Here is a 119,770-nt window from a genome sequence, read left to right as displayed (position 1 = left end):
ATTACAATGGTATTTTAAGCTTAAATCATAATTAGCAAAAGACTAGTTGATGAATTTTATGAAATTTCTGTCATTTTATCTTAAATCAAATTATTTTAAAATTTAATTAATTATTAAAATTCTAGTTTTTGGATTAAATAATGACTTTAATTATATATATATATATATATATATATATATATAGGGATCGTGAATTTATTGGATTGTTTAATTCATATAAAATAGATTTAAAATTTAATTATATAGAAGTGTTTCTTTCTTGGTAACTTGGGTCTTACCTACAGAGTAAATTCACCTCTTTGACCTTACCCAGCTTTCGTCATTTTGACCTGCTTGATATGCTTGCTAGCTTTATTCTTTTCGACCCACAACATTTTCTAGCTAATTTCTTGACTGGATTGATGTCATCATCATATACATATATACGTCCATATGTGGTTGGTCTTTTGCGATTCTCGGTTTCTGATTTGCTGAGTGAGAGCTTTCTGATGATCAAGGGGCTCAACCCCATGCATCTTCTTGTATGCTTTGCTTCGTCTTTTAAGATCATTTCATGTTCTTACAGTAACAGGTCCGTCGATAGGATCCGAGAAGGTTATTGCTGCATCTAAAGATGGCAACTCGGCAGACACCAATGCTTGGAATTCTGTTCCTGTTGTGCTGGACGGCAACCATACAAGCAGAGTACATGAAATACAAAGATCCCAACCAGCCAGTGAATGTTCGAGTCAAAGATTTGTTGAAGCGCATGACGCTTGCTGAAAAAATTGGTCAGATGACACAAATCGAGCGAGAAGTTTCCACACCCCAAGTCTTGAAGGACTACTTCATTGGTGAGTATCAACAAATGCATTCATCTGGTCTTTGTACCACTCTACTGTAAAAGGAAGAGAAGCTGTCAGCACACGTACTGAATCATACACGTCTTACAGGTAGCATTCTTAGTGGCGGGGGAAGTGTTCCTTCTCCTCGGGCATCTGCTAAGGACTGGGTTGATATGATATATAAATTCCAGAAGGTCTGCCTGTCGACACGATTGGGGATTCCCATGATTTATGGGATCGATGCTGTTCATGGCAACAATAACGTCTATAATGCAACCATATTTCCTCACAACATTGGTCTTGGAGCCACAAGGCAAGTTACATATTTACTTCGATTTGTTGCATATTGTGATTTTAAATTTCTACGAAATATTGCTAAAATTAGCTCTTGGTTTGCCAAACCACACCTGTTGATGAAAATTGATTTGAGATCATCATTTGTTAGTTGGAACACAGGTTGGCCATCCAAGTATGAACTTTATAATCTATTGGTGAAATGCTTGGGAAGTACTACTGGTTTTGTTTTTCATATGGTTGAGAAGGATTTTAGATTTACTGCTCTGCTCTATTCAACTCATTATATCTTTTTTTTTGTTGTTGATACTGTTGGCATACTCATAAGCAATGAAGAAATCACTATTGTTCTCTTCACACCCTATCTTGGCTTACTGCCTAATGATTGTACTTAAGAATTGTTTGACATTGTCTAATTATCAATCTCTTTCGAGTGAAATCCAACACAATCTAGTCATCCTGATCTCTGATTCTTGGACCTTAATTGTTATGTGCAGGGATCCTGATCTTGTAAAGAAGATTGGTGTGGCAACTGCTCTTGAAATCAGAGCAACAGGCATTCCTTACGCTTTTGCGCCATGTATCGCGGTAAGCAAGTCTTTTTTTCTTTTTTTTTTTTTTGCATTTTTGGTGTTCTGAAATTCAAATTTTGAGTTGGATTTTCAGAAGTGTTATTTTCTGTTGATTTGATATTCCTCCTTCCTGATTCAGGTTTGTCGAGATCCGAGGTGGGGCAGATGCTTTGAGAGTTACAGCGAGGATCACAGGGTTGTGCAGGCAATGACCCAAATTATTCTTGGTTTACAGGGAGATGTCCCTGCCAACTACACAAAAAAATTCCCTTATGTTGCTGGAAAGTAAGGATTCAGAATTCTAATAACACTGAAGTTGTTGATAAATCCAAAAGAAACAACTTTGCTTGAAAAGCAAATGTAGCTTAGACTCTGTAGTTCATCGCAATGCATCACAAGTCTTGTTATCAGTTCCTAATAGGGAATTCTTCTGATAGATAGATAGATAATGCTCAAGGCATTATGATAGATAATCCTTTTCATATCACAGAGTCTCAATTTTCTAAATGCAGCCATGAAATTAGTAAAATTTCAATTTAATTGTTTGTGAATATTGATAGTTCTTTATTTTCCCTTCTAACATTCATACTGCTAAATTATGATACTAGTAATATATCAAACCACAAGTAACCTCATGTGCTTCTCAGGAACAATGTAGCAGCTTGCGCCAAACACTTTGTTGGCGATGGTGGAACACACAAAGGGATCAACGAGAATGACACTCTTGTCGACTTCAGTGGACTCCTTAGAATCCATATGCCTGCTTATTATGACTCCATCAAGATGGGTGTCTCCACAGTCATGCTTTCTTTTTCAAGCTGGAAAGGAGTTAAAATGCATGCCCACCGTTTTCTAGTCACAGACTTTCTCAAGAAGAAGCTTGGTTTCAAGGTAGATCACGAAAGAGTCCATAAATACTTTTCATTCACTGCTTGATAATGTATCACGACTCAATATGCTTCAAACTGTTGTCAGGGATTCGTGATCTCAGACTGGACGGGCATCGATAAACTCACCACCCCAACGAAAGCAAATTACACTTACTCTGTTGAGAAGTCAATCAACGCTGGTCTCGATATGGTGAGAAATTTATGTCGAAGAATGAGCGTCACTGATCCAAATTATACTAAAAATTATAGTTTGTCAAAGACTGCACGATGTCGCAGCAGTTTCGAATTAAGTTCGATCCAATGCATGAGAATGCATAGCAGAGATTGCCACTGGACATAGGAAGTTTCTCTATTGTTCTAATAATGCCTGCCCGGTGGCTGTAGGCTCTTTAACATGGTGTTCTAGCCAGCCTCACATATCCTTGATGCTACTGTGCTTTTTTGCAGGTCATGGTCCCAGATGACTATCTTGGGTTCATTAATAATCTGACAACTCTGGTTAATGCCAAAGTTATCCCCAAGAGCCGAATTAATGATGCTGTAAGAAGGATCTTGCGGGTGAAGTTTGCCATGGGTCTTTTCGAGAACCCTCTACCTGACTACAGCTTGGTTGACCAGCTTGGAAAGAAGGTAAATTGCTTGTCTGTTCTCGGTCTCCTTGCTTGCAGTCAACTCACTCCAGTTTGGATTTCCATCTCCTGACAAATCCTTTATCGTAACCATCCAGGAGCACAGGGAGTTGTCAAGGGAAGCTGTAAGGAAATCACTTGTGCTGTTGAAGAATGGAAAGTCTAGTAAGAAGCCGTTGCTGCCACTGCCAAAGAAGGCCGGGAAGATTCTTGTTGCCGGAAGCCATGCAGACAACCTTGGCTACCAGTGCGGTGGTTGGACCATAGAGTGGCATGGAAGTAGTGGAAACATCACCGTTGGTATGTCTCGACTCTTGTTGCTCCTCCCATTTCATGCTTAGGATGACAATACGCCTTGATCTGAACGCTAAATGAAAGCTTGATCCTTCTTCTTTTCCAGGTACTACAATCCTGGAGGCTGTAAGAGCCACGGTAGATCCATCAACCAAAGTAGTGTTCTCTGAGAACCCTGACGCCGGCTTTGTTAAGAGCAACAACTTCTCCTATGCCATTGTCGTCGTCGGGGAGCCGTCCTACTCTGAGACTGCTGGAGACAGCCTCAACCTCACCATTCCCGAGCCTGGGCCGAGCACGATCCAATCTGTGTGCGGCGCGGTGAAGTGCGTGGTGGTTATCATCTCCGGCAGGCCGGTGGTCATCGAGCCGTACGTGCCATTGATGGACGCGCTTGTGGCTGCGTGGCTGCCGGGATCCGAAGGCCAAGGGGTCGCTGATGTGCTCTTCGGGGACTTCGGCTTCACCGGGAAGCTGCCTCGCACTTGGTTCAAGTCGGTGGACCAGCTCCCCATGAACGTTGGTGACGAGAACTACGATCCCCTGTTCCCGTTTGGATTTGGGTTGACAACGAAACCGAGGTCAACAGTGATGGGTTTGTAGTTGCAGGGAGAAGAATCGTGAATCGAATCGAATCGAATCGACGCTTGTGGCACCATTCTTATAACACCTGTATTTCACTTTAATCAATATTGATTTGTTCATCCATCTCTCTCTCTCTCTCTCTCTCTCTCTCTCTCTCTATATATATATATATATATATATATGTATATATATATGTTAAGCTTGAATAAAAAAATCAAATGATAATCGAATCAATTAAAATTAATCAATGATTTTATGAGTCTGAATCAAATCGGAATCGATCAACGATTTTATGATTCTGAATCGAACCGGAACCGATCAATAGTTTTCAATCGAACCGGAATGAGGGTGCTGATCCATTTTCAATTCCTTACACCCTTGGAATCGGAATCAGTAAACAATTCTGAATCAAACTGAAACTGAGGGAGGCGGTTCAGATCTGAATTGGCTGAAAACAAAAACAAAAGAACAAAAGTTAGCCACTTCACACCCTACAATCGGTAATCTCAAGCTGGAAGACATTCTTTTTATGGCCACTGGCATGGGCAGCGGGTAGGGAAATAGGGAGACGAGACCACCATGGCCTCCGCCAACATAGCATTCTATAACGCTCTCGAAGTAAGAGAAATGCTCAATGAAGGAGAGACATCAAACCAGAGGAAAGTGGGGGATGGTAGAGGAAAGATGGGCCTTCCCCATACTCGTCATATGAAAGTCTGATATTTAAAGTTGGAAAGGTCGAGATTTGTAGCTCGAGATGGGAGAGGGGATTTGTGGAAGGAAGATGAAGCGGAAGATTTCTTTCAGGCCCCACATTAAGGGAGTCTGATGGCCTACATGGGGCTTGTCCTCGACTCATCAGACACATAGAGCGTAATGGGACCCATGTGAAGATTAAATATTATTGAAAAAAAAATCAAAAATTCAAAAATGATGATTCCATTTGAAATCAGTTGGTTCGAAATCACCTAATCCGGTTCAGAATCGAAACTAAAACCACGCAGATCTGTGCCAATTTTATTTCCACTGAACCGAGATCGACAATATGACAAGAAAAGATAGAAAAAAAATAAACGAAAAAAGTCAACCGAGAATCACTGAGAAAGCAAGGAGGGAAATAACTTAAAGCTATCTTTGACTTTGTGATTATTCCAAGACATCTCCAGGTCTCAAAATGTATATTCATTACTTTTCTCCGGAAGATCTACTCCCGATTATTGATAACTCAACAAGGATGCTCACTATTTAATCACTAGTATATAACTCTACTTAAAAAAAAACTGAAGACTACAATTTACTGACATTGGTTGTCCTGATTGGTATGCAAATCAGTTGGGTTACCGGTGCATGTTAACTTGGCGGCTCCAGTGAGGTGTTCTAGGAAGTCTTGATGCGTATCTGACTTATGAAAATCCAATGAAATAGTTCCCCCACATGATCCAGAATGCTGAGCTGCTCTTCTCTTCAGTTCTTCCTTGACATGCTGAGACAAAAAAGAGAAATGAGAAAAAGCCTTTGCGGGAACAATGGAAGAATACATTGTTCATTTTTAATCACTAAAATGTCCGGTGATCCATGCCAATATTTAATTTAACAGAATATTGAAAATAGTAGATCAAGCTTGAAAAAGATTGTGAAAAGAGCAGTCCAGATAAGTTCGTTTGACTCTGCTCACTGAAAAACGACTGAGTTCACAAATAAAGTTTGCATATGTCAAATTGTTGTAGCACTTCTTCTGTTCATCTATAAAATTCAGGTGTTTCACTAATACAAACACTTAAAAGAGAACACCTAATTTCTTTTACATATTCCTACAAATTTATTCAATGCTTTTGGAGGATGAATAGCAGATTGTGTCACATTCATCATCAGGAAAATTCCACAGAAAGAGGCATATAAAATGTCAAATATTGACAGATGAAGTGGACACAACCTCGATTTCTGAGAGACACCTCAAAAGTCCAAAAACTATCTTTAACCAGTCTCCTTAATAATATTTTTGAAAATATAACAACTTACAGCGGGCCAAGCCCTCTAAGGATAAAGGATGAGAGAACACACTAATACAACAGCCGCATACATGGCATAGTTGTTTGGGCTGAGGAACCCGAGAGAGCATGAGTTGAATTATATCAGCTAAAAGCAATGTAGACTCAACCATTCAACTCAACTCCAGCAAAATATTCAAGTAAACAAATAGAGGAAAAGAAAAAAGGGATTCAGATAATTTCACATCAATTCACAACATTTACAATTAACCATAAGCAAACCAACCCAAAAGCATAAAGTAATATACAAGTGAACAAAATTCTCAAGTAAACAAGCAGAAAAAATAAGACAGAGACAGAATAACCATTAGTGTTATAGTGCTCTGAGCATGCACATCCTACATGACTTTCTAATGACTTTTCATAAAGATATCAACCCATAATGAAGCTGTGAAATTGGAGTCCAATCGGCCAAGACTGTATCGAGCCTCTTAATACAATGATGCTCTATTTAGAAATTCCCCATTCATTCCTTTATTCATATTGAGTACAAGTTATGCAGCTTAAATTTTTTAGAAACTGTTTAATGCACCATTGATACATTTATTAAATTTTTATGCAAAAGTCAAATATAGACTTGCAAATTTTGGCTTAAATTCCATTTGATCCATGTGGGAGATACATATTCCATCTTATTCTAAATATACAGAATTGTTTACATTTTACAATTACATATGAATTTACTTACCTCCATAATGTTTTCTATTCGTCACTTTCACTATCTCATCTTTTATGTTCAACAATTTATGTTTGCCACTACATGTGCTACGTATCAGAGGGACAAGTGCAATCAAAGCAGTTCCGGAAACTTCCAATGACCACAAGGAGCAAATCTGAAAAAGAAAACCCTTTCCAAAGAAATCAAAACAAGAAAGAGAATTGTGGGAGTGGGGAAAAAAACATAGTAGTACTTCAAAGGGGATACAAATGTCAATGGACATGAGGTATCAGAATATAATATAGATGCATACCCCCACGTCCAACAGAAACCCATAGGAGGCCAATGACTTTGAAAATATGATATTTGATATTTTGAGTGTGTGGTACATTAGAAGTTGCATTAAAAAAAATGACCTAGAAGCAAAAAAACCAAGAAGCATAAAAAGATTCATTTCATGTATTTGATATCATTGGATATTCCTATAGTATAATTAAAGAGTTTGATAAGTGTCCAACTCAAATACACATAAAATGTCAAAACCCGACCATGCGGGTTTCCCATAATATAATTAATCTTAGCATGGTGCATATGAGGCATAGTCCAATGATGGCTCTATACCATGACATGTCCTCTGACCATGTCCCAGGTAGTCCTTTCCTACTCGAACCCATTATCATGCCCCAATACTAAATCGGCTCTAATACCAATTGTGACAACCCGGATTATGATAACTGGTCTCTTAACTTAATTGAGTCAGAATCACTAATCAAAATGCTTAAGTTGAATTAATATTAGTACATTCATCATATCCCTATAAGTCAATCTTAACCGTATCACGCGTCTGATGTGAGACTAATTGATGTGTTACATAAAAACATGTTTGGCGGGGCCTATAAGTGTGGATGTTAAACTACATGGAATACTAAATACAACTTCATGAACTTCACAACATGAAAAGAGTATAACACATCTGAATTGTTTTTATTTCATTATCTTCATCACCATGCGAATTTTTCCAGCAAAAATTCATACGATTTACTCCTAGGAGACATAATAAAATTGAAAATTATTATTATGACCTTCGTAAACTACAGAAATTCTCATTAAAGGGGGAACAACATCCGTTTCTCTGCTGCCTCTCCACCTCCGTAAATTCATCAAATTCACATCTACCATTGAAGCCTCTATATTAAGGTAGATCTTCCCAGTTTGGACTTTGTAAAATTTGAAAGCAAGAGGAATCATTGGTGAGCATTTTGTTAGTTAAAATGTTGACAAAAAAAAGTTTTGAATATCCAATATTCAGCTCAAGAGATGAATTGGGTGCATTCTAGATGCGAAGTTAACGCCAACCGAAGTGCAAATGAATATCCATGCAACGAATTGAACACACTTCAATATATGGCACAGTCCTAAGGTATGTATGCCAAGGCCCAACAATTGCAAAAAGCAGTTTCAATGTGAATAAGATGGATGTACAGCATCTATAATCTACATATTGAGTAAAAAAGGATATTGAGGAAAAAAGGGAAAATGAACTATAAAAGAATAAAAAGCAATATGAGAACTTTGTTGCAACTTCTATGATTATTCTTTGAAGAAGCTCATGACTTTGACTATTAATTTATTTGATTACCCACCAATGGCTTCATCTACTAAATAACCTTGAAACATAAGAAGTAAAATTGGACTTTCAATTTGAACGTATTGCAAATATGATATTGAAAACAATAAGCACCTAAGAATCGATCAAAACCAGCAACATGCACAAGGAGAAAACCAAATAAGTACCAAAAGGATATATAGGTCTGATGTGCAATTAAGAATCAGTAAAGCACAGAAATCCAAACCTGCAACATCCTCTGGTCAAATTTGGGAACTCCGATCTGCGTAACAGTGAGGGAACCAAAGAAGTTCCCCAGCAGCACCGCATCCGGTACCGGCAGCCCCCAAACCAGCCCAGAGACAAACCCACCCATGAAACTATCCCCAGCTCCCGTGGGATCGATCTGATCTGCTTGGAATGGCGATACGTGCAGCTCCCCGTCCTTCCAGTAGACCTGGCACCCGTCCTTCCCGTGAGTCACGATGACGCAGCACCACTTTCGCGCCTCTTCGATGTCCACAAAGGGCGCCTCCTCCGCGGAGGCCTTGAGGAACCCAATTCTCGGGAGAAGGTGGAAGAATTCGGTGCTCCTGAGCGGCACGAGCCTGACCGTGCCATCGACAGGGTCGAAGGACCGGATCATCCCCTGGGCATCCACAAGGACGACGCGGCAGAGGTCAATCATGCGGGCGAGGGTCTCAGGGAGGATCTCCCCCGCGACGCCGACCGCCAGGCCGTAGTCGAACCGAATGTCGTCGGGAAGGTCAGCGGGGAAGATCGGGTCGCAAGCGCGGACGCGGCGGAGGACGCGATCGCCGTGGTACCCTCCGGCGGCAGGGACAGGTGGGAAGTGGGCGTGGAAAAGGGTGGTGTGGGAGGAGGAGGAGACGACGCGGGGAGGGTGGGGGGCGGCGTACGCGAAGTCGGCGCCGACCTTGGCGACGTATAGGGAGGTGGAAGGGGCGAGGGCGTCGAGGACGTTAGAGACGAAGGAAGCAGCGCCACCGAGGGTCTCACCGACGGGGAGATCGCCTCGGAAGAGGACGTCGTGGCAATAGTTGCCAACGATTAGGCCGCCGAGGCGCTTGTACTGCTGCTGCTGCGGCTGCGGCTGCGGTTGCCCATCGACCCCGTCCTCGTGCACCATCGCGGACCGCTGCGGGCGGCCGCAGATACTCGGGCTGGTCCCGTTCGGGTCTGCGGTGGCGGTGGGGGAGATGGGAGGAGGTGGCGATCCTCCATTGCGGAGACGCGTCGATCGTCCGCTTTTGTAAGGGAAGGGGAATCACGACACGCCCCACATTCAGAAGACCAAGTTAGACATACAGATGCCGTTATCCAGTGGTGGCTAGATGATACGTGGGAGGGCTAATTAAGTTAGCCACCTTTCGGATTCTGTGCCTTAATAATTTAAAAAATATATATTAATATTTTTATAATTATAAAAGTAAAATATTTAGATTTATTTATCTTAACGATATTAATTTTATTAATAAAAAATATAAATATAAAAAATATAAATATAAATTTAATATTTTGGTGGTGATGCAAGACGATGTCTTTGGCGCCATTGTAATCATCCTCATCCACCTCCTCTCTTGTTGTCATCCAATATGTTATCTTCTCTCCCTCTTCCACTCACTCTTTCCATTGTCGTTGTTGTCGTCGTCGGCCAAAGCCCACACGATCGACAATGACAACGAGAAAGGTAAGCACAAGAGGGAGACGAGGTGACAACCAAAGTTCTCATGATCGTCTCTGTCTCATCCACCTCTCTAAGAGGTGAGCACAAGGGGAAGAGGAGGTGGAAGATGGCTCTGGCTACCGCCTTCTCTCCCCCTCGCACTCATCTCTCTAGTTGTCGTCGCTATCATCGTCGACCAGAGGAGGTAGCATGGGGGAGGACATCGAGGGGGAAAGGTCATTTGGTAATTACATTAGTGTTAGCATTGGCACCAGCGTTGCCGCTGTCCACCACCATCGACATTGTTCACTATCATCGGAATGTTAAATTTATTTTTTTTTATTTTTATTTTATTTTCGTTAGTAAAACTAACGTCATTAGAAAAAATAAATATAGATGTTTCACTAACTATATGGATACCAATATAATTTTTTAAAGTATAAAGCCTGGTATACTAAACGACTATGAGGGCCAATCTATAATTACCCCTACATGGGATGATACATTATTTTAAAATAAATTTTAAAAAAAATGATAAATTATTTTTATCATCAAATAACAAGTTAATCTTTTGTATCAATTAATGATTTATTATTTTTTTTCTAAAAATAAATGACGAAAATTAGATCGGAGTCTATGTCCAACAATAAACTGTCAAGATTTTTACCAACTAAGATCTTTCTATAATAGTTGATCTAATAATAATTTGTCGGTAATTTAAGATTAAATCAATTTGAATTAAGATAAGTGTTGAATTATTATTGTTTTGAAATCCATAATATATCATCATACCAAGTAATTTATTCATAAAGTGAGAAACACTGATTAAAGTGCTAAAGTTAACCGGCATCCTTTATATAGTGCCATAATATAATTTTAGTGCTAAAGATCGTATACTCCACCAAGATTGCCAATTGGAGATTTTCAAATTGGAAATCTAGGTTTCAAGTAAAAGATACATGCGATGGGAACAAGAAGTGAACGATTCATGATAGAGCTGCACCGTGTTCAGTCAACGAAAGCTTTAGCTGCTTAAATTTCTCTTCAGTTTTCTACGTGATAAGATTGGAGAGTGTTCATCTTTCATGAGTTTGTTTCCAACAAAATCGATTTGAGATCTTACAAAAGTTTACATAAGTTATGCACAAATAACATGTAAAGAAGATCGAACACCTAGCACAACAATCATATACCACAACATGATTTGAATAACACCAAAACCATGCAAAAAATATAATCCACAAACTGGGAAGGCAGTGCAAGGATTTAGCTTGATTCAATCTGGCTAACTAAACCATGTACAGACATCAGTACACCAAACAAAGTAGAGAACTCATCAATCGTTCACGAATATTATACAGTTGGCATGGAGGTAAAGAGAACCACGTACGCCAGGTACCGGAGGGCATCCTGAATTTTCTCGGCAGCGGTGGCTCCACCAGCTCGGAGATGGTTTGTTATATCATTGGCCTTTTCCTGTACAGTACTCTGCGGGAGTTCTTGCTTATCAGAAGAAACACTTAGCATAGCTGTCAGGTAAGCTTCTACTATTTCTGAGGTTCCTAGAAAAATAATGCCCATTAATGTGATTAGAAATTTCATACAAATTAAAAAAGGCAACAAATCTGCTAGATCATTTTTAAATGTTCCTGATTGTGTGCATTTCTATTAGCAAAAGCATTAATTAGACAGCTTATATTTTAGAAATCAGTAAAGTAACATAAGCTATTTGATAGCATCTGGTCTCCTAGAGAAAGCACAAATAAGTAAAATAAACAATTCATTTAACTCAATCATCTAACACACCTGTAATAAAGCTGTTAGAAACTGTTTCCATGTTTCCAGACATGGATTGGGCCTTGTGTCTGATGATCTTAGCTTTTGAGACAGCCTCTTCAGGCCAATCAATCTTTGGGGTTTCTCCTTCTGTTTCTCCATTCTTTCCTTTGTTTGCACTAGAGATAACTGATTTTCCAAGAATCAGAAGTTGAGATACCGCAGAGCAGCAAAGTTCTGACAGTCTCTGCATTTGAAATGCAATGAATCAATGATGAGGTACAACATGAGGACAACAAAAATATATAGTTCCTCGTCAAATTTGCACATGGATACACTCTGAGTGCATTGTATCAAGTCTGTCAGTAGCTCGTTGAATTATATCATTTGCTGAAAGTCCTCCAAGAACTGGTGTGAACCTGACACAATCAATGATCCATGATAAGAAAACATTAAGAGCAAGGAAGTTTAACCGCATAGGATAACAAAATTAGCAGAACGTGACATAATACTTATATAGCTAGTTCAGATTTAAATTCAGCGTGGACCATCACAATCATATGTCGCTTTAGGTAAGTCACTGAGAGATGCAATCATATCAAAGAATTAGTTAACTATCATGAGTTTTAAATTGAGTGATAGACAGCATCAAGTAAATTAACTATTCTGATTGCATTACCCTGAGGCAATATCAGCAGCTCTCTTGACACTTGAATCACATAACTTTGTCATCTCGACATCACTGTCGCCACTTAAGGTCTCAATATTTTTTCCTTTATTCGAATCTTCACTATTTCCTTCAACATCAGCCGTCAGACTGAAGATTTGCTGGATCTGTTGTAGTTTAGCATCATAAAGGGATTTCTGTTCTGCTAAAAGTTTGGCTTTTCTCCTGTTAAACAACAAAGCATAATGGCTTGACAGTGCTCCCAGTTCCTGCATCCAAATATTTAGTGAACTTTAGGAAGAGTCGACTACAAGCATAAACCACTGGTATTCTCGTAAGAATCCCACTAAGTAGTACCTCAAGCAGATCAGGACCTCCATAAATATAAAAGCACCTATCAAATGTAACTTCCTCCAACTGTTCCTCATCATCTTCTTGGTGAACCTCATTAGGACTCTTCTCAAATTCAAGACCAGTCTCTGCAATGAGCAGCTCCATAGTCTCTTTTCCAACCCGCTCAAGCACTTCCATCCCCTTAGTTGTAAAAGTCTTACCAGTCTATATTGCAAAAACAAGGATGAAATGATCAACCTACGGAGAGAAAGATATAAAGCCAAGCCAATACTGGTGGCATGTGTGAAGGAATTTTTGGTTGACAAGGAAACTGACTTCTATAACTGATGGGGCAAAAGAAGTGGCTTTGCCGGGCAGGTTTCCCTGGTGAATGGAATCAGCTAGACTTGCAGCAGAAAGCTCCAACCTGAAAGACACAGCTTCATGTCAGGTAGTTAAACTTACTGAAAATTAACGTACAACACCAATATAGTTTTGCTGCTCACAAAAGAATAAACAGAAAGAATGTAGAAAGACTACTCCAAATTAATTAGCTCCAAAAGTAGAGCCTAAAAAGATAAACATCCAGGGACAGCCGTTCTGAGATAGCATACATGTGAATTGATATGATACACATCACGAAATTTCCAAATCTCACATCCATAACTGGCTGGCCCGGAATTAAAGATGGTTATAGGGATACTAAACAGAAGTTGAAATGACAATTGTCATCTCTTTAGCAGGTAATAAATCCATGATACAGAAACATAAAATATCTTCCTGATACTCAATAATAATGCACGATGGCACATAAAGCTGATACTCAATCATTCTCCAATGGTTGATAACATATCAAACTGGGTTATAACTTGGAAGAAACCGAAATAAGATGGGTTCAACTATTGTAAATGATCCAAATTATGGCATTTAAATTATTAGGAACATAAAGAATTAAACAACAGTGGCCAAAGGTGTTAAAAATTGCAAGATATAATACATCTTTTTCCATGTCAACAAAATGCAACTGCTTCTGCAAGAACAACCATGCACCAGTCGAGTTAGTCCACTAGCTTAAGATGTACATAATATTCAGACTTATCTGAAAGTGTCGATTGAATTTTCAGTGGTTAATGTATGATATAAACGAGGAACACAAGAGCTACGGAACTGCAAATGTCTATGCATTCATCTCAGCTATTTAGTGAGAGTATTTCTCAGTTTAAAGTATAACATGTTCAATGATGTACTACATAATGGACAGAGAAATGAAATTGCGTACTTGCTGACAAGGCTTGAACCCCCTTTCCAAGCACTACCCAACGCACTCCATGCTCCTGAAGCAAAAGTTTCCACTGAATTGTCAAGTACCTTGAGACCCTACAAACAAGTATGTCAAAGAATCACCACCAAATGACAGGACAAAAGATGCATAATATGTATCCCAATATGAAATCATCTAAATTCATTGCAGAGGATCTCCATCTCTTGAATGATTGATTCACCTGACCGAACAGAGAATCCTCACTAGCTTTCTCCAGTTTATCAAGCGCGGACTTGCGAAGTCTATCGTGCACATGCTCCTCCTCCTCCTCTTCTTCTTCTTCTCCCCCTCTGGAATCCTTCGAGACCTCATCGGTTGTTTCGGAATCTGAACCCGCAATCTCCAGGTCGGTGATGCCTTTGGTTGCATTCTTAACGACTTCAACTGCCTGAATCCCAAACAAGAAAACGATTCATTTACCAAATTTCTTCACACATTTGCCGACCCAATTTAAGATGCAAAAGTAGACATAATAATCGAATAAGAAACAGCAGAAGATCACGTACATTTCTGGAGATGTCTTCCGCGGCCTTTTGGAGATCCGAGAACATGGAGAAAGAGGAGATACCCCAGCTGCCCCATCCGCCTCCGCCGCCTCCTTGCGGCTTCTCTTCCTGGTTCTTGGGAGGACTCTTGCGGCCCTCCTCCTCCTCCTCCTCCTCCTCCTCCTCCATTTGCTAGGGTTTAGATCTCTCCGATCGAGTCGCTTCCGATCCGCCTTCGTTCGGCGCTCGAAGTGAAGGATCACAGAGCGGCGCTCAATCGCCGCTTCCCTACTTTGCGAACGATAAATATTGGCCGTAGAAGTCGTTGGATCTGATCGAGTAAGAGAAGAAACTGCTGCGTATCAACGCATCGCGGAGATGTGGGATTGCCCGCTTTGAACCAACGCGGCAAGCTTAGCCACGTGGATATTCAGGGCTCCACGCGTCGGGTAGTCGATTGCTTTTGATAATGAAAATCTCATTTGTGCTGTTAGAATTCGACATGTGGCCATTCCTCGTCATGTGTATTAATTATTCTCTATTAGTGTTTGGATAAGAACTCAGTTGTTTGTCTTCTTAAAGGGTCTGTAAGCTAAATATCTATATTTGTATATAAAATTTGCCTTATTTTAATGAAGAGACTTATCTAGGATGAATGTGATGCAAAATATCTCCGGCACCTAAGAACCTGCCGACACTCACAAAAACCACTCTTATAGGCTCACTGGTTTCAGAGTGGATAAGCTCGGTTGCCCCTCTTTTTAAGCCTTCGCCGGGCCTCACCATCCTAATCGTAGCCGGTACGCTTTGGAGTGTCTTCTGGAGCTGTTGCTTGCCATTGTTCTTGCTCTCGTCTCTGCTACGATGTCCAACCTGGTGGATACGTGGACGGCCGAGCTCGCGAAGCTGCGGGACAAGGGTCGTGCTGCTCTCTCCGGGAGTTCGACCCCGAGGGCGGAGGCGGAGCGAGCCAGCGAACCCGATGGCCGTCCTCTGAGCCAGGCAATACGGGCCAAGCCTCGGTCTGTACGTCTGCCTTGCACCGAAGTAGCTTTGTCCATGCTTGTGGATTGTGTCAGCCCTTAGGTTCAGATCCCCCCCAGCGAACTGCTTGTTGTTCTAAGGAGTCTTTTAAGTTCTTTTGTGTGTGTGTGTGGACAGCTATGGATCCACTTCCTGCACTATGTATAAATCTGCTTCTCTATATGCTTATAAGATAATATAATTAAAAGAAAAACACTTTGATTATATCCGTGAAAAACAATTTCTTTACACAATTGTTTGTTAGGGTTAATATTTTCTACCCATCGAGACCTGATGTCGACGGAAACTTTTCGTATTAAGATCGATTTAGGGATCCCGAGTTATAGTTACGATTTACAAGGCTCCTCGATTGCTTGTAATTAGAGATCCGTCTTCTCTCTATATTTCATATCGTGAAATTTATTGATTTTAAAGATCATCACATCCGACTCGGTTTCATTTCTCGATACTCTTTTATCCTTTGTCATAGGGATTCTATCGTCAGATACTCCGCCAAGATCGATCTATAATCGAGATCATAATGGATTATTTCGTAAATCTAATGGGCAATTAATCTTGAGACTCACTTCCAAGTATTTAGGAGTCCTAAGTAAATTTAAATTACTTGATAGAATTTTAATTAAATTATAACTCATTGATTAATTAAAATTAATATTAAGTAGGTAGATAGAGTCTTTATTTAATTAAAATTTATTGCATAAACATATCAGCAAGGGAGAGTTATAGAGAAAGACTAAGGTTTTTTTTAATTTAAAAAAGATTGAAAAAATTATTCTAAGTTTATATAATACCACTGAATTTTGATTACTTTAAAAAAAGTAATTTATTTTATTTTTTAAATAGTTGAAAATTTTAATTTTTTTTAAAGTCTTATTATCAAAAATAAATTTTTTATTCTTTTAAAAATTTGTTATTCAAAAAAATTATTTTTGATTAAAGAATCGAAATAAATGCTTACCCGTTCAGTGGTGGTATCTAACAAGATGAAAAAGAAGCTGGACTTCGTGACCCATCGACTACACCGAAGGTCATGAAACGATTGCCTTCTTCTTTGTTTCTTTCTTTTTTGGGAGGTCAAGAACAACGCTTTGTCTTTGAATCGATTGCATTTATATTGTTTTTGATTCACGAACGAAGATGATTAGTCTACGGAACAATACAGATGTAGAAAATGTTCGAGTAAGATCAATATAATGCAACCGATGTTTCACATGACAGAAAATTATTACACATATATCCATCTTAAATTAGTATTTTTTTTGTTTTTGTTTTGCGGTTATCCTATAAATTTAAGTTAAAAAAATCAAAAAATTGACTATTATGATATGTATCGTATTCTTAGCTGGGTAGACGGCTGATAGGAAAGAAGGGTCCATCAAAGCCGTCCATCCCATCATAATTATTAATCTCAGCCATCTGTTCGTCTCAAATTAAAATACCAAGTATTAACAAAATGGAGTTGACCAAGTTGGAATTCACGAAACGGACGGACGGGAATAAGGAAGAGGTTGTCTGCGGCCGTGCGCAATCCACCTCCGGGACGTTCTCTCGTCCCCACACGTGTCAATCTATACTACCGCAGTCGTCTCGGCCCTTCTTCGCTCGTCTCCATCCCCGCATCTCCTATTTATATATACACCACGTCTCTCGTTCGCCAACCTTTACTCCTTTCAAACCCCGCTTGCCCCAGCTCCTCTTCCTGTCATATCTTTTCCTTTTGTTGGTCGTCGTTGTCTTTCCTTCCGCGTTCTATATCGAAGAGCATATATATCAGAAAGGGGTCGATGAGGGAGGGAGGCGGCAGCAGCGGTGGGAGTGGGCACAGCGCCGCCATGTACGCCGACAGGCCCATGCCGCACTCTGACCAACTCATGCACCAGTCCTCCGCGGATGAGGACTCCTTCATGCGACACAGCAGCTCCTCCACCACGGCCAGCTCTGGGTTCTACTCCGACTACCCCATGGCCATGAGCGGCGAGAGCTCCCCTTTCATCATGTCCCCTTGGCACCAGTCCTCCCCCCACCCGGCCAACGACCCCGCCTTCGCGGATGCCGCCGCTGGGCTCCCCTTCACTGGCCTCATCAGCTCCCTGGTGCGCGAGGAGGGTCACATCTACTCGCTCGCTGCCATTGGCGACCTCCTGTACACCGGATCTGACAGCAAGAATATCCGGGTGTGGAAGAACCAGAAGGACTTCGCCGGGTTCAAGTCCAGCAGCGGGCTCGTCAAGGCCATCGTCATCGCGGCGGATCGCATCTTCACCGGCCACCAGGACGGCAAGATCCGGGTATGGAGGGTGTCCCCCAAGAGCGCCGCCGTACACAAGCGTATTGGGAGCCTCCCCAGGCTCAAGGACGTCATCCGGAGCTCGCTGAAGCCGTCCAACTACGTCGAGGTCCGTCGCCATCGCAGCGCCCTCTGGATTCGCCACTCCGACGCCATATCGTGCCTTTGCCTCGACGAGGACCAGGGGCTCCTCTACTCGAGCTCCTGGGACAAGACCTTTAAGGTGTGGCGAATATCTGACTCGAGGTGCCTGGAGTCTGTCATCGCCCATGACGACGCTGTCAACTCGGTTGTGACCGCCTTCGGCGGGCTCGTCTTGACCGGCTCCGCCGACGGCACCGTCAAGGTGTGGCGACGGGAGCTGCAGGTGAAGAGCACCAAGCACTCGCCGGTGCAGACGCTGCTCAAGCAGGAGTCCGCTGTGACCTCGCTCGCGGTCAGCCCGACAGCGCCTATCCTCTACTGCGGCTCCTCCGACGGGATCATCAATTTCTGGGAGGGAGAAGGGCAACTCTCCCACGGCGGAGTGCTCCGAGGCCACAAAATGGCAGTCCTCTGCCTCGCCGCGGCCGGAAGCCTCCTGCTAAGCGGCTCCGCTGACAAGAATATCTGCGTGTGGCGGCGCGAGGGCACAGTGCACAACTGCCTCTCGGTGCTCAGCGGCCACTCGGGACCAGTCAAGTGCCTCGCGATAGTCACGGACACCGGCGGCGAGGAGGGGGGCCGCGGCGGCGCCGCCGCGAGTTGGATCGTGTACAGCGGCAGCCTAGACAAATCGGTGAAGGTGTGGCGGGTGTCGGAGCAGTCACCGGAGGCGTTGCTGAGGGCGCCGCAGTCGGGGGCGTACGGCGGCAGGGCGGAGTAAGCTTATAGAAGCGTGGTGGGCCAAGACAACGAGGGGCCCATGGCGCGAGTACATGTTGCCGCTTGAGATCCTTGGTGCGGCGGCGCTTACGAACACCACCAGCGAGGTCTGCCGCAAAGCAGACGCTATTCGTTAGTTCTGCCTTCGAATCGGGGCTGAATGAAGCGTGCGTGTCGATCGACCTGTGAGTTGAGGAGGAAGATGATGGGTGTTGGTGCACATGTAGCTGATGGCTATGCTAAGATTTGGTGAGATAGATGATTTGTAAACATTTCGAGGGTAAGATTGGGAATCCATGGCTGATCGGGACCTAAAAAATGGATTGCATGCAATTTCTGTTGTACTTTGAATTATTATTCCTGCTTCTTTCAATTTGTTGTCAGAGCAAGGTGAATGATCTGCTTTGCGGTGAGCGACTCGGAGAAGACGATAGCTCAGCTCAAAGCCCTTGGTGAGAGGCTTTGGGCCAAACCTGGATTCTGTTTCTGGTTTCTCGATGGCCTCATTTGGGCCTCTCTTCCAAACAAACTGAGGCTGTTGCTAGATAAATTTTCCCAGGTCAACTTTTACCCTTTAAGCTGTGAAATCAATGCAAGGGAATCAAATTAAGGTTATATTTTTCATGTATAATCACTGCGAGGTCATCGACATTTCGACAAACACTACCAAGTCAGGAGTAATTCGATCTCACAGCCTAGAAAGTCAACATCTGGGTGAGAGAAACGATGTGCCAGTCCACATCAAACGCTACATTAGCTGTGCAGCCAAGTAAATAACAACGTTGACTTTATTCGTCTGCCATGTTCATCACGTCGTTGAGCTCGAGAGAGGTGTGCAGGGCAAGAAGGCAAAGGAGCTGAAGAACATGGCGACGCTTAACGTTCATTCTCCCGTTTTCTCCGCGTGCTCTGTGTTGATGAGCCTACTGTTTGCTTACTCTGCATCAGTTCAGCTGGATGATCCAGGCAAGCAAATTTCCCCATCTTTCCTAAGCTTTTATTTTTACTAGTATTTTTATGATCTTTTTCTTCCAGATTGGTACTTTTGGTTCCCACTCTATGCCTTTGCCTTCGGCATCAATCTTCTCCACTGTGGCTTCACCTCCAACACCCTGAGTCGATCGGCCATGTCGATCCTCTGTGCTGGGATTCTCTTGCTCGTGAAGGTCATAGTGGAGGGCTATGTCGAAGGGGTGGCTGGGCTTTGGTCCTTGAACATGCGTGAGAGGATTGTGAGGGAGAAGCTTGGGAGTGGGTTGGTGGTGATGTCCATGCTTCTGCATCTCAAAGCTTCTCATGCTTCGAAGGAGGCCAAGAAAGGAAGAGGAGAACAAGCAGCAAGATCTGCTGAATCCGGTAAGCTCGCTTTCTTGTTCTTCATCCCTCGTCAAGAATCTGCTATGACTTTCGACTACTTACAGTCAAAGAGCATGCTTAAGTTTTCAGAAATTTAGTGAATCCTCATGATGATTTCTTTTAGGTGAAAACAAATTCTTATAGATGGCTTCGGCCAAATCAGGATCAGTCTCATCATTTGCAACAAGAAAACTGGAATTAATTCGACTAGAGATTCTTTGCAGGGATGGTGATTCTTGTGGCAGCGAGCATTGGACTCACCATGTACTTCTTCCTCACTGTTCAAGAACACATGAAGTTTTGACTGCAGGACTGTAAAGAGCACCTCATGATCAGAATGTATATAAATCTACTAAATTATATATCGTTACCTTTTCCACTCAGAATGTTGTGCACAAAATGCGGATGTAGCTGAAGCACTTCAACTCTCTTTAGAGATATCTTTTTCTTCCCTTTCCCTTTCCCTTGTTAGAGATATATAACTCTCCCTGGGCCTCAAAAGTTTCAACAGCACTCGATGCTCTGTTCCTCATGGATTAGGTAGCAGAAACACAGCATGGAGGAGGAGAAAAACATCTTAATAGCACTTAAAAGGGAGAATAATTACTGCAATAATTTGTAATTCTGTCGTAATTACTGCAATAATTACAAACATAACTAATCACGAAATGATTGGTCAATAATTTGCTGATTTACAGAACTATTTTATTCGATTGCAAGGAATTATCTGTTGCACACATGTGATGGAAGTGCTATAGAGATAGATCATACACGTTTTATCTTTCACGTGAAACGTAGAGTCACCCTTCATTAATTCTTTTGTCCAATTGCTTAGCTATGGACGGACGGCCCACTGAGATGACGAGAAAAAGCAGTTCCATCATCATCTGGTGTGTCATTTAATTTCCCTTATCAATCAACCACTGTTTCTAGCATTCATGGCTGCTGTTCCTCTAATCGTTGGCCGGCTATCTCCGACGACCTCGGTGGTGAGTCGACCGTAGAGATGAAGCAGTGAAAAGAATGTGGACAAAACACCAAAGAAACACACTAGTGTCACCAATCAGTATTCCTGTAATCATCCCCCAACACCGATATGTGTTCATAGGTATACAAAGAGAAAGGAAGAGAGGAAAACCTGCAATACAATTCTATACCATAGATTTCTATGTTCTTGCTATATATTTGTTGCACTAATTGTCCAGTCCAAGAAGCTGAAAACTAGGTAGCATCTTCTTATCTAATCTTATACTTGCTTTGGATCGTGTTAACAGCCGCCCAAGTCCCTAACTGAGAACCGGCTCTTCTCGGACGTACCGCCGCCGGCATGCCGTAGCCCGAGCGTGAGCGACACGTCTCCGGCGGCCCCCAGTCGCATTCGCGCAGCCGGACCCAGTTCAGAGGTGGCGGCAGCCCCGTAGTAGCGGTACACGTCGCCGATTTGTCCTACACCGACAAGGACACTGTCATCGACTCCGCTGCTTGGCTGGTGGGCCGCACCCAGACCCGGCGGTGGGTTGTCGGAGGAGGAGGCGAACCGATGATTGCGGTGGCTGATGGAGGATGTGCTGGGAGAGGCGTCACTCTCGGACGCCGCATTGGTTCCCAGTCTCTGGCTTTGCTGCTGCTGTTGCATTGGTGATGGCGCTCTTTGTTGGTTTGTTTCTTTCTCAGTTCCCTCCTCCTCCTTGGACTCCTGCAGGTACATCTCCTCCACCATTGGCTTCCATAGCCTCACCCTTGCATTGATGAACCAGTTGGAAACCTGGTACACATGTAAAACCATCAGGTCTACCTACATCTTTGGTTAGCAGCTGAGATAGATTTATATTGGTCTTCCAGGGAAGTGCAAAGATGCAGCAACCCCAGAAAACATAAGGAAGATAAACCCTGGTCGACTGAATCAAAGTTCAAACAAACGTTCTAGCTTTAATCCCGTTAAAAGTGGGGAGGTGACATTGCAAGTAGTACATGTATCTCGTTGTATTAATGTTTCTGCTCGATCTCCATGGTAAAGTCATCATTTTCCTGATTGAAATATTTGGATTCCAAAACCCGATGCGTTTCGTATGATTGAGGGATGAAAGGACAGACCTGATTTCTGGATAAACCTGTCTGCCTCGCCAACAAATGCTTATCTGCATCACTGGGATACCTGAGTTGAAAATGACATCAGTACGTCTCAAAGATCCACAGTCCATCACCAACTAGCTATATATACATTAAATATTGCTACAGATGCTTAAAATAATGAATTACTGAATGCTGAACGGAGAAGCTTTTGTGGTGCGAGGACTGCACATAAGGACATGGCAGTGCTGAATCGTTGATAGATTGGTATAATTGATGATACTAAAGGTACACTAAGGGAAATGGAGAGACAAAAATAAAAGAAGAAAATGCTCTATGATGTCAGCTCCTCTCACACAGAGCAACTGAATGCCAACTTTAGGGTGCACAGAAAGCATGCAGAAACCCGCTGCACGAATTGCAAGGACAACATCTTCGAAGCTTTTGGCAAGTAACTCTTATTCATGTTGCAGGTGGTGCCGGAGGAAGAGGAGAAAAAAGATGTATGGATAGATGAAGAGTCTATCTATGCATAGGATGGTAGGAAGGGAAGATGGTCTTACGGGTGAAGGAAGTGCCCGAAGAGCCAACCCCTCAGGATGCTGACGGAGCGCTCCGGCAATCCGCGCTGAGGCCTCCAGGCTTCCTGCTCCATCATTCCCATCTGACTGAAGGCCTGCTGCTGCCGCAAGCTCTGGTCGAGCAGCCGGAGCCTGGGGGTGTCTCCCTTGGTGATCCCCGAGCTGCTCGCACCTTCTCTGTCGCCTAGGAGTTCGCATGTCTGCTTCAGTTGTGCGACGATTGCGTCCTTGAGGCACCGGAAGTGCCGCGACATAGCCTTCTGCGCTAGAGCTGTGTAGGGCGTTGCAGCTCCAAACCCCATCACCGAGTCGAAGGAATTCACCACCATCTGCATTTGATCGCAGTAGTGGCTGTATCTTCTGTCGACCTGCGAAGATCAAAGAGAGAGAGCGACATGATTGCCTTGTAGTTACTGTTGTACTATTACATAAAAGGACTAGGGAAACGATAGAGGACAAGAAAAATAATTACAGTTGCCAAAGGTTAAGCTAAATGAGCTGTAGAAATCCAAAACAAGTACAATGATTAATTCTCCTATCGAATCATGCTGCTACGATGATGCGGATTGAAGAGTATATAAGAAAGACAAATATTACAATGTGCCTATGAGCAATACTTTATGGAAAGCAAGGGTCTGGGCCAGTCACACTAGCGTGTTTCGGCCTGGGGTTCCTGAGATCATCTAAATCCCTTTCTCCGCCTCAGCAGGAAGATATGTACACGCATCTCTATCCTTGGTGTTGTATGTCTACTTAAGCAGCGTTTCCATGAAGAGACAATGAGATCTCTTGGGAGTTTGCATCCCTACAGAAGGAAATTAAGAAGAGGAGTGGAGCAATGGAGACGTGAAGGCCATTGTTTCACCAAACAAGAGACATGGTTACTTAATGGAAGCTACCTCTATGGTTGTAATCTATTCGACCTATGGGAATAGATAAAGAAAAGCGCAACGACCACTATCAAAAAATCTTGTTAAAAATGACCTGAGAATCAACTCAACCACTTTCTTCGGCAACCAAATGACTGATAAGTAATATATTTGCCGCTGAAGGCAAATTTCTCACTATGTGAATTGAGCGAGGAGGAGGTAGGTCTACGTGAAGCTATCTACAATAATAGTCACAAGAGATAGAGCAGGTCAGAAAGGAGTGATTAGTACATGCCTCGTCAAGCATGGAGATGAGCTTCGTTTTCTTTCTCTGGTGCTCAAATCTGTCAGCGGGAGACAAGGGAGGGACATCCTTGGAAGAGGAGGTAGATGCAGCGGCCGTACTAGACGCACCTCCACCGCCGCCGCCGCTACTAGGGTTACGGTTAATGTTGGATGGCCCGACGCGGTGCCTCCCTACCCTACTCCCTTTCGATTGCCCGCTCATCACGCTGCAGAACTCCTCCAGTAGCTCCTGCGCCGCCTTTGCATACTTGGAGTTCCTCAATACACTCACCATACCCGTGCCGGTATAGCCCATGTGGAACTGCTGACCATGGCCATGAACATGGCCTTGCAAATGTAACGAAGGGTGCTGCTGCTGGTTGCTGAAGTACAACCCACCTTCTCTAACTCTTAGATCATCAGCTTTGGCCATCTCCAAGTGCTGCAGAGATGAAGAGAGCGATAACGACAGCCCTTGGCCTTCTACCAGTCTCCCACCAAAGGGAGTCTCGCCAAAGGATTGAAAGGCTTGATGAGGATGGTGTTGCTGGTGGAGAGTTGGGGCAGCAGCTGGTGGAGGTGGAGATGGAGACCTTGGATGCTGCTGCTGTGATGGCGGCTGCGGTGGAGGATTCATGAGAAATAGCTGCATCGCAGCAGCTGGATCGGTGTTCAAACCCGTCACCTGATGCTGCTGCTGGTTCCCTTGTCGGTTCGGCCCGTACCAGTCCCCGGAAAAGCCGGTCACGGCCGTTTGCCTCGGCGGGAGATGATAACTACCCGAGATCTGGTTGGCATGCAGGTCGATTGGCGTTGGTCCGTGCGCCGGGAAACTGAACATGTCTGACAACATGTTGCCGGCACCGACAGCGGCGGATTCGTAGATGCTTGGCTCCCCTCCTTGCTCCTCGATCGGGACTAGCGGGGGTCCGGCGGCATCGAACCCTTGCACCCTTAGCTTGTCCCTCCTGCTTTGCTGCGCGATGTGGTGATGCTGCTGCTCCTGGTTTGCAGAGCGATCGAAGCCCTCGGAGAAGCTGAAGATGCCTTGGTGGAAGCCTTGGGACATAGACGTCGTCGGCGAATTAGGCCCGGGCTGCGGCCTCGTAAGGACCTTGGTTGGGCTGAGGTAGGAGAAGGGAAGCTGAGACGGTTGTGTCGCTATTCCCATGCTGCCCTCTCTTTCTTCATCATCATGGCAGTCCAATTAACGTTACGCCAGCTGCACACAGGTAGTCATGAAGCGATCAAAACAAGAGATCCAGCAAGAAGAAAACCATGAACAAACATAAGAAATAACGCGAGAACTCTTAAATATCTTCTTTTCTCTCTTGCTGGTGGTGTCTTTGTGTCACGGTGATGGTGGTGATTCTCAGAGATGTATAGGTTCTTACCTTGGATCGCCTTGCGCTTTAGGAAAACGTTAGACGATGAAGACATCATGGTCTTGCTGCGTAATCGAAAACCTCTTCCAGGGCTCCTCCATCTCTGTCTACCCTGTCTCCCTCTTTTCTTCTGTTTGTTCTTTTTCTTCCTCTACTCTCCTCCTCCTACAATCGCCTTCCGAAACCAAAGGGAAGAAAGAAGGGACGGAGGCGGATCGTAGAAAGACAAAAAAGAACAGGTCGCTATTCCTCCTCTTCTCCCCTTTGACAGCTGCTTACATTTCTATATTTCTTTTCTCTCCAATTTGACTACCACTCTAAGTGACAAATGACCACTTGAGCCCCCTCCTGTTCATACTCTTAAGGACAAATGACACCCTCCCTCTCCATCACAATCACAATGAAATCTGCACCAGTTTTAATACAGGCCTAGTCCTGCTTTAGGTAAACGTGGCCATCGGTGGCCGGCGAGGCCAAGGAAATGCAGGCAGGGCATTCATGTCATTGCCCTACCCGCCTGCATTGGAGGCCCAGCTTAAAGCTGATGATAAGGTTGTGAGGCTCAAACCACCGCCATTAAAGGACCTCCAAGTTGAGCCTGAAGAAGATTCCACAGAGATCACAAGTGGTCTCCGTTGGATCTTGATCCAGCGGCCGATCGAGGCAGACGTGTACTTTGTCGGTTATGCCTACCGGGTGACGTTCCATTGGCTCATTCATCCATTAGTTGCCTGTGCTGATGCCGACTCGACAGCGACTCCTGTGATCACCTCAGACCTTCGTCACCTCATTCCGGTCATCCATGTCGATGCCACCCTCATGAAGTTGGTAGAGACGGTATTTTGCATCAAATACGATAGGCTAATTCGGATGATTATTAAACCCAACCCAACTCTTCACGCGAAGCTCAATTATGATTAGCTTAAGACGCAAAGGTGGGCTGGCACGTGTCGGGCAGGCGGTTTGCCCGTTGAACGGGGAAACCCCAACCCCCCCTCCCTCCTCTCTTCTCCCGGTCGCGTGGCTGTGGCCGTGACACGAGTCCTCGGATGGCGACCAACTGCCAACCCAAAAGTCCTATTAACAATAAATCATTTTATTTATCTGCCGACGGGGACATGACGGCGACCTAAGGGCACCGTGTGGGGGTCACTGCGGGCCCGGCCTCGGAAAGCTACAGGAGAGGCGGGCCGATGAGGGCCCCATCCGTTCCTGCCCTTTCGCAGGCCGATCCGCGTCCTACGGACCCCACGTTTCCAACAGTGGACCACATTTCCACCCACGACGGCAGCGTGGCTCCCACAAACAGTTGTAATTCTTTTCTTCGCCGGAGGACGATAAATAATTTCTTTCTTGGTCATATTACCAAAGATTCAATCAGCTTAGGCCAAACGCAGTGGAAATTTCGAGCAATCGAAATCAGTCACTATTTCAAAAACAAAAGAAAACTATGTAATTTTGAAGAACACTGACATTTTCCGTACATGTCAGAGTGATAGAACAGTTCAAGTCGGCTCCAAATTTTTCGGACGACTAGTAGTATATATTCAACGAAGCACAGAAAGTAAAAGGCCATGTTGACGCCTCATCGTTCTATTATTCTTATACATAGGTATATATTTTACGTGGGAAGAAATTGGCAGCGTAAAGTTCGTCAGGATTCTTAGTTCCGGTGGCTTTCAATCGTTGAAGCATCTAAATCCGGGAACATCTCATCTTTCTCTGCGTCACCAACGCGGCCACGATAACGATTTCTAGCAGTCGAACAGGAAATGGGTTATATGAGATTTAGACCAACTTTTGCATGCAAATTGGCCCTCATGACAAGACTGACCCAAAACATTTCGTTCCATCTGTTTGCTTCGGGTCTAACTGAGGCCACAGTGCAAGCGATCAAAGGAGAGGAATCTGCAGGCGCTGTGAGCGCAGGCGTACGGAGCGAAAACGATGACAAGAGATGTGGTACGACCAGCGCAGTGCATCATCTTCCACTGCAACGCCTGCAGATGTTGCATGAATCCCCATGGTTAGTCCTTTTGTAATTTACTCATCCTGCGGACTCTGCATTCGGTACAGGCAGAAACTGAGTGGTACTTGACGGTGCTCAGCAGGAGGCACAGAAAAGATGGGAGTTTTGGGGATGCAGATGCTGCACTGCTCTCCTTAGCAGACTGCAGGCTGCTGCTGCACGCTGCAAAGGCAAAGATGGGTATCGTGATCACACTATTGCGTATCAGTAATCGTTGCAGAAACCTTTGTCTATTGTATCCGGCAGGCTTTCAACGAAAGCTTGCTTGCTGTGCGACTGTCACAGTTCAACTCAAGTCTCCAAGTCTCTGCTTCAAGCGAGCACCAGTGATGTTTGGCAGAACAATTGTCTCTTTTCATAACATCAAAAAAAAAAAAAACATGTAAATTATGCAACATATTTTTTTGTTGAGTGGTTTAATTAAGCGAACACTGCTTGGTTGTGTCGACTAATGTTCAATTAGTGTTTTATGATGGGATAGTAAATATAGGTTTTCTATAATATATATATATATATATCACTCGAATACTAAGAGACTAATATTTAACGTGTGGTTATTTCAAATTCATACGCACAAATATTTTTCAACACAAGGAGAGGTAACATAATACTGGAAAATAAATCCCTAATTACAGTGGCAAAGTTGATGTTCGACATAAGACAAACAAGAATGCAAGCTTGCTGCTTTATTTATATTTTAAATAAAAATATGATATAAAAACATACAAAACAAACATAATGCATGGAGGCCAAAAGAGGTAAATAAAAAAATTTACCTATACGAGGATATACAGTTCAAACCAATTTGACTCGATTCGAACCTATGTGCATATATAATCTTTAGGCATGATCGAAAAAATCTTAGATATCAATCTAATGACACATAAGCGATCTTCGATTGTGATAGTGAGAGTCTCAAATATTCAAATTGATATCGATCTTTACAAAGATGAGGTTCTCGACATTGTTTTCCTTATACTCAAGTTAATAATAAAATAAAATAAAGATTTTGAGTAAACAATCAAGAATCTCGGTTAGGTCGAATGAACATTTTATAATTGATTTAACTAAAAAAAATTATTATGTAAAATATTTACCTAATATTTTATATAAGTTGACATCTATATAAGTATCGAAACATTTTATATTAAAATTATTGGGACAAATACACTACACATAGAATATGTTTTTATTATAAAAATATTAATTTTATTGCTTAGCACATGATATCAACGAACGTAAATGCGTCGGCTAATGCGCATCACCTAAGTTTTCTATTGTCGGTTCAACAACTTAAATGCAGATCCATGCATAGTTTCAACACCCGCTAAGATACATGTGAACATATATTTTTAATCTTTGGATTTGGCATGAGTATATCTCATTAATTAATTATAAGGAATACTTTTTATCGTCGATTTTAATGTATTATATTTAGATCGGAGGTGTGATGTTTCGATAATTAATTTATTGATATTTTACATATAGTTGAACTCGATTTGATTATGGCATGCTCATCTACTCTCGATGAATTCACCTATATATATTGATTATTATTGATTTCTCTTACCAATAAATAGTCTCCTATATATAACTTTTGATTGGTGATTCATTCCATCTACACGAGTATTCAACAAGGTCAACTTTCAGAAAAAGATTGGTCATCTAATTCACCTTACTAAAAATTTCAAAGTAGATAGAATGTCATTCTCCCATCGATTGACTCCCAAGCATCCGAACTCAAAAGAAAAGGGATACTAAACACTCGGCTAAATTAAGATTTAAATTAAGACTGTTCAGTATCAGACGCCATCTTCCAATTAAAATATGATGGGAGAGTACATACAAACTTTAGGCTAACGTCATCACTCCACAGCTAAAAGCCCAAATTAAGGTTCAATATAAATGGCATGTCTCCACCTTGGGATCATTACTCACTCTTCCTCCAGTGGCTGCGTAGCGTATTGTTTTGCCTGTGGCATCTTAAACAATACAATAATCTCTCTCTCTCTCGCTCTCCAAGCAAGGCGTCTTTGTCCTCTAACTGGTAACTTGATGCCTTGGGTAACACAAGCATCCATTAAACATGTGAGCATACATTGCAAACATACATCAACATTTGTTTTCTCCCATTGATCAAGAAGTTGAAGCTGGCCTTCCTCCTCTTTTTTTTTTCTTTTAGGTACCCAATGTAATCAGTGTAGATGACTTTTCTTCCTCTAATTTATCTTCTTTCAAGTTTCCAATGTGTCAATCATATCACATCAGTGACTGGTGATCCTTTGAAGTTTGGAGGCATCCATCATGGTGTAAAAGAGACAGTTTGGTCAAGGAAAAGAGGTTGGCTCTTCAATGATCTCAAGATCTGTTCAACCCCCTTATTTGAGCTCATAGCTTAAGTAAATGCCAGCATATTGCCAAGTGGAAGATCAAACTAAGGCTTTGTAGAATTGTCACATTGATGAACATTATTTGGCCACAGGATGAAGCTTCCATTTTACTTCAAATGGACACTGTTTTTTTCTATTATTACACTGTTCCTATATACTATATGTTCAGATGATTTTTTTTTTCTTTTTCATTTCCATAGGTTAAACTTAGCTTAAGTGGAGGCCTATTGTGTTTATCACCTAAATATCAATAATATGATTCTTTTGGTAAGACATAAAAATATTCTATAATTTAAATCTTTATGGATTACATTAGTTGACATCTTATATTATAATAACTTTTCTCATGATTTCTCGATGATCCAAAGAGAATCGATATACGAAATCAAAATGTGTTGTCCTACACGAGCATATCGACAAACCAAAAGGTGAAGAACTCGAAGGCCGATGTTCCAAAAATGGGTTATGTCATTACTCATAGGACATGAAGTGGGCCATGGGATGTGACTATGCATCATGAGCTACGGTGAGGGGATGATTAAATGGTTCGACCATGGCTTTTCTTTGTCCCCATCGTCCCCAACCTTCTTGTATGGGGTCATTGTGATGCACATTACATGTCGAGGTCCCTTCGGGAAGAGATGCTAAGCAGTGGGTCCTCCAATTATTGAATGAGTTGAGAGGCTGCCCAATTACACACCGGATTTGGGAAATTTTCTCTTTATTTAGGCATAGTTTTAGGAAGAATAACAAACGTGACGATTCATTTATAATTTATCCAAATGAAATATGCTACATTTATTCGCTATAATTTCACGTCGACAATTTCAAATATGTTGACCTTTCATATCCTCCTATTGTTTTATAGGAACTCGATCATTTGCCATTGTGGATATAAATTCGAAGACTGTGTTATTGAGTTGTAACTACGTGAATATAATAATGTTGATGCCCATCTACATCACTCGCGTACGGGATTCATGTAATTTGTGCCAACCAATTGCATCTTTTGATGCTCCGTGTTCTTTCTCCGAGTCTTATTCCTTTTACCGTGGCCAAGAGAGCCAACATCCTCCCTACATAGTCACTTTCCAACCAGAGTATCTTAGATATCAGCAACATTCTCCTGCTGCATGGCCCCAAGCCACCACTTGGGCATGCAGCACAGTGCTTGGAATCGCCTCTCTTCTCTCAGGAATGATAAAAAGAGGAAAGGGGAGGGAGGTGGGGGTCATCGGTGCACAAAGAGAACTTTTGAGCAACGGGAAGGGTGATAAAGACGGGGGGTGGAATTATTAAAGCTGGTGGCACTCCGGGCATCGATGCGCGGCCGACGTGGACCACTCGACGGCCACCACCGACAGGGGGTGGCCCGGGCCACGTTGGCTCGGCGGTCACGTCGACGCCGTGGTCCATGGGAGCCGAGGCGCCGGTGGACGGTTGCGGAGGCACCTGGGCTCGCTGGTACCTGGGCTTACTCCTATGCAACTGGTGGTGTTCTGAGGGCGTGGGTCCCTTCCCCTTAGTCTCTAGGGCACACTGGCCAGCTTGCCTCCCTTGTGTTGTCGTTCAGCTTCCAAGGGGTTTTGGGTCGACAGGTGCTGAAGGGATTACCAGCGCGTTCAAACGTTTGCAAAGCTTTGACAAGCTCTGGGTTTGGCATCGCGCGCGAAAGGTGTGTGCGCTGAGATGCCGTCGTCCGATACTGGTTTGTCTCCTTGTTGGTGTAGGTGCTGTCCTTGTTGAGCTTGTCCTGTGTGTCGAATCGATGCAACAGATGTATGCTTCGGTGCTGCACGCTTATCGATGTGATCATATCCGATCTTTTACTTTCGTCGTGTTAGTGATGGATTCGTGGCTGTTCCGTTCAAAATAGAACCAAATCGAACCGAATCAAAATCCCGACCATACCATTCTTTCTTGAAATTAGAATTACAAACTAAAATCGATGGTTTCGATTTCGGAATCAAAATAAGTTTCAACCGACCAATGGTTGGTTCATTGGGTGAACGTCCAAAAAAGAAAAGATAATAAATGATATTAATTTTCATTGGGTGAAGGTCCAAAATAAATAAATAAATAAATAAATAAAAAGAAGACGGAGATAGGAAGCTAAACTGACGGTTTTAGTTTTAGAATCGAAATCGTCTCGAATTGATTCGGTTCTGATCCATCTCAAATTAATTAGATTTTGATTCCAAATTTGGTACAAATGAAACTGTCTATTTTAGAATCAAAATCGGTGATCCTAAAACTGTGGTCACCGCCAAAAGAAAAAGGACAGCCAACGATGTTAATCCTCGTCACGTGACAGCTACATCTGCCACGACAGAGCAGAGGTGTGTATCAAGTCGTTGGTCCCTCGTAAATATGTGGGGGAGAAGAACCGATTGCTTGCACTTCGTGACATGGCGGAGGAAAAGGCCGAGGAGCCAAGAAGAGCTCGGCAGGGTTGATCCGGAGATCCCACCGGCGTTAAAGGGACAACGACGGCCATTGACACAGCGCGACCTCACCGAGAGCGATGCTGCTATCGTTTCCATGGCTTCAGCCTCACAATGGCTGGGCTGGGTGGGTAACATTAGCCACGATCATGCAGGGTGAGGCAGCGGCCTACAAGTCCCCCATTCTTCCATTTCACTGTGACATTTAATTGGTTTCTGGAACACGGATTCAGACATCACTCACTAAAGGTAGCATGGTTTCTAAAGGCCAATAAAAGGATACCTTATTTTAAGACCCACTTCCTAAGCAGCCCAATAATTACTGCATGGAGGCCCATAGGCCGACCTTGGCAAGTTCTCTGGAAGCCAAGAGACTTTTACGTCCATCGCAAGTTAATCATTGAGAAGAAAAAGAAGAAGGCCACGCATAAAGCGCAATCTAATCACATCTCGGGCATTAAAGATATCCAGTGGGGGATAAGGTTGGAAGGCACTGTTCGAGCTCTAAGCGGAGAAGCAAATGACCGTACAGATGCAAGACTTATCGATTTGGTCTGGATAGAGGGCAGACAGGAAATAGACACCTGTGTCGGATGTGATGGGAAGGAGAGGTCCTGAAGCGTGCTGTCGCAATCCTTCGTCGTTATCCGTATGTCCGCAACAAACCGACGTTGTTTTTCCAGCGCAGCGCTCATCTACACCATCCTCTCTCGTTGACGCCCGCGTCCTCGAAGAGTGCGGACAATCCTTCTGGCCAAATAAAAAATGACGCCGTTGCCGGGGATCGAACCCGGGTCACCCGCGTGACAGGCGGGAATACTCACCACTATACTACAACGACTCGATTGATCAAACTTACTCTACAAAATTTTAATGTATATTGTAACAGACTACTCAAGGGGCCCCATTGTAAAAGGTGTACCACGTGAGCGGTCCGCGGACGGCAGCACGGCATAATCCTTCTCTCACTTCACTGTGCCGTCTGCAGCGCATCGATGCCGCGGGTGGGCGATTCCTCCCACGTGTGACGTCGCCACCCAGCGTGCCAACAAAAACTTTGATATCTTTCGCGGATTACGTCAACCTTACCAACCGTATCTAATAATTCTTATATTTCTAATCCAGAAATATTACTATTGCTACTCCTTCCCGATGATGCATGAAGTTCATGTATTGCTCTTTCTTTCATGTTCATACAAGAGTTAATTACCAGCTATGGACGTGTTTTTCCGGGTAACACCATGAACTCATCATCCTGTTCCCACACCAAATAGAAAATATTTGTGGGACGGACTTAACTGAATTGAGTGACCTCTTAGACAATGCATGACCCTCCGTCATTTGTTATTTTGCCTAACAACGTAGGGGTGACTCGATCCACCACCTAAGTATAGCAGGTGACGTTCAAGTGTTCGGCAATTCTTTGTCTTAGATAGAACTATGGAGTTACTTGGCAACATCAAATTAGGCCCGTCAACTTTCATGTTTCGTTCAGTGTGAGGCAGAGATAGAGGCAGAGGAAGTGGCAAATTCTGTCACTCTCCTCTGTTCGACACTCTTCTAGATCTGTATATATAGTGTAACCTTGTCACCGCTTCCTTCCTCCAAGACCAAACCAATTAGCTCGGAGACATGGCGAAGTCTCTTGCATGGGCTACCTGCGGAGAGGAGGAGAGGGTCTGTGTAGGATGGATCGAGAGGTACTTCAACGACTGCGTGTGTAGCGTAAGAGGTGAGCTATCGTTTGACCTCGGAATGATCAGCCTCTTCTGCTGGGGAATAGCAGAGGTACCACAGATCATCACCAACTTCCACAACAAGTCTGGCCATGGCATCTCCCTTGCATTCCTCCTGACTTGGGTCGTTGGGTCCGTCCCCTTGCATTACTTAAACATAGTTTAAACAAGATCTAGACGAAGTTCTCCAGCAAACTCTTATATTTTACTCTGGCTTGCAGTGACATCTTCAACCTGGTGGGTTGCCTTCTCGAACCAGTAACGGTAAGCATTTCCAATTTTAAGCTGTATCTCAAACTTCTTGCAGCAAAGCAATTTGTCATCATCTAGTAAAATGTTAATTTGATTTATCTGCAGCTGCCGACCCAGTTCTATACAGCACTGGTGAGCTGAGTTAGGCCCTAGAAGGCTGAGAAAGTGTTATGTCCGTATGCTAACCACCCTCGAAACTAATGGTGCAGTTATACACGGCCGTCACAGTGGTTTTGGTGCTGCAAATTCTGTATTACGATTGCTGGCTAAGATGTTGTGAGAGCAGAGGTTTCGCGGCTCAACTAGAGGTGACAAATCAAACCACCATCTTCATCTAATGTGTTCCTTCCTCGTGTAACTTCTTCTTGTATATGCTTGAGAAAACCGCATCGTGGTCGCCAGGTCGAAGAAGACAGCTGCAAACCTTTGAATCCGAATTCTGAGGGTCACAGTCATCCCCTACCAACTCTTACTGCCCCGCCTACAGCATCACCTCGTGCAGATGTATGCTATACGTACGTGCGACTCCTCGGTCTCCACTACCTATCTGACAAACCGAAGCAAGTCTTGGTCTCTTAACATACCGGTGTGCGCGTCTCCAGGTCGGCGAGGTCTTTGGCGGGCAGTGAGACTCCACCGTATAGATCGTCCTACCTTGGACCAGCTCGAAGTGGTCCATCAGCCTCGAGGTACTTGGAGTCGTCGGGTTCTGATGACGAGAGATCGGCACGGCACCGATCTTGGCTCAGCGGCATGAGTAAGCCCATCAGGATCCTCTCTCGCCCGGTGAGTCGGGAATCGCAGGTCAAAAGGTGATAATTATAATGTGATGTAGAGGTACTTCATGAGAAGTCGTGTGACACAAACGTCGGTATGTGATGGATGGTTTTAGTCAATTTAGATGTTCTTTTAGGCTATGTAGGATAACAAATTAAGTAGTCCGGAGGTTACATAATTAGATGCACTGTAGATCTTAATTGAATTAGAAGAGCATAATTAATCAAGTTCAATAACTATTGTGACTTTCACATATAATTTCTATTTTAAATCATTTATCATAATAATCTTAATATGTACACATATTGTGTTCTAAAGGATTATTAAATCTATAAATTATTAAAATTTAAACTAGTTAATTTAATTATATCTCGAAGGTAAAGTTTCATGATAGACAAACGTAGGTTGTAGGATATATCCTGTGTGCATTAGGTGAAGATAAGGGTTAGCAAAGATTGCATGAACCTTACAAGAAGAAGAATAGCCTAAAGATATAGGATGCCAGAGATATATGATATTAGAAAGCAACTTTTAGACCTTCATATCCTACTTGGGAAAGAAGTTTGGTATGAGATATGAGCAGCAAGCTAATTAGGTAAAGCAGCTCAGTTTAGATATCTGATCTATCAAAGCTGTTGTTCATGCTTACAAGGACATTGGGTTGTCTCATTCTGCATAGTAAATGATAACTTTGTATTGTTTTGGCTTGCTTTCGTAATGGCAGGTTGGCTATGGGACTTTTGCAGCTGCCTCGGTCACTTTACCATTTCAAACCAAAGCTTCAATGGAGGTGAACAACATAGGGTTTGACAGTAGGAAGAATTATGGAGTGCAGTTTCCCACATTCAATAAAACTGATGCTTTTGCTCTCCGTGGCACGACAGGAAGGAGGCATAAAATTACTGGAAGAGAACCCTTATGGGCTGCTGTTAGGATGGGTTATGGCTGCCATTTACATGGGAGGCCGCCTGCCTCAGATATATATGAACGTAAGCACATACCTTATCTTTCATCCACAGTTTTGCCATGACATGAAACTGGACATCGACATTTTTATGATGTATGTTATGTCATCAAACAGATCAAGCGTGGGAGCGTGGAGGTTAGACCTAAAACCCTTTAGGTTTTGCCATCATTTAGCTTCGTTAAACCTTTTGATTATAATATTATGACTTATTTTATAGGGATTAAATCCTCTAATGTTCATGTTTGCACTCACTGCCAATGCAACTTACGTTGGAAGGTCTCACTCTCTCTCTCTCTCTCTCGTCCGCCTCCCCTCCTCGACCCCTCAAAGAGGTCTTCTTGTTAACGATTGTGTGTTTGGATGCAGCATACTGGTAAGGAGCATTGAGTGGGAAAGAATTAAGGCTAACTCACCTTGGTTGCTGGATGCAGTAGTCTGTGTTCTTCTTGATCTATTTGTATCCTTCTCTCTTTTCATTTGGCTTCACTAATTACTGCTTCATGATCTCTTATCCTTTCTTGAATGATTCAGATTTTTCCCATTTGGTGCATGTAGTTCCTTGACCACATATTTTACCAGATCATCCTACAATTTGCCTACTACAAGTTCATGCACAAAAGGATGACAAGCAATGAGGATGAACATGAAGACTTCATGGAAGCCAAGGAAACACTTGTCTGAAAACTTTGTGGTATATATGACACTAATCCTTGTGCTTATATTTAATACGGCACTTGTTCTTGTTATTTCCTTTTTGAAGTTGAGTGATTTGTATCCTATATTTGTACCAATAGCTGCATGCCACGAGTTTTCCTCGTTAATTTTCTTCAGGATATTCACATACAAGCAAAGAAAGTAATCCCTGCGCGCCACTGCAGATTCATAATGTCCATATTCTTCCCACTCCCTGTTGTATTGAGTATATGAAATCATACAACTGCAGACTCTGCCATTGTGGGTGTGAATTTGATATGATGTGCATCATTTACTCCACATAGGTTCGTCTGCACCGTCAAATGAGATGCATATTCGGATGATCCAGTGGAGTTTGCAGCCCAATTAGTAATTTTGATATAGTATCATAAGATTTTGGGTTCGTATTTATGTACGAATTCTTCCTTCATTGCTTTGAAAAAAAATATATTAACATTCAATTAATTTTAAGCATAATAAAAAATTATACTTCACCGAATATTTTATCTTGTGAATACAAATTTATCATAGTCTTTGCCATTGGAATAAATGTTTACACTTAAGTTCTTGTAAGAAATATAAATTAAGCTTTGTTAGGAAAAAAATCGGTGATGTCTAAATGAGTATAAAGGATTTAGAATTTGAGTATATAGGAGTGAGGGAGTATCTATCGAATCGAGGTGGACTAGCTTACGTTCTTTGGGATAATATATGCAAATATACGAGGTTGGATGAATTTTCTAATCCGATCCTTTTGATACTCAAATTAGTCATGAGATAGATGGATAAAAAAAATAAAAAAATATTTAACCTCGATTACTATATGAAATATAATTTTTTATAGCATCAAAAAATAAGAAATATTTTATAAAATATTTCTTAAAAAAAAATCCTTTTCCGGTGGATCGATGTCCATGTGAGCAAACCAAGGGATAGGTCTTGGCTCTTTTATGCTAATCGAACTATCAGGTATACAATCATATGTTGAACTATCATTGGTCGAAAATATTTTCTCTATTAAGCTCTCATTTAAAAGCGAACGAGATCATTTCTTGCTAGCTGCTATCATATAATGTGGACAAAAGGCAATTCATGAGAAATGTAAGTCTTGGGTGCTCGATTTGGTGCCGATCTATATAAAAATAAAGGTTGAGTATGGTTCATGAGATCATCCTTATGAATCTCAAGTCAATAATAAAACAAAGTTAAATACATAGATAAACAATGATCAATCATGATTATCATGATTCGATGAACCTTTTATAATCGACCTAATTGGAAACAATTATAATCGATCTAATTGGAAAAAATATATAGACAGAATATATTTTGTTGGTTGGCCCAATTTTTTTATGCTGATTCGATTGTGATACATCCAATTATAATTGAGAATAAATATTTCTTCTATCATCATTTAATAATATTCAATTTTCTGATTAGGTGTGGTGTATATGCTCGTTTTCTTCTTAGAAGGTTACTCTAATGGTAATATTTTTGGAATAAATTTAAATAAATGCTTGTCACTATTGAGAGAATCGACTCTCGAAATCAAACAACCTTATTCCACACGTCATTGGCGTCGCCAATGGAGAAAGAGCGTGATTTATTTGTCGGGAACAACGAAAGATGTGTTCAATGGTTTTCCTGTTTTGTTTTTCTGAACATAAAAACTGTGAATAGTATAAATTTTCGTACTTTGTTTTAACTATGTTTGGTAATATTATTTTGTTTCCATTTTCTCCTGTCAATTTATAATTTTTTATGATCATAAATAATTTGAAATAATATTAAGCCCAAAAAGCATTATAAATTTGTATAAAATTTTAATGTTAGAATTTTTATGTATGATTTATTATTTTACTCAACTTAAAATATTTAAAAAGTAATTCTTATGGAAAAAAAAAGATTTCCTATGATAAATAATTGATCTCTTAGCTTACCTAAAAATCTAAATATCCAAAATTTTAGGATCTTAAGACATATTCATCTTCAATCAACACGTAATTAATCAAATAAAACTATTACCTTTTGTTATCAATAGTTGTATCCATAGAATATTGCCTTAGGTCATTAGTGGATAAATTTAGATAGATTATAAAAGATAACTTAGGGCATAGTTGTCGAGGTATAATATTTTCTTATTAATTCCCTTTTAATTCATCTCATACCTAACTTAGGTATTCATATCAGGAATCTCACTCAATACTAATCTTAATTACAAGTAGATACCGAGAGTAGTATATATCGTGGATCGATAAACTCACAGCATAAATCAATCCTGAATTAAATTGAACTGATCCAGCATTCCAAATCGGCCATTGCTCTTTTCCCCTGTCACAAGAAATTTCAGCTGGTATAATAAAAGAAATTCAAACTAAAATGTTACGCTGTATCATATTATAATTCTATGACAGTCACGCGGACACCAAAGCCAGTTTTACACCTGCAACTTTACACTTATTTGGACCATACAAGATATGAGATCATAGATAATTTGGAGTGTGGCTTCACCGCAATTAATAGCATTTCATGCCAATGAATGGTTGTCGTGTAATCATTTGAACGTAGCACAATTATTTACTTTTTTTACGATTCTAATAAAATACTTTATTAATTTATGTTTATGTTTATGTTTATATTTTGCATGGAACGACGATAATAGTCTCTTCCATGATATCTTTTCTCGTTTGTATGATTAGACAGAGATTGGCTCCCCTTCGTCGACCGCTTGGTGATGCGGCCGGAGAACAGGACTTCTGCTGTCGCTCTGAGTGTTCGGAGAAATGCCTCTTGTCATCTCCAAGCAGGGGAACTACTCAGCATCAAGAATTAACATATACTTCGATGGAATTGGATAGAGTGAGCGTATACTCATCTAGGAGCCGACTGCGCCCCAAGTGCCGGACACTTGCATGATCGGAACAGGAATCGAGACTGCGGAGGTTTTGCTCTTCGGGGAAGGAGGATTTGATGAGCTTCCTGAGATCATACATGGCGATGACGACACGTTGGCACTCGAGTCTGAGTTGTCTAATTTGCCAGAACGGTATCTCAAGGTTATTAAGTTGCCAAACCTCTCTCATGATGGAATTATCAAGCATGATTAGCCGTTGAGGGAGATAACTAGAGAAGTCCTGGACATAAGTTATAGTGCATTGAGCTTCATTTATCACAAAGAATTTGTAATATCAATCGTCATCCACCAAAGAACTGATGTGAAAGACAACAAGATATCTACCTGACGTAGAAGACGATCGAATTGATAATCGACACCCCATTACGAAAGATTATATAAATTGACCCACACCTCAAGAGATCGTATCGGTCAACCCGTATCTCAGGGGGTCATACTAAATAGTTATTCACGTGAGTGCATCACAAAAGGAAAGTAATTTCTATCGGTTCGATTTATCAAATATAAAAATCGATCATCGATACTTAAACAAAGATCATATTTTGAACCTCACAAAAGTTATACTCTCCACTCGAAACAAATCCAAGCGTCGGATGGGTCGAGTTAGGAACCTTGACATTGACCTATTTTACGGAGTGCTTAAGAGATTGAGCTCACTTAAGTTCCAGAAGTTTATAAATCATCTCGAAGCAATCCTTATCGATCTTATTCAACTCCTATCTCTTGTCTCGCTCTTGGGAGAACTTATCAAAATGACCCTACGGATTGGAACGAGCCATATCTCTCGTGAATATCAAGTTGTTAGTAATTTGGTAGGCCATTTCAACTTTGCGAGGATCATATATTTGGCTTCATCTCAGTAAAGAAAATTATGATCAATCTCTATTCCCCCCTGTCAATTTCATTATTTTAAGACGTAGGCGCTGTTTCTGCTGAACGAGATCCAGTCTTTTGATCCATATAATTACTGCCACGTCAGAAATCTGACATATGCATGCGGGTGGATGTGCTGTCACATCTTGCGTGGTAAAAAGGTCAAATGTTCGTTTTAGGTGCGTAGATTCCCATCAATGCGACTGGTTTACAAACGAAAACAACAAAATTCTATGGGCCAAAAGTTTCCAAGTAGCAGACAACCGTTACCACACGTTCTCATCCTTCTCAACCATATGGGAGTTTAAGCAACACAGTGGTCGAGAGATGGATAATGGAAATGAATGTCATTCTGATCCTTCCCCTTCTTGTCTTTCCCATGGCTTTGTTGCCGGCCGTGTGCCTTTCTGCGGGGGGCAGCAACGATCTCCACCCTCTGGTCCTCATACCGGGGAGTGGCGGCAACCAACTGGAGGCCCGGCTGACGAAGGACTACAAGCCGTCGAGCCTCCTCTGCGCCCTGTCCGCGACGAGGAAGGGGAAGGACGGGTGGTTCAGGCTGTGGTTCGACCCGACGGTGCTGGTCCCCGCCCTCACCCGCTGCTTCGCCGAGCGGATGACGCTGTACTACCACGCCGCCCTCGACGACTACCGCAACGCCCCCGGCGTGCTGACCCGGGTCCCCTGCTTCGGCTCCACTCAGGGGCTCCTCTACCTCGACCCTCACCTCAAGTAGGTTCTCGCTGCGCCTCGGCCTCTCTCTTGGATCTTCCTGTTCCTCGGCTTCACTAGGGTCTTTTCGCAGGCATATCACCGAATACATGGCAACTCTCGTGAACTCCTTGGAGCAGCTTGGCTATATAGACGGCGAAAACCTCTTCGGCGCGCCGTACGACTTCCGCTACGGTCTGGCCGCAGAAGGCCACCCCTCCAAAGTTGGAACCCAGTATCTGGAAGATCTCAAAGAATTAATCGAATCTGCGAGCGCTTCCAATGGCGGCAAGCCCGTGATCCTCCTCTCCCACAGCCTCGGCGGCCTCTTCGCGCTCCAGCTCCTCGTCCGCAGCACTTCCTCATGGCGGCAAAAGTACGTCAAGCACCTGCTCACCCTCTCGGCGCCATGGGCCGGCACGGTGCAAGAGATGCTCACCTTTGCGTCGGGGTACACCCTCGGCATCCCCATCGTGGACCCTCTGCTGGTCCGGGCCGAGCAGCGGAGCTCCGAGAGCAACCAGTGGCTCCTGCCGTCGCCCAAGGTGTTCGGCCACATTCCGCTCGTCGTGTCCGGGAACAAGAGCTACTCCGCATGGGACATGCAGGGGTTCATGGGGGACATCGGGTTCGAGGAAGGGGTCTACCCGTACAAGACGCGGGTGTTGCCGATGACGGACAAGTTCGAGGAGCCGGGCGTGCCGGTGACGTGCGTGGTGGGCAGCGGGGTCGAGACGCCGGAGACGTTGTTCTACGGGGAGGACGGGTTCGACGTGCAGCCGGAGGTGGTTTACGGCGACGGAGATGGCACGGTCAATTTGGTGAGCTTATTGGCGCTGGAGTCCGAGTGGGCGGGGTCGGCGAGCCAGGATCTGAAGGTGATCAGGCTGCCTGGTGTCTCCCATACCTCGATTTTGAAGGACAAGAGCGCTTTGCGGGAGATAGTAGCCGAGATTTGCAGCATAAACGCCATTACCGCGAGCTCTCTAGTCTTTCGAGCGTGACAATACGATTGATTAAAATGTTATGCAGTCTAAATTAAGTGTATGAATTCGATAATTCAATGCATAATGCGTGACATATTTGTTAGTGTAAACAACTTTAAGCCGTGGCCTCGGGGCCGACGTGGCTTGGTTCGGGTCTGAATGGTGGGAGATCTTCCTGGGACGACCCTTGAGAATGCAGAAGACCGACTGCGGTGGTCCGATCGCGAAGGGGTCGACGTTTCCTCCGGGAGGGGGCTTCTCGCCTGGGCGTTTAGTGGGAGGCCTCCGTCTTCGCACCTGCACACAGGTCGGGTCAGGAGAGCTCGGCCCGACCCCTCCGACGATCAAGTTAGTGAATAGTCGCAGGGGGTTTTTTTCGTCGTCCCCCTCCTCCCTTTCTTCCTCGGAGTACGAGGGTTTTTATAGTGAAGGTTATCGTTGCCTGATATGCCCGCTCGCAGGGAGCAAGATCATACTCCCGGTAACGTCTGACATTGACGTTGGCGTGGCGTGAAGGATCGAGCCTGAGCAAGATGTTAATGTGCCTCGGTCGGCGTTCTGGTCCGTGTTGACCAGGTGCTGCGAGGCGTCATCTAGGGTAGCTGACGTCAACCCGAGTTTTATCGCCATTATTACCCTCATCATATTCCTCCCCCCCCCCCCCCTCCGGAAGGAAGCTATGCGTCGATTGTTGTAAAGGGTGGTCCGAGGCATGGCTTCAACTTTAAGAAACTATCCCTGCCGGACGGTTGTCGGTCCGTTGCCAGGGGTGTGGGAATCGTGAAGTTTAATAAATAAGGAGGGTTGGGCGTATAGCGGCGGCCCTAGGCAGTATGCAGCCGAGGAGCACGACTTAGTCGGGCAGGCCGAGCAGAGATTGTGGTCTCGGGCGACATGCAGCCGAGGAGCACGACTCAGGCGGGTAGGTCGCGCAGAGGTTGTGGTCTCGGGCGACATGCAGCCGAAGAGCACGACTCAGTCGGGTAGGCCAAGCAGAGGTTGTGGTCTCGGGCGACATGCAACCGAGGAGCACAACTCAGGTGGGCGGGCCGCGCAGAGGTTGTGGTCTCGAGCAACATGAGACCGAGGAGCATGGCTCAGGCGGGCAGGCCACGCGGGCATGGTCTCGGGCAACATGCGACCGAGGAGCACGGCTCAGGCGGGTAGGCCGCGCAGGCATGGACTCGGGCAACATGCGACCGAGGAGCACGACTCAAGCGGGCAGGCCGCGCAGGCATGGTCTTGGGCAACATGCGACCGAGGAGCACGGCTCAGGCGGGCAGGCCGCGCCGAAGTGAACTCGGGCAGTCTGCGGCCGAGCCATGTAGATACAAAAAAGGGGGTTAGGTCGGAGCTAACCGCGAGTCGGGAAGCGATCAAGTAGATACTGCGCCTTCGCTCGTAAGAGACTGAGGCAGGGCCTAGATTCCTTTTACGATGACTATATTGGATAGCCACCGCTTGTGCTTGACTTTTTCTATGGAGCCAGCTACCAAAAGTCACTCCTTCCCCTCACGACCACCCAGGCCTCTGTCGCGATGTATTGGTTAGCCCGTTGGAGCATATCTGGTGCTGTGGTGGGGGGTCGCTCCACGAGGGACCAGAAGAATCTGGAAGGTCGTAGGTTTGTCATAAATGCCTGGACTAACAAAGAGGGATCAGCGTCCGGCAACCCCCAGATTTGTGTTATAAAGCGATTCACAAAATAGGAGAGGGTTCGTCCTCTCTTTGGTTGAGTCAGAGGAGCAGTGCAACGGTCGGCTTTGGCCGGGCATAGGCCAAGAAGTTAAGCTCGAAGTCTTTGATGAGCTGATCAAAGGAGGCGATTGTCACAGTCTTCAGACCGCTGTACCATGTGCAAGCTGGCCCCCTCAGAGTCGTGAGAAACGCTCTACACATTAAAGCGTCAGAGGTTCCGTACAGCGCACCATTTGGGCACGGAAAGTGGCTACGTGGTCCGTTGGGTCGGTGGAGCCGTCATATGCGTCTAAAGAGGGGAGTCGAAAGTTTGGGGGAACCATCTGATCTTGTATCTCGGGCGCGAACGGAGACCCTTGGTGTGTGTCCTCCCCGAGCTCTCTCTTTGACCTGCGAACCTCCTTCTCCACTTCGTCGAGTCGCTGACTAACAAAGCGTAGCTAGGCTCACAGGGAGTCCGTTGAATCCAAAGATAATGCCTCGGGTTCCAGGCGGCTGCTCGGGTTTTCCATCACTCGATCCCCAAGTGGGGCTAATCAGACTTGAGCCGAAGTGGGGAGCTCCACAAGTGGCGTGTGGGCCCGAACGGGCGGCTCCCATTGCTGCAGTGGTTGGATCGCAGGCAGGTGCACCAGATGAGAAACGAGCGGGATAATAGACTGCACCATACCAGTTAGAGTTCGGAGTTGATGAGTGAGGTCCTGAAAGGCCTCGGACAACACGGACGACGGGTCGGCTGGGGCACCATCAGGTGGCGACAAGCCCGGGTCGTTAAATATCATCCAATAGCGCTTTGAGGTCATGGCGGGGTGTTCGTCTCGAGGTTCTCCACGCGGGGGGTGTTCACCCGGAGCTCCGATCGAGTGTGACCCCTTAGCTGCGGGTTCGTCTGAGTTGATCGAGCGATCCCTCGACATTCGGGCCCTCCTTCTAACGCCAAAAATGTTAGTGTAAACAACTTTAAGCCGTGGCCTCGGGGCCGACGCGGCTTGGTTCGAGTCCGAATGGTGGGAGATCTTCTTGGGACGACCCTTGAGACTGCAAAAGATCGACTGCGATGGTCCGATCGTGAAGGGGTCAGCATTTCCTCCGGGAGGGGGCTTCTCGCCTGGGCGTTTAATGGGAGACCTCCGTCTTCGCACTTGGACACAGGTCGGGTCGGGAGAGCTCGGCCCGACCCCTCCGACGATCAAGTTAGTGAATAGTCGCAGGGGGTTTTTTTCGTCGTCCCCCTCCTCCCTTTCTTCCTTGGAGCACGAGGGTTTTTATAGTGAAGGTTATCATTGCCTGATATGTCCGCTCACAGGGAGCAGGATCGTACTCCTGGTAACGTCTGACATCGACGTTGGCGTGGTGTGAAGGATCGAACCTGAGCAGGATGTTAATGTACCTCGATCAACACTCCGGTCCGTATTGACCAGGTACTCTGAGACATTATCTGAGACAGCTAACGTCAATATGAGTCTTATAGTCATTGTTACCCTAATCAATGCCCAACAAATTGAGACAAAACCTGCCTTAATTTATACTTTTCGGGGACTCGAGAAAGAAGCGAGCCCGACCACGACGGCAGGACTGCACGTGCAGTGCGCTTGCCGACGCCCTGCGCTCGTTCATTGGCGATACCGCACGCAAATGTGCTTTTGCATAGAAGAGCTGCAAGGGAGCATCGAAATCGTCCATCGGAGACGCTCTTCCAATCCTAACCGTCCGCCTGTTTTGAAGGAGGCACAGATGGACGGTTTCGGAGGGGATCCTTTTGTAACTTTAGATAATGCAGGGATCCCTGCAGAGGATTTGGCTTCGGCTACGTCCCCCATGGCCCACACTGGTTTTCTTATGCCATCTCTCTTTGATAAGAAGGGCGAAATATGCGCAGAGAGCACAGAGTGATGGGAGGTCCCCCTCAATCCTTTTGGTTTTTGTTAGTTTAATAGAGGTAGCAGCATTATGCGTCTTTTATGATGTCTGCGGCCGTCATCTCTCACTCGTTCTTGTCCAGGAGGCTGAGGGTTCTCAGTCACTGAGCTTCTTAGCCCTCTCTCTTAGATTCCCTCTCAAGTTATTCCGTGAGATCTCAACTTGTTTACCATGCTCTGCCATCGAAAATAAGATTTAAAGAAAAGAATTTTGTTTGCTTTGTTCTGTTTCTTGGTTTCCTTGGATGTTTCCGTTGTCGCTTTTACTGTGACGAGTTCCTTTACCTTCCAACTGGTCTCGGCCTTGCTCGATTATGATTTCGCCTTTTCCTAACCTTTGGTGAAGCCTAGTTGGGAGCTCTAACCAGGCCTGGATGAGCCTTGGGTTTCCTGAGAAGCAGCGCGGATTATAGCCCCATGATGCTCCCTGCCGTGATGATGCTTGCTTGCTTTTGATCGGAGCCACCGAAGCCTCCATCAGCAACCAGCGCACAACTCCAAAAGGAGGGCAGTTGGGTGATCCCAACTTTCTCTCTATCCACTCATTTCGCCTCCACTTCTAGTCCTCGTCTTCCTCCCCTGCTCCACCCTCTGTTTTACTACTAAAGATCAAGTCTTGGGGTTCCTGGCGATGCCGCAGTTCCAGCAACCGGCTTGCTGGAGGCTGGAAGCCGGCGGGCAAGTCATGGACGTCGACATGGCCGTGAAAGATGGCATCTTGGGCGGCGGCGCGGTCATTAGCGGCCTCCTGGACGGCAAAGATGGGACCTTGGGCACCGCCAAGAAGCACGACCTCAAGGAGATGATCGAGGAGATGGACTCGGCGGCGGAGGCGAACGACGTGCCGATCGTGTTCATCTGCCCCATCTCACTGGAGCCGATGGTGGATCCCGTCACCCTGTGCACCGGCCAGACCTACGAGCGCGTCAACATCCTCAGGTGGTTCTCCACGGGCCGCCTCACCTGTCCCACCACCATGCAGGATCTCTGGGACGACACCGTCACCCCCAACCGCACTCTCCACCAACTGATCCACGCCTGGTTCTCGCAGCGCTACCTGCGTATGATGAAGCGATCCAAGGACGTGGAGGGCCGCGCCAGAGAGCTCGTCCAATGCCTCGAGAAGGTCAAGGGAGAGGCGCGAGTACAGACTCTGAAAGAACTGCACAAGATCGTTGCCGCCCACCCCTCCATCGAAAAGCCTGTGATCGATTCCGGCGTCCTCGGCATTTTATCTTCTCTTCTAGGCCCTTTCACCTCCCATGCCGTCGGCTCCGAGGTGATCGCCGTTCTTGTCAATCTCAACCTTGATTCAGAAGCAATGACTGACTTGATGCAACCTGCGAAGATCTCACTCGTCGTAGACATGCTGAACGAGGGAACAACCAAGACGAAGATACAATGCGCGAGGTTCATCGAAGTGTTGATGGGTGCGGAGAGTTTCCGATTCGAGATCGTCTCAAGTCTGAGCCTTTTAGTGGGGCTGGTAAGGATGGTGAAGGATAAACGAGAACCCGACGGGGTTTCAGCAGGTCTTAGCTTGCTAAAGACCATTTGCTCCCACGACCAAGTCCGCAGCTCGATCGTGAGCATCAGAGCAGTCGCGCAGCTTGTCGAGCGACTGCCAGACCTGAGCCCAAACAGCTTGGAATCGGCATTACAAATCTTGGATGATCTCGCTGCCATCCCTGATGGTCGATCAGCATTGAAGGATTGCCCCCAAACCATTCCCAACACAGTGAGGCCTCTGATGAAGGTGTCCGAGGCTTGTACTCGACATGCGTTGTCGATACTATGGGCGGTGTGTAAGCTTGCTCCCGAGGAATTTGTTTATCTTGCAGTAGAGGCTGGCCTGGCAACAAGGCTGTTGCTTGTGATACAGAGCGATTGCCCTCCGGAGCTAAAGAAACAAGCATCCGATTTGCTGAAGCTCTGTAGTCTCAATTACACTGCCACCCTTTTCATTTCCAAGTGCAAGCTAACGAGGACGATGCAGTGACGTGAGGATCTGCTGCTGCACTACTCCATTAGCGGACTGGCCTTAATGTTATGCACTTGGATTGAGATAAGATGGTAATGGCCTTACAATATGCATTCATCCTCCATATATGAAGAATAATCCGTTTTTGATGTAATTATTTATGGATGAGGAAAGAAATCTATAAGAGTAACTTTGTTTCTGTGTTGGTACCTGTTCATGTTACAGACACAGGTTCACTGGTTGATCAATGACAATCTAACTTGGTTGTCAGATTTCTAAGCTCTTTTATTTCTTTTGAATAAAGACCAATTCCCGGTACAGGCAATGGTTGAGGTGAGCAACCCGAGAAGAGGCATCTGGAACGAAGGAAAGCTTGTAAGTTCCAGGGTTTACTTTATTGAGCCGAGGAAAGGGAAGAGGTTTACTGCTGCTTGGAGTTGCTTCCTTCCTTGTGGGGTGGGGGAGTGGTGATGACCATTGACCAGGGCAGTGATCAAGACGCCACTTTGCTGCCAAAGGTCATTTCTTCGATGCTCCCCATGTTCACCTTCATTTAGCAGCGTCATGATTCCACATGAATCGTCCACATTTTACTCTCCTTACGCTATGCACATTGTCTTCCGTATGCTTTCATGTTCTGAAACGCATCATCCCCTTTCTTGGGACGGATTAATTATTGCTCTTCGGTGTGTTTCTCATTGAGCTGTGATGATTGGAATTCGCTTCTGTCTCCGAACGAGTTACTCGTGCCGCAGAGTCGTGAGATAAAAGGAAATTTATAGACATCAGATAAAATCCCAATGCTAACCTTAATATTTATAAAAGAATCAAACCCAATATTTATTTATATAAACAAACCTTAATTCACTCAAAAATAATAATTTAATTAAGATTCTTCTAATTAATTTAAATATAATCAAGAATTCTAAAAATATTCATTAACCCTCACATCTGGGAGAACAAAATACACTATCTTATGACATAAACAAAGCGATATGTTGTTACACATTGTTTGAGATATTCCACTCATCCAATCTTGACACTCTCCCTTGATGTTGTTGCTGAATAAGCGAAATCATTTGATGCAACATAGGAGAGGCTCACATTTAGGGGAACATCTATACAACGTTGCATCATGTTCGATTGGCCGATACCGAGAAACCCAACGGATGGTGAAGCTGTTCCTTACACATACCGAGGATACAGTAATCCCACAGACACACCATCCTACATCTTATAACTCTTGAACAGATCCTTAACTGGTGCACCATAAAGTGCGGCTTAAAATTACCTTCCTAAGCTAATATGATATTTTATTGGTGGATTTGTTGGGCCCAGATGGACTTCAAGCCCGTGAAACTTGAATCAGGCCCAAGAAACGTCCAATTAAACTCGCTAATAGCCGAAGGTTAAGGTGGTGGAGAAAGGTCGGGCATGCTGTCCTTGCGAGGGACATAGATGTCAAATTGTAACCTAAGAGAAAGAGATGGGAAGGAAGAGGCAGCTGAAGTTGAAATTTATACGCTGAAGCAGCGGCTGCGAATAGCGATTGGTTTCCAACAAAATCCAAGATTACGCCCTCGTTTCGTTTCTGGTGGTCGAACCGATGCTGCTCTTGAGCCAAGCGCCCAATGGAGCTCTCTCCGCCAGGAGATGCCCCTCTTCCTCCTCCTCCGCCGTCTCCTCCTCCCTCAGCCCCTTCTCCAAGACCGACCCCTCTCTCTTCTCCAAATCCCGCCCCCGCTTCCCCTCCCGGAACCCTAGGAGGCCGCGCCCACTGTCCCTCTCCGCGCCCGCCGTCGACCCGGGCCGCTCCGCCCGCCCCCTCTCCTCCCCGCCAGCTGCCGTTCAGGAGGACGAGATCGTCTCCGTCGGCGACGACGGCGTTCCCCTCGAAGGCGTCATCCAGTTCGAGAAGCCTGGGGGTTCCTCGAAGCTCCTTACTTGGGCGTAAGTTTCTCCAATTGCGATCGCATTCGGACCCCCTTGATTGGGTGAGATGGTGGATTGATGCGTTTGTTGTGGGTTTCAGGCAGGTGGGTCTTCTCGCGGGCGGAGACGTCTTGTGCCTTCTCATTTTCTCGGCGGTAGGCAGGTTCAGCCACGGGTTGCCTGTTTTTGATTTCGAGACACTGCGGACGGCTGACCCTTTTATTGCTGGTTAGCAAGTCGCCATCTTTGTTTGTTTTCGCGATGCGTTTGGGTGCCTTTTGCGAGGGTCTCTCAATTATGCTTTGGCAGGGTGGGTTTTGAGCGCCTACTTTCTTGGAGGTTACGGGGATGACGGTAGAGGAGTGAATGGTTCCATGAAAGCTGTTCTCGCAGCTGTCAAGTCTTGGGCGATTGGCATTCCGGTGAGTACTAATCTTAAATCTTGATGTGGATTAGATTCTACCTTTGGACGATTGCTAATTATTACCAAAAACACGTGACAATGGTAATTCAGCTTTGAATTAGTTAATCCTCTCAGAATTTGGAACATCAATCATGAGATTCACTTGTAGGCCCAAGACCAATTGTTAATAATTGAAATCTTTTCATATAAGATGCATCTGTTTCTTCATGTTCTTTCGTCATTGTTTTTGGTATCTTTTCTCCAATAAGATGCATCTCTAATCGACCCTTCATAAATGTTGAATACCATTTATATGGGCTTACTGATATGTTATAATTGGCAGTTAGGACTGGTAATCAGGTCTGCAACATCAGGTCATGTTCCGCCAACTCCGTTCATGTTGATAACTATGGGAAGTACTGGGATCTTGTTGATAGCATGGAGGGCTTTGGTTTGCAATCTTCTTCCGAGTAACAGAAACAAGCAGAACGATGTCTATAAACGTGGAAGCGCATTCGAACTTTTTGAGGTACTGAATATATTTTTATCATTAAGGTTTTGTTTCGTAAGCTTCTTAAGAAACAAACTATAATTTACAATACCTTAGGTTCAGTTATTGGTTATTGCTCTTTTGGATAAAAAGGACGTACTCAGTGCACGAGGCTCCCGCTAATGCGGGGTTTGGAGAAGGTCAATGTGCATGTATTGGTTACTGCTCTTGTGTGCAATTAATTTTTGTTGGTATGTGTATGTCAACACCCAAGCCAGTTCTGGCCATAAAAGATGAATGCTAATAAAAATATTTTGAAAGTTTCTGCATGATTCCTCAGATATAATATGGTTCTAAAGGTTAATGGATTAGAATGTTGGCATTGTTTTTGTCTAGGATGATTATTAGAGTGGACTGTGAACATTAATTCATGTGTATTATTATACTCAGAATAGGTCTGCAAACGATGTAATAATATGTAGCAACATAGTTAAGACAGGTTCTTAACTGATATTCTTGACAAAGTGGTTATTCATTGAGTTTCGATATGTTTAGCAGAAGTAGTCTATTTAGTATATGATTTTTTTTGTTGATAAAACGGGTTATAAGGTGAGTTGAGATGATTAATATCATAGGCATTCAACAATGTAGGAATATGCAAGAGTCCTTTTACACATTAGCATTTGTATCAATTCATTCAGGTGTCTCTGTTGGCTGTAGAGCTAAGGATTCATTCAATTGTTTCTGTACTTCTATTTTTCTGAAAATTTGTCAGTCTATCAGTAGCAATGTTAAATCTTTTTTCAAGCACTTTTGATGTGATGGATCCGTCCTCATTGGCTATATACATATGAGAACATGTTACTCATGTGCTAGTTCTACCTTTTTTTTTTTTTGGTAACTGTCATTCTCTGAACATAGTGAAAATGACATATACTTTGTCGTCATTTTGTACCATGTTACTCAAAGTTCTACTGCACTCTTTGAGCTTCCTCTCAATTGTATGTCTATCAGTTGTTTGCAAAATTTAGCTTCATAAACGTTTGGTATTTAGAATATCTTATAATTGGACTAATTGTATTGTCCAAATGATGAAAGAAAAATATACTGTTTTTTTTTTTTTTTTGCTTTTCATGCTAAATTATGTTGCATTAGCTTGAAACTCCTATGCATTTTTCTAGTGGTGTTGTCCTTTCAAGAATTCTGTGATACTTATATGATCATATGTGAACATTGCCGTTGGTGTCCTGTGGGTTATTTTCAGGCAAATCTTGATCTCAGCTACTATATGCTGACAATGTTCAATATGTATGTCTATATATTTGACTTAAAGTTTCTTATTCTAGCATTTTAGCACCGCTGACAATAAGCATGTCATGTGACATATGTGGAACCTGGGCATTTGGCATTTACCTTCTATGTTATCTGTTCACTTGAAAGTAGAATAGCTATTCTTGGAGTAGAAATAGCAAAGAGTTAACCGTAGGAGGCTTGCTACTCTTTGTGACAACCCATCACTACTGGGGATTTCATATTCCCCTTTTGTCTGCTATTCTCTCTGAATTACTTATTGGTTAAGCACCAAAGAGCACTTGGGTGAGATAGTAAACAAAGCCCTTCAACGATTCTTCAGTGAGCTACCATATATTCATCGGCGAGATGTCCTTTTTTTTTTTTTTTTTGTAAAGCAAATCACCCTTTCATACACTCTATTGCTCAATATGTGCACCCTTGTTTTTTTTTATCAAATACACATTTACTCTTTATATGCATAGTATATCTTCTCATATAATTGTAAGGTTGTTTTTTGCAACTTGAGAGACCCCGATTCGAGTCACAAAAATAACCTCTCTATATTTAGAGGTATGGCCACAAACATTGACCTTTCTAAATCTCGGATTAGCAAGAGTTTCATGCACTAAATATACTATGCACAAATATTCATAGAGATGCATGTGTTTATATAATGTGATAGTCCAAAGACTCGTGGAGACAGGTGCAGGTGCTTAGGTGGCCACGTGCAAGAACAAAAAGTAATTTTATTCAACTTATTATATGCGTTGGCTTGAAAATGTTATAAATAAATATGTAGGTGCTGTATCACATGTAGCTTTCTAATGAAGATGAATGATGGTCTTGTTCAACTTTAAGTCTATCCTTAAATTCTTATTTTGTTGGTGTGACATGTAAATTCTTTTTTTTGCAGTTACTGACATCATTGGTTCGTAGATGGTGATCTGAGCGTGAACTCAAGAATGATGGTCTTCTTCTACTACTACTTATCTTAATGTCAATTGTGTTAACATGTATATCATGTGGCAGTAATGTGTACCAAACGCAAGGTGATAATTAATGTAATACCTGGCTTTTTCTGGTGGCATTTTGACAGCGTGCAATATGATTTTAGTCCACATTTTGAGAGTCTGCAAATTAGCTCATGTATGTTTGTAGCGGTCGTTTTATTGTATATATTTGTATTTTTTAGAAGCTTCTTGTGCTATAGTATGTATTTGAATCCAATAATTTATTTTTTCTGTGGTATATGATGGGAAAATCTAGGGATTTTTTTTTTGTTTGTATGAATGAACGAAAAGGGGCCAATTGGCCCAATAAAAGTCTTTTTTGGGCCCCTATTTTCAGAATTGCTAACAGCACCCTTTATTTGCTAATCAGTTATTCTTTTTCTTAGTCTCTTCATATGGATTGGTCCATGAATTGATCTAGTTATAATGTATTTATATTATATTATAATTTTGTAATAAGATTAAAAAATATTGTATCCAAAATATTGTAATATAATAATTTTTATCATGTTATAATATTTTTTGGTTTTACTAAAAACAATAACATTCTTATACTACATTAAAATGTTTTCTAAGTGTTACCGAAAATATCATAACATAGTGTAAAAATAATGTAAAGCAGCATAAAAACATTATAATATAATATTTTTAATATTATTTTCTTGGTAGTACTGAAAACATTTTGACAGATTCATCTTGGAGAAGGAAAGAAAGGGTCTCAAATTAAGGATATTTAGGACGCTAGAGGTAATTTATCATAAAAAGCTTCTTGGGCTTTTATCAAATGATGTTTCTAAATTTAATTTTATAAGAGACATCATTTTCTAAAAATCTCAACAATGCCTTTCAACCAAGCTATTTCGAGTCAAGATTTATATAAGCCAATGTGGCTTGACATGGGTGACTCGGATCGAATCACTTTGGATCAAGTTAAGTTCGATTGTAACAATCACTTTGGATCAAGTTAAGTTCAATTGTAACGGGTCTAACTTTGTCAAAACTATTGGGTATAACATAAGTATAACACAAGTATAACTCGAGTGTAATCAATATTTTTTTATTAAACTAATTTAAATTTTTCTAGAACTACCAGTATATTTTTGTAAGATATTTAATATTTTTTATAATTTTAGGGTGAATAAATTTTCATATATGATATTTTTGGGTTGAATCAATTGAATGTAATCTATTAAACTTTTATTAAATCTATCCGATCTTCGTTAGAACTACTAGAGTGACACCATAATATGTTTAGTTTCAATTTTTCTATTTTTTATAAATTTAGAACGACTCAATTTTGAAATAAGATTTTTTGGATTGAATCTGTGATTGAGTGTAACTATTTAAATTTTCACCAAGCCTATTTAAAATTCTCCTGAACTACTAGAGTGAGATCCTAATATGTTTATTATTATTATTATTATTTTTTTTTATGAATTTAAGATAATTAATTTTTTAAATAGAATATTTTTGTGTTGAATCTATATCAAGCGTAACTCTTTGAATTTTCACCGAACTTATCAAGCTTTTTTTAGACTACTAGAATAAGATTTTAATATATTTATTATCATGTTTCTTGTATGAATTGAACATGCTTAATTTTTAAAACTAAGATATTTTTGTATTGAATGCGTGATTAAGTATAACTCTATTGTAACTCTTTAAAATTTAAATTTTCATCAAACCTATCTAAACTTCTCTGGAACTATAGAGTGAGATGTTAATATATTTATTATTTTTTATATTTATATAAATTTAGGATGATTAATTTTTAAAATAAAAATATTTTATATTATTGAAGTTGTGATCGAGCATAACTAAGATGTAATTCAAGTTAATTTTCATTAAACTAATCCGATCCTCTTCAAAACTAGTAGCACTTAATTCTAAGATATTTTGTATTTTTTATTTTATAAAAAAAATCTGAAAAAAATATCTTCGTTAAAAACCAAATATGAGGGCTCCATTTGGTGAAACCTCATTATTAGGATTTTGTATAATTTATCAAATAAAAAAGATACTATTATAAAATTTTATAAATGTGAATTTTCTGAGAGAAGAAAAAAAAAAGTTTTGTTGAAAATTCGCCCAATCAAAATATCTCCATTAGATTAGAACCATGAGAATGATAGATAATGATAGATATGGCTGTAAGTAGTGGATAGTTTACGATCATCAGCGAACAACAATGTCATCCCTCCTACATTGGGCCATATGTTGTGTCTGCACTTTGGTACTTCCACCTTTGCAGTTAATGCTTGACCATCATAAAAAGTTGACACACTTAATCAAAGTAAATAATTCGTACTCATTGGAAGAGACTTGAGTTCTTGGCCCTATCACAACTCTACCCTTGCTTTCTTCTGAAGGCAGCTCTTACAACGAGGCACATACTGGAGGAGTTAGGGAGCTCTTTTTGTTTCGTGCAGAGATTGGCACTAAATACATGGAGGTGATCGAAGCTTTCTTTTGAGGTGGCTCCCATTAACTTCTCTACCTCTGAGGCCTCCTTTAGCAGCTGGGCTCAGTTTCTTTAGAGATGGCAGAGCCTCTCCCTCCCTTTACCCTCTCCACTTTCTTCTTCTACTACTACTACGACGACGACGACGACTACTACTACTGCGACCACTTCTTCTTCTTCTTCTTCTCCTTCCAGAGTCAATGGCTGCTGTAGGTAGAGTTATCATCTTAGCGATCATTCTGGTATCTGTCATCTCCATGCATACGACTTCTGCTCGAGAGAGTGCGCTGTTGCCGTCTACCCAGCAGCAGCCAGTGCTCGTCTCTCCTCCTCTCAATGGTACAGTGGAGGAGAAGAGGATGGTCCCGACTGGTTCAAACCGCCTCCACAACAGGTAGTAGACATGCATGTGGGGGCTGGCTGCCTACAGGTGAATGAATGCTTGTTAGATGGTGCAATATAGGAAGACATCATCTTGGCTTTCTTTATATCTTCTCTCATAACAAAAAAAATAAGCAGATCAAGATTGTGTTTCTTGTCAGACGCTTGCTGTTCTCGGAGCTATTCTATTTGATTGGATATTATGTGGCTGCTTAGTGGTCACGCATACACAACATTGTGTTGTTCCTCTATTTATGGAGATATTTTAGATACCACCATATGTTAATGTGGAATGAAGCTTCGAGCAGGACTTGTTTGGTGCTCATATCCTTCCTTTGAGCAAATATTATGTCATTTCCTTCGATGCTTAGTTTGTTTAGAGTCATCGAGGCATAATAATATTGTAACATCATTCCTTGAACTGACAATGAGACTTGACATGATATTATTATATGGAATGATGGAAGGCACAGAGTGCATGCGCTGATGAATTTAAGTTGTTTTGGCTACTGGGACTCAAAGAGTGTTGATGTTTTGTGTCTCGTGTGGGGGGCGCATGAGAACTCATTATGAAGCGGGAAGGACGCAGCTTTTGCCTCGACCATGCTTTTATTTGGATGCCTTTGTAAGCATCGATGGTTTCACGAGAGCACAGCACACAAGTGTGAATGATTACAGTCGCAAATGGCCGGAAATTGACGAAGCATTCATATCTAATGGCGGAAGGAAGAACGTATCTCAAGCATTTGTTCACTGGTTTCTTGCAGACCAACCAACCTTTGACTACACTGATATTTGCATTCTTATCGTTGCATCATTCATCAGAGAGTACAAAGTTTGGACAGATTGGCCATCTAATACGTACAAAGATTATAAAGCCACAGACAGCCATCTTGATAAGGAAATATATTTAGTATTAAATCATTATATGGGTTCGAGATATGTTTAGTTGCTTACCTAAACCATACACAATCCATGGAAGCCCAATAACCACAAACGCTGCTCGGCCAATTCTCCATCAAGTTCGCTGCACTAAATGCAGGATGTTGATAGATCTCAAGACATGCCATGGATGATTACAGATAACTATCTCCTGGTACAATGATTTCACAGCTAACGAAAGGTAATAGATTTGCATGGTTTAGCTGTTCGTTGCCTGTCAATATGACACGACAGACAACCATGGCATGACTTTTAGTTGGCCAGATCTAAAACATATCTGATTGTCTTCGGTAAGATGATCTATGCAAAAACACATAGATACTTTTGGAATGGCACAAGAAACACACAAGTTGGATGAGCAAATGAGAAAAGTATTGGCTCCCATACCTTACTGAAGCAAACCAAGAAAGATCACATGGATGTTGCTTGCACTGGAATTAAAACTCAATCAACAGCACCTTCACTTTTACCTACAATCACTCTGCAGCTTCCTCTTTGCCACTCTCTTCTACTTTGCTCTGGATTTCCTTCGAACCGGAGAGACCATCTCGCTTGTCTTTTTTTTCCCCTGCGGCCGTGCTATGCAAGTAATCCTTGGATTGTTGGAGCAGGACCTTCTTGTGATCATCTTTGATTGCAGTTGTTTCAGAGCTCTCTTCTGATTCTTCTGGTGTGGCAGTTTTATTTGACTTGTGTATCATTATTGTGTTCTCTGTCTTGTCCTCTTTCCATGGAGTTTGCAAATTAGCAGTAGAATTTATACCTTGAAGTGGATGTAAGCTGGTTTGATTTACATTCGATGTTGTCTGGTTTTCTTGAGCTTCTGTCCAATCTTCAGATACTGCAGTATGATTCTCATGGGCTTTGATTTGATTCTTTGGCAAATCTATTGATCTGACCCCCAATTCTATTTGGCTGACAGACTCATTTGCTGCATATGTCTGTGGTTTTGTTTCATTGTCAATGTGATCTACAATTCCTAAATCAGTTTGCTCTTCCATGTTTTCATCAGCTTCACCAGTGGTACTCGAAGAATTCCACTTGTCTACCTTCGTCTGTTCTGTTTTCTGGAGAACATCTGCAGTTGTAGCATCCTCAATGTTAGGGAGAGTCGAATTGTCCTCATGAATGACACTCGAATTAGTTCCTTTAAATGAATCTAACAGTTCAGTTTCAGATTCGGGTTCCTGAACTTGAACGACATGATCAACAGCACTAGAAGCATCATCAGCTCTGAAGCTTCTTTCTCGTGCCTGCTGAGTTAGTTCTTCGTGTTTTATGTCTTGGCTACTATAATGGACCACTTCACTGGACGCGTCATCACCTTTGAAACTTTTCTCTCGGGCCTCACGAGACCGCTCATCGTGTTCTCGATCCTCAAAGGCGCCCACTTCGCGAGGAGTGTTTTCACCTCTCACCTTATCTCGCCCATCCGTCCTGTGGTTCTCGGGACCTTCTTCATGCTCGGTATCTTGTTCTGTGACTTCAGCATCTTCTTTCACTTTGGCATCGACCACAGAATCTGCGTTGCCTGTGCTAGGGAGGAGGTCCTTCCTGCCAAACCTCGTGATATCGGACTGCCCTTCATCGAAGCTTTCCGCATAGGCCTTCCTCCGAGCATGAGAGTGATTCATCTGGTATAGCAGCCAGACACAAACAGCAACAAAAATGCAAATCTGGAGAGCATTCTTTGCCCTGAACTCCCCTTTCCGTCTATGGTTCCTACTGGATACCTGCCTCAGCATGGTGGTTCTCCTAAATAACCAAACACAGTCTTCTCCCCAAGTCGTAATAGTTTTCCCCTTGTCCTATATAGCAAGTCTATTCCTCTAGCACAACAAAGCCACCTAAAACCAGTGCCTGTCCTCCACAGGAAGAGGCAAATAATCTCATGAAGCAATCCCTACCAGCTGATTTCACTGCACAGTAGTAGGGTGTAGATGGTGAGATGATGCTAATCACAAACATAACATGTTCCTTTCTTTCCAAGAACACAAACATAACATGTTCACAGCACAGAGAGAGGATAAAACTAAACAGTTGGATAATTTCTGATGCAAAAGGAGCCTGCTTAGACTAGAAGCTGATGATCGCACACAAAAAAGAAAAAGGGAAAAAATGGCATACTACTGTAGTAGAAGAGAAAGAGAAAATAAAACCCGAATCCTAATATTCATCCACCAAAGCACAGAAGAACCAGAAACAGAGCCTGGGTAAAGACTAACGCACATCAAAAACTGAGGAAAGCATCACAAGGGAGCAAGGAGCACAACATACCTGAAGGAGTTCTTTCTTTTTGCCCACGGCCCGTTGATGGAGGGGGACGAAGATGACAACGCAGACGAGGGAGAGAGAGAGAGATGATTTTACCGAGGCCTCCCGTGGTCAAAGGTTGGAAGATGCGTTCCTAGAAGCAACCATAGCTGCAGGAACAGTCTCCACCTAATTCCTTGGTCAGAGCTGTGGGTGCAGCTGGAATCAGGTTCAACAAGCTCAACAGTGGACCCGATCTTCTCTGACGTGCCTTGATCGAAAGAGATCACGGCCGGTGATTGCTTCTTCAAATCGAACTCAATCCATCTGTTCTTTCGATTAGAAGCACCCCGGCGTCGTCCTCCCACAATTACATCGACGCAACAACAAGCGATTGGAGAGGACTTTTCCTAATTTCGTTGTCTCTATATTTATTCGACGATGAGTCTTGCAAACGAGGATGAGCAGCCTTCCGACCATAGAACCTGACACACTTGGAGCACTCACATGACAACACAAAGTCAACAGATCCTTTTCCCCTTTTGGGTAAACATACCTTTCGCACGGACTCATCATACAGTGTCCCAAATTATGACTCTCATATTAATTTTGCAGCCGATCAAGAAAACGAGGAGCTGATCATGGTCAACCCAATCAACGTGAATGTTCACGAGACATGGGTTCAGATTGGATCAGACGCGTTGAGATCAGACCACGAAATCAGCCACACCAACTCCAAAGAAAAATAAAAGCTCTGTTCTCGAGGTTGTAGGCCGTGTCGTGTTAATATTTGTCGCCGTCGACGTCGTCGTCGTCCATGAAGGCTATTCTACTGTTTATACTTGATGCTTCCTGTTTGACGGGGTAATAGCAAAGAATGAAAATAAACTCTATGTTCATGAAATAAATTTATATATTAAAAATATTTCGCATCCTTTGCGCTAATATAAATCTTATTGGGATATAATTCACCTGATTAATATATGTAGCGTAGGTGACCGAATTTGTGGGATTAGGCAGCATCGTTGGATTAGCCGGAAATTAATTGGTGCTCGGCTGCATCGCCTGGTCCATAGTAGTGAGGTCCGCGTGAGGAATCCACCTTGTTGAGTGGAAATGTCAGGTAGGCATGGTGGGGGCGACCATGTCGAACGTTACGTTCCATCAACCAACAAAACTCAAGCGTGCTGGTATTCTTAAACGTGCTTCGTTGCTGTCCAATGACAAATGAGTATATGGACGTCTACTCAGCACGTGATGTATCCAAAGTAACAAAAAAAAATAAAAAATTGACGGAGACTATCCATTAGCCGTCTGATGTTGTTGATAATGATCAAAGAGTAGAATGTTAGAGATGGTTAGAAGTTATCTTATCATAAAATATTTTATTTTTATAATTAGTTAAAAAAATTATATTCGAACGTAATGAAAGGGGATCAATTTTTACCATTTACATATATTTATATAGCTCAAATTACTAACTTAGGTGTCGAGAGATCGGGTTGGAAAACTTCTCATAACATCCGGTTTCATGTTAGCAATACCTCGAGAGCCCAATATTTTCATCATGAAATGCCCTTTTATAGATGGCCTTTCACCCATGGACATCCTCGGATCCTTTCCACTAGCCTTAGTCCAATAGTGGTTTCTCATCATTGGAATTAACTATTTTATAAAGTAGGTGAAGATTGAGACAATGGTGCTAATCATCAAGAAGTAAGTTGAGAGGTTCATATGAAAGAATACCATCACCAAAATTCTGAGAGCCATCATCAACAACAATGTGAAGTTTAAGAAGTTTTGTCAATCGTATGGAGTTCATCTAAAGTTTAGCTCAATAGCTCATCCTTAGACCAATAGTCTTACTAAGGTCATCAACTTAGTCATTCTCGAAAGGTTAAAGAAGCAAGTCATTGGAGTAAAAGGTACTTAGGAGGATGAGTTTCCAAATATCTTATGGGCTTCCAGATAATATCTAAGATCAAGTCGCGAGAATCGCCATTCAGCTTAGCCTTTGGTATTGAAGTTGTCTTGCAACTCAAGATAGTCTTTCCAATACCTAATGTTGAGAATTTTGACAAGGAAATCTTCAAAAAGGACTTGGAGCTAGACTTAACCTAATTAATGAGATTGGAGTAAAAGTACACTTAAAGAGTATTGCAATATAAGAAAACAGTAGATAAGTTGTATAATCAAGGTGTTTTCTCTTGGGGAGTTGGACTAGGGAACCTAGTGCTTCTAAAAGATAAAATTAGTGACCTAACTAGATCTTATAGTAAACTAGCAATAAACTACGAATGGTCATATCGAGTCATCAAGGTTGTTCGAGATAGAACCTATCGCCTTGGGACAACATAAGGGATGGTGCTACTGAAACATGAAATATTATGAATTTAAAGAAGTTTTACTCCTGAGACGTCCCTAGAGATTTAGTCATGGTGACTAGGCCTCGAGCATCGAGTATTAGTGTACCACGTATTTGTCATTAGTTGTAAAATGTATATACATTTTTAAGATGTAGGTGTTGCAAACTAAGGTAAGAAAGGTTTATTACTTTAAAAAAAGTATATCAACTTGATTGAGTCTCTATATCCAGAATGATACCTTGGCCTGCTAAGGTAGAAGAGATGGATAAGTTGAATAACGCAGTAAGCAAAAGACACATGGACTAAGTTGGATAGAGAGACTCGATGAGTCAGAAGAAACCTGTTACAGTAGTAGCAGGTATATTGTAAAATATGCTCGAAGTACGTGAGTAGAAAAAACCTGGCCTATATTAGAAAAGAATACATCATAGTGGAAAGCACAAGATAAAATATATCCAAGGCACGTGAGTTAAAAAAATCATATTCACATCAAAAGAAAACTACCATGATAGGAGACACAAAATAAAATATGCTCAAGGGACATGCATCAAGAAAACCCAACCTATATAAAAAAAAAAATCCATTATGGTGGGAGGCATAAGAGAAAACCTAACTTGCGTCAAAAGAAACCCACCATAGTGGAAGACACAAGATAAAATATACTCACTGCACATTTTTAAAAAACTAGACTCATGTAATAATAAACTCGTCATTATGGGAGACTCAAGACAAAATGTGTTCGAGGTGCAACGACTAAAATACTCGTCAAAGCGGGAGGCAAAAGATAAAATATGTTTGAGATGCCTTAATTAAGAAACCCAACACTCTCCTTGCCTATGGTCATCACCGAGGCTTGGAAGTCATGAATGTCGAAAAATCACGACCACCTCATTCTTCTGAGGCAAGGGAGGTTGGAGAACCTAATATCCTCCGCCGCTTGAGGCACAATGGTCATAAAACCATACCCTCTCTTTACTTACGATTATCACCGTGAAGGTTAGGAAACCCAACCCCATCCACCAGGCCATGAAAGTTAGAAAACCCAACCCCCTTATCCACCCAAGGCATGCTATAGTGAGGCATGGAGGTCATGAAAGTCGAGAAACCCAACTCCCTCCTCTCCTATAATCCTCGTCAAGGCATGAAGGTTGAAAAACCTAGCCCCCTCCTTCACTCGAGGTATGGTGGTCAGAAAACCTGACCCCCTCCATTGATCGAGGTGTAGCAGTCAGGAAACTTGACCCTCTCTTCACCTGCAATCATCGTTGAGGTATGAAGATCTGGAAACCCGACCCCCTCCCCCACGTGAGGCATAATTATTTGGAAACCCAACTCTCTCATTGCTTATAGTCATCATTAAGTCATGGAGGTTGGGAAACCTGACCCACTTTACCCAAGCCACAGAGGTCGAAAATCCCCACTCCCTCCTTCACTCAATATATGGTGGTTAAGAAATTCATCCCTCTCCTCACCTATGGTCAATAAGTCATATAGAAGTCAATAAACCCAACTAGGTTAGGAAGATATGCGATGGTCAAAAACTCAACCCCATTCGATCAAGGTGTCCCTTAACGATACAAGGGATGAGTTATTGATGGATTGCAACCAGTGGTGCTTGCACCCCTCGCCCATGGCCCTCCACACTTGAAAAGGGTTATGTTAACATTAGCAGGGATTAATCCTCTATTAAGGAGAGCTTGTCGATAATAAGCAACCTCATACCGAGGGACAAGGTCGTTAATTTAAGAAGTAGGTGTCCTCGTACCTTGTGAGTGTTGGCCTAATGCACGAAGTTGAAGAATCAATCAAAAAGGCATAAGCTCGATGTGCTAGAAGAACTAAATGCCACACTTTGGATCCCTCTTACAAGCAACCTCATACCGAGGGACAAGGTCGTTAATTTAAAAAGTAGGTGCCCTCGTACCTTGTTAGTGTTGGCCTAATGCACGAAGTTGAAGAATCAATCAAAGAGGCATAAGCTCGATGTGCTAGAAGAACTAAATGCCACACTTTGGATCCCTCTTACAAGAGTCCCGAAACACACCTTAGGGAGAACAAATAATATAGAGTGCATCGTTACCTAATCGTCATCCAATATATAATTGTCACGGGGTGTTTAGGGTGGTAAAGAAAGATGAAGGCTACCTTCTACTTGTCTGCCCATGTTAGTAAAAAGTCTAAAGTAGATAATTATGGATTGTCCCCTTCCTTATTATCCGTATGGATAAGAGGTCAAGGGGAGACCGTTAAAGGTTGCCTCATCATAAAATATTTCATAAAATATTCTATCACTTTACGTCCAAGTATGAAAGCTTATATTCAATATAATGAAAGGGGGAAATCATTTTTTGATCACTCACGCTCATAACTCACATAGGTTACTAGCTTGGGCTACAAAAGCATCAGGTTGCGAAATAGATATGGATGATGTTTTCACTTCATCCCGGAGACATCTCGAAAGTTCGATGTTTTTACTTCAAAGACACCTCAGATAATCCTACACAAACGGATATGGGTCATATCAAAATTATATATATATATATATATATATGAATGTATATACGTATATATATAATCCGAATTCATCCTTGACTCGGCTTCAAATGCTAGACACTTTGACTTCAGCGTTCATTATAACGCGAGTGTCCGAGATGAAGACCATGCGAATGGTAGCTGAACTTTGTTTTCTCACACGCCAATAGATCGTCAAACCTTTTCCGTGAAGGGAATCAATCGCGTGCCGGCGGAATTTGTGAACGCACATGTGCGTTCACAAATGCCATGAGTACTTCAATTCCTAACGTTTTTTTGTCGTCTTCATTTTCTATTACGTGATCAGTGACCGCAGGACACAACGGCATCCCAAAGGCTACGGGGTGGCATGGCCAGTATATGTATATATGTTTGTTGCTCTATGAAATATAATACAGAACAAGTAGAGTAATTGTAAGTGTTGGGAGGTAATTAAAGCCCCTTCGATTTCTTGGCACTAAAGATTCCGATCTGGTTTCACAGTTCACGGGATCACCGTCACCCACAATGTTTTTGCGTCGCGATTTAAATCGTGTCCACTAGTGTGGCGCCATCTGGATGTGTGTCTCTCTCACTTTGCGAGGGCCCACATCCCATGTCACCGTAATCGCCCTCGCTTCCCTCCACGCTCGCCCATCCCATTGACTCGACCACGTCGTCGGCGCCCCACCCGCTGCGAAGCAACGCGAGGGAGAGCAGCTGCAGCTTACGCAGCACGCCCTCCTGGTCTCTCAGCACTGCCGCCGGGTCAGCCGCGGCGGACGCCCCAATCCCGTACCCGTCTGATCCCCACAAAACCATCTCCCCCACCTCCTCGTCCCTCCATCCCCCTTCTCTCAGCCGCTGCCCCGCCTGCTTCAGCATCTCATCCACCCTAACCTCCCACGGCGAGCCGCCCCGCTTCCGCTCCTGCCACACCTTCTCTTCCGACAGCTCCGTCCAAACCTCCACCCTCCTGGCCGACGTCGCCACCCAAGCCGGCGCCAGGGCACCCGCCGTCCACCCCCGCGGCCGCTCGCGCTGAAAGAAGTCCGCGAGGTCGAGTCCCGCAGGCCTGACGTCGCCGCCTCGTACGTAGAATACCGGGTTCCCAGGGAGGCTTGGCGAAGCGGGCATGTAGAAGTGCCGGTAGATCGGTACGAGAGATGGGGCCCGGCGCAGTACGACCTTAGCAGCGGCAACTGCGACGCTGGGGTCCTGTGGCCTCGGGCCCCATGCCCTGGGCCAGAAGCCCCCCGAGGTGACCTCGTGGAGGATGCTGGTGGCGGGGAGGCCGAGGAGCAGGCGGAGCTGCTGCGGCGAGGCTGACCGCCAATTGGGAAATCCGGGGCCGACGGGAAGGCCTTCGCAGAGGACGGAGCGGATATCGGGTGGGAATTTGAAGCCGTAGGCAGACTCGACGGCGGCGAATTCGGCGTCAGAGAGGCCGGGGGCGACGGGAACGCCGGAGGCGCGGAGGTGGGCGACGACGGCCTTAGCGTAGGCGGCGAAGGAGAAGCACACGCGGCGCCGTGGTGACGGCAGCCTCGGATCGGCGTCGACTCTCCCGTCCGTGGATGCGGTGGTCGTCATCCGACGGAAATAGAGGCGGTGGCAATTGCTTGGTGCGAGGTTGACGTGGGAGCGAGGCTACCAACGGCGTTTGGAGAGAGAGAGAGAGAGAGAGGTTAGGGTTTAAATAGCGAGGGATGATGGTCTCAGCGCGAGCAATCTCGGACTGGCTATCGTTGACCAAGTAACCGTTGGGACCCGTTCCGTTTCCTTCCCGAAGACGAAGCGGCGTATTAAAACGGGAGCCGCCCGTGTATCAGGGGCACGTTGCGTCCCCATGCGATAAGAGCCAGATGGCTAACAATTAAGGTAGGCGAGGCGCGAGTTTACGTCCCCATTCCAATCACGACTTGACGGACGACAACAGTAATGGACCTCTTGATGTATCAATACCACCATGGTGTGTCGTTGTGAGTTTAGTGATTTAAATCAGGACCTGAAACATTTATCTTACATAAACATACATAATGCACGTATGTACATAGAAAATGTTCGCAGTTCATGCAACACATCACCACATCTATTTCCCCTCCCAACTCATGGGGGCAACGATACCTATTGTAATCCCTCCTATATATGGTAGTCTTCACCTCCACCAGAAGAAGCAGGCCTCACCTTCTTGTTTAGAACGTGGGCTGGTTGACCAATTCCATGTCATGAAGTAAGCCGCACTTTTCTTGAGCTGCTAAGCAAATCAACAGCACAATTAAGAAGCTTCAACAGGCTCCTTTACGACTCCTTTACGACAGCACAATTAAGTGCCGGCGACCATAAAGAACGAGAGACGAAGAAAACCAGTTTCTTCGTTTCTGTCAACTCATGCCGAGTCATGTAGCAGACATTTCAACAACGCTTTAAAGCATAGCGGCCTGACCTATCTGCACGGATTATAGAAGAGAGGTAAGAAATATTGCAAGGGCAGAGATGAGCTCAAATGAAAGAAACATAGACAAAGAACTAGCCTCTCTCTCTCTCTCTCTCTCTCTCTCTCTCTCTCTCTCTATATATATATATATATATATATATATATATATATATATATATGTGTGTGTGTGTGTGTGTGTGTGTGAGATATGAAAGTGGGATCTTTCCCTTCCCATAGGGTCATCTTCCCTTTGAACCGTTCAACCTCGCACACGACCAAGTCTCAGCAGTTAACGACGTAGAATGGCTACCGACCACAACCGCCATGCTCTGTTATCCAGCATGCATGCATGGACTACTGACCGTTTGAATATGTCATGGCTCTAAACTTCTTTAGAGCCCATCTTAGCTTATCATGATTATGATGGGCCAATATACTTTGGTTACCACTGTGTACAATGTCATAGCCTCCACATAACGGTGGAGATCGACTCTTGGACAACATTTGGTTCTCTTTCTAACTTTTAGATTTTTGTCTATTTGTTTCAGGGGGATAATTTGAGTTTGCAAAAACGATCATGTGATACGGAACCAATTTAGTCTATCATTTTATTTAAATAATTTTAATTAGTATAAAAAATATTTTGTATATTCATAAATTGGCAAGAAATAAAAAGAATGCAAAAATTTTTTCATTTTGTCTACTCAAGAAATAAAAAAATGAAAATATAACAAAAATTATGATGGAAGATTTTAAATATTGATTGATTGATTAGTCTCCTATCAATCATGAGAAGATCAAATAATGTATCTGTGATATATTGTTGCTAGAGAGAGAAAGATGGAGTAAAATATCTTTACAGAAAAAGATGATAACGATATGAATCAAGTTCTCGGATTCGTGATCTCTGATGATATATCAGTGGCGATTGGAGCAAGCTGGTTGGCGTTTGGCCCTTGGCGAGGAGCGCCCTTTTCTGCCCTCGGAATCCTCGCTCGTGCCCATGCTTCGATAACTCCAGCCTTTCACCAAAGTGAAATCTTCCCACCCCGTCCTGTCGGTAGCTGTTCTTGGCTTCTGTTTCGCTCGCTGCTACATTTTCTGAATCTCAAACTTGGGAAGTGGTGGACTTATCAGATCGATCGAACCCTTTGTCAAGAACGTCTTGGATATGGACTTGTGATGTAGAGGACATGTGAATTCACATGGCAACACCAACACCATCTGCTGTGCTGCTCTCTCCGTCGCTCATTAGTTCTTACAATGGATCCCAAGAGAGCAGACGGCATTATCTCTGTTCTCTTTCGTAAGAGAAGTCAGCGGATGATGCAGAGAATCCATGTCTTCTTGTAAGCCCTCTATTGATTGATTTCCAAAGTAGAGATTGTCAAGGTGATGAAGTGATGAGATTTTTAGATGCATATATAGCATGAGATCATAGACTGTTTGTTCTACTTGTCTTCATCATAGAATGCTCAGCGACGAACCTCCTCTCTCGTAGCAGGGTCTAAAAGGCTGGATCAATTAGAGCCCATGGGAAGAAGACAAGAACGTATAGGCTTTTGGATGTACGCTTGAATGATTGAAAGAGGACAGGTCACAAAAGCTGAAACAGTACGCGACTGCATCACAGGCTGGAGTCCACGTTGCCACAGTACCTCTAATTCTCATTCGCTGTTGAGTGCATACCCATTCCTCTTCTCTGTCCTCGAGTCTTTCGACACGTCTCGGGACACGGAAATGGGGTGGGGCTGCATCGGCTGGATGCTGTCCCTTCCTCTTACGTCCTGTGAGTCACATGACCTTCTGGCTTCGAATGCTTTCGTCTCCCATCCTTTAAAGTTGGTGGGAAAGGTTTGGCTTTATAGGTGTCACGATAAGGCTGCATACATTTCCCGTGCCTATTTCCAGTCGCACCATGTTGCCATCCTCGACTCGAATCAAGCTTTATCCAGGTCCCATTTCCAGTGCGATACGCTGACACACGGGGAAATGCTGACGTGCATGACTGCCTCTTGTTGTTGGCCGATGTGGACTCCTCGTGAGAGAGCAGCACGATTGCTGCTTGCGGGCAGTATCCACTGCAGCCACCGGTTCATATTAGTATGGCAAACGGCAGACGGCCGGGGCGGCGAGAACTACAAGATGAGGACAGGGATGGAAGCCGTGGTCCATCCCTGTTGTTGTGCGTCTCGATCGGTGTCATCTCTCCGCATAACGCCATGCCTTCAGGAGATACGAACCCGCAGAACGAGGCCTTCAAGGTGTAGTAGATACATGCAGTAGTAAACTCAATGCATTCTAGCTGTTTCTTCTCTTTTGTGTTGATCGTCCAGGTAAATGACTCGAGAGCTACCCCATTGCAAGGAAGCAGAGCAGAGATGAAGCCGGCACCTTACGCTTATCTTTTCTGGTTGGTAGCAATCTGACATTGTTTGGTTCGACTCTGCTGCCCAGTGTTGGTGATGCGTCGGTATCTGAGTTGTCTTTACTTGCAGGGATTGTAAGTAGACTGACTCTGCTTACAGCTTTTTCGGTAAGCGACTGAAGCTGCTCGAGTTGCCTGCGCCAAGTACGCATGCACGTGGGAAGATGCAGGTGCAAGCACAGACACACATTTAAAGCTGGAAGAGATGTTGTACTATAATTAATGCATTCCTCTTCCTTTTTTTCTTTCCTTTTCTACGGGAGCTGATTTGATGGAAGAAATCTTTCCACCCAAGTGCGAAGAATCTGTAGCCCAAATGAACTGATATAAACTGTAATCTAGCAAACAAAAGGAAGCAAATGGTCCTGCAGTTCTGTCCCTCATTTTCGGGGATAATAAACGGGTTTCTTAGATCATACCTCCTCAGATACCAAGTATAGAATCGCATTCTGCGGCGTACTGTTGGCCTATTAATTGATGGTACTCCGATCAACTATGATTTCAACTCAGTTAGGTCATGTCACAGCATCCTCCTCGATGCTAAAGTCCGTATAAAGGTGGAGAGACATTAGAGAAAAAGAATAAAAGATTTTTATTTTATTTCTAAAGGGAAATGTAGGCACTAGGAAGAGAGATAAAAGAGGATCCCTAAACTCTCGGCCTCAGTGGGTTTACTGCCGTCCGGGTTGTACGTGGGAGACTGTTCTCCTTTACGAAACCATAAAGAGCAGGGTTCCTTTAGGCGGCTGCAAGCTGCGCGTGCGGTCTCTCCATTGAGCAGGTGACTCCTGCCGTGAAGGTTGATGAAGCAGGAAGGAATGCTTCGGCGAGCACTGCGCGTCACAAGGAACAAAAAGTCAGTGGAAAAGCAATAATAATAAACAACAATAAAGTCTGGTTGATTACGATGGAGAAGAGAAGGGCATGAAGTGACAGGCCATTGCTGCGCAAAACACGGCAAGTACACAGGTGGCATGTGAATGTTCCTGTTTGGTCGATCTTTAAAGAAACATCTTACTTGAAAGAAAATTCATCTGTACAATCAGTTCAAAAGATGAAACTACAAGTTGTTCTCAAGTTGAAAATTGAATTGCATATAGTGAGTGACTCACGAGGGTTGTTCTCAAGTTGAATAAGTTAAACTTAATATGTAAGGTTTTAATTTAAATTGTAAAATAAAATTACTATTATCTACTTAAATATAATCTATGTAAAATATTAAATTATATTTAAATTACTAATTTTATCTCTTACTTTGTACTGAGTATATAAGATTGGAGTTATGAATTGATTAATTAGATGAGTCTTATAGAAAAGATTGGATAACATTTTCTAGCTTAAATTGTCATTATAAGTATGTAAATAGGCATGGTATTTCGATACATCCAAGTCTATTTAATGGAGAGATATTGCTAGCTTGATGGATTAGTATTTGATGAAGATAATAGAAGATAAGAACAATTATTGAAGAAGCTTTATTGAAAAAGTGAAAAAGCTTAAATACATTAACATGTCCCTCTCCTATTTAGGAAGGATTTTTCTTAATAGAATAGAGGATTTTTCTCCTGTCAATGATACCAATCTTAGATCGACGTAAAGAATAGTTTACGAGCGAGAGGCTTCGTGAGTAGAGCAAGAGCATATCGCTGCGATTGCTATTGCTGTGAGGGCACGAGCGTTCCTTTCGTTTTCTTTAAATTCGTCAATTGTTGGCAGATCAACGAAGACTATCGCGGTGAGGAATATAAGGATTGACCGCGGAGCCTCTTAGGAATTTAGCGGCAGTGGTGTTGGTCGCTGGCCGAAGGCATGGGCGAAGCTTTGCTTTTCTCAACGACGTTGGTCACTAGCCGAAGGCAAGAGCGAAATTTCACTTTTCTCACTGCTCTGAAACCATGATAAAAATAATAGAAGATAAGAATAATTATTGAAGAAGCTTTATTAAAAAAATAAAAAAACTTAAATACATTAACATATCCCTCTCCTATTTATACAGGAGGAAGGATTTCCCGTATTAACCAAGTTAAACAAAGATAGTCAAGACGAGATAGAATAATATTTTCTTAGTTTGAATTATCATTTTAAACATATAAATATGTCGAGTTAAATTTTATTAATTTTTTAGATTAAATTTGTCTAGTTATTTAATTTTATTTTTGATAGTGGTGATTATTTAAAATGCATCAACGGACAATTCAAATATGCCATTGATATGGATTCAAGTAGGCTTTTAGGTGAATACAAATGTAATGTTACACAACATGGGTTTGATTGACATGAATCAAATATGACAGGATTCGGAATTCAAATATGCCATTCAGAATATTGTGAACATGGTTTTGATTTAGACAGAATATTATCAAGATGCGTTAGTAGTAGCTATATTTCCTCCACTTTCTTCGTTGTCTTTGGAAGGTAAGTCAATTCTGATTCCTTAAGAATATTTTGGAAGATACCTTTCCCCTTTCCTCATGTCTCTAAACAGTCGATGTGTTTCATGTTTCTTACATTTTTTTGGTCATCTATTGACCTATAATTATATATATATATATATATATATATATATATATATATATATATATATATATATATATATATATATATATATATAATGATTTTGATTGAAATGAATCGATGATGGAAGAATTTAAAAATACATATAATAATAATAAAATAGAAAATTCCACCCAAATCTCTCCCTGTCATTAAACCCTTCTATAGAACTCTTCCTTTTTTTTGTTTAGACCACAGGGAGTCAAAGCAACTCAGTCGAGCTTTGGAAACATTCTCCTACACCCTCACACACAAGGATGATATCCATAAACTTTTCATCCTACTAATTTCCATGAACAGGCAACAGAGAACCACAACTCTCCTTGATGTCTACACAACCATCACCACCTGCAGCACAGCATGTGAAGAGCTACGAGGATCACGCACACAATAGAGGACCTGAAACCAAATTACGTAGTAACCTAAACCCCCCACCGCTTCAGCCGTAGAGAAGAGTTCTCCCCAGCCCTGCGTGGAGCAAAACTTTTGGATCCCCAGCAATTCAAACGCTGAGGAGATCAGGCGGTGGTGTGCTTTGTGCTGCTTGCTGCTGCTCCGCTTCCTTGATGGGCGTCTCGCGGTCTTCTCCCTGTTTCGGCGGATCCGTAAGAATCTGGACAACCTCCCTCATCGTGGGGCGTTCCACGCTCTGTTCCTGTACACACAGCGTGGCGACGTAGAAGACGTGCATGGCCTCGTCCGGGGGGGCCGTGGGAAGCCTGGGATCCAGAATCTTCAGCGCTCCCTCCTTGTTGGAGTCCGTCATCTTTCGAACCCATTGGACGATGTCGACGCCTTCACCGAACTCGCCCACCGGCTTCCTTCCGGTCACCAGCTCCAGAAGAACCACGCCGAAACTGTACACGTCGCTCTTCTCGTCCACCCTCAACGTGTATGCGTATTCTGCGGGACCAACAAAAAGGAGTCAATTGAAAGAACTATCTCCGGTAGTCCGACTGTCGATGGAACGCCACTTTAGCCCTCGTATAAGAGCAGGACAGGCGTTCTACACCCCGGACTTGATTCGTAACCTAATGATATGGAAAGGCACACTCACGTAATTAGACCCTGAGAAAACAGAGCACGCGAAGATACAACCAATACGGCAACCACAAACCATTCATGGTTGGCCAAATGAACGCTTTCCATGCATGGATTCATCTTTACTTCCATAACTGGACCATCGACGGAATCCGCATGCGAGAAATTAAGTTACCTGGAGCAATGTAGCCGTAGGAGCCGGCGATGGCCGACATGCACTCGGAGGCACCGGCGTCCTGCAGCAGGAACTTGGCGAGCCCGAAATCTGCGACGTGGGCTTCGAAGTTTGAATCGAGCAGGATGTTGTTGGACTTCACATCCCGGTGCAGGATCAGTGGCGAACAGTCGTGGTGAAGATAGCAGAGACCCTTGGCCGCCTCCACCGCAATCTTGTACCGGGTTTCCCAGAGTAAATGGCCGCCCTTCTTACCGTGAAGAACTTCCCCCAGGCTCCCGTTGGGCATGTACTCGTAGACCAGTAGATTGGTCTCGTGGTTCGAACAGAAACCCAGGAGTCTGACGATGTGGCGATGCCGGATCCTGCCGAGCGTCTGTATCTCGGCCGAGAACCCATGGTCGTGCGACGAGCCATGGCTCATAGCGAGGAGCCGCTTCACCGCCACCCGTTCACCGTTGGGCATGATGCCCTGGTACACGATACCCGCCCCGCCTTTACCGATGATGTTCTCCTCCTTGAGGCAATCCAAGACGTCGTCGCAGGTGAAGCCGAGACGCTGGAAAGCCGTGAGCTTCCACGCTCGGGCCTCGCTGGCCTTCTTTAGAGACCGCGCTTTCATGATGGCGGCCATCGCAAAGGCAACGGAACAGATGAGGAGACCAATGACCAACAGCAGCTTAGAGGAGGCTGAAAGTGGCACCCTTGCATGAACAGAGCCGGCACCATGAATCATAGAGCTGCAGGGACCGAGGTACGGCCCACAGAGTTCGGGATTGCCAACGAACGAGCTCGCATTGAAGTAACTGAACTGGCCGACGCCGGGGACTAAGCCGGAGAAGTTATTGTAGGAGAAATCGACCGCCGTGAGGCTCTGCATCGTGGAGATGGACGGCGGAATGCTCCCTTCGAGCTGGTTTCTAGACAAGTTCAGGTAGTTCAGGATCCTCATACCGGCAATCTCCGGTGGGATTTCGCCGGAGAGCTTGTTGCGGCTGAGGTCCACGAAAGTTAGAAGCTTGCACCGGCTAATCTCGGTTGCTATCGGACCGGAGAACTGGTTGCCGCTAAAATCCACCTTAGACAGCTGCTGAAGCCTTCCAATCTCGGGCGGGATGCCGCCGGAGAACTGGTTCTGGTTCAACAGGAGCTTCTGGAGGCCAGAGAAGTTACCGATAGACGGTGGCAGCGGCCCCAGGAGCCGGTTGTTGGAGAGGTTAATCTGGCCGAGGTCCGGAGAGATGGCAGCCGCGCCGGTGTCTGGAAACACGCCGGCGAGTAGATTATCCTGGAGCTCCAGCTGGGAGAGTTTGGGCAAGCTGAAGAATCCATCAGGGATCGATCCGTTGAGGTAGTTCTCCCCCATTCGGATCCGGCTGACGGATTGACACTGGCCAAGTGTCTCCGGTATCGAGCCGAATAGAAAGTTACCGAGGGCGATGAGGGTTTGCAGCCTGTTGCCGAAACAGAGGTTCGGCGGCAGGGTCCCGGTGAGCTTGTTCGACGAGATGTCGAGAATCTGGAGCCGGCCACTGTGACCGAGCCGCCGGGGAATTCCGCCGGTGAAGTTATTCTCCCAGAGCTGGAGCACCTCCAGCGCTGGCAGGTCGCCGACGAACTCCGGTATAGATCCGTGGAGCTTGTTCCGGAACAAATTGAGCAGGGTTAGGTTCTGGAGATCGGCAAAGGAACCGGGGATCTCGCCAGTGAGCGCGTTGTTGGAGAGGTCCATTGACTTGAGGCTGCGGAGGCCACCGAGCTCCGGCGGTAATCTGCCTGAGAGGCCGTTCACTTGGAGGAAGAGCGTATCGAGGTTCTGGAGTTTGCCGAGCTCCGGCGGGATCTCGCCGGTGAGGCCGCAGTTGGCCATGTCGAGGCGAACGAGCTCCGAGAGGCCGCCGATCTCTGGCGGGATGCCGCCCTCGAAGCTGTTGAAGTAGCCGACGTAAAGCTGGCGAAGGCGGGTGAGGTTGCCGAGCTCCGGTGGAATGGGGCCACCGAGCTCGTTCCCGGAGACAGCGAGGTACTCGAGAAATTCCCAGTGGCCGAACTCCGGCGGGATGACACCAGAGAAGAAGTTGCCGCCAAGGTGGAGGTGAAGGAGGTTGGGGAGCTCGGAGACCTCCGGCGGTAGGGTGCCGGCGAGGTTGTTGTTGTAGAGGTCGAGGACGAGGAGGTTCTTGAGGCGCGAAAAAGCTGAGGGGAAGGAGCCATTGAAAAGGTTGTTGGAGAGGTTGAGGTGGCGGAGGTTGGAGAGGCGAGATAACTCCGCAGGGAGGGGACCGGATAGCGAATTGGAGGCGGCGGAGAGGTTGACGAGGTGGTGGAGGCGGCCGACGGCCGGGGACAGAGTGCCGGAGAGGTTGAGACCGGTGAGGTCCAGGGAGAGGACGAAGACTCGGATAGGGTCGCAGGCAACGCCAGGCCAGGAGCAATGGCCGTCGGCAGAGTTCCAGGCATAGAGGGCCCCGGAGGGGTCATGGATGGCGGCTTTGAGGGCGAGAAGGGCGTCGGCCTCCGGCACGTCCTCCGACGCTGCCGCAGCCCATGGCACTAGGGCGAGGAGGAAGAGGAAGAGGAAGAGGAAGAGGTGGCGGCGGCGGCGGTGGAGCGACGCCATTGCCTCGTCTGTCTCGCACTCCTATTCTTGATCTTATCTAATGGTATTATCGAGCTCTTGAGACCGAGCTTCGTAGTGGAACCGAGGAGTGTCGGCTGGACGCCGTGGGTTTTATGGAGACGCAACTTAAATTCTTTTTGTGAATTCATGGAGGTTTTGTGGGTTATGGAATCGAGAAGGGCTTTGTTCTATTCTTTGTTTTTAATATAGTGTTGGTAACCGGAAGAGGAGTTGGAAATTTGGTCTGAAGTCGGGGGAGGAGGACAGAGGAAGAAGGGACGTGTTGCTCTTGTTATGCGTAATCATTCAAATAATGCTGAGGGAGGCAACTGTGAGTGTACCAGAAGAGCCAGGGAGTCGGGCACTGCCCGGTGACGGTGGCGGAAACAAGAGGCGACGGAACAAGCGAGATGATCCTTGTGCTTCACACCCACCTGGTTCTTCTGCATGCAGGAGAGCAGGCATCTGGATGAGATCCGTAGGAGTGTCTGAAAATGACGTGGGGGGGGGGGGGGGGGAGGGTGGTTTTGGGTGAGGAGGAATTTTGCCGTGTGGATATTATTAGTACCGATGATTTGATGGAACCATGACCAGTCGAACAATGGCTCCACAAGCTTGGATGCAAGTAATGCCCATTCCTAGAAGGACAAACAAATTGAAGCCAATGTCGAAGAAGCTATATTGGCATCTAACATCGAACTCAGGAGTCATCTGATCCTGGAAATCAAAACGACACCTGATCTTGGCGTCGCGAATCTTTGATGCATTGCGAGCACAAAACACTGCATGCACCGAATCTAAATAGCATGTTTGAGTAAGCAATAGATTTTGGTGAAGCCAAGGAATGCGAAGCAGCCCACCGTCGTCGGCATCCGACTCCAAACCATGGATTCCTCCACAAAGTGCGTATATATATCTACAGGGAGCCGACGCTGTTCCTCGAGAAAACAGAACAGTAGAAGGCCAGCATTTCTCCTTCCCCCTGACGAGTAAACGCCATAAAAAGATCATCTGGCCTTTGGATGCTGCGTGCCTTCACACAATCCCAGAATCCCGGTTGAACTTACGTCATGGGGTATTGGCATTTGGTCACTCGCTCGATGTGCTTGTCGTTACTGACAGCGGTAAGCACAGCAGCCTCAACCGATGACTACTCGTCACATAACTTAAATCGACATATCAGTCGATAAGAAATACTCCACAATCGTAATTCTACTTTCTTTAAATATGATGGAAGGATTGTTCGAAGTGGAATGTTAGTACATTCATCGACAGCTATAGTGATATCTTCAACGATCGTAATCCGATTACTAAAAAGGTTTGGACTCGAATCGAGTCAATCTATGCCGAACCGGGATTTACGATCAGTCGTGGTTTTTTGTCTGTATATTTTCTTCAAGTCCGCAGTGTTACGGCCCGACCCATTGTGAGGCCCGCATAAGGCACATCTACTTAAGAAAGCTGGAAGACGAATCATCCGTTGGATCCAAATCCAACGGCAAAGAAGATTGCAATTTAGGGTTCAAATCTAGCGAGATCATTATATATCCATCATCCGCCGCCCGCTTCGTCGTCGCTCCCGCAACTCTCGGTGAGTCTGCTGCACCCGTGTCGTGGTCCATCTTGATGTTCCTCTCTAGGCTTCTTGCAATCTAATCTTTAATCGCGTTCTAGTTCGCCGTGTAATCTTTTCTGCTGCGTGCTAGATCTGTTTGCTTCGTTCTTGGTGGCGATTCCATCGCATTTTCTTTTGTATTTGTTTTCGGCCGGGGGGCTGACGTCGTTTTCTTTGGTTTCTTGAAGGTTTGAAGGAGGGAAGAGGCTCTCGACTAAAGAATGAGGTGCTACAAGAATATCTTATGCACGATGGTCACTCTTCCTTGTTCTTTTAGGATCGATATCTTGTTTCATGATTCACTAGCTGTTTGTTAGGGTTTTTTTTACTACTAGTAGTAGTAGCGCAAATGAATCATTCATGAATTGTTGTTTGTACAGAGCAGAACGCCAAAGTATCTTCTTTTCTATTATTGCCCCTTTTCCCCCCTCTTTTCGGGGATCATCAAGATCTGGCAACAAATTCGAATAGATTTCTGGACAATGTTGTCGTTGACTTGGTTATTGGTGTTTTACTCTATTAGCACTTACTAGAGATATACACGCTGTTGCTCTTTGATGTTCATGGTGTTTTTTCGTGCATGAAAGAGAAGTTATATGTTGTAGATAGCTCACCAACATGGTCATGTTGGCAATATTAAACAGTCCTCGCTATGATTGTTTGCAAACTAAGTAGTATGGTTGTTAGCCATTGTAACCATTGAGCTTCACATTACTACTATAATGTTCTTTTTTAATATATAACTTCTATGAGGAATTTGGTTGTGCTTTTATTTGTCATTGACAAGATCTCTTATAACATTTCCAATGCCGATCATAAGCCCAGATGAAATTGCATTAGGTCACCGACAATGTAAAACTATATTAGATCTCATGAACATGGATATTAATGACGGCAAAAGATTCATGTAACTAATCCCAAATAGTTGGGATTTACAACTATGTTGTTGTTGATTGGCTCCTCCATAGCGCAAAACCCTAAGATGGTTCCTCTCATGGTCGGGTTGGTCCTATTTTTTTTACAAATCTAATTTTGCTTTTCGCACCAAGTGATCTTCTGTGTTCTTGTTTGCTTCTATTTATGCTGCAACTATAATAATCATGTGGGTTTACTCTTTACATTATTTGAAATATCTTCATTTGAAGCACTGGTTTTCTATTACCATTTTCATTATGATTTAATTAATTCACAGTAATTGTAGGGAAGCTTTATTTCTTTTGAATGTATGTATCATGTTTAACTTACTATTTTGAATTCATCATTATTATTACAGCAAGTTACAGAGTGATGTCCTGAGGGAAGCAATCTCCCAAGTTGCTGGTGATTCTAGGGAGAAGAAACGTAAATTCATTGAAACAGTGGAGTTGCAAATTGGGCTGAAAAATTATGATCCCCAAAAGGACAAGAGATTCAGTGGATCTGTGAAGCTACCCCATATTCCTCGCCCTAAAATGAAGGTTTGCATGCTTGGAGATGCTCAACATGTGGAGGAGGTAAGGCATATTGGAAGTTTATATTTCTCATGTAGATTTATTTGGTAAAAGAATTATTAAAGGGTCCCATATTATGAATTGTTCTGATCCATCTGAGAAGGATTGCTTGTACTATCCTCATCATCATTTACTTGCTCCTAGCACTTTATTTAACTATTTATACTGTACTGTATAATCATTTAAGTGACTTTCGATTCATTATATATCCAAATGCTCTAAGAGCAAGTTTTATTATTTTTAATGCATTCTGTAATATAATGGCAGTTAGTGTTACCTAGGTTATAGTATCTATCCTCATGAACAATGTCCAATATTTGTGCATCATATGCATACATGTAAATCTATACTTGTCGCCCTCTTTGATTGTGGTATTAAAGCTATGGTTCTTACAACCTATCTGTTGATGAAACTAATAGAACATTTTGCTTTATCTGGTATTCTTCACATTATTTCAATATTGAACCAGAAATAAATGTAGTAAAAATATTTTCTGTGAACTTCTATAACTCCATATTATCTTCTTGTAGAATCATATTAGGATGCTTGTCTGATTCTGATTCTCATGTTTTCATGCATCTGTTTGCAGTGTGTTGTATTAATTCTTGCTGTTGTCACCTTTAGGCAGAGAAGATAGGACTTGACTACATGGATGTGGAAGGCTTAAAAAAGATGAACAAAAACAAAAAGTTGGTTAAAAAACTTGCAAAGAAGTACCATGCTTTTCTTGCATCAGAGGCTATTATCAAACAGATCCCTCGTCTCCTTGGCCCTGGTCTTAACAAGGCAGGCAAGAACTAAAGCACTAACTTTTATTTTCTTTGGAATTTGGAAATATCATGTTGCAGTTATAGCTTTCAAATTTTTAGTTTTTCCTGTGGATTTTTGCATTTTAATTTTGTGAGAAAAGGAATAATAGTGTTGCATCAGAATACTGACAACATGACTTTAGGTCAATAGCAATCTCAAGAAGTTACTGGCTATGTTATAAAGCCATCTAAACATAAGAATTTAAAAAATCATAACAGAGTAATTATTGGATTGTTTTGATCTGATATGATGTATGCAGAAGAACAGAACCTTTAAGCTTAGCTCATATATTGTAAAGTTAGATGAGAGTGTTGAAGGTTATGTTTGCAATTGCTTAACTTGCTTGAACTCTAAAATAGTTTTAAGGCCCTTTGGAAAATACCTAGCAAAAATCCCTGCGAAAATCAGACTGAAAATTGCAGAAAAATGTAACTGTCCAATGTCTTTTTCAATGCTTATTAACTTGTATAGTTTCAGACATTTTAGGTTGTTATAGAGTCATTTCCTTTTTAGAAAGCCATAGGATTGCAACGGATTTCTGATCCAATTTAATGAATAGCTGATGAGAATATAGGCAAAGATAACCATCAATTTCAAATTAATGGAAAAGAAGTTGATCCACATGGATTTCAAGATTAAATTGAATTTCTTAACTGCCGGACAGTCACTGTTTTTGCCACTGCTTTTTATCCATTTTACTTGCCAAGGTAAACTTCAATGTTAGCTCGAAATGGTAATCTGGCAGCATTTTTGGAGAACCTTGTAATGTTTTCATGTGTTTCTTTTTCTTGGTTTTGTTGTGTTAAGATCTTTGTAATCTGTTGATTGATCTAGTTATATATATGCTACTGTGGGGAGTCTGTTCTTTGATAGTTTGTTGTTCTCTGATAACAGTTTTGACTTTGATATGTTATGCAGGGAAGTTTCCTACATTGGTTACTCACCAGGAATCTTTGGAGTCTAAGGTTAACGAGACAAAAGCAATGGTAAAATTTCAACTTAAGAAAGTTCTTTGCATGGGAGTTGCTGTGGGCAACTGTGCGATGGAGGAGAAGCAGATCTTTCAGAATGTGCAGCTCAGCGTGAATTTCCTTGTGTCTTTGTTGAAGAAGAACTGGCAAAATGTGGGTAAAATTGTCATTGTCAATTGGATTATTTTCATGTTAGTTGCTATGGAACTAATTAAATCATTGTGTCATTTCCTTGTAAATAAATGGGCTTGATTTTTTTGTTCGGGTAATATCATTTGATGTTAATAGGAACTAATCCACGGATTTTCGTGTAGAAAGTGATGTCATACTCATCAAGATCAATTAGGGAATATAGGTATTTAAAAGCTGGTTATCTATCTTGATGATATATATATATATATATATATATATTTGTCTTTTGCTTATTAAATAAGGTTGGTATTCCTATATGTTGGATTACAATAAGTATTCCTCTGCTAGAAAGGACTCACAATATGGAATATCTTTTTTGACCATAGTTGTAAGTTGTAACATGGAATATCTTTTTGTAGATTCAAGTGTTCTATCAATGAATAATTATTACTACTTGTCAGCCATGGGATCTCGAAGTTCACAATGGCTCTGATTACTAAAGATTTTTGTTGTGCAATCGATCTATAGTCACCATCTCATGTTAAACGGAGATACTGCAGTACTGACTGCAATGTTCTTACAGGTCAGGTGCTTGTACCTGAAGAGCACCATGGGAAAGCCGTATCGAGTGTTCTAAGCAGCTCCTTTGCCTCGGCTGGTGACGGATGAAATAGATTGTTGCTGTCGCATTCCCTTTTCTTTTGTTTATCAAGCAGTATGGAAGGACTGAGGGTATTAAGCACTTTCGAAGATCCTATTTCGTCATTTTAATCAAAATTTTGTTATTTGAGCACTGTGGACGGAGGGTGTCAACACCTGCAAATTATTTGGTTTCTGTTGTTATGGAAGAGACGGTTCACCAAATGCATGGATTTGTATGGAATTTTGTGTCCCACTAATTTTCTTTGCCATGCTGATTAACTATCTTGAGTTGTGAGTGATGTGATAATCACGTTATGCATTTGAATCCTTAGCTACGCAGTGTACATACAGTTTCCAAATTTTTTGTTTTCAAAATCTAAATCCCTATATTGCCCAGATTTGTGGGCAAATTTCTTTTAAAAATAATTTGAAGTTTTTTTTAAAGGAATTTTTTTTTTGTCATTGTCATTGTCAAAAAAATCCCTATATCACCCAGATTTGACATTTAAAGGAATAAAAAATATTTTAAAACTACATATAACATATTTTAATTTAATAATATATTTAAAGGAATTGAAGAAAAAATTATTTTTTAATAAAGGTAAGGGAATCGATCTCTTTGGTGAACGAATGTTGATTAGTTATTTTCTCATTAGCAAGTAAGAAAATAAAAAATATGTCTAATTTGGATATTTGATTATACCAATAGTTGTATTCATCTTGTTATCGTTAGTCTCTTTCCTCATCTCTCGTTGCCTCGATAGTTGTCGCCTTTGCCTCATTCTTTGTCCCGCACCTCGTGACAATGGTGGAGTAGAGGATTTCGAAGAGGGAAGAGGATGGTTGATGGAGAAGGGTTCTTCTCGGTACTAAGAAAAGTGGTGGTTTAGGGACTCCATCGGCAAAGGTGAGGGCAAAGAGTGACAGGGCTGCTCCTACTGAGGTGCTACTACCAGCTCGATGGCGAGTTGATTGTATCGAGATCCAATACCTAGCTCCATTAATAAATCCTAAGGAGGCAAAAGAGAAGTTGGGGTGCAGGTTGTGGGTGAAGGATCAGCTCTCGTAAGCATCCCTTCCTCATCCCTCACCTTGATATCGTCGAGCAATAGTGGAGCCTCGTGATGGGGCGAACGCAACAACTGAGACAGGATAAAGATTTGAGGTAATTATGTTTTTTAGAAAAATAAGAGACACTCTACCAGAATAATAAGACTGTGATGCTCTTAAGTAATTTCAGCTAATGTAGTCAAAACACAGGAGGGCAGTTGCCCCCATGGTTAATACCATATATGGGAGACCAAGAAATCCAACAGCCAACTGCACTAGATCATGAATGAAATCGGTTGTTGCTGGAGGAATGAAAATTTCACACATCAAAAGGCAGTCGTCATTTTCCAGATTTATGCATAAACCACATAGACCATACGATCCTTCTAGCTTACTTTGACTTCTTTCCTTGCTTTTTCTTCACGACTTCATCAATGTACATTATACCCTTGCCCTTGTAAACTTCGGGAGGTTTGCAGCCACGGACTGCACCAGCAAACTGGTGTACTCGCGCTTTGTTTATCCCGGTACAACAAAGTATGTTGGGTTTGAAGCAGAAAACTCGAACAGCAGGAGGAACAGCGAATTCCACCTCATGGCTGTAACCCAGCTTCAGAAACAGTTGTCGACCTTCTGCTTCAGTTCTTGCTTTAAACCCCACACCGACAATCTTAAGAAACCGAAAATTTTTTGCCTCCATTGACAGATTGGAGGATCACCTGCTAACATAGTAGATACCAGTCAGTTAAAAACAAAGTATCCATTTAAATAAAAAAAAAGAGCGACTCATCCAAATAAATCTAACATCATATTTAAGAAAAGAAAAGCTAACCTGACAATTCAAATTTGCTATATGATTTCAAAGTTGTACAAATGGATTTATAGTCCTAAAAAAAAAGGAAGAGACGAAAAACAACTCATGTTCAGTGCTCATGCACCAAAAGGACTTCTGTTGACCGGAGGCAAACTTTTCAAAAGGAGATAGATATACACAGCTGGACCGGTGACTACTGCACTCCAAAGGAAGAGGAAATATAAAATCTATAATACAAAAAAGGAAGAACCTATTTCCACGACTTCTAGAATCAAATATATGGGGTTTCAAGAGCAATAGGAAGACTATGCGCCCATAAAATTTGCAGTTTTGCATACCATCATATGACAAGAGAGAGAACAAAAAAGATCACCTGATCGCCAAGGAGGCAAATGCTTCAACCTTCCCATCTATATATCTGACCTCAAGTTTATCGAAGCTGATTGGACTAAATGTTCAACAAAAAGAGAAGGTGGTTGAAGTTTTTCTTTTTAACGGACTGTCACGGACTTAGCTGGTTTTGCCTAAGTCGTGCGGCACCCTTGCGTGTCCGTCCGCAAAGGTCAGCCTCCCCGAAGCCTCCCATTGTCCCTTAGGACCAACAAAAGAGAGAACGGGTTAGAGAGAACGCCTCAATCGGGATCTATAAGCAAACATCTCCGAAAAACACTTCATAGACAATGCAAATTACAAACAGACTTTACAAGCTCTGAACAGTTACACAACAAAGGGTAAAATGGTCCATTACAGACCGAAAATCCCTCGCACGTGTCCACATGACACAACTTTTATTTACATGCCTAAAGAGGTCACCAACCCAATTAAAATGGAACTATTAAGCCTTCGGCTGCCCCTCTACATGCTGTACAAGGTATGAACATACCAAAAGACACGGACATACATAAGCATTACATCAAACATCCTGTTTCGAAGTTTGTCCGTGACATTCTCCCCCACTTATTCCTTTGACGTCCTCGTTGAAGCCTTTGTGAAAATTGTAACTCCTCGCCTTTGCTGAGTCTTCAATCTTCCACTCCAGCTGTAATGCGCCTCCTGGCTCCCAACTGCTCTCCGCTGCTGATTTTGAGTCGTCGAACCTTTGATCCACTATGCTGCTTCAACTCACCAATGACTCTGACTCTGGTGTGGGGTTGACTGAGTTGTGTTGATCCTTGTTGATTCCTGCGGATCTCTCAGATGAAGGAAAAGACCATCCTTACTGCGCCAGTCTCTCAAATTCCATATGCTGCTTGAACTGGGTGAATGCTTGTTGGAGCTTTAACGAGCATCGTCTCGCAAACTTCTGAAGTTTTGGGTTCTTCCTCCACAAAAATTGTTCATTGACTCTTCTTTCACTTAGTTGTCACATCCAAGTAGGTTCGCATCACTTCCGCTTTCGATTGGCATTTCGTTGGGAAATGAAGCGGACAATCTACTCTCAGTAGCAATGATCACCGTTGGTGAGGATTTGACAACTATTGTCTTCAATTATCTTCGAAGGGTCTTTGAACTTGTGCAGAGCTCCTCTGCTGGATAGATAAGAGAATTGAGGTACTCGGTTTCGCCTATTCTCTTAAGAGTTGAGAAGGCAAAGGTTACTTGACTTCGCCCGCCTCCTCGAGGTTGTACTTCATGCATCAAGCTGGTTACTGGCCTTCGCCTGCTCTTTGCTCACACTTCTGAAGCACTTGAAGTGTTTGCACTCCTTGCGTTGAGTTAGCTACTGTGATTCACCTTCTCAATGCCATCGAACTTCTGGAATGCAGGAAGTTTTCACCCCAACTTGGAGTAATTCTTTGATAGATAAGGTCGCCTCTAGGATTGTACCGTCTTCTCCATCAACCCTGCCGCCTACTCCACCGAGTAGCAAAGGTACAACACCGCGTACTGCCTGCTTCGTTACTTGGTCGTGCACTCTTGCATGACCCGAAGTCCTTCACTTTCGACTGTCTTGATGAGAAGCTCATTGACACCGGTATTACGAAGTTCCTCGGCCTCTGCCCTTCAGCCTTGTCCCGGTACTTGGAGTTTGCCTCTGCATGCTCCACCTCCTCGGCCCCTTTCACGACCAAGCGCTCTCCCTCCATGAGAGCAAGGGATCAATGACTTTCATGGAAGTCCCGCCTCTGCGGTACCATAGCACTGCCATGCCCATGGCACTACCATCCGTCGCCTCGCATCTGCATCCCTTTTCTTCACGATCAGTAGAAATGTCTCCGTGGCACTCCTCTGCGGTACTGCCTGCTTCGTTCCTTGGTCGTGCACTCTTGCATGACCCGAAGTCCCTCTGGACTCGTCGTCGCTTCCTCGCCCCTTTCGACCCCCTGCTTCAACACCTCTGTGTTCTCTAAGCAGACTGTTTGGTCAATGGAAAGACATACTGCAACTCCCATGCATGGCCTCTGCCATCATGTTGTAGGGTTTGCACCGATTCTGTTCTCCTTAGCTTCCTTAGTAGCAACGTTCGCTTACTCGACCTTGTCCTCTGACTTGTCGGGCTCCCTTAAGCGAATATGAGCTCTGGAGCAGTCCAACTCTCCAGCTGCTTCGATCATACCTCTGCATGATCAAGTCCCTCCCATGGGACTCACTGGTACTTGCATTCGAACTCTTCCCTTGGTGGAACACAACCCCCATATGCTGATGACCAAGGCTTTCATCCGATGCAAAATTCGATGCACGCCCGGAAGACCCGCCTCTGCGGTACCATGACCTTCACTCCTTGAATCCATAGCCCTTCTTGCCGTCGTGTTGTTCACCAAAGTGGAGCTTCCAGTAACTCCCGATCATACCTCCGTATGATATAGTCCCTCACGGGACTAGATTGTGTGTATCACATTGCCACGAACTGTTCCACCACGATCCGCTGCACCATGTCGCCTCCTGGTGACATCTCCATTGCATTCTAATCCTTGTGGAATAAACTCGAATTGTGAACCCTCCATGTGTGGCCTCTGCCAATACATCGCAGGGTCTCTTCCACCTTCGATTTTGTTCGCTCCTTTGGCAATCGACCTTCATCCACCCACTCTTGGGTCACACCTAGATGAAGCACTGCTCTAGGACAGTCCGTCGCCTAGTAGCTCCCGAAGTCCACCGACTTCTTTGTAATTTATGCACCATTGTCTGGATCCTGGGCCTCTGCCCCTACCAGCACAATCTCCGTTGCGCACCGCTTCCTTCATGGCAACTTAAATGGCAACACTATGGCATATTCTTCAAGAGTACCCGTCTCTCCGTCCTCTTGCCCCGTGCTAAGGCCTTCTGAACCCAACTTCGTCTCCGCAAATTGAGTCACCTTAGTTCCTCCATCAAATGCTCCTCCGAGATAAGGTGTATGTGCCCAGAAGCTCCCTTCGTCTTTGGCACCATGCAAGATGAGTCCACTCCATTAGAATGAAGGACCCATGGAACAACATAATCCTACTCTTACCTCTGTAAGAGTTCATGTCCTTGACCTCCGTCTACGGAAAGCATAGTGCATCTGCTCCATGTTCCAACTTCTATGCTGGCTCCCTTCATACGGCTTGGGTACATCGCTAAGTTACACCCAAGTTGCTCCGCTCCTCGTTTTTGCATTGAGTCGATGGTGGCCCTCGCGCCCACCATTCCACGGATCAGCCCTCCCTTGAGTCCGATATCATATCGACTCCAAGTATGCCTTCATTTGTGTCGCGTTGTGTTGCTCCCCAACTTAATCTCGCAATGCATCCACCAATGCATTCTCTCGAGCGAGATCATGCAACGACTCCTCGCCGCTTGCTCAGTCCATCGAGCTTCGTAGAGTTGTTGTTTGTTGAGGCACTCCTCAACATGTGAGGTCCGTCTCACCTGATTCTCCCTCTGGAGAGCCGAGACTTATCCCTCCTAGATAACTGTCCCGTTGGAGCAATATCTCTCTTCGTTTCGGAGACCACCATCCCCTTGGACTACTCCGATCTGCTGAACAAACTGTGCATTGTTCTGCCTCTTGCAAACGCACTTGCTAGATTGCGCCTCCACGTCAATACAGCCACCGCTGCACCCCTCAAAGCCTAGCAACATACTGAACTCGTTGCACACTTCAGCCTCCTCCGGACGTATCCTTCGCATGCCGAAGAGAAAGTTTCAATGCTCCATGGCGTCGAGTTTCGATCACCTTGGGATGACCACGAATATTCCATCGTCCGCATACAAGCCCATGCATGAGTACCGAATTCTTTGACTTAGCAATTCCCCTCACCTCTGTGAGCTTTGCACAACTCTTTCGGTCGCTGAGCAACTCATTCCACCTTGCATGGTCTCATCTTTTGGCAAGCGCTTCGCTTGCCTTGAGCACCATCAAGTATAGTTGTCAACGTTGAGCCGTAGCTCAAACTCAGTCATCCCAACCTTTGTGCGCTCCGCATTCTTCCAAGCTTGTCTGTTCTCGTGGTGCCTCTTGCGCGAAGGGTTGGCCATTCCTCCGAATGCCAATCTCAGATGCCCGCTCATCCGAGCGACTCCTTTTCCCTACATCTCCATGCCCGTTTTCCCCCAAACGGTCGCGCGTTGCTGACTACCCTCAACGCAGCCCCGCTAGGTCCCCCACGTTTGCATGCTAAGTGTTTCTATGAGTGCTTGTCCCGCTCTGATACCATCTGTCATGGACTTAGCTGGTTTTGCCTAAGTCATGCGGCACCCTTGCGTGTCCGTCCGCAAAGGTTAGCCTCCTCGAAGCCTCCTATTGTCCCTTAGGACCAACAAAAGAGAGAACGGGTTAGAGAGAACGCCTCAATCGGGATCCACAAGCAAACATCTCCGAAAAACACTTCATAGACAATGCAAATTACAAACATACTTTACAAGCTCTGAATAGTTGCACAACAAAGGGTAAAATGGTCCATTACAGATCGAAAATCCCTCGCACGTGTCCACATGACACAACTTTTATTTACATGCCTAAAGAGGCTACCAACCAAATTAAAATGAGACTATTAAGCCTTCGGCTGCCCCTCTACATGTTGTACAAGGTATGAACATACCAAAAGACACGGACATACATAAGCATTACATCAAACATCCTGTCACGGACTTAGCTGGTTTTGCCTAAGTCGTGTGGCACCTTTGCGTGTCCGTCCGCAAAGGTCAGCCTCCCATTGTCCCTTAGGACCAACAAAAGAGAGAACGGGTTAGAGAGAACGCCTCAATCGGGATCCACAAGCAAACATCTCCGAAAAACACTTCATAGACAATGCAAATTACAAACAAACTTTACAAGCTCTGAACAGTTGCACAACAAAGGATAAAATGGTCCATTACAGACCGAAAATCTCTCGCACGTGTCCACATGACACAACTTTTATTTACATGCCTAAAGAGGCCACCAACCCAATTAAAATGGGACTATTAAGCCTTCGGCTGCCCCTCTACATGCTGTACAAGGTATGAACATACCAAAAGACACGGACATACATAAGCATTACATCAAACATCCTGTTTCGAAGTTTGTTCGTGATCGGACGGTGGCTAAAGTAAATAAGGTACAAATGAGCCAACTCACCCATTCAAATTCATGATGTGATTAGGAAAAAAAGGAAAGATTGAGTTTACAGGAAGCATTCATGGGTGCTGTAATACAATCACAAGAAGTACAAATTTTCAAGCTCAGGGACTTCCCTGCAATTCATACTTCATCTAGCAGCAAATGTTCTTGATCAGTAAAGCCATTTTGTGAACCATATATCATTGAACATATCAGGCACAAATCAGCTTCTTTTAGACTGCTCATTTGTATTAACATATAATAACTCATAATTACAAGAACCATAATGTTACTGATGTCTTCATCAAGAAACTACTAAAAAAAAATCTCATTTTTCCAACTGAAATCTTTATTACTCGCACCATAGGCAGAAAGATCGATCTCAGACTTCTAAAATTCTTCTAAAAGTTAGCAACCACAAAAAATTTGATATGGCAATCATCATGCTGAAAACATACCATGTGATAAAATCTACATATTGTGCGATCAACTAAGATCTGAAGCTGAATTTGATAACAACCTAAAAGATCCAGTCCAAAACCTAATATGCACATGCTGGTTTCATTTCTGATAACCTGTCCAAAAAATACCAGAGTGATGTAGGATCCACCAAGCATTACATGTACTTCAAGTCTGCAAATTTGAGCTGCCCAAATATTAAGGTTTCAATCACTTCACTACCAGGAAGTGGATATTACATCAATTCCAATTTCCACCTTGGTTTTAACCTAAACATTTGAATCCGTAAAATCTAGCTAGGAACTTCGGTAAAATTAACATTTTGATCAGTTTGATCAATTGAAACTGTGAAAGAAGAGCATGCGTCTTCCATCATAATAAGCATATGCGATTACACAGTCGCGTGCGGCGGGCAAAAATGACTTATTTTATCTCGAGAATTACTTCGAACAATTGACGTGCAAGGCTTCTCGACTAAATTCAGTGACCAAAACTCGAACATCAGAATCAAAAGAAATAGAACCTGAAGCAGAACAGCCTCAGAGAAGCTAATACTTTTGGAAAGGGACACCGCCAGTCGCTGCTTGCGAATTAAGGACTCGGTTAATAGTTTGCTAATTACAGAGAGTAATCCTGCAGGAATAAAAGGCAAGAGTCAGGTACCTTTGAAAAGGCACGAAAGGAAGAGATGGAAGGGCGATGTACGCCGTCGCCGACGATGGAAGAGAGAGGACACAGACCGCCGCCCAAGTTACCGCCCCTGCGTGGCCGCGGTTCTCAGGCTACGATTTGGAGAAGCGAAGGTCAACAACGGGAAATCATACATATATATATATATATATATATATATATACGTTTTCTGTTACAATAAAAACAATAAAATAATAAATTCATAATAAAAAGGCCCTACGAGATTAAATGATCGTCAAAGGGTTGCAGTTATTGCTTTTTTATGTGATTTTTTATTTTCTCCATTTAAATATATGCAGTTAGGCATTCTACGGACTAATTATTTTTTGCCTCTTTTCTTTTGGTTTTCCGCCTTCATATTATTAGTCAAGTGGTACTTCTCGCATTTTCCGAATGCTATGATCATTAGGTAATTTATGACATATCCATCCCTTTTCTCATCTTTTACGAGTTGAAATTAGATTTAGGGCATCGATAAACGGCATCGTTCACTCACTGCATAGGCATACGTTAAGAGTAAATGAAGCAACAAGAAATTAAGATCCGATAACGGGCTCATTTCCTGAACATGCTGTTATGATTAGGCAGCTTATAATAGGATTTCATATGGCTTTCACTGCAAAACTATCACAGCTTTTGCAAAGCGAGACACACAGGACTAAATTCATGGCCGTCAGCTTAAGAGAAGAATCACCTGAAACTAAGTTCATGGATTGCAAAAGAAAGGAGCAGCACATCAAACATCAGCCTTTGGCAGGAGTTATTAGCCCAAAAACTCCAACAGAGGATTGATATATTGATAAAGCAACTTGGAAATGAAGGCTTGGGTTGCAACTCATTTTTAATGTTCTATCTGAGACTTTTTGCTAGATCAAATCATAATTTAACTCGATAGCATTTGTATTTGGTGCCTCAGCAGTTGCATGCATTCACAAGTAGCAATATCATGAAACTCCATGGAGCAAAATTAGTATGCACACAGTCCACATATGTCAATATAATTAACTGAGATGGTAATAGCAAAAATCTGCACCAGTCTCTAATTTAATAGTCATTCTTTGATGCTACTTGTGGCAGATTTCCTGTTAATCATTTAACAGGCCTCTGATCTTCATCTTCAACTAATCCTGATGATTAGATACCCTAGCACCATCAAAATCAAAATTGTAGTTAGACCACCAGTGACAAGACCCTCAGATTGCTGACTGAAGGGCCTCGTGAATAAGTCTTTGAGTGAGAGCTTTAGGAAGCCCCATAACGCCATCAATTGTCCCCACCTGCAAAAAAAGCATCAAGTATTTGTCAAACTCGATGTTAGCAATCACAATTTTGGAAAAAGTTCATATGTTTGGTTGAAAATGAGAGAAACTTAATGTACCCCTCCTAAAAATTGTAAATATCATAGAAACCTCTATAAATGGTAAATTCTTGATAATAAATGCGTAAGCCATTTATGTCTGTGCAAGTTTCGTTTCTATCAGCAGTAAAATTGAGGTTAGACAATAAGTCCACTGTCCTTTTTTCTCTTTTCATGTTATGCCTTGCTAGGAGTCATGACCACAAGTTCTAATGAAAGGTCTTGGACAGCACATGAACTTACAACCAAAAAGTACATCATGCTTCCAAATACATCAGGTTAGTATCTTTGGTCTCCATTCTACTGTTATTCCTAGATTTTATTCATCTAGAAAATGAATAATATTTTTGATAAGATGTAACACTGGAATTTTTGTTGATAACAGTTCAAATTAAATTCCAACAAATTAATAACATTTGTGGCTTTGAAGGGTCCTTTTTTGTAGTAATTTTGCAAATGTTGAATATTGGCTCCCTTGTAAAGTTTGTTGAGAAATTATAGATGAGCAGAAGGAACTAAATTTCTTCTATAATTTTCCATTACATTATCTACGAAAATTGTATGAAATACTCACTATTGCCTCCACAAAAGGTGAAGTTAATGGATGTTCAACCATCAGCCCACCAGCAACATAAAGCACATCACCCTCCTCAATCTGAAAAATGTCAAACAAGCTTACTTTCATATGTTCTAAAGATGGATGTGCTGTAGACAAATGCAAAGGGCATGTCCAGTGAAAAAAAAGGGAAATCAAGTAGAGCGTCGAAAAGTTAAAAGATGCATATACCAGGCTATCAATGACCTCATCTGGTATTTTGTGAAAATAAATCTGCAAGAAGAGAAAATGTATACTTAAATATTGCAAAATTATCCACTCAGAAAATTGACCAAATAGAAAATATACTCCACTAATAAACTTCAGTGCTGCATAGTTTTCATTTTATTATAGCTGGCATTTTAACAGGTACATACACCCAAGTACTCTCCAGATGAGATGCTGATTGAAATTAATGTGGTGAGAACATGATCAGAAACAAAGTTTTTTTGTTCCCATTGTTTACAACATGACTTTAAATTTAAATTTGGCCACATTCAATACTACATTTGAAATAGTGTGAGAACATCATAACAATACCTCAGCTTTATCACATCCTCCTTTTCTAACCCCAGTTTTCAAATTGGTAACAAGTACAGATCCAACTGTTGATGCATGCCCCGCAGAATAACCTGAAAAAAGTTTGCACACGATAACGCTATGGTGGTCTGCAATTACATCTTTCAAAGAATCAGGAAGGCCCCCTTAAGCAAACCTTTGATAAATTCTCGTGCTTCCTCTGTGCTGCTTGGCTTTTCTCTTATCATACCACCATGGACCACAACCTCCATAATGAATAAAATCAGCTCCAAGTAATAAACTAACAATACCTCAAAGACAAAGATGCTGGTTATTTACAGCAAAGTATATATTAGAAAATTTTAACCTAATACAAAAGGAAGCTGGCAGCCAGGAAACAACCTCATTCACAAGCTAAACCAAATTCATTTTCCTGTTGATGTGAAAATCAGTAGTTTCAGGATAATTAGCACGATATAAGGTTTCTCCTAGATGATTGCTACTCACACATTGTCACAGGACAGCAACACAGAACACAGAGGAAAAGGTAGCATGAGCAGTTGATACAAAACCTCATAAGTTTCCTCACATGAAGTGGGAATGACTATACTTTTAGAGGTATCCATCAGCCTGAGAGACAAATGGGATTGGTGTGATGGATAAAACATGGAACTTTGACACTCTTACAATAAAACAAACACTCTCTATATCAGCGGAAATTAAAACTGGCACACAGATCTTTCAAGAATAGTGCAAGGCGCTTATGAAATGATATAGTTTTCAGTATTTTAAATTGGTTCCACATGTAAAAAAAAAAAGAAACTTAGTGAAACAAGATGGTAAGTAAGAGAAAGTGCCTTCTACTAGCAGGACCATTGCAATTAACATGCTGATTCACAAAATCAGTGTCTAAGATGAAATATCCAGCACTGAAAACTAGCAGGATCAAAGCTGGTTTCACGAACTTTGTTTGGTACTTTGAAGAAGTCCAAAATATATCTCTGACCCATGTTTAAGGACTATGAAACTAGATGTCTGCTTTGGCATCTGAGAATTGGAACTGCACAAAAACTATCTCTCAATGTTAAGACCCTTTACCATGAAATTGAAGCCAAAACCTGATGAAATTTTCCTTCTTGCAATGAAGACTCAGAATAACAACTCTGATATTTTTAAATTACCATCTTATATTTACTAGAGGAAATAGCAAATCATTAATTTTCCATCTCTCATACAATGTAGTACTTGTTCTATATACTACTTGACAGAGTCCAATATTCTCTTACCAATCAAAGCACATCAGCTTATAGGAAGTTTATCAAAATGAATTCAAACCCACACTTTTTAAGTATTTAGCAGCGTGTTGTCCTTAGAGTTTCAAATTTAGCTTCACCTTCTCAGCCTAAAGGTGAAATCCTCAAGATCGATCTCATATAAGAAGCCATCTTCCACACATTCCTTTACAGATAAGATATATAACATTTTGTTCAAAACCACAACAAGATAGCGTGCACCAGAGGAATCTTCATTATGTTCTTATGATGAGCAGTGCCATCACCACAAATAGCAGAAACATTCAGGTAGCAATGCTCAGTGTTCAGTCAATCAGGAACTGCTAACAACACCATGAAAAGAGACAAACACAAGATGAAACCTGGTCAGCGGTTATCAATAGGGTCGGCTCGGCATCCTCTTCTTTAAAACCGCTGCTCCTCAGCTTCGATATTATGGCATCTGCCTGACAGTACAATCAACATGCTCAAGAAATCTTATTGTTCAACATCGAGTTACTCGAAAATTAGCGTCAAATAACCAAACCCTTGTTTTGAATCGACAAATAAGCGCAGTGTATCTCACCTTGGCTTCGGCCAAGACCATCACCAGCTCCTCCGGCGTGTGCCTGCGAATCTCCTTCTCGTCGATATCTGCACTCTGACAATCACGCAACCGGCGTCATGCCACTACGCGCCGGACGAGCGGAGACCGAAACAAAAGACGGGAGAAGGTGGGGTAGCGACAACATACCAGGACGATGAAGTCGTATCCCATCTCGGATAGTATCTGCCGGCGAGACCTTGAGGACGACCCCAGAATCATCTGCTGTACCTCAAAGTAATCAGCACAGCAACAAGTAACACGTACACTGAGGCAGAGATGGAGAGAGAACCTTGAAGGAGGAGTCGCTCGGAGACATCTGTGTGGAACGGATGCGTTGCTGCAACCCTCCGCGACCAAAGCCCCAAAGACAGATGCAGATGAGACGACGGCGTCTTATGGTGGTCTGCTAGCCACAGCGCCATGTTGTAACCCCCACCCGGGGCTTGACATTCCGTTGCATCCCCCAACGGGCCAAGAATTAGCCCAAATCGAGCACAAGCTGATCCAAGTCGGTTTGAGAGCGCCGTCAAACGGGCCATGAATTAGCCCCAAAGGATGTCGTAGCCGCCGTCATGGACAGACATGTACGAAACAGAGATGTCTATATATACACATACAAGTAAGAACCAAAAATAGTTGGGATGGTGTTCGATGTCAAATGGAGCCGGCCGGGCGGCCGGGTAGGGAATGGCGCAGCAGCATTGCCGGCGCGGGTAGCGGTAGGCGCGCCACTCCGTTTTGGGAAGGTAGCGAGCCCTGACAACAACAGTGACCGTCTTCTCTGCCCTCCGTCACCTATCTCCCTCCTTCTCTGATATGCACCGTCTCGATCCTCTCTCCTCTCTCCTCTCTCGTTATGTATACACGAGCAGAGATCGAGTTTACAGTAAAAACCAACACAAAAAGAAATATCCGATTCACGTTTGAGATCGATTAGACTGCTGAATGATTCTGTCACATATGATGCTGAGCATTATTATAGAAATCCTTATCCAAAGAAATGGACTGATAAGCCTCAACCATTGCTGCACAGTTCCTGTTAGGACCAACGAAAAGTACTCGTCATCAATTGTAGTTCATTGACAAGAAAAAATCATTATTTTGGATATAAACAGTCGAATTGCGACATGTCCTGATATCACAAAGCACTAAGGCCGATGTTGACTAATTCCAGTATCAACTAATTGAATCTCCCATTTTTTCCTTATATCGATTTCCATGAATTGAGACCACAGTAACAGTGCCCTGCATATTTCCAAATGGATCTTAACAGGAAATAAAATATTGGCATTTGTGAGACTGGAATTCGACACAATTACACGCATCTTTCAGAAGCCCCTCACAAATGAATGAACCGCGAGTATACTTGCATAGGAGTTCCAAACTATGATGGTTTGCTGCTGCTATGTACCGTTTGGATCTCATGGTGTGGTGTTCCTATCCCACTCAGCCTCATCTTCTGAAAAGCCCTCTTCCAGAGCTCAAAGGTTCTACCACGCTTTCAGCTTCTTGAAACACGAAAGAACAGAAAGAAACAAAAAAGCCACTCCAGTTCTGCTCCATCTCCCGATTGAACAAAAATACAGTATCCCTGCTCTCATCAAACAGTCTACCGGTCTGACAACCTTCAATCGAGAAGCTCGCCACTCTTTCTCCACAATTCACCATCTGCCCAACCAACCAAAAGTCGAAGCTTGTAATCTTCTAACAGTAAAGGCCAAAGGTGTCATTAGCCTTCACCCTTTCCATTTGAATATTGCAGGCCAATTCAGTAAAGACCATAAGAACACAAGTGACCGTTTCTAACCTTTCTTTTTTTACAATTAGTTTTACACCAACCACCACCTAAACATGTTGTTGCTACAAAGAACAAACCAAATAGACAACTTGACTGATCAGTTCAGCAGCATCTCACTACCGTTACCAACTTATATGACAAACAGACAAGAACACATTTAAGAGAGAACCAAATAGAAATCTAATAATAATTAGCGTTTTTTTCTTGTGCGGTGCAGCATTGAATTATTTCTTCTTCTTTTTTTGTTATGATGATCATTGGTACTAGCGCCATGAGGACACCGTGAGGAGGGGGCGGTCACCCCAGGCCAGAGTGAGGCAGGGCGGAGGGGAATCCAAGAGTGTGTACCTGGAGCTGTAGTTGTAGTTCCAGAGGAGAAGCTTGGCTTGGCTGACCGCGTAGTTGCTCAACGGGACGGACGAGAAGCCGCACCGTTCCATCACGGCCCTCCATTCCTCCTTCGGCGCCATCCGCACCCGTCGGTTCTGTCCCTCGAAGGGGCCCACCGCCTCCAGAATCCGATGCCCGATGAGAACCCGCTCCATCCGTGCCCGCTCGACCGCGTCGCGCCCCATTGCCGGGTCGAGCGACTCGAACACGGCCGCGTAGTGGCCCAGCGCGGCGCCGAAGCGATCCACGAAGCCCGCGTGGTTCAGGCTGGCCTCGTACTCTGCCAGCGTCACGATGCGGGGGCCGAGCGACTTGGCCACCCGAAGGACGCGCTCGACCGGCTCGGGAGAGTCGTCGAGGAGCTGGGAGAGCTGGAGCATGAAGTTGACCACCACCAACTCGTCCGGGTCGACCCGGAAGGTGGACGCCGTGATCTCCGGAATCGGGGTCAGGATACAGTCGAACTCAAAGTCCAGGTCGAGGAGCGCCGCGAAGTCGCGGAGGCGGTTCCCTGTTGCGGCCAGCGACGTGGCGATCGCGGCGCTGCCCAGTGCTGGCGCGGGGATGCCGGAGATCCGGACCTTGGAGGGCTTCCCGGAGGGGCGAGTAGCGAGGGCCTGGAGGAGCGAGGGCCACTGGACCCCTTGGACAATCCCGAAATCCACGATGTGGATCCGCCCCGCCGACTCCGTGGCCTCTATGATGGCCTGGTTTGCGGTGAGTTGGGCGAACTTGAAGTAGGGGCACGCGTCATTGAGGACCTTGTAACAGAGAGTAAATTCCTCCGGCGACGAATCGAGGGAGAGCGGCTGCGGCGCGGAAGTAGGAAGCGGATGCTTCCTCTGAGCTCCGAGGAGACGGCGGTGCAGGGCTTCGGCGAAATAGAAGGCGACGCGCTCCGTCGGATCGCCCAACTCCGAGGCGGATTCTCTGACATGGATCAGGGACTTGGTCGCGAGATGGGGATCGGAATCGGCTAGGCGGGCGCACTGGAGGAGGGATTCCAGGAGAGGCGGCGACGAGATGCTTCTCTCCCTCGCCTGTTTTCGCACGGTGGCGGCACCACAGTTCTTTTCTGGTTCAGGCCGATCGCATGCCGGTACCTGAGCCGCCAGAGGATTCGAAGCAACAAGGGCGGCGGCTTGGTGGTGCTGATCCAGGGCAAGGGGAGGGATCTTGGAGGGCTCGGAAAAGAACACACGGTTGAGGTCCGACGCGGCGGGCGGCGGAGACGGGAGGCTGATGTCGGCGGAGCAGGAGGGGAAGGCGTCCACGAACAGTGCGCCTGCGCATTCAGTGACACTCGGCCAGGGTTCACTCATGAGGACGGAGCTCTCTGCGGGAGACTCGCCGATAAGGCTCTCCATCCACTCGTCGGAGTCGAACTCGGCGGCAACCGTGGCGGCGGAAGAGCCGAAGTCGGACATGCGGAAGTGACCATGGTCTAGATGGCGGCCGCTGTCACCTCCGGGGGGCAGAAAGCCGGGTATGGGGTCGGGGGCGAAGGGGTCTGCGAAGGCGGCGGCGGGGTCCGGGATGACGAAGGGGAAGTGATCGGGCGCGTGCTGGTGTTGGTGGTGCGAGGCCCAGGGAGATGGGCTGGTGGAGAAAGGGTTAACAGACGCAGCCAGCTGCGGTTGCTGCTGCTGTTGCTGTTGTTGTTGCTGTTGCTGCTGGATGACCTGCTGCGCGATGGCCATTAGGTTGCCGCTGTCCGCGCACATGTACGCCATTTGCTGCTTCGAATCCCCAGCGACAAGCAATACTACGCCCTCTTCCTCTGATCTGTGCGCTTTGGACTCCTGAGAAGCTGCTCCTCCGGGTCAAAAGCGGAGAGCATTTAGGGGATAGTAATGGATATAGGTGGAGAGGATTTAGTGTCAGGCTATTTTGAGTTTTGGGACAGGAACGATGCGCATGGTACACAACAGAGGGGGCGTCGTGTGAAGCAAGCGAAGCAAAGAGGAGGTTTGATGGTTGAGGACCGGTGAGGTTTCTAAAAGAGGGGTGTTTTGGGTCGCTGTGAGAGAGATTGGAAAGCAAAGCAAATGGATATAAAAAGCCCAAGACACGAGGAGGTGGGGCCACGAAAGCCCACCGCCCGAGGTATGAACAGATTAACGAGATGGCATGTAATGAAACGAGGGTAGAATACATGAAGGAAGCGGGAAGAAGAAACAAAGAAGCTAAACAGGCCAGCTTGACATAGCAGCGCTCTTTTGACCCCCGCTCTTTAGTCCGCCGTTTTCTCCACGTATGCCGATTCAATTGCTAAACCAGTTAGGCTCACCTGTCTCCCTCAAACCAGGATACACCAATCGACAGCCCCTGAATGAGGCGGATTCCATCCACTCCTCGTCTGGGGGGCCGCCAGGAATCCTGTTTCCTGCTTGGATCGGGACAGGAAAACCTGCCTATGCTCGACCGGCGCAACTGGCACGGTCATCATTTGGGTGACGCGGCCGGTGCGCAGGACCGTGTGTTGTGCGGGACGTCTCTCTCCGCCCGGGTCTCCTCCGTGGTCCCTTTGACGTGACAGCACCGTGATTTCATTTGCCATGGTGGCTTCGCCTCTTGCGAACCCGACGACGGCCCCACCTCCGTTTCTCGCCAGTGATAAGCGTCGGCGTCAGCGCATTCAGGTGGCATAGACCATGAAAACCACAAGCTGGCGTTCCAACCGGAACAGGAGATCGTCGGCACCGCCGATGCCGCCGCATCGAGCCCCACGTGGAAACGGCGTTCTCCGTTCCCCGATGCCGTGCGATTTACGCGGTCTCGCTCTCTTCATATTTTCACAAACAGATTATGATTGTCGCGGTGAGTGATGGTGGCGTCACATTCCACGAAAGCGACGATAATTCTTCTTCTCATCAAATGGGTGCAAGTGTCCCCTGCGGCCGTCGAGCGTTTCTTCGTCTCTGGAACTTTTGAGTTGCGCTCACAAAGCGATCTCAACTCAGAGGATGAGCAGCTTGACCGCAAGAGAAACCAACCAAAGTTGGGAGCCATCGTATTTGCAGTACCGCATAGGAACCAGCACGCGAGAGCGGGATTCGTGGCGTCGGATCGCAGTCTCGCATGGGATATCTCGATGCGCAGAGGACCGCACGACAAGGTCGTCGGGTGACGATGGGGTTGCCATCATCGCCGCTCGTTCCCGGGCGTCGCAACGTGGGCCACCACGGTGGGCCGCACGACGCGATTTTTACAACCCATCTCGTCAGCGACAAGGGCCGACGAAAGCGACGGCGCGGAGCAAGTGCGGCCACCCCATCCATCTTCCATAGCCGAAGCGAGGGCGCGAGCTTACTTCAGCGGATGGCAACCGAGTTCACTAGGCAAATACCAGGTCACCATCACGTGAGAGGAAGCATCGCACCACCATTGGAGGACGAAGCTTTTCTCGGTGAGGGGGTCAGAATGAAAGAGTTGTAATAATGGGGCCAATATCGTCGCGTTGCGCGCAATACAATGTACATAATTGCGGTAACGGTGCCCGATGCTCGTCACTTATCTTCGCTGACGGCGACCTGCATGGCACTTGCCATCATGGCGTCTTTCCTTGGGGTTTTCTATCGCATCATTGTCGAGGAGAGGAAGAGTTCACACGGATGTATACGGCTCCTCCAAAACCAGGGAATGGCAGGTCGTTCTCGATCCGAACCGAAAGCAAAGCAGGAATTTGCCAATCGTTTCATCTTCTTTCGGCCACTTTCTCCGACTCGTTAAAGATCAAGAATTCGGAATCTCGAGTTGGTGGTCTCCTACGAATCAAGCTCGATCGCATGGCATGCTTTTCATCGATCCATTTTCACATTGAGAACGTACGTATTGGCCTTTTTGGTCAGACTCGCTTATTCTAGTGAAGGAAATCTATTAGGCATTTGTGCCGTAGCTCTGATGTGAACCCATCATCACAATATGGACATGAAAGGCCACATTAATGATTCACGATAGCTGGTGTTTGTTTATCACACTGATGTCTTTTGTAGGAATGAAAGTGACGACACCTTGAACGAAACAATCCATGGCCAGTATACATTTTATTCACATGATTCTTCCTTGTCATGATCTGCAAACTTAGTCGATGCATCACAGGTGATATTATACATATATATATGTACTCTTATGAGTTTTATTGGACTCTGCCGTGGGAAACAGAGTCAATAGCATTTAAAGAAATTGTCCCTGTCCGGTTACCAATATTTAATTTGCTTCAATCAATGCTCCATAAATTGCATTTGCTTTTTTTAGACCACAAAAGTCACGACAACTGCACCATCAAATCTTCTGTACAATGTTCAATTTTCAGCTTGAAATTCTTGAATATTTTCTTCTTCACCATGATATTCTATTTCTGTTCTAGAAGAGCTTGGAATCAGCTTCTGAACCTGTTCTTAAGGAGACACAAGTAGAACTTTGTTCATCTCTATCTATCAATCTCTATCTATCACTTTCGACTTTCTTGTTTGAGAGGATGATAGGGTTCAAACTTGTCATCATTTGCTTAATGTGAATGATAGGGAGCCTCGAAGGAGCATTATCTACAGAATCTGATGCCACAGTCTTCGACGCACTTTACTTGCTAAACCTGACAGTCACTATACAAGTGTCTGAGATGAAAAATGACATGGTTGAAAGAACCAGAAACCTTCATCCTCCAGGAGCAAAGTTTGTGTCGTGTCATACTCGAATGAAGAATCCCACGTCCTTGAGAATCTCTCCTGGATCATATTACTTCAAAGTTGGAGATGAGGCAAATGGAAATACAAAGAAATTTCAAAAAGTATAGACCAAAACATCTCCGAGAGAATGAATGAAGAAATACCTCAAACATTGCTTGGTGTACAGAAAAATAGGATGCGCCCTCTCTTAAAGGAATGGCATCTCTTTTGATCATAAATATGAATCTCTATTCTTCACAAATTTGGAGTGAACTGGGATAAATCTTCCATTAAGCTCAAGTCCAGGAAACTGTGATGATAGTGTGCATAAAAGTGGCATCAACTTTTAGACTTTGGCGAGCTGAACACCTTTTTATTCATACGAGAAACTTTTGACTCAATTACCTGACATCCACCACCAAGCTGGAGGAATTCTGCAAAGTTCTCTCGAGTCATCTAGCAGTAAAACTGAGAGACGAATCTGTAAAGCAGATGAGACACAGGCGAGTCTCTTGGCTTCCTTAGGCCTATGCAAGGGGAACACAAACAAAGAGCTACAAGAAAGAAATATCAATCACGAGTTAGGAATGGACATACTTAATTGTTTTCTATAGCAAGATTAGTGTAGTAGATACGACACTTTTCAGTATGGTGAAAACAGTCTGCTAAGACTAGCCCATGGTATTTATGTCATCGAGGGAAAATAAGAACAGATGGATTAAAGCCCAACTGTGAGAGCAAAGAAAGAACAGGAAACCTGCCCCTACTCATCCGATTCCATCTCTCTGACTTCAAGTTGCCTGAGGACGGATTGACAGCTCGTCTGCATTCTTGGGATAGGAGCTCTGGCTGATGATGATGATGATCTTGTCATCTGGTCCGATGACTCCCAAAGTGCACTCCGGTGGCGAAAAAGAGCCCCAACGGCCGCCGAGCTGCCATGCCGAACTGCGCCCAGCCAATCTGTTTGATGACAAATACGCCCGTCTGAGAAAGGAAAAGTGAAGCGAGTTCTGTCGGATCTGGATCCGCATTCGCTAAGATAGAAGCCGCTGTAATGATGACCAGTTTTGTATTGGATTCGAAATGAAATAATGCCAATGTCGTTCATGATGCATTTATTTCATCCAACGTGTTCATCTTGAAAGAAAGTATAATTATAAAGTTAATAATCCGCATAATATTATCATGAAACGGTCGAGTCCGGAATCCGACAACCCGACATGTAATATGGGTACTTCCGTAAATAGAAGTCGGTAAGAATCTGATCTGTAGTGATCTTTTGCCAAGGAACCCTTCTCAGCGTTCCTCGTCTGCGGCTGCGCTTCGTTCTTTCCTCTCAAAAGGTTCTTTTCTTGGTTTATTTTGCTCGATTTTTTTTGCTATTTTCTTCGATTTCGTTTCCTGCTACTTACCCTTGTTTCCCATTTGTTGCTGAATCGAGAAAGGTGCGGGCTTTTGCGCCCTTTTGGTCCCTGAATCGATGTTCGTTTGCGTTCCATGGATCCCTCTTTGAATCAGTCCTCTCCAGTGGCGGAAGAAGACGACTGGGGTACTCCTCTTCTCTTTGCTGGTGGATTTGTGGTTCTTTCTTTGGGTAATCTCGTTCTGGGGTTCTTACAAGATTCCAATTTTTTTTGTTTTGTTCTAGTTGAGTAACGGCATACGTATGGGAGAAAATTTTCTGGTTCTTAATTTCACTTCATGATTATGAAATTACAAATCCAATACTTATTTGGTAGTTTTAACGTGAATACTTGAGTTAAGCTCCTATTGGGGATGATGAAGCTTAACATTTTTGGTAGCCTTTATTGCCTAGTGTATGTTTTATTATGTCGATGTGAATTTTTATTTGTGTAATCTAACCCATTCCTCTAAAAAAGGAAGAAAAAAAAAGAGGAGATCCTGTGAATTCAGAGTGATCCATATTACCTTTCGTACAATACTCATCTGTCATCACAAAGTTGACGTTCTTTACTCCCATCTGCCTCGCCTTCACATCCCGTAATGTGTGTCATCTATTATTTATATGTTATTCAGGAATGATGCTTGCTTCCCTGCCAAATAAGGGTTGGTTGATGCAGATCAATGTTTACAATTGCCTGAAAAAGTTTCAGATGTAACAATTCACTAAAGTTATCAGGAAATATGGGAGGAGAAGCAAAGATTATACAACATGTAGTTTTTCTCATAGCCATTGAGATTCAACATCCATGTTCATCTGTGTTTGCGTGCTTGAACCTCGACACAATTTTCATGGGTTTTCAGTTTTTTTCCCAATTCTGTCAGTCTGTCTGTTCGTCTCGTCTATCACGCAGACATCCTTTTGTTTACAAAGCAAGTGCTAGTTTTGATCCCTAAATGATCTGTATTCTCTTATGCTTAATTTCCTTCGCTTACTAAGTACTTAATGGTATTCGATCTCTTAAACAGGATGAGATGGCACTTAGAGCTACTATTTTTTGTCCTCCAAACCCTTTTCTATTTTGTTCTCAAGGCTTCTGCAGAAATCCTGTCGTTGAAGGCTGCTAAATTTTCTTTTCAAAGTTACATTCTTTCCACACTACGGAGATTTTGGAGATCTTAGAGAATTTATTCATCATCAACTGTTATCAAGTTGTTGATGTTACAGCATTCATCGTTTGATAATTGATGGGATTATTGCTCAAATACATGTGTTTTATTTTACACAATAATATACGTTTGTCTTTTCTTCATGCACTTTCTTGACCTTTCGGAATTGGTATACCTGATTGTAGTCAGTTATTACAGAATTAGTAGGTATCGGCAGAATGGAACTAATGGTTTCAGATGTGTACATTTCTGTGATGGTAGTTCACCCTGTACCTTGAACTAGTTGCGTAGCATTAAGTGAAGGGTTGATGTTACAGATACTGATGGATTTGTGATCCCGAGCTTGGTTATCAGTGATTCTGATCTTGCCAACACAAATGTGCCTGGAGTGACGGGTCCAAAACCTCCGGCAAATGTGAGTCTTACAATGTCTGCTATTCACTAAGTTGTTCCCAATCATATTTGCTGATGTGATTCATATGGACCGAATAATATATGCTTTAAACAGACCACCAGGGAAGCTGAGAAAATATACTTGGGACCTCACGGTGCTCCACCTCAAGCCAGGCAACAAGAGTCGAATGCATCTAGCCATAGGCAGCGCTTCAAACAGAAGCTAAGAGAAGCAGATGGTAGATTTCCTGGAACCGGGCGCAAGAACAAGGTAGAAACACTTCAACAGCTCGTTGGCAGTAAAGTAAGCAGCCGCGGCACGCCGAAGACTTCACCGAGAGATATGGCTGGATCCACATTGCAATGAGTCTCAGTTTGAGAAGTATCCTTAGAAGAGTTCTGTAAACTCAAGATATATTGTGATCATCCGCGCTACATGGCCTTGAAGACATTGGTTGCTACTTGTATGGGCTTTTATCATCCTTACAAACCTTGGGTATATGTTGCTAAATTCTCATGTTCGTTTTTTGGCCATGTTATATCGGTGTTTCTTACCTTATCTCTAGTGTTCGCATAGCATAATAATCTCTGTGTTCTCAGTAAATCCTGTAGACAGTCAGTAGGTGCATGATCTGCAATGAGTTGTGGCTCGATAGCAGCAGTCAAACCATCCTTCCTCTCATGAACCTCTAGATAGATAAATGATCAAGAAAGGACCAAATCTTGTACCATATAAGCATTCTTGATCGAGATAGAAACATATAAATTGGATTTTTGAGAATAGTAATCGATGGTTTAGATTTTAAAAATTATAATTTTTTATTTAAAATTATTTATAATTTAAAATATAAAAAATCGATCGATTTTGATTTGTAAAATTTAGAAATCAAATCGAAATCGTCGGTTCCGAAACTAAAGAATTATTGGGTTTATGTTATGTTAGTCTGAAACTAAAGAATTATTGGGTTTATTTGGATTCTAATTCTAATGGCAAAATCTGGAAAAGAAAACCTTTACTATTATTCTTTGAGCAAGCAAGCCGATATGATAATAATAAACCCAATAATTCTTTAGTTTCATGGCGGTGCGTTTATTAATGGGATTCCTTGTCCTACTCGTCCCTGTTCATATCAGGAATTGATGATGGTGAGTGAGGAGTAGGACGCGCGAGTGAGAGGCTAACACACTCAGACGCGGCATGTGGCCAGTTCAAAAGGCTCACGCAAATCCAAATTACAGATAAGTTGGTTTTGGCCCTCAGTAACCACAGTGGTCCAATCGCCCATCCGGAGCTCCTTTTTTTTCTCTGTGAATCGAGGATAAGAACACAGGACTTGAATGCAGCTGTCTGTACTATGGGGTAGATCTTTCGACCAAGTTCATGGTTAACGAGCTCGAACTCTGGGTGGTCACTGCAGACGGGATGGCGGTCCACGAGCTGCTACTGTTGCTGGGTAGGCATCAGCGGACGATGGCTGTCGATTCTGGTGGAGGACAATGGATGCTTAAAGGGAGGGGGGACGGGGGAGACATGGCACGTTGATTGAGGGAGAGGGCGGGCGGCCGACATCGGCCCCAACCACGGGTGCTGCTGCCTCTTTAACCCTGCGTGGCCCGCTGCCCACATGAAGGTGACGCCGCCGCTGTTGGCAGTTTGCGCACCGCGAGCGCTCGCTGTTTCTGTGGATAACTCTCGGCAACTCGAGAGGGTGTGGTGCCACTTTCTGGTTTCCCTCAAACGACTCACGCTGGTTTGGTATCTTATTCTCACCCATGCTGTTGGCGGAAATTATACATTTAAAATAATCAATATAAATTTTTATGTGCCTCGACACTTATTATCAAAATCAACAGAAAATAAAAAATAAAAGAAAATTCACTATCCAAGAATAATAAATAAACTTTTCCCTCGAGTCAAATATATATTCTCTTACATAAATTTTAAAATTTTCAATCTTATTAGTGCTTAATTTCTTTTATAATCATTATATATACATATATATACATTAATTTGTTTAGATTATTCAAGGACTCAATTAAATACGTACTAGAGCAAGATCTTTTCGATATTTAAGTTAATATGAAAGAAAAAAAAGATACTATATTAAAAAAAATTATTTCATACTCGAGTATTTTATAAATTATTCGAGTAACTATTCATATTAAGCTTTAATCGATAAGTATTTCACAGAAAATAAGATTATAGAATTATTAAGTGTTACATAGACTTAAAAAAGAGTCATTCGAAAATGATGATCCGAATTGACAAGACATTCTATTATTGACATGATGATGATATGGATTGACAAGACATTTTAATATTGACATGCGAGATTGGTAGGAAGTCTAATATACTGTCAGACTAGTGGTAATTAAAAATCTAAATATCCATGTATCATTATTTTCATATCATGCGAGAGACTTGCATCCTTTTTGATATGCTGATTTGTGATCGCCAAAACTACCCTTCAAGTGTGTGGTTCTTCCACGGTTAGCGTAAACCTTGATATGAATTTGCAAACCGAGATGTACAAGTGGAAAAAACATGCCATGTGTGGATCACTTCATCCTGCTTCAACCCCATGCTGCATATGGGGCATGGCCATAACTCTGTTCCCCCCTAAGACATTCTTTGATAAGTTGTGCCAAACTTGTGGTACAAATGCCAGAGTTAATGGATTGAAACATGCCATGGATTATTGCACTCGGTTAGTTGGTGCTGCCTAATGATTCAAGAGCAGCCGTAGCTAGCCCCATGTGCCCTTGCTTTCCCTATATCTTATCCGACATGCCATTCATCACCACACCCTTACTACCAAAGCATATAAATGCATTGTGGTACATATTGTTATTATTATTATGCATATAAGGGAAGAGAATTTTGAGCAACCGATTCTTAACATCCATAGGCTGACATGTAGATGTAAACAGTTTTAAAGATCACCACCAAGATAAATGTATCACTGTGCTTAACTAAAAGGCCACAGTTACCTATATCCTACTAGGAGCATGTGTCCTTGTACTTGGAGGATGAGCTCAGGAGTCTCATATCCATAACAAAACCAGAACAAAGATTGTAAATGGCTAACATGATAGATAAGTAGTGTGATAGCTTCTTTACTGTACAAAGAAACATTCATTCTACTGGTTTAGATTCGACAGTTTCTGCAATGGCAGACAATCCAGATGGCTGCCTTCACTAACTGTTCGTAGGACCACCTTGTTGGAGTCACAGTTAAATGAACCAATTGATTGTGTTCGAGTATGGACACGTATCATGGTGCATAAAAATGACAGCAGGTAAAGAAGAAGGGAGAGTCTGAGAACGATACTGGTAACAATTTGCAGTCGACCATGCTCTGTACTTCCTGACCGCCATCACATGCCCATGCAAGCTGCTTAAAGACCCACGCGGTGCGAGGAAGGCCCCTCACAGCCATCTTCAACATAGCCTCTTCGATTCCATTCTTCCCAGCTCGAATCTATCACTATATACTCAGAACCCTCTCCAACAATTGGTTTCTTAAGCCCACAGTTTGCTCATGCCTTCCCTTGCAGAACTCGACCAACACTAGAGCGAGAAAACAGATCCCTTTTTGTGAGCCTTATATTGAAGTCGTGGAATCAAAGCGGCTCAGAATGCGTGCCAAGTTGCTCGATGCGTTCACGGATGAGAATATGGATCTGCAGAAGCAAATTGGGTGCATCGCCGGAATCTTTCAGATGTTTGACTGCCACCATCTCCTCATTGGGAAGCGCCTCAATGATCACAACCATAGGAAGCTTCCATCAGGTACCAACTGGTTCTTGCTGAATCAATTATGAGACTCCTTGTTGAGGCATTTGTATCATCAGCAAACTCAAATTTAATTTTGAAGATTCTGATCCTTCTGTGATTCTGTTGGATCCCCTGGCATTAAAATAGGCGATATGTGAAAGGATAAACAGAAATAATACTGCTGCAAATAAATAAGTCGATAGGTTTTCATTGATCGATCTATTAATAAAGATATTTCTAACCTGAGGAACATACATGGAGAATTTGATGATTGTAAAGCCTTGAGCCACTAATACAATAATACTGCCTCGATCCTGTATTACAAATTACTAATATCATGGAGAAATTTTTGTTCTGAAAAAGTGTCGATTGAGCATCAATGATGACCATTTAAGTGCTCATCTTTTGACAATTGTCAAATTGAATCACCAAATTGTTACCACCAAATTAAAATGGATACCCTGATATGTGTCTATGCTGCAGACTGTAGTTTTGGAGTTAGATCCTAACGAAATATTGATCTTGTTCTTGGTTAGGACATGTTCTTCCAAAGAATGGAAGACAAGAGTCAGAGCAAAAACCACGCTTTTCACAGATTCTTCAGGTAAAGTATCAGCCTCAGCATACTTACTTTTGTTTTATTCTCTATCGATAGAAGATTGACAGATATCAATTTAACATGCAGGAGAAGAATCTGAGCAAGAGCTTGAACGAAACCCAGACAGCTTCCATGGAATCGTCGAGAGCTTCTTGTTCCTCATCCAGCTCGTCATATTCTTCTCTCGAATCTGTCAAAGCATCTCGACAGGAGGCCTGCTCCTTTGACAGAGCATTCTTTCAAGAGAAGTTGCTGCTAGTGAATTCACCCAAGGTTAAGAAACCAGAAGATGATGCCAAATCTATAAGCTTTGACTCCTGCAGTAGTACCCCAAAGGCTATTCTGCAAACCCTTGATTTCCACAATGCTGTGAGAGATCCCATAAAGAAAGGCGCTCAGGGCTTTCCTACCAGAACTGCATCAACTGAGAAGGTGAACAACCATGAAGTGAAGCACAAGGACTCGCCCAGGCCTGTGCTGCTCGCCAAAACGAGAATGCCAGCTGATCTCAATGAAGCAATCAGACTCCTGGTAGAACTCAAGGAAGCACCCTGGAGTTTTCGTGATCATGAAGCAAATGATACCTCGTTCTACCAAGAATCACGGAGATCACCTCGTTTCTCTTATGATGGAAGAGAACTCTCGCGGCTGTCGATGGATTCCCAAGATAACAGTAAGCCCGCTAACAAACATAGAGAGCTTCCAAGGCTCTCACTGGACAGCAGGCAAGGAGCTCAAAGGAGTTCTAACTTTGCTTCAAGAACAAGTTCAACTTTGGAGGACTTCGACAAAACTACTACCAGTCCCAGTGTCAATAGAGCTTCCAATCTGCTTCAGGATCTTAGCCAAAAGCGACAACCCAGCATCGTCGCAAAGCTCATGGGCTTGGATGAAATGCTCGGCTCGAACTCAGCAGCTCAAGCAGCAGTTGCCAGAAAAAGCTGTGCTCCTTCCCATGAACCGAGAGACTGTACCTCAGCAACAAGACCAAGAGGAACTCGGGATGCAAAAGGTGATCAGCTCCCTCACGCTGTTCAAAGCAGAGATTCAACAATAGCAAAGCCAAAACACAAATCGCCGCTGAAACACAAATCAAAGATCATGACTGAGACCGCACCTTGGACACAGCAGACTCCACAGAAAGCAAGAACTGGGTACCAAGAAGCTCAGTTCATCTACCAAGAGATCGAGGAGAGACTCAAAGGGCATAAGTTCCAGCAGCAAAAGAAGGACATCAGGGCTCTCAAACAAATAGTAGCTGCTATGTACGCGAAGAGGCTGGCACAGACCACAAAGTATAATGATCATCCCTACAAGATATCTGTGCTGGAAGATTACGCAGACCGAACTCCAAGGGGAAGCACTCAGAACTCGAGGTCACCAAAGGTCTGGAAACAACCAGCACAAGAAGGTGGTTCTCCAAAAGCTTTTGATCCTCCAATTGTAGTTATGAAGCCTGCAAAGAATGCCAGAATTTCAGATGCTTCAGGTCACACAGTAGTTCTTCTGGAAGGTCTATCAAATCTTCCAAAGCTGCATACAAGTAGTGCTGGTAATAGAAAGAAAAGCTCAGCAAACATCACAGCTGAGAGAGACCACAGTCCTAGAGTCAGACTTGGTGAATCAAACATTCAGGCACTTCTCTCAACAACAGATAGGCAAATCATCAGAAGCTCCATGGGAAATAATAATTCTCCGAATTTTCATTCAAACTTGATGCAGTATCTGGAAGAGAACAGTGGAGTCTCAGCAAAAACTTCAAGCATTCTGAGCCCAAGACCGCAGCAGAGAAAAACAGAATCAGAGAAGCAGCCATGTCCACTTACCCCCAACATGAACAAGGCTCAAAGTGAGCATAACAATAGGAAACCAGTCGAATCAGTTTCTCCAAGACGCAAACTCAGGCTGAAACAATCTCAAGTACAAAAAAGAGAAGACCAGGTTGATGTTGATGAAATCATCTGTGAGAAAAGGGTTTCAAGTCGTCGAAATGATGAAACTTCGCCAGGTTCTAACAAAAGTAGGAGCCTTGCATTACAGTCATCTGTTCTGCAGCATCGCATCCCATCAAGCAGGGCTTCCCAGATTGCAACCTTAGTCTTGAACCAGAAGGTACAACTCTACCTACTTCTGCAGTTAATCATTCATATTAAAGATATAATGCATTTTAAATGAGTGAAGAAATACAAATCAGAAATTTTAGATGATGAACCATAATATAATAAATGAATTAAATTGGATATGGCATTGATTGGATATTTCTTGGATGTGTGTCAAATATTTGCTTCAAAGCATCCAATTTTCAAAAATAAATTGAAAAATGTCATATACTTTTATAATAATTTAGGGATTCTTCATCGATTCTTCTTGAAAAAACTTTGTTTTACTTGGACGTTTCTTTAATTACAAAGATAAATATATCATTAAATAACTTGTTTTGTATATTGTTTGTATTAAACATCAATAATTAGTGAAATTAAAACACAAATCATACTTCTTCAGTTATTATATGCTCTCTCTATCTTCTCCATAATTTAGTATAGACGCTTGTTAATCATTTATTCTAACACAATAAATAAGATTTAGAATTTGTTATATATTATATTATATTTTTTTATAAGAATTATCATGACACATCCTAAGCTTTTCAGTTTTGACATATTGGTGCATCAATACCTTGCCATATTCATATTCCTCATTGGTCTTCATATTTAAGACACACATAATCTTCTTTATCCTTTTAGTTATTCTTCTATAAGTGAAGTAAATAAAATGAAGTCCACAGTCATGTGATGCTTTAACTTCTTTCAGTGATCTCTCATATAATCCACAATATCACTAAAACTGCAAAATATATTATTTAGTTGCTGTGGCAATTTTACTCTATACACAATCTGTATACTTTCTAACACTAATTCCAACGTACAACTCATAATATCAACTTCATAGGTCTAATTATATGATTTTATTGTATGTTATCCATGCATATCATTCATTGCTTTGATTTCTTTGCCTGTTTCAGAATTCTGCAGTAAATACAAGTCAACATATATCAGATAAGGAGCTCACGAGAATTACCTTTGAATACCCAAGTCCTGTGTCAGTCCTTGATTCTTCATGCTATGAGGATCAGTTTTCTCCTTCCCCTGTGAAGAGAACCCTAGATGCAGTGAAAGGTGAGCATTTGTTCTATGAATTCTGTACTTTAATGAGGAAATGTTTACAAAATAGTTTCAGTGAGAAATGAAAGTTTTCTTCTGTAGTGGTAACTAATCACACTATTTTGAATTGTCAATGTGGACCCTAATAGTCTCGTTATTTATGCAACTCTTTGTAATGATATCTAAGTTATATTCCTAGGCAAACCCTGTGACTTACCTTTGTAATGACTCCTCTTATTCCTCCTTGAGCAGATACTGAACCTTGCACTTTAGACCTGTACTGCCACCCAAAGAATTCATCCAAGATGAATGATGAAACCAGCCTCAAGAAACTTCAAGATTTTGAAAACCTTGTACAAATCAAAATGCTGAAATTGGCTGATGCAGAGCTTCCAACAACAGACTTCATTACCTCGAAGTGTAACATGGACAACCCGGATCACAAGTATGTCTCCGAGATTCTACTGGCAACAGGCATATTGAACAAAGACTGCAGGGTTCCGCTTCAGCTCTATACATCAGGCCATGCTATCAACCCGGAGTTGTTTGGTATTCTCGAGCAACCAAAGCATGGCTGGTTCTCAAAATTTGAACTTGATAAAGAAGAAACTCAGCATCAGAAGACAAATACAGAGAAGAACCACAGGAAGCTTGTTTTTGATGTGGTAAATGAGATCATATCTCATAAGATGGAATCGATTGCCTATGGGAATGGCCTTGACCTTTTATGTCAGTTCAGAAGAAAACTAAGTGGGCAGCAGCATGTACTGGAAGAAGTGTGCTCTCAGATTAGAAGACTTCGAACTGAGAAGACAAGATCTACCAGCTTGGAGGATGATGTTGAGTTTATTGCTGGAGAGGACATCCTCCACCGATCTGAAGGCTGGGTAGACTTCAGCCTCGAGCAATCGAGGGTGGCTTTACAGATTGAGAGGTTGATATTCAAGGATTTGATCGATGAAGTTTTAAGTGGTATCACTGAAGCTGGTTTGCAAATCAAGCCAAGTAAGCTGCACAGATAGCTACTTACCAAGTGTTTGAATTAAGTCGACTTCTTGTTTTTGTTCTTTATTGTTGTGACAATACATATATATGTCTATATATTAATCAACTGGCAAACTTTTTTCCCAGGAATGGCCTTGCTCCGCCCTCGGAGATTTTTCTTCCTTGGTCCTAATATCCCCCAAAAAAATATAGAACATTTTAGCAATCCCATTAACGCTGGAACCCCTCATTAACAGTCACTTCTTAGCTTGAGTGCTAATAATTTCAATTCTTGTCGTACTTCTTATCACCCTCCAATTGTTACCAAAATGTGGTAACAATAAAAAAGAATAATGAATTGATAGTTAGGATCATCTGGTATCTGCTTCTTGTATGTTATCAGAACCTTGTGGATGGCTATTGAGCTGGTAATAGGTATTCTTCCTGTTGTGTACCTCAAAAGTACACCTTACCTATCTGAAAGAAGTCGGTTGGCCAGTAGAGCATTTTGCCAATTTTCCTTCATAAATTTTGTTGGAATATACACTTCCATGTTTCACTCTAGCAGGAAATTCAACTGTAGAATATCTACATGTAATCCCAGACCTTTCTTGTTCACTTCTTTAAATACATCAAGTGAAAGACATTGGATTCAGAATTCCACACCAATCATTTGTTTACAATTTCCTGGCTATCAAGTTTAACTACTCAATCTAGAAGCATTCTTGTGAAGAAATAAAAACAAACACTAAACATTGGCAGTCTGAGGCTGCTTTTTTAACATCCTAAAACGTATTCAAAGAATATGGCAATAAAAATTTAAAATGTATACAATCCTAAGGGGTTAAAAAAACCTGAATTGATATATGAGTATCAGCTCTTTTTATTGTACACAAAAATCACACAACAAAACGCTAAGAGGTCTAATGGATGACTTTGATAATGGCTCAAAATCCAACACGTATGAAACGGGCATAACCTTCACCACAGATCCAGTAAATGTTATTCTATGGCAGTGCAAATAAATCATAAGGCATGTAACAAGTTTCGCTATGAGCAATAACGGAGAGGAAAACAAACCATAAAGGAGACCAAGTAATCCACGATGAGACAACGAGAGCTGATGCGAATCCGGTGACGGCTTGGAGAGGAGCATCGAGACTCCTCTTCCTTCTCCCTGTTTCTGTTTCCGATCGATCAACGCCATGGAGAACCTGGTGCGGTAGGTTCGGAGAAGAAGAGAGGAGAGGAGAGGAGAGGAGAGGAAGGGAAGACAAGCGGAGGGGAGCCGCGCGAATCGCCTTAAGCTTCCCCGCAATCGGATGGTAGTCGACGGAAAATTGGGCATCGACATGTGTAGTGCTATGGAATTTCTTTGGGAAATAATCGTCTCGTCGTTACGCGCCTTTTGCACCCATGTTTCTTGGGCCTGAGACGAGTCAAATCGTTCGGGTGAAACGGGGCCCATCTTGAGCCCGTGTCAAAGAAATCGTTCCTGGCAAAGCCAGTATGACATCTGGAAGAGTCATAATATTATTTGCTGATAATGTTATTCTCTCATAATATTATTATTATGAGAGAATAATTGATGACATGATCTGGAAGGGTTCATCTTTAACATGCTTCTTTTTCTATTAACCTATTTACTCCTACAAATCTACGATGACATCGTGAATACTCTTCGGTTACTAATATAATACCATTCTTGGGCGAAAAAAAATCTTACTTTTTAATGGTCATCGACCGCCACCGTGCCTCTCTGCCCCGTCGGTGAAAGTCGACGTCCAAATACTGCAAGAGTGCGAACATAAATATCTCCCACCCCTCAGGGGATCTTTCTTCCATCCATCGCAGACGAACGGATAAGATCCATCACGAAATTGCATGTGTGTTTTCCGATCTGAACCCCCGTCCTGTTCGAGTGGGTAGGGTTTTGGCCACGTTCGAGAGGGGAGCAGTCGACAGATCACCGAAAGAAAGGTATCTGATGTTGCTAATCCCTTGCCCTATTTCGCATCTTTTTCTGCTTCCATCAATGTAATTATAGCATCTTTTGGTATGGTTGCTCGATTTGTTTCACGATCATCTTTCTTTTTGGGATCTGAACGTTAAAGTGTTCGCTGCGATGATTCTTGGTTCTTTCCAATTACTTCACTCGGTGGTTGGTGTCATCATGTTATCGTCTTGCTGTTTGTCGATCTGTCGAGGTCGAGATGATGGTATTAAAATGGATGCTGCTGAGCTATAAGTTTGGTTAGGGTCAGGTCAGCAAGGGATTTCGATTGGAGATGTTCTGTTTGTTGCAGGAGGATTTGATGTGTTCTTATGTCTCAAACAATAGAATTCTACGATTCTATTGTTTGTGCAACTCATAGTGGTACAACTGACCGTCTTGAATATTAGCATGGTGCGCATAGGATGTACAAATTTGAGTTCGATATCATTAGTTGATAGCAAAGGTCTAGGTGGTTATTGTTGAAGAACTCCAACTTTTAGTGATTACTTATGGACATAGGATAAATGAGGTCAGATGAATGGCTTTAAGCCATTATTTATTTTTTTACCAATTGCATTTATCAAATCATAATGTTTTCTATGTTGGTATGGTTTTTGTTTGGAAACCCACTTCTTCCCTGCATTACCAAAGGTAAAATATTATTCCAGTAATCTTAAGTGTTCAGTTTTTTCATATTTGGTATGCTGCTTGCTTGTGTTTAACCTGTTAAGATGCTTTAGTTTCCTTTTTGTGCTTATCATTATCAGGTGTGAAGAATGGCTTTTGCAAATAGAATTGGAAATCTCTTGAAGAATTCTGTAACTTTAAGTCCATCGTTAAATCAAGCAATACGGTGCATGTCATCCTCGAAGGTTTTTGTTGGAGGTCTGCCATAGTACAATGAAGAATAACTTTTGTTCTGGTATTTGACTTCATATTTCTGCAGCTTCTTATGCCTCTATTATTTGCATCTTAGGACTTTCATATGGCACAGATGATTACAGTTTAAGAGAAGCATTTACTAATTATGGTGAAGTTGTAGAAGGCAAGTGATAATTTTTTTCACTAACCTAATGAAATAAATGTTCTGCATCCATACTAGTTCATGGATGTTTTCCTCTGCAGCTAGAGTTATCATGGACAGGGAGACGGGAAGGTCTAGAGGATTTGGGTTTGTGACTTTTACGTCTAGTGAAGAAGCCTCTGCTGCCATTAGTGGCATGGATGGAAAGGTACATTGATAGTTCAGTTTGCTTTTTTTCTCGGCCATGTGAGTTTAATGTTTAAATAAATCAGAATGCCCTTCCATAAGCTGCATTGTTGGGAAGGTACATCCGCCTGACAGTTCATTTTGCTTATTTGTTAATTTTGTTTGCTATACAAAATTCATCATTTATGTTTATACAAGTCAGAGTGCTGATCCTGTTGCACTATCAGTTTTATGTGGAAGTACATAAAAAGTGCTAACCTAGAAACAGAAGGCCCTGACAATTATATGACAAGAGCCTTGGCTCTTATCTGGAACATCCCAGGATCTTAATCCACATGGAAACTTCTGAGTATGATCATATTGTACGTAAAAATGGATCACAGTGTGTCTCATCACATGGATGCATAATCATGCTCTGTCAGTGTCTTCCTTAAGTAAATACAGTGGGTCATATGTTTTTATTTCATTTAAATTATTATCCTACTCTTTTCCCAAAATTCTTCATAAACGTTCGAATGTAAGATTAGGCACCCTAGTGCATCTAATTAATCATATATTGTGCTACTAATAGGTAAATTTGATGAGGTACCTTTTGTGTTTTATTTGGTTATTGATTACCAATGAACACTGGATTGAGTTCTGTTCTTTTGTATTCTAGTAGCATCATTTCTTACCACTACAGTGGCTACGACTTCTGTTGTTTCTGTCTCTTGTAAATGCAAGTGAAAGGTTGGATTCTTTATCATTGAACTTCCATTGTACTTTCATCTTATGTTTATCTGATGAAGGTAAAATACAACCAACTTCATGATCGTTCTAACAGAAATTTATTAGTGACACTCTTTATGGCACAAAATTGGATTTCAGGAGCATTCTAAATCAACCACTAAAAATTATGATTAAAATACCAAGTTAATTGCATGATGCTGAGAAGAAAAATCCATTGGTTGACTCAACCGTAGACTTAATTGGTATTTGGTATAATTTAGATGTCACATGAACTTGTCTTACGCTAATGCGTGCTTTGAGGGGAAAAAATTCACAAGATTCATTTTTATTGCTTGTACTATATTTCATAGATAAAGATCTTTAAAACTTGTAATTAGGTATAATTTTTTGCTAGTGGTAGGCTATCACTTGAAACATACATATGAGTTTTGCTTCTTACTTTGGACTGCTAATTTTTATTCAAGCTGGAAGATTAAAAAATGTGATCAGATTGCTTAGTTTTGAATTCGATATTACATTCTTAGTCAAAACTGCTCTGTTCTGTATCGATGATGAATCTTACTACATCAGGATCTTCATGGCCGGATAGTAAGGGTTAACTACGCCATGGAACGATCGGGTGGATTTCGTGGTGGCTATGGTGGAGGGGGCTTTGGCAGTGGTGGTGGATATGGCGGTGGTGGAGGCAGTTACGGAAGCAGTGGTCATGGTCGTGGAGGAGGTTATGGAAGTGGCGGTAATGGTGCAAGTAATTATGGTGGAGAAAGTTACAATACTGGACCTCGTGGTGGCGGTGGTGGCTTTGGTGGTAGTAGCTATGGAGGATATGATGGTATGAGCACCGTGGGTAGTAATTATGGTGTTGCCGGGGGTGATGACGGCCATGACAGTTCCATCGGCAGGGCTGATGGTACTTATGGTGGTGGTACTGGTAATTACATGGGAAACAACAGAGTATACCATTGTAGCGAGAGCGGCAACAACGACAGTGCTGCTACAGTCAGTGGCAACAATGCCAAATATGACGATGATACTGGTGCTTATGATGGCAGTGGATCAACCAAGGATGGCAATGACGATCAGGATTTGTTTGAAGATGATATTAAAGATGATGATGATGAGCCTGATGACTATGCCAATAAGCGAAGCCAATGACCAAACAAGCATGTGTATCTTGCCTGATGTTCCAGTGATTTGGAGGTGTGCATTAGAATATAAACATGTGAAGTTTGATTTTGGTATAGAACGTAAAGAACATTTTTTTTATTACTGTTATAGTTACTTTGATGCTTCTACTTTGTCACCTGTGAAGTTTTGTTTTATATTTATCGATTAACGTATTGTGAAGTGATCCTACTCATTGACGTGTCTAATTTTGAACAGAATTGCATATTCTCAATTATGGCATGATGACTAATCGGTCTGAGCAGATTGTACATAATTTGCAAACAAATTAGAAGGATCTGATTGGTTAATGAAGAGTAGCCTCAATCATCCAGTATCTATTTGACCCGATATGACTTATTTTCTTCGCCAACTGGAATATATATATCAAAATCAACATTGCTGAACCACGTACGTTGTAACGGAAGGGAAGTTGACATATTAAATAAAGAATGTCTTAGTCAATCCAATATGATCCAAATCCAAGCTGAAAGAATGTCTAAGACGATGAACGATGAAAGAATGTCTAAGACGATGAACGATGAAATTTTTAAACTCTCGAGGAGGTGTCACTTGCGCTAAGATTAATGTAGGAGGAATTTTTTTGATCCGGTCCATGCTTGATTAATGTAGGAGGAATTTTTTTGATCCGGTCCATGCTTGATTGAGGTCTCTTAGTGGGTATGAGTTTTTCGCCGTGGTGTTAGTGATTAATTTTTATACTTAACTTTGGAGGGAATAATCTAATAATCGTCACATGCTTGTCTTAACATTTGGAAAATGGGCGAAGATAGTTTGGAACAGTTTACATTGGACTTTTGTCCACACACAGAGAGAGGTGGAGAGTGATCTTGATCTTTTCCTTTTACGATAATTTTTACGTGATGATTATACGTTGAATGATGATTCATCATTAATATATTTTTTATCAATAATAAAATCTAATTTTATAAATACGTTACTAATTTGTTGCATCTTGGACCAACTTGATGGACACTATCGGAACTTGTCGGCTCAATGGTAACCATCACAGTTCAGCTTAGTTGGACACGCAAACCACTTGACCAGCTTGATGCACCAGGGATGTGTTTGCCTGTGCTCCAAAGGTATCACAGACCGGCGACCATGGAGACCCGTCAAGCACTTGTATCATGAGCAGCCACCCAACTCGGTCAATCCGTGTGGCCACTCGAAGCTTTCACCATCTCCGACCGCCGACAGTCCTACGAGCTCCCCTTTGGGGCGTGAGGCAGCCGGCCGACCGTTGTTACTCGGGCCAGGCTTGCCCTCGCTGTTGAATTCGGTGATGCTTACCGACATAGCTTCGGAGACCGTGTCTCAGGTAGAGGAAGGACGTACGGTGGCCTGGTCAGCTCAGCAGAAAGCACTCCCATCTCCCCCCCTTTGTTGCCTGTCTCCGGTCGCACCGTGGCTGGAACTCGACGACAAAGGCTGTCATGCAGGGAGCACCTTTCCTGTGCTGGCCCAGTCCCTCGACTCCAAGGTGGAGGAGGAATTGCCTGGGGATGAGGAGATGAGGTCAAGGCCGTCGCTCGTTGTAGCATATATTAACAGAGATGCATCTTTATTTTGAGAATCTAAATGCTCTACCCAAAAAAACCTATAGAAATACGAACTTGAACTGGCAAGAACAGCTAAACAAAAGCCAAGAGAAAGGGCTATGGATTGAACTTAAAATGAAACATTGTTCTGAATAAGATTGTTAGCTCGTACTCAGTTAGATAAGCAGTTTATAGTTAAGCAGCCTGAATGATTGAATCCAACATTATTAAGGGATTACCTACAGAATTCCACATCTCCCATTGCCGCCTTGTGGAGATTGGAGTCGCTAGGAGGAACAGTCTAGTTCGAAAAGTGCTTATACAGAACTACTCAAGTGTACAACCATCTTGGGAGAAGTGTCTCCACTAATTTAAGAGCACTGGTGCACTGCCGGTTCAAGCTCAAACATCGGGACAAGGAGATCACAGTAGCATCTCTCAGTTGGCTGTTTCCTAACCAGCGGAAGCTATAATTAACACACACAGACATTACAAGTGAAGCAGCAAAATTACATGGGCAACACCGAAAACCATTCTTTTAGCGCTCGCTCTTCCATGTGTATCATATCACTCACTGCTCGCTGCCATTCTACTCCGTGCAGGGGTTGTAGATATCCACCAGCCGCTTCAAGACCTCGACTTGGGTCTGCAGCAGAAGGATGTAGTCCGCCGTCTCCTTGAAAAGCCTGTCGGAGGCCGCCGCCTCCTTCACGACGTCGGGTTTGGGCGGTATAAGAGTTCTGAGCGTCTGAAGCCGTACCGCCACTGCCGCCTTGCTCTGCTTCCTTCTGCCGTTCATGTGGTGGCATCTCCTCGAGTGCTTCACAAGTGTCCTCCTCCTCCTTCGCCCGCTCCTGCTCATTCTTACCACGGAACTCGAGATCTTGTGGTCGAAGCTCATCGGCGTCGCGAAGAAGAAAAGGGCGTTCGAAGAAGGGGTCACCGGGGATGGGAAGCCATGCGACTCTTTCAGCGCCCTTTTATGGAGAGAGGACGGAGAAGACCGGAGACATGGTTCGAGTCGACCCTCCACGGAAAGGTCCTTACTAACTTGTAAAATTACGAAAGTACCATCAAGTCGATCACTTCAGTGTTAAGGTGGGGTGGTGTTTATGTAAATATTGGAAAGTGAAGGGACAAATGACAGCAAAAGAAAGTTGAAATG

The 119,770-nt window shown here is 43.2% G+C and overlaps 20 protein-coding genes, 2 long non-coding RNA genes and 1 other non-coding gene across 45 annotated transcripts; 11 read left to right on the top strand and 12 right to left on the bottom strand.

Moving 5' to 3' along the window:
- Window positions 1-494: 494 nt before the first annotated feature.
- On the top strand, window positions 495-4,106 carry LOC135635127 (uncharacterized). Its single transcript, XM_065145998.1, has 9 exons — window positions 495-833; window positions 933-1,137; window positions 1,616-1,706; window positions 1,830-1,975; window positions 2,338-2,581; window positions 2,666-2,770; window positions 3,028-3,210; window positions 3,308-3,509; window positions 3,610-4,106. The coding sequence occupies exons 1-9, from the start codon at window positions 614-616 to the stop codon at window positions 4,104-4,106; spliced, it is 1,893 nt and encodes a 630-aa protein (XP_065002070.1). The 5' UTR covers window positions 495-613.
- A 1,096-nt stretch (window positions 4,107-5,202) lies between these two features.
- Window positions 5,203-9,694, bottom strand: LOC135634739 (inositol 3-kinase-like). The gene is made up of 2 exons (XM_065145288.1): window positions 8,648-9,694; window positions 5,203-5,571 (listed from the first exon to the last, which is right to left on the bottom strand). Exons 1-2 carry the CDS (start codon window positions 9,548-9,550, stop codon window positions 5,383-5,385), a joined length of 1,092 nt encoding a protein of 363 aa, XP_065001360.1. The 5' UTR covers window positions 9,551-9,694; the 3' UTR covers window positions 5,203-5,382.
- A 1,639-nt stretch (window positions 9,695-11,333) lies between these two features.
- LOC135634822 (uncharacterized) lies at window positions 11,334-15,065 on the bottom strand. Of its 2 annotated transcripts, none has more exons than XM_065145456.1 (9): window positions 14,691-15,065; window positions 14,366-14,572; window positions 14,143-14,240; window positions 13,200-13,290; window positions 12,888-13,088; window positions 12,543-12,799; window positions 12,192-12,282; window positions 11,894-12,110; window positions 11,334-11,649 (listed from the first exon to the last, which is right to left on the bottom strand). In XM_065145456.1, exons 1-9 carry the CDS (start codon window positions 14,856-14,858, stop codon window positions 11,441-11,443), a joined length of 1,539 nt encoding a protein of 512 aa, XP_065001528.1. In that variant the 5' UTR covers window positions 14,859-15,065; the 3' UTR covers window positions 11,334-11,440. The 2 variants fall into 2 exon arrangements, with proteins under 2 accessions (XP_065001528.1, XP_065001529.1); XM_065145457.1 differs by having other exon boundaries at window positions 11,334-11,575; window positions 14,691-15,041.
- Window positions 15,066-17,096: 2,031 nt separating this feature from the next.
- On the top strand, window positions 17,097-19,237 carry LOC135634764 (protein JINGUBANG-like). The gene has a single exon (XM_065145330.1). The coding sequence runs from the start codon at window positions 17,498-17,500 to the stop codon at window positions 18,863-18,865; it is 1,368 nt and encodes a 455-aa protein (XP_065001402.1). The 5' UTR covers window positions 17,097-17,497; the 3' UTR covers window positions 18,866-19,237.
- Window positions 19,238-19,639: 402 nt separating this feature from the next.
- Window positions 19,640-20,654, top strand: LOC135635285 (uncharacterized). Its single transcript, XM_065146260.1, has 3 exons — window positions 19,640-19,830; window positions 19,900-20,220; window positions 20,445-20,654. Exons 1-3 carry the CDS (start codon window positions 19,731-19,733, stop codon window positions 20,522-20,524), a joined length of 501 nt encoding a protein of 166 aa, XP_065002332.1. The 5' UTR covers window positions 19,640-19,730; the 3' UTR covers window positions 20,525-20,654.
- A 620-nt stretch (window positions 20,655-21,274) lies between these two features.
- On the bottom strand, window positions 21,275-25,720 carry LOC135634821 (BEL1-like homeodomain protein 4). Its single transcript, XM_065145455.1, has 5 exons — window positions 25,420-25,720; window positions 24,036-25,247; window positions 22,854-23,239; window positions 22,315-22,375; window positions 21,275-21,985 (listed from the first exon to the last, which is right to left on the bottom strand). The coding sequence occupies exons 2-5, from the start codon at window positions 25,194-25,196 to the stop codon at window positions 21,488-21,490; spliced, it is 2,106 nt and encodes a 701-aa protein (XP_065001527.1). The 5' UTR covers window positions 25,197-25,247; window positions 25,420-25,720; the 3' UTR covers window positions 21,275-21,487.
- A 7,322-nt stretch (window positions 25,721-33,042) lies between these two features.
- Window positions 33,043-33,114, bottom strand: TRNAD-GUC (transfer RNA aspartic acid (anticodon GUC)). The gene has a single exon. It is a non-coding gene; the product is annotated as a tRNA-Asp (tRNA).
- Window positions 33,115-33,727: 613 nt separating this feature from the next.
- Window positions 33,728-36,796, top strand: LOC135634934 (probable vacuolar amino acid transporter YPQ1). Of its 2 annotated transcripts, XM_065145688.1 has the most exons (12): window positions 33,731-34,141; window positions 34,231-34,273; window positions 34,367-34,393; window positions 34,471-34,569; window positions 34,664-34,776; window positions 34,864-35,047; window positions 35,763-35,828; window positions 35,923-36,027; window positions 36,120-36,140; window positions 36,223-36,281; window positions 36,372-36,462; window positions 36,585-36,796. In XM_065145688.1, the coding sequence occupies exons 1-12, from the start codon at window positions 33,906-33,908 to the stop codon at window positions 36,684-36,686; spliced, it is 1,146 nt and encodes a 381-aa protein (XP_065001760.1). In that variant the 5' UTR covers window positions 33,731-33,905; the 3' UTR covers window positions 36,687-36,796. The 2 variants fall into 2 exon arrangements, with proteins under 2 accessions (XP_065001761.1, XP_065001760.1); XM_065145689.1 differs by lacking the exon at window positions 34,367-34,393 and having other exon boundaries at window positions 33,728-34,141.
- A 3,932-nt stretch (window positions 36,797-40,728) lies between these two features.
- LOC103980856 (lecithin-cholesterol acyltransferase-like 1) lies at window positions 40,729-42,278 on the top strand. The gene is made up of 2 exons (XM_009397378.3): window positions 40,729-41,217; window positions 41,291-42,278. Exons 1-2 carry the CDS (start codon window positions 40,820-40,822, stop codon window positions 42,198-42,200), a joined length of 1,308 nt encoding a protein of 435 aa, XP_009395653.2. The 5' UTR covers window positions 40,729-40,819; the 3' UTR covers window positions 42,201-42,278.
- Window positions 42,279-42,411: 133 nt separating this feature from the next.
- On the top strand, window positions 42,412-48,366 carry LOC135637187 (U-box domain-containing protein 30-like). Of its 2 annotated transcripts, none has more exons than XM_065149711.1 (2): window positions 42,412-47,078; window positions 47,148-48,366. In XM_065149711.1, the coding sequence occupies exons 1-2, from the start codon at window positions 46,431-46,433 to the stop codon at window positions 47,796-47,798; spliced, it is 1,299 nt and encodes a 432-aa protein (XP_065005783.1). In that variant the 5' UTR covers window positions 42,412-46,430; the 3' UTR covers window positions 47,799-48,366. The 2 variants fall into 2 exon arrangements, with proteins under 2 accessions (XP_065005783.1, XP_065005782.1); XM_065149710.1 differs by having other exon boundaries at window positions 42,412-45,949; window positions 46,151-48,364.
- A 916-nt stretch (window positions 48,367-49,282) lies between these two features.
- Window positions 49,283-52,985, top strand: LOC135635077 (uncharacterized). Its single transcript, XM_065145921.1, has 5 exons — window positions 49,283-49,730; window positions 49,813-49,940; window positions 50,022-50,134; window positions 50,459-50,644; window positions 52,812-52,985. The coding sequence occupies exons 1-5, from the start codon at window positions 49,387-49,389 to the stop codon at window positions 52,839-52,841; spliced, it is 801 nt and encodes a 266-aa protein (XP_065001993.1). The 5' UTR covers window positions 49,283-49,386; the 3' UTR covers window positions 52,842-52,985.
- A 3,658-nt stretch (window positions 52,986-56,643) lies between these two features.
- LOC135635014 (uncharacterized) lies at window positions 56,644-59,335 on the bottom strand. Its single transcript, XM_065145806.1, has 2 exons — window positions 58,970-59,335; window positions 56,644-58,611 (listed from the first exon to the last, which is right to left on the bottom strand). The coding sequence occupies exon 2, from the start codon at window positions 58,435-58,437 to the stop codon at window positions 57,169-57,171; it is 1,269 nt and encodes a 422-aa protein (XP_065001878.1). The 5' UTR covers window positions 58,438-58,611; window positions 58,970-59,335; the 3' UTR covers window positions 56,644-57,168.
- A 4,869-nt stretch (window positions 59,336-64,204) lies between these two features.
- On the bottom strand, window positions 64,205-65,471 carry LOC103981588 (uncharacterized). Its single transcript, XM_009398339.3, has one exon. The coding sequence runs from the start codon at window positions 65,413-65,415 to the stop codon at window positions 64,369-64,371; it is 1,047 nt and encodes a 348-aa protein (XP_009396614.2). The 5' UTR covers window positions 65,416-65,471; the 3' UTR covers window positions 64,205-64,368.
- Window positions 65,472-71,503: 6,032 nt separating this feature from the next.
- Window positions 71,504-75,559, bottom strand: LOC135636038 (leucine-rich repeat receptor-like serine/threonine-protein kinase BAM1). Its single transcript, XM_065147568.1, has 2 exons — window positions 72,457-75,559; window positions 71,504-72,143 (listed from the first exon to the last, which is right to left on the bottom strand). Exons 1-2 carry the CDS (start codon window positions 75,074-75,076, stop codon window positions 71,743-71,745), a joined length of 3,021 nt encoding a protein of 1,006 aa, XP_065003640.1. The 5' UTR covers window positions 75,077-75,559; the 3' UTR covers window positions 71,504-71,742.
- A 1,038-nt stretch (window positions 75,560-76,597) lies between these two features.
- Window positions 76,598-80,977, top strand: LOC135582354 (large ribosomal subunit protein uL1-like). 3 transcript variants are annotated; one of them, XM_009397370.3, is made up of 6 exons: window positions 76,598-76,667; window positions 76,880-76,917; window positions 77,965-78,184; window positions 78,806-78,971; window positions 79,910-80,115; window positions 80,678-80,977. In XM_009397370.3, the coding sequence occupies exons 2-6, from the start codon at window positions 76,913-76,915 to the stop codon at window positions 80,729-80,731; spliced, it is 651 nt and encodes a 216-aa protein (XP_009395645.2). In that variant the 5' UTR covers window positions 76,598-76,667; window positions 76,880-76,912; the 3' UTR covers window positions 80,732-80,977. The 3 variants fall into 3 exon arrangements, with proteins under 3 accessions (XP_009395645.2, XP_065001530.1, XP_065001531.1); XM_065145458.1 differs by having other exon boundaries at window positions 76,656-76,758; XM_065145459.1 differs by lacking the exon at window positions 76,598-76,667 and adding an exon at window positions 76,736-76,802.
- Window positions 80,978-81,940: 963 nt separating this feature from the next.
- On the bottom strand, window positions 81,941-89,375 carry LOC108952534 (large ribosomal subunit protein uL6m). Of its 7 annotated transcripts, none has more exons than XM_065147226.1 (3): window positions 89,226-89,375; window positions 89,086-89,142; window positions 81,941-82,508 (listed from the first exon to the last, which is right to left on the bottom strand). In XM_065147226.1, the coding sequence occupies exon 3, from the start codon at window positions 82,484-82,486 to the stop codon at window positions 82,178-82,180; it is 309 nt and encodes a 102-aa protein (XP_065003298.1). In that variant the 5' UTR covers window positions 82,487-82,508; window positions 89,086-89,142; window positions 89,226-89,375; the 3' UTR covers window positions 81,941-82,177. The 7 variants fall into 7 exon arrangements, with proteins under 7 accessions (XP_065003298.1, XP_065003297.1, XP_018680127.2 ...); XM_065147225.1 differs by having other exon boundaries at window positions 81,941-82,505; XM_018824582.2 differs by having other exon boundaries at window positions 89,086-89,195; window positions 89,303-89,367.
- An 821-nt stretch (window positions 89,376-90,196) lies between these two features.
- On the bottom strand, window positions 90,197-94,156 carry LOC103980848 (uncharacterized). 3 transcript variants are annotated; one of them, XM_065148557.1, is made up of 9 exons: window positions 93,891-94,156; window positions 93,749-93,820; window positions 93,581-93,648; window positions 93,378-93,461; window positions 91,920-91,989; window positions 91,745-91,836; window positions 91,397-91,438; window positions 91,184-91,264; window positions 90,197-90,529 (listed from the first exon to the last, which is right to left on the bottom strand). In XM_065148557.1, the coding sequence occupies exons 1-9, from the start codon at window positions 94,138-94,140 to the stop codon at window positions 90,446-90,448; spliced, it is 843 nt and encodes a 280-aa protein (XP_065004629.1). In that variant the 5' UTR covers window positions 94,141-94,156; the 3' UTR covers window positions 90,197-90,445. The 3 variants fall into 3 exon arrangements, with proteins under 3 accessions (XP_065004629.1, XP_009395643.2, XP_009395644.2); XM_009397368.3 differs by having other exon boundaries at window positions 93,378-93,457; window positions 93,581-93,655; window positions 93,891-94,155; XM_009397369.3 differs by having other exon boundaries at window positions 93,581-93,655; window positions 93,891-94,049.
- A 1,238-nt stretch (window positions 94,157-95,394) lies between these two features.
- On the bottom strand, window positions 95,395-98,021 carry LOC135636674 (SCARECROW-LIKE protein 7-like). The gene has a single exon (XM_065148556.1). It carries the CDS (start codon window positions 97,520-97,522, stop codon window positions 95,663-95,665), a length of 1,860 nt encoding a protein of 619 aa, XP_065004628.1. The 5' UTR covers window positions 97,523-98,021; the 3' UTR covers window positions 95,395-95,662.
- A 1,995-nt stretch (window positions 98,022-100,016) lies between these two features.
- On the bottom strand, window positions 100,017-101,428 carry LOC135635475 (uncharacterized). Its single transcript, XR_010495644.1, has 4 exons — window positions 101,214-101,428; window positions 100,862-101,010; window positions 100,621-100,766; window positions 100,017-100,516 (listed from the first exon to the last, which is right to left on the bottom strand). It is a non-coding gene; the product is annotated as an uncharacterized LOC135635475 (long non-coding RNA).
- A 221-nt stretch (window positions 101,429-101,649) lies between these two features.
- On the top strand, window positions 101,650-103,982 carry LOC135635474 (uncharacterized). The gene is made up of 4 exons (XM_065146562.1): window positions 101,650-101,802; window positions 101,905-102,008; window positions 103,348-103,445; window positions 103,539-103,982. The coding sequence occupies exons 2-4, from the start codon at window positions 101,957-101,959 to the stop codon at window positions 103,788-103,790; spliced, it is 402 nt and encodes a 133-aa protein (XP_065002634.1). The 5' UTR covers window positions 101,650-101,802; window positions 101,905-101,956; the 3' UTR covers window positions 103,791-103,982.
- A 2,500-nt stretch (window positions 103,983-106,482) lies between these two features.
- LOC135636871 (uncharacterized) lies at window positions 106,483-113,314 on the bottom strand. Of its 5 annotated transcripts, XR_010496076.1 has the most exons (7): window positions 111,178-111,316; window positions 110,878-110,959; window positions 109,626-109,929; window positions 109,341-109,524; window positions 108,917-109,255; window positions 107,444-108,829; window positions 106,483-107,333 (listed from the first exon to the last, which is right to left on the bottom strand). It is a non-coding gene; the product is annotated as an uncharacterized LOC135636871 (long non-coding RNA). The 5 variants fall into 5 exon arrangements; XR_010496075.1 differs by lacking the exon at window positions 111,178-111,316 and adding an exon at window positions 113,025-113,314 and having other exon boundaries at window positions 108,917-109,524; XR_010496074.1 differs by lacking the exon at window positions 111,178-111,316 and adding an exon at window positions 113,025-113,314 and having other exon boundaries at window positions 108,917-109,524; window positions 110,878-110,945.
- LOC135636870 (protein LONGIFOLIA 1-like) lies at window positions 107,063-112,228 on the top strand. Its single transcript, XM_065148984.1, has 6 exons — window positions 107,063-107,216; window positions 107,738-107,805; window positions 107,887-109,911; window positions 110,822-110,975; window positions 111,213-111,965; window positions 112,092-112,228. Exons 1-6 carry the CDS (start codon window positions 107,063-107,065, stop codon window positions 112,196-112,198), a joined length of 3,261 nt encoding a protein of 1,086 aa, XP_065005056.1. The 3' UTR covers window positions 112,199-112,228.
- Window positions 113,315-113,675: 361 nt separating the features above from the next.
- LOC135582332 (glycine-rich RNA-binding protein 2, mitochondrial-like) lies at window positions 113,676-117,239 on the top strand. Of its 6 annotated transcripts, none has more exons than XM_065145048.1 (5): window positions 113,676-113,924; window positions 114,708-114,825; window positions 114,917-114,985; window positions 115,066-115,172; window positions 116,450-117,239. In XM_065145048.1, exons 2-5 carry the CDS (start codon window positions 114,717-114,719, stop codon window positions 117,032-117,034), a joined length of 870 nt encoding a protein of 289 aa, XP_065001120.1. In that variant the 5' UTR covers window positions 113,676-113,924; window positions 114,708-114,716; the 3' UTR covers window positions 117,035-117,239. The 6 variants fall into 6 exon arrangements, with proteins under 6 accessions (XP_065001120.1, XP_065001122.1, XP_009395640.2 ...); XM_065145049.1 differs by lacking the exon at window positions 113,676-113,924 and adding an exon at window positions 113,972-114,591; XM_065145050.1 differs by lacking the exon at window positions 114,917-114,985 and having other exon boundaries at window positions 113,678-113,924; window positions 114,708-114,862.
- The last annotated feature ends 2,531 nt before the right edge of the window (window positions 117,240-119,770 follow it).

The sequence above is a fragment of the Musa acuminata genome, chromosome BXJ3-4, assembly GCF_036884655.1.
Source record: "Musa acuminata AAA Group cultivar baxijiao chromosome BXJ3-4, Cavendish_Baxijiao_AAA, whole genome shotgun sequence".
Classification (NCBI taxonomy): Eukaryota; Viridiplantae; Streptophyta; class Magnoliopsida; order Zingiberales; family Musaceae; genus Musa; species Musa acuminata.
Note: the sequence above shows the minus strand (reverse complement) of the source record. Positions and strands in the feature narration are given on the sequence as shown.

Excerpts from the sequence above, each read along its gene's own strand:
- LOC135634739 (XM_065145288.1), bottom strand. The coding sequence starts at position 9,550 with ATGGTGCACGAGGACGGGGTCGATGGGCAACCGCAGCCGCAGCCGCAG. Across the intron at positions 5,572-8,647 it reads TTGACCAGAGGATGTTGCAG|CATGTCAAGGAAGAACTGAA; the intron begins GTTTGGATTTCT and ends TTTTTGTCTCAG.
- LOC108952534 (XM_065147226.1), bottom strand. The coding sequence starts at position 82,486 with ATGGAGGCAAAAAATTTTCGGTTTCTTAAGATTGTCGGTGTGGGGTTT.
- LOC135582332 (XM_065145048.1), top strand. The coding sequence starts at position 114,717 with ATGGCTTTTGCAAATAGAATTGGAAATCTCTTGAAGAATTCTGTAACT. Across the intron at positions 114,986-115,065 it reads TTATGGTGAAGTTGTAGAAG|CTAGAGTTATCATGGACAGG; the intron begins GCAAGTGATAAT and ends TTTCCTCTGCAG. Across the intron at positions 115,173-116,449 it reads TTAGTGGCATGGATGGAAAG|GATCTTCATGGCCGGATAGT; the intron begins GTACATTGATAG and ends TTACTACATCAG.
- LOC135634821 (XM_065145455.1), bottom strand. The coding sequence starts at position 25,196 with ATGGGAATAGCGACACAACCGTCTCAGCTTCCCTTCTCCTACCTCAGC. Across the intron at positions 23,240-24,035 it reads TCATCTCCATGCTTGACGAG|GTCGACAGAAGATACAGCCA; the intron begins GCATGTACTAAT and ends TGATCTTCGCAG. Across the intron at positions 21,986-22,314 it reads CAGGTTTATCCAGAAATCAG|GTTTCCAACTGGTTCATCAA; the intron begins GTCTGTCCTTTC and ends CATGTGTACCAG.
- LOC135634822 (XM_065145456.1), bottom strand. The coding sequence starts at position 14,858 with ATGGAGGAGGAGGAGGAGGAGGAGGAGGAGGAGGGCCGCAAGAGTCCT. Across the intron at positions 13,291-14,142 it reads GGTTCAAGCCTTGTCAGCAA|GTTGGAGCTTTCTGCTGCAA; the intron begins GTACGCAATTTC and ends TGTGTCTTTCAG. Across the intron at positions 12,111-12,191 it reads TGCACTCAGAGTGTATCCAT|AGACTGTCAGAACTTTGCTG; the intron begins GTGCAAATTTGA and ends TTTCAAATGCAG.
- LOC135635127 (XM_065145998.1), top strand. The coding sequence starts at position 614 with ATGGCAACTCGGCAGACACCAATGCTTGGAATTCTGTTCCTGTTGTGC. Across the intron at positions 2,582-2,665 it reads AGAAGAAGCTTGGTTTCAAG|GGATTCGTGATCTCAGACTG; the intron begins GTAGATCACGAA and ends AACTGTTGTCAG. Across the intron at positions 2,771-3,027 it reads TCAACGCTGGTCTCGATATG|GTCATGGTCCCAGATGACTA; the intron begins GTGAGAAATTTA and ends GCTTTTTTGCAG.
- LOC135636870 (XM_065148984.1), top strand. The coding sequence starts at position 107,063 with ATGCGTGCCAAGTTGCTCGATGCGTTCACGGATGAGAATATGGATCTG. Across the intron at positions 107,806-107,886 it reads GCTTTTCACAGATTCTTCAG|GAGAAGAATCTGAGCAAGAG; the intron begins GTAAAGTATCAG and ends TTTAACATGCAG. Across the intron at positions 110,976-111,212 it reads AACCCTAGATGCAGTGAAAG|ATACTGAACCTTGCACTTTA; the intron begins GTGAGCATTTGT and ends CTCCTTGAGCAG.
- LOC103981588 (XM_009398339.3), bottom strand. The coding sequence starts at position 65,415 with ATGACGACCACCGCATCCACGGACGGGAGAGTCGACGCCGATCCGAGG.
- LOC135637187 (XM_065149710.1), top strand. The coding sequence starts at position 46,431 with ATGCCGCAGTTCCAGCAACCGGCTTGCTGGAGGCTGGAAGCCGGCGGG.
- LOC135582354 (XM_009397370.3), top strand. Across the intron at positions 78,185-78,805 it reads ATGCTCAACATGTGGAGGAG|GCAGAGAAGATAGGACTTGA; the intron begins GTAAGGCATATT and ends TGTCACCTTTAG. Across the intron at positions 78,972-79,909 it reads CCCTGGTCTTAACAAGGCAG|GGAAGTTTCCTACATTGGTT; the intron begins GCAAGAACTAAA and ends TATGTTATGCAG.
- LOC135634934 (XM_065145688.1), top strand. The coding sequence starts at position 33,906 with ATGGCGAAGTCTCTTGCATGGGCTACCTGCGGAGAGGAGGAGAGGGTC. Across the intron at positions 34,777-34,863 it reads CGTGCAGATGTATGCTATAC|GTCGGCGAGGTCTTTGGCGG; the intron begins GTACGTGCGACT and ends GCGCGTCTCCAG. Across the intron at positions 36,141-36,222 it reads TCAAGCGTGGGAGCGTGGAG|GGATTAAATCCTCTAATGTT; the intron begins GTTAGACCTAAA and ends CTTATTTTATAG.
- LOC135634764 (XM_065145330.1), top strand. The coding sequence starts at position 17,498 with ATGAGGGAGGGAGGCGGCAGCAGCGGTGGGAGTGGGCACAGCGCCGCC.
- LOC135635474 (XM_065146562.1), top strand. The coding sequence starts at position 101,957 with ATGGATCCCTCTTTGAATCAGTCCTCTCCAGTGGCGGAAGAAGACGAC. Across the intron at positions 102,009-103,347 it reads GGCGGAAGAAGACGACTGGG|ATACTGATGGATTTGTGATC; the intron begins GTACTCCTCTTC and ends TTGATGTTACAG. Across the intron at positions 103,446-103,538 it reads GTCCAAAACCTCCGGCAAAT|ACCACCAGGGAAGCTGAGAA; the intron begins GTGAGTCTTACA and ends TGCTTTAAACAG.
- LOC103980856 (XM_009397378.3), top strand. The coding sequence starts at position 40,820 with ATGGAAATGAATGTCATTCTGATCCTTCCCCTTCTTGTCTTTCCCATG. Across the intron at positions 41,218-41,290 it reads TACCTCGACCCTCACCTCAA|GCATATCACCGAATACATGG; the intron begins GTAGGTTCTCGC and ends GTCTTTTCGCAG.
- LOC135635077 (XM_065145921.1), top strand. The coding sequence starts at position 49,387 with ATGCTGCTCTTGAGCCAAGCGCCCAATGGAGCTCTCTCCGCCAGGAGA. Across the intron at positions 49,941-50,021 it reads GGCTGACCCTTTTATTGCTG|GGTGGGTTTTGAGCGCCTAC; the intron begins GTTAGCAAGTCG and ends ATGCTTTGGCAG. Across the intron at positions 50,645-52,811 it reads GCGCATTCGAACTTTTTGAG|TTACTGACATCATTGGTTCG; the intron begins GTACTGAATATA and ends TTTTTTTTGCAG.
- LOC135636038 (XM_065147568.1), bottom strand. The coding sequence starts at position 75,076 with ATGGCGTCGCTCCACCGCCGCCGCCGCCACCTCTTCCTCTTCCTCTTC. Across the intron at positions 72,144-72,456 it reads CTACGGCTACATTGCTCCAG|AATACGCATACACGTTGAGG; the intron begins GTAACTTAATTT and ends TTGGTCCCGCAG.
- LOC135635014 (XM_065145806.1), bottom strand. The coding sequence starts at position 58,437 with ATGCTGAGGCAGGTATCCAGTAGGAACCATAGACGGAAAGGGGAGTTC.
- LOC103980848 (XM_009397368.3), bottom strand. The coding sequence starts at position 94,140 with ATGGCCCGTTTGACGGCGCTCTCAAACCGACTTGGATCAGCTTGTGCT. Across the intron at positions 93,821-93,890 it reads CGAGCGACTCCTCCTTCAAG|ATGATTCTGGGGTCGTCCTC; the intron begins GTTCTCTCTCCA and ends GAGGTACAGCAG. Across the intron at positions 90,530-91,183 it reads CACCTTTTGTGGAGGCAATA|GTGGGGACAATTGATGGCGT; the intron begins GTGAGTATTTCA and ends CTTTTTTTGCAG.
- LOC135636674 (XM_065148556.1), bottom strand. The coding sequence starts at position 97,522 with ATGGCGTACATGTGCGCGGACAGCGGCAACCTAATGGCCATCGCGCAG.
- LOC135635285 (XM_065146260.1), top strand. The coding sequence starts at position 19,731 with ATGGCGACGCTTAACGTTCATTCTCCCGTTTTCTCCGCGTGCTCTGTG. Across the intron at positions 19,831-19,899 it reads AGTTCAGCTGGATGATCCAG|ATTGGTACTTTTGGTTCCCA; the intron begins GCAAGCAAATTT and ends TTTTTCTTCCAG. Across the intron at positions 20,221-20,444 it reads AGCAAGATCTGCTGAATCCG|GGATGGTGATTCTTGTGGCA; the intron begins GTAAGCTCGCTT and ends GATTCTTTGCAG.